The sequence below is a fragment of the Nelumbo nucifera genome, chromosome 6 (genome assembly GCF_055504915.1).
Source record: "Nelumbo nucifera cultivar China Antique chromosome 6, China Antique-T2T, whole genome shotgun sequence".
Classification (NCBI taxonomy): domain Eukaryota; kingdom Viridiplantae; phylum Streptophyta; class Magnoliopsida; order Proteales; family Nelumbonaceae; genus Nelumbo; species Nelumbo nucifera.
The window spans coordinates 58,917,379-59,061,557 of record NC_142654.1 but is presented as its reverse complement, the minus strand read 5'-3'; the positions used below and the strand labels follow the sequence as shown (position 1 = coordinate 59,061,557).

The 144,179-nt window shown below is 39.2% G+C and overlaps 3 protein-coding genes across 17 annotated transcripts in view; 2 read left to right on the top strand and 1 right to left on the bottom strand.

Annotated features, from left to right (window-relative positions):
• Positions 1–1,338, top strand: part of LOC104601933 (uncharacterized) — a 2,407-nt gene extending 1,069 nt beyond the window's left edge. Inside the window, exon 3 of the mRNA XM_010265432.2 lies at positions 186–1,338. Coding sequence (XP_010263734.1) covers positions 195–1,115 — 921 coding nt within the window. The 5' untranslated portion in view covers positions 186–194 and the 3' untranslated portion in view covers positions 1,116–1,338. The remainder of the gene's footprint in view (positions 1–185) is intronic.
• A 3,595-nt stretch (positions 1,339–4,933) lies between these two features.
• LOC104601934 (plasma membrane, autoregulation-binding site, misato segment II, myosin-like, tubulin/FtsZ protein) lies at positions 4,934–30,386 on the bottom strand. Of its 7 annotated transcripts, none has more exons than XM_088889855.1 (11): positions 29,815–30,386; positions 28,639–28,748; positions 24,360–24,433; positions 23,341–23,442; positions 22,454–22,532; positions 21,155–21,230; positions 19,500–19,839; positions 18,198–18,456; positions 16,982–17,224; positions 16,781–16,900; positions 4,934–5,557 (listed from the first exon to the last, which is right to left on the bottom strand). In XM_088889855.1, coding segments are annotated over exons 2-11 (1,740 nt in total). In that variant the 5' UTR covers positions 28,640–28,748; positions 29,815–30,386; the 3' UTR covers positions 4,934–5,111. The 7 variants fall into 7 exon arrangements, with proteins under 7 accessions (XP_088745981.1, XP_088745982.1, XP_010263735.1 ...); XM_088889856.1 differs by having other exon boundaries at positions 22,454–22,499; positions 29,815–30,385; XM_010265433.3 differs by lacking the exon at positions 28,639–28,748 and having other exon boundaries at positions 29,815–30,385.
• Positions 30,387–55,324: 24,938 nt separating this feature from the next.
• Positions 55,325–114,139, top strand: LOC104601935 (uncharacterized). Of its 9 annotated transcripts, XR_016077356.1 has the most exons (8): positions 55,325–55,882; positions 72,372–72,489; positions 72,598–72,772; positions 90,553–90,606; positions 90,682–90,857; positions 92,121–92,304; positions 111,531–111,652; positions 113,583–114,139. XR_016077356.1 is itself a non-coding variant. In XM_010265444.3 (7 exons), exons 1-6 carry the CDS (start codon positions 55,536–55,538, stop codon positions 111,648–111,650), a joined length of 987 nt encoding a protein of 328 aa, XP_010263746.1. In that variant the 5' UTR covers positions 55,325–55,535; the 3' UTR covers positions 111,651–111,652; positions 113,583–114,139. The 9 variants fall into 9 exon arrangements, 8 of the variants coding, with proteins under 8 accessions (XP_010263746.1, XP_010263744.1, XP_019054112.1 ...); XM_010265444.3 differs by lacking the exon at positions 92,121–92,304 and having other exon boundaries at positions 72,375–72,489; XM_010265442.3 differs by lacking the exon at positions 92,121–92,304.
• The last annotated feature ends 30,040 nt before the right edge of the window (positions 114,140–144,179 follow it).

The window sequence follows — 144,179 nt, the reverse complement described above, 5'->3', positions numbered from 1 at the left end:
ATCCATGGCTCCTCTTTGCATTGGATTCTGTGGTTTTTTTTCTTCACTTGTGGTGGCTGGTGCAAGTATGCAGATTGCCAACGCTACAAGTGCATGCCTGACTTTTTGACAAGATTGTAAATCGATAATTAAAGAGGGTTTTATTTTATCTAATTTATTTCCAATTTGTTGCCTTTTAATACCAGCAATCGGCAATGGCGTCGTCATCAAATTCGCCCTGTGCCGCCTGCAAGTTTCTGAGGCGTAAATGCACGCAGGAGTGCGTATTTGCCCCATATTTCCCCCCTGACAACCCTCAAAAGTTTGCGAATGTTCACAAGGTGTTTGGCGCAAGCAACGTTGCGAAGATCCTCAACGATCTGAGCACAACCCAGAGAGAGGACGCAGTGAACTCGTTGGCCTACGAGGCGGAGGCCCGGCTCCGGGATCCGGTCTACGGCTGCGTGGGTCTTATTTCCGTGCTTCAACACAAGCTGAAACAGGTTCAGAGCGACCTCTACAATGCTAAGAAAGAGCTCTCCAACTACATCGGTTCTCCGGCGATGCTGCCCCTCACACACCAACATCATCACCACCTTTACCACCACCAACACCCCTCTTCATCCATGGGAGGACCGTTTGGGATGTCCTCGATCGGCACGAGCCTACCTCCTGGTCCTTCAGCACAGGCGCAATTTCTTATCAGAGAACAGCAGCAGCAGCAGCAGCAGATGTTCGAGGCGCAGCAAGTGGCTGGAGTTATGCCTATGAGAGAGCAGCAAGAACTGATGAGGAGATACGAGCAACAACAACAACAGCAACAACACGACCTTGTGAGGTATAACAGCGGCTTTGACGTTGCTACCGGGGCGGCCGGTGCCGGTTGTGCTGGTAGCAGCTTTACAGAGGTAGCTCCTAACGGGGTTGGTGGTGGAGGTTATAACCAGATGAGCGGAGCGATGCCTTCTTCTCTGGCTTTAGTTTCATACGACAACCCATTTCAGGTGCAACAACAACCACAACCAGAAGACTCACAGTCGCAACAATCGCATACACCCCATCTACTGCAGCGGCAACAACAACAGCACAGAGGTGGGAGCGATGAGTGTCGGAGCGCCAGGCCGTCGTCGAATTAAAGCTTAGCCTATCGGTCTTTCTGGTTTCCGATTGCTGCTTCTCGCTCCGTACATTGGACATTGCACGTGTAAATACGCCCGCCTTACATTTTGAACTTCTGCGTGAAAAGAAAATGAGAAGAAATTGGACGTGGTTGCGTGTGTGTGTGTGTGATTTCTATGATTTGACCAAAATACCCCCAGGTGTTTTTTATTTTTTATTTAATTCTCTAATTTTATTTTATATACATTCCATCTTTAGTTCAGTTTAATTGGTTCAATTGGGAGAGTCTATGACTAAACTACTTTTACTCAGTCGGTGTAGCATTTCCGAAAACATGGAGATTGGAGAGTATATATGGGCATGAATTTAATTACTGGACAACTCACGCAGAAGGCAGAATTGTCCTTTTAATATATTATTTTTTATTTAATTTTTTTGGTGGAGCTTACTAAGATTAAAAGATCGATCTCACGTGGTGGGCGGTTGGAACTTGGGTGTTGGAATTCTTTTCACTATTAGCTCCATGATTTTAGGGATTTTAATTGAAATTTTTAAGTTTCAAAACAAACCCCATTAAACTCAATTTTTCTAGGATAGTTCCTTGATAGATGGAACTTACCTATTTCAAAATAAGTCGTACCCACAGAACACTACAGCTATAATATCAGGAACATCTACAGAGATCCAAACACAAGAAAGAAGGCCCCTCTCTCCCTAGTCATTGCAAGCACTCTCTACCATTAGTGTCGTCAATGGGTTGGGTCCAATCCGATGGATCCGAACTGAGCGGGCCGGTTTCGGTTATGAGAATTGGAATCGATGGGTCATCGGGTCCTGATATAAGGTCCTGATTATTATCGATTTGAACTGGTTCCACCTAGTCCCAAACTAATTCAGGCCCAACCCAATATATATAATATATAGAATATTTAATATATATATATATATATAGTAAATATAAATATTTATTTTTAATTTATTATAATCGGCTCTATCGGGTTAGACCCGATTGTCTCGAAAATCAATCAGTTCAGTTTTGGGCCCAAAATTTACAGACCCTATCGGTCCAGGCCCTCAACATTTCATGTTGAATCGATTCTGATTCCAGTTGGTTTCAACTCAGACCCAACCCATTGACAGCCCTATCTACCATTAAACAAGGGGATAGAAGTCACAGAACCATTTCTTGTTCCCATCAAGTGACCCTTGGTGAGAGAAGATCTATTACCACCTTGTGGTGATCGGTTTACAAGCAAAGAAGGGATATTGCATACTGTGGATTCAAAGCTAGAGGAGAGGTCGAGTTCAAGAGATCCAACCATAAAGACGGTATCAGTAGAGCAGGATTTCATTTCCAAAAAAGGGGTAGAGGGAATGGTCATTCCCTCAAATGGGGAATGCCAAATGCCATTCCAATATAAATGGGAATGGAAATCCGATTCAACCCAACCAAATAGTTGGAATTAGAATAACTCACATTCCGATTCCGATTCTAATTCCAGCAAACCAAACGGGGCCTAAATTATATTTAGTCATAGCATTCACTGAGAAACACAACATGATTTATTCAGGTCAGGGATTCGATACTCTATTTTGCTTATTTTATGTAATATTGTTATTTGTTAAACTCGGTGCAGTGCATGGCCGATTTTCATTCATGGCCATTGCTCTGTATTGGTTAAACCTCTTCTTGCTTAGTTAGATCTCATGGCTACCATTAAGTTTGCTATCTTGTTTGCTTTTGTTAATGTTAATGGGTTTTGGTAACATTAACTATCCCCATCATAGCTTTGTGGGTTGTATTTCATGCCCATTACATGTAAATTCAAGAGGTTTATTTCAGCTTTATTTTTTTCTCTTATTTTCCTTTTTTTCTGAAAATGCCTAAATGTTCATCGATCCATTCAACTTGAATCCTCAATTACATCAAAATTCAGGGCAGAATGAAGAAATTCCAGAGTTACAGACCAGGTTTTAGGAGAACTACAATTTAGAGAAAATCGTGTTAGATGACGAGCTGCCTTGTTACAAGATCTAGGAGTGAAGATTACTAAAGAATTTATGATAAAGCACCACTGTGTGCCAAACATAGGACACGACGTGACCTATAGAGGGGTGTCCAGCATCGACATTGCCGTAGATGAGAATGAAATCCTCTGATATAGTTATCCAAAGGAAATAAAAAAAAAAAAATCCCCAATTAGATAACCTAACTAGCACAAAGTTAAATCCTTCAAAAATTTTTAATACATTGTAAATTATATAACTTATGACCCAATCATCAAGTCAAAAGAGTCAACCCATAATTAGAAATTGGGTTGAGTGATGGTTTGAATGGTTTAATTATCCAAGTCAATGACAGGTTAAAAACATTGAATAAATTATCATAAAAATTATATTCCATTTAAAAATAATAAAAATTAATTAACCATAGTAAAAATTAGTGTTTAAAAAATTAGACCAGACTGGCTAGTTGGACTGGTTGAGTGACTAGGGTCATGGCCGGTTCAGTCATACCCTAAAACCACATTGGGTAAAAAATAGCCAAAATCGATGATCTAGATGATTGAAACAGAAAACTGGTAACCCAGTCCCAGTTTTAGAAAATCAGCTGGTTTTTTTAATTTTCTTTACAAACGTAAATGCAAACTTCTAAAGGCCATAATTTTGCGCTTAGATGTCTAATTTGGGTAATCTTTTTTCTTATTTTGGGTAACTTTTTGACATCTACACATTAATTTTCCTGTTCTAATTGGGTAACTTTTTGAATTTTCTTTTTTTAGAAAAAAGCATTTTCTAAAAAAAATATTTTTTTTGCTTTAAATCTTAATTTTTAATATAAAACATTGAAACTAAAATAAATATATGTTATAAAAGAATATAGTTATATATTTTATTATTATAATCTAATATATAATTTATAATATGTTATACACACATTATCCCGGTTCAACCCCAGTTGAGTTTTTGACCCGTGAACCTCTCCCTTTTTTGGGTTGATCCCCGGTCCGGTTTTCTATACATTGGTAAAAATAATATAGTAAGCTACTTAAATAAAATAACAATGATTATCAATTATTATTATTGATAAAAATATTTTTATTAATATAATAAAATTAACTTAATTCATAAAAAGGAATAAAATAAGTTAAAAACTAATATCAATTTAAATTAATATAAAACTAATACAAAATTATCTAACAATTATTAGTTTTATAATTAATTTTTACTAATTTACGACCAACTTAAATTCCACTAAATAAATAAAAATTTAATACAGTTAATTGAATTTAATAAGGACTAATAAAAACAAAAATTAATAAAAAATGGTTCATTTTAAACATATTATAATTAACTTAAAATCAATTTAGATTTCATTTAAAAATAGGAAAAATTATAAAGACCTTCGGTTTTTTAACAATCCTATGAAATTCCCCTATGTTTTAACCTTAACAAAAACCTTAATACCTTCCTTTCATTAGCAGTCCGAATAAAAAATGATGATGTAATGCATTATGTTTTAAATACCAAATTTACCCTTAAACCGACACCTGGGAATCAGTTTGAAATATATATCCCGGAGTATCATTTTGAGGTCATTCCATGTCTTGGTAGAATCGCCACAATGATTTGGCTCCCAAATCCCATGCTTGGAAGAGGAACCACCTCGGGGATATCGCTGTTAATGGACCGGTTTTGGGTTGGACCGGTCTAAATCAAAATCAATTTGATTGGACTGAATGAACCAGTAAGACATTGAATAGAACCAGCCTAGACTTAATCAGAGTTGGACCTGGTCCTTCCCCGTAATGGATTTATATTAGATTGGATCGGATTGAACCAATATCTTGTCCATTGATAGAAGATCAGTATACAGGTGTCAATAGACCAGGTTTGGGTTGGAACCAATCTAAATTAAAATACATAGCGAACAAAGAAAAATGCCCTCTCCAGAAAAGTTACAAAAACTGCAGTTTCATCAAAGCTACAAAATGAGTGCACTTGCTAGAATCTTAGTCTGAATCAGAGGATTCTTCACGAGGATCCAGTGCCATAACCATCCTAGACAATTCCTCCCCCATGTCCTGCAATTCATCCTTTTCAAAACCCCAACTTCTAAGCACCTCAGATCCTGGTGCACCCTTCTCAATTCCAAATCGGCGAAGGTTGCCCAACCGTGTCTCTATATAAGGCAAGATGGCATTGCTAGAACGTAGTCTGGCAGCCATGGGAATAGAGTGAACATCAAGTGATCCCCTTGATTGAGACCCATAAATTGGGCTGTCCAACAGCTCTCCACGTTCGCGAACAAGGTTGCTGAATATTGATGGAAAAGGCAAGGGTATTGGAAGAGGACAGAGAGCAACCGAAAGATGAGAGAACATTGGCCTCGTCAAAGCACTTTCATAAGAAGCAAAGATTGAATCCTGCACTTCAGAAATGGAGGCCGGATTACCTCCTGTTGTCCAAAAACATAAAAAAAAAAAAAAAAAAAAATACATTAGAATGGAATGCATTGTCTCTTCTCATTTAGACAGCATTACTTCCAATTAGAACAGGAAAAAGGATTAGGGCTATCAATAGGATAGGTCTACTTTTAGCAGGATTTGGCAGTGTTCACAATCAGACCAAAGCCTGGATTCTATTAATCAATGTACCTGGTAGATTAGGCCTTTGCTGAATAACTAGCACATGTCAATATTGGACCAAATTCAAATCCGGCCCATGCCTGGTTTTAAACATTTACTGAGTTTAGATGCTCAAAGATTATTACCAAGGCTGATGTGAGCTTAAGCTAGCCTTAATTGACCAAGGCCCAGCCCTACAAAAGCTCCTAGAGAGCCAAAAAGAAACCAATGCTATGCATAGCAAGAAGGAATTTGAATTTAGAAGGGCATGCACCACTATCAGATTAATTTCTGCCTTTAGTTTTATCTTTTTTCGTGATTAGCTTGGCTCAACGTCTTAAAACTCCAAAATCCTAGAGTTTCGTCCCTTCAATGGAGCAGGGAGAGCCAACTGAACAATTAAACCGACCAAATCAGACCAGTGCCCAACCTACTAGAGGAATATAATAAACAATAAAATCATCAATTCTAATGCAAAATATCCGTGGATATCTAGGTCAGAATTAGATCAAACCCATTTCTAGGTTGCATGGGAATGTTTCCAGAAGATAATCATGACCAAAATTCTTGACACAAAAAGCCCACATATCTTCTCTATCTATCTATCTATCTATCTATCTATAAATTGGTCCTGCCATGTCAGCATCCCTCTCCTTACTTCAAACCCCCCTTCCTAATTCTGTTTTTTTTTAACTCCACATAATTACCCATTAAACCAATAAGCAAATCAAATTTGCTCAACTATTTCTAACAACCATAAAGAAAGAGGGATTTGCTTTCCTAATGTTTAGCCAAGTGGCACCACTTCCTCCTAAATTGTCTCTAATTCCTATTTATCTCCTAAATTATCTCTAACTCTTTTTATCTCTTAAATTATCTCTAATTTAGTAGAGAGATACTCTCCTAAACTATCTCTAATTCCTATATATCCTCTCACCCACTTTTTAGCTATATCTATCTAAAGAAAGTTTCAATTAAAAAAATTCAGAACAATTTAAATGATATAACGAAATTATATACTAAATTTAAAATATTTATTCAAAACACAAAAAATTAATAGATTTAATAATATTCATATTATTAATAATTCAATATTTTTACAAAATTCATCACGAATTTAACTAGTAACAATATAAATTATAATTTTACGAATTATTCAATTTAAATGTTAAATTTTCAATAACTAATAATCTTAAATAAAAAACATTAAAAATAGCTAAATAATATAACAAAATATTTAATATTACGTAATAACATTAAAATAAATAAAATTCAAATAATGAAAAATTTTAAATATTTTACATATTATTTAAATACTTAACATGACAAAATTTTAAATAGTTAAAATAATGAAATTATGTATTAAATTTAAAAAAAAAAATCTTAAAAATAGAAAAATAATTATAATAGAATTCATAATATTCATATTAATAATAATAATTGGATATTTTACAAAATTAATAATGAATTATGTAATAATAGTACAATTATAATTTTATGGATTATTAAACTCAATAAACAAATAATATTTTAAGAATTTAAAATAACAATATTATTTCAATAACTAAATAAATTGTAAATAACTAATTTCACTTATATTAATTAATAATTATAGAAAATAACTATCAACAAAATTATATTTATTAGTAATAATTTTACAATAATAGTGTATATTCATAAGATATTTATATATACTATAAATAATATTTATTTTACTTTCAATAAATATTTATTGTTTTTTATAAATATGTTTTCAATAATTATTTATAAATGTATTTTTATTTTTTTTATTTAATAGAAATTTAACAATAATTGTTGGAGATTAAACAACTATTATTTAACTTTTGAAATTTAATTTATCGTATTTATTGTATATTTGTTATAAATTTACTTTTACTAATTATATATTTTTTATAATTTATAGATTCTAATATATATATTGGTCTGTCCACTTCACCATACCTCTCCTTGCTTCAAACCCCCCTTCCTAATTTTCTGTTTTTTTTTTTACTTTTTTATTTTCTTAATTCAACATAATTACCCATTAAACCAATAAGGAAATCACATTTGCTTAACTATTTCTAACAACCATAAAGAAAGAGGGATTTGCTTTTCTAATGTTCAGCCAAGTGGCATCACTTTCCCCCGCTTCCTCCTAAATTGTCTCTAATTCTTATTTATCTCTTAAATTATCTCTTAACTCCTATTTATCTCTTAAATTATCTCTAATTTAGTAGAGAGATTCTCTCATAAACTATCTCTAATTCCTATTTATCCTCTCCCCCACTTTTTATCTATATCTATCTAAAGAAAGTTTCGATTAAAAAAATTCAGAACTATTTAAATGTTATAACAAAATTATATACTAAATTTAAAATATTTATTCAAAACACAAAATTAGTAGATTTAATAATATTCATAATATTAATAATTCAATATTTTTACAATGAAATTATGTAGTAACAATATAAATTATAATTTTATAAAGTATTCAATTTAAATGTTATTCAAATAATAAAAATTTAACATTGAAAAATAAAATATTATTTAAATATTTCAATAACTAAAAATATTAAATAAAAAACATCAAAAATAGCTAAATAGTATAACAAAATATTTAATATTACGTAATCACATTAAAATAAATAAAATTCAAATAATGAAAATTTTTAAATATTTTACATATTATTTAAATATTTAATATGAAAAAATTATAAATAGTTAAAATAACGAAATTATTTAATAAATTTAAAAAAAATTCTCAAAAGTAGAAAAATAATTATAATAGAATTCATAATAATCATATTAATAATAATTTAATATTTTACAAAATTAATAACGAATTATGAAATAATAGTACAATTATAATTTTATGGATTATTAAATTCAATAAATAATTAATATTTTAAGAATTTAAATAACAATATTATTTCAATAACTAAATAATATTGCAAATAACTAATTTCACTTATATCAATTAATAATTATAGAAAATAACTATCAACAAAATTATATTTATTAGTAATAATTTTACAATAATAGTGTATATTCATTATATGTTTATATATACTATAATTAATAAATGTATGTTTATAAATACATTTATAAAATGTATTCATTATATATTTACAATAATATTGTTTTTTTATAAATATGCTTTCAATAATTATTTATAAATGTTTTTTTTGTTATTTAATAAAAAATTATCAATAATTATTGGAGATTAAACAACTATTATTTAACTTTTGAAATTTAATTTATCGTATTTATTGTATTTTTGTTATAAATTTATATTTAGTAATTATATATTTTTTATCATTTATAGATTAATACTTATTAGATATTAAACTATTATTTAAGATTACACTATTTATTGACTAATTTAGTTTATTTTCAGTAATTATTATATTTTTGTAATTATTATATATCTATTATATTTTCATTATAAACTTATTTTTAATGATTGTGTACTTTTGCTATAAATTTTCAATAACTATTGGAGATTAAACTATTGTTATTTATTAGAAATTAGACTATAAATTTAGTTGAAATTAGGAGTGTTCAATGATTGGTTCAGTTCAGTTGCAGTTGCAGGCTGTTTCGCCAACCAAATCAATCTGGTCAAGTCCGCAGTTTGTCACTCGAAACCGATCGATTGACCATTAGCAAAAACCCACCAACTCGAGTTGTATCGATTTGGATCTATTTTCGGTTTAGTTTGTTCAAAAGATTTAAACTTAAAAATTAACTTTAAATTTCATAAATTACAATGATATTATTAAAAAATAAATTACAAAAATTAAATCTATGATATAAAATATTTTAGATTAACAAATATGGGAATTTTCCTACTTTTTCGTATTAAAAAATTAAATTTAAAATATAAAATATTAATATATATTTATTAAACCAAAACTGATTTGAAATACTAGAAAACCGACCAACTCGGGTTGAATTGATAGGATTGTTTATTAAAAAGTTAAAATATAAAACACTTATATACTCTTATGTATTTCTATTGATAGGATTGTCCCCGTCACCATGCCTCCTTGTTCCATTATCCCCACCCTGCATTCTCTTTGACTTTCTCTCCTCTCCCCTTCCCACCACTCTCATCAAGCCATGTCACCCAACTACCTAAAAATATTCCTATAAACCAATAGGAAAGTATCATGTTGCCCCGCTCCCTAATCAATTCCTAAAATGCATCCCACCAATCTATATCTCCTCTCCCTCATTTAAACTATTCATATTAATTAATAAATAGTTAAATACAGTTAATATTTAATCCCACCCATATTCAATGAGTATTAATTAGTGTTATTACCAAAAGTTAATAAATACAATTAGTAAATTACCAAAAATTAAATATTCTTATTAATACGGTTAGTAAATTACCAAAAAATAATAAATATTGTTATTAATTAACTCATTAAAACTCTTTTAACTAATTTCTATAAGATTGAGAATTATATTTAACAATTATCAAAAGGTATAAAAGTTTAGTTATTGTTATTATTATAATTAATAACCAAATACAAATGAGGGAACAAAATATTATAATGTTAGAAAATGAAATTATTAATTAATTTATATTGAAAAGTAAAAGATAAATTAGTGTAATTTTGTTCGAAAACTACCAAATAAAAATATATTTAATAACAATTTAAAAAAAATCAATAAATCCCCATAGTTACACAAATGTAATAAATTTTTCAAAAATTTTCATAAAATAACATATTTGAAATTAAAAGATACAAATGTAATAAATGCATTAAATAATTATTGAAAATTATTAGAATATTTTGGAAATTTTAGGAAAATTTATTACATTTGATAGATTTTGGAAAACCATTAAAAATTATGTAATTTTCATTGCAAATTATTGAAAATTATTAAAGATAAATGACTATGGGAAATGGAAAACTATAATTTGAACAAATAATTACACAAATTATTAAGATAAATTAGTATAATATTGAAAAAAGGAAATTATTGGTTAGTTTATATTAGAAATTATAAGATAAATTAGTATAATTCTGTAAGTAAACCATTTGAAAAGAAAAAAAAAATTATTTAATAAAAATTTAAATAAATTTTCAAAATTACACAAGTACAATAAATTTTCCAAAATTTTCATAAAATTACATTTTTCAATATTAAAGACAATAGTGTACTTTTAGAAATTTACTACGTGGCTGATACTCAATATATCTTTTTGATCATTTCTATCTTCAAATTGAATATTAGGTTAATGGGGACATTATTTTCAAAACTTGATCAAACCAGATGGTTAGACCAAAAAATTGGGAACCGAACACCGTTTCACCTCAAAACCGCTTTTTGTCCAAAAACCGTTTATTTGGTTAGCGAACCGTTGACATGGGCGGTTGAACCATCAACCCAATTAACAATTTTTTGCCTTTTTTTATTTTTCTAATTTTTTATTTTATTTGTCGAAGCAGGTCATCCATTCGACTGACAGACCATTCGACCCTAGAACGGTTCCCTATCTGGTCCAATTTTAAAAACCTTGGACGGGGAGTGGGTGCATTGCCTTGAGCTTGGCTAGGTGTGCGGCATGGCCTGACCCATGGACCAGCCCGACCCACGGCATGGCACCACGAACTTGTGCGGGCTCGAGCCATGGGCCATGCCGAACCAACCCCCCCAAATTATCCTAGAGGGAGGCACAGCCTAGGATGCCTCATAGGCCAACACGGCATGACTCGCACCTTGTGCGGGCCACATGCAGGTTGTGTTGTGCCGACCCAGCACAACCCAATTTACACCTCTATTTGAACCTACCCAATATTGGGGACGGGGTAGGGAAATTCGAGGATTCTCCATCCTTGATGAAGAGTGGGATGCCTTGCCCCTAAACTCGCCCGACATTGAGTGGTTACCTTGCTCTGAACTCGCGTCACTGGGGATGGGGCAGGGATGGGGTAGAGTGTCTTGACAATGGGGCAGGAGAAGGGATGGGGTGCCCTGCCCTGAACCCACCCCGTTGTCATTCCTATATAATTGTTAATTATTAGTGAAGTTAATAAAAATGTTAGCTTTTATAATTATTTTTATTTATTTTAAAATTAATCAAAATTTCATTTAAAAATAATAAAAAGAACAAGAATTATGAAAATTACTACAAATTATTAATAAAACTAAATTTATTAAAAAATATTTGTTCATATTCAATTAACAATAATTATTTTTTATAAATCAACATTAAATGAAAAATAAAATTATTAAATCTTCCACATTTTACCGTGCATCGCACGGGTCCCTACTAGTCTTAATATAAATAGGATCAATGTCTGAGACCGGTATAGAATCAGGTATTAAATCAATATGTCCTTTTCCGGTTACATACGTCCCAATTCAGCTATAGGAAGCAGTAACCAGGCTAAGATTCATCCAAGTGGCACAGAAACCAGTCATGTAAAGAGAAGCTACATTCTAATGATTATGTCAATCTTGCCTATTTAAAGTGAAAATCCAGGGCATCATATAGAGACAAGCAATATCCTGCTCATACACCATGTGAAGCAGAATAATTTCATTGTAGTTTCATGTAGCATTTTAACCAACATTTCTCTTGTATGAAATGGGTTCACCATTACGATAAATGAAATGATTCACTTATGATTGTTGAAAAATGTAAGTGAGTTCATTTCTTGAAATCCAGAAATGACTGAATTCCAATATTTTATCAGCAACGAATGGATTCACCTTAGAAGTCATACTTGGATACTAAATATCAAGGAAAACGAAATGAGATCATTTTATTTCAAATGCTTCTTAACAAGCTACTAATAATTGGTCAATTATAATGTAGAAAGTCACAGAAAAGTTGAAACTATGAATGGGTCACAAGGATATGGATATGGCACACTTGCATCCAGTCTTAACAACGATATGGCATTTAACAGAATAGGATGGCAAAACAGGACTCATGCAGCCAACCCATAGGTTAAGGCTTGGATGATTATAGTTGTAGTCTACCCCTCCCAAGACCTCATATAGTTGGGACCAACATTGGGTAATGGCCTTTTTTTTTCCTACCAAGGTTGAGGTTTCTGGTCTTCTCACTGAAGCAAACATTGCCAGGAATTCATGCCTCAGTTCCCTGGGAAATGAAAGTGATTTAGCAAACACCATAAGATTGAATTTTTTTATCAGTAACAGGAATTTTATTAATAAAACAAAGTACAGCAATTACAGCCTCCTAGGGAAGGGGTAAACTCTCTTAACCCTTCCCAAGGATAAACATAATAATAGAAGAGGCAATTACAAACAAGCCCAGAATGAATGGACCCTTCCCACCCCTTGTTTGGCTAATGCATCTGCAAAGGAATTTGCACTCCGTTTGACCCATTGAAATCTTACTACCATATCCCTAGATAGCCAATTGAACTTCTTTTTTTCATTTGCATAATTCCATAGCCCAATCTCTTCTTTTTCTAGCCAACCAATAACTACTATGGAGTCACCTTCAATAATTAGACTATTAATATTTAATTCTTTTGCTCTTTTTAGACCTTCCAAAGCAGCCAATATTTCAGCCCTAAGAGAGTAACCTACACCAATTGATTCAGAAAACAAAGCCATCACTTTCCCTTCATTTCTGAAAACACCTCCAATACCCGAAGGCCCGGGGTTACCATCACTGTTTCCATCAAAATTGAGCTTTATAAACCCTTCAGCTGGTGGAGATCACATTGGACTACAAGCATCTTTCCATGGAGCTGATTCTGCCACTGCCTTCCAATTATTCAGCAGCAGCCCTGCTGGAATGTTCTCAAACAGTTTCAGTATCTTCATCCATTGCAAGACTCTTGCTGTAACCACCTCCAAAACAGTGCTTAAACTCCTTTCCTTATCCTGAAACACTCTTTGATTCCTTTCTTCCCAGACTGCCCAGCAAATAGCAGCTCTAGTGCACCTCCATAGAACTTTTCCCCTCTTCTTATAGCCACTAATAGACGAAGCAGCAAACAAGCTTTATATGTCCGGGGGGGAAATCCAACTGCACCCAACAAAGAAGCAAACCAATTCCAAATAGAAAAGGAAAAGGGCAAGAAATAAGCAGATGATAACAGTTCTCACCATTAGCTTTACACAAGATGCACCAGTTAGGGGACAAGCACCATGAAGGTCTTTTTCTTTGAAGCAAATCACTGGTATTAATCTTACCCAGAATAGCTTCCCAACAGAAAGCCCCTATTCTTGGTGGAATTAGCTTTCCCCACACTTCTTTAGCAGGAAAGGAGGACCCCGAAATAGGAGAAGGTTGAGTCAAAGCTCTAAAAAAAGAAGCACAAGAAAAAGAACCAGAAGGGGTTAAGGTCCAAAATCTACCATCTCTACTAGATGGGTCCAAAGAGATTCCTTGGACAATTGTGATCAAATCCAAAGCTTGGTTCAATTCTGAATCTTTAAGACCTCTCCTAAAACCCAAGTCCCAATCAAACCCTGAGTCTTGAGTCAGAAGGAATCAAAAAGGAAGAAATTGGCTCATTCTTAAAATCAGAGATAGCAAACAAGGTAGGAAATTGGACTTTCAGAGCTGACTCACCCAAGCAAACATGTTCCCAGAATTTAACAAGGTCCCCCAAACAAAGATTGTATCTGACAAAAGGTAGAAAGATGGAAGGACCGCATGTATAGCCTTCCAGGAAGAAGTACAAGTAACCTGAGGCAACACTCCAGCATCCCAACCATCTGCCAACAGCCCATGAATGCTAATAATCGCTTTAGCCCACAATTTATCCTTGTCCTGAGGTAGCCTCCACAGCCACTTCCCAAAGAGAGCCTGATTCCTCAATTGAATGTTGCCAATACCTAAACCTCCATCACCTCTACTCCTACAGACCATTTCCCAGTTGACTCTGTGATCCTTCTTCTCCTCCCTAGACTCCCATAAAAAATCTCTCATTAATTTTTCTACCCTCTTGTCCACACCCACTAGAATTTTAAAAACTAATAAAAAGTACACCGATAAGTTTGTCAGGGTAGATCTAATCAAATTTATTCGCCCTCCCAAAGATAAATGATTCTTCTTCCAGGTGGCCAGCCTTTTAGTGAGTCTATCTACCACCAGGTTCCAGAAGCTAATGTTCCTAGGGTAATCACCCAAAGGAAGTCCTAGGTACTTCATAGGCCACTGGGAGACTTCACAACCCAATAAAGAGGCACAAACCTGAAACTCCTCCTCACTCATATTCACCCCCACCACACAACTTTTGTTGAAATTAACTTTTAGATTTGATACCCTCTCAAACAAGTCCACCACCAGCTTCAAATTCCTTACCCTGTTAAGATCATTTCCTTCGCAAAACAAAATGGTGTCATCAGCAAACTGCAAGTGAATATCCGGAACCCTATCCCTGCCAACTCTCCATCCTCTCACTAGTCCTTTTGCATCAGCTGTCAATAAGCAACCCAAGCACCTCCGCAATGAGGGTAAACAAGAATGGAGAGAGGATCCCCTTGTCTAATTCCTCTAATGGCAGGGAAGTGATCCACTACAGTTCCATTCACCAATACTAAAGGCACCACTTAATCCATTTACACCACTTTTCTCCAAAACCAAAACTCCTCAGTAGAGTTCAACCCTAGATTAATCACTCCTCCCCCAAAAAATTCATTAAATACCACCTTAGCTATTATCTTATATAGGCTATTCACCAAACTAATGGGTCTAAACTCACTGGGCTGAACTGCATCAGTCTTCTTTGGAATAAGAGCGATAAAAGTAGAGTTCAACCCTAGATTAATCACTCCTCCCCCAAAAAATTCATTAAATACCTTCAGAATATCCATCTTTAAAATCTCCCAACAATCCTGGTAGAAAACCATAGTAAACCCATCAGGCCCCGGAGCCTTAGCCCTATCCATAGAGAAATTTGCTTCCTTAATTTCTTCATAATCAAAATGTCGTTCCAGCCGCATCTTGGAGTATTCCGAAATCCTTGGCCATTCCAATCCTTCTAGACTTATTCTCCCGCCTAAGCGCCATCTAAAAATAGATTTGAAATGATCCACAAAGGCCCTAGCTATTTCCCTATATTGAGTCAGATGTTCTCCATTAACCTCAAGTTTGGAAATACAATTCCTGTTTCTCCTAGCATTTGCCATTGCATGAAAAAATCTCGTATTTCTATCTCCTTCCTTTAACCACAAACATCTTGACTTCTGCCTCCAACTGATTTCTTCTTTAAATAGGATGTCCTCCAGTTGCTTTCTTAGTGCACATCTTTCAACTCTATCATTTTCCTTGAAATTTCCTTCCCCTTCCTTAGAATCCAAAGCCTCCATTTGAAACACCAACTCTTGCTTCTTTTCTTCTAGTCTATCAAATTGGTGGGTGTTCCAATTTTTTATTTTAGCCTTTAACTCCTTCAAGCTTCCTATGGAATTCCATACCCTCCCAAATGACATTCGGATTATACTCTGTCCACCAATCCCTGACCTTCTCTATAAACCCTGGGTATTTCAACCACATGTTCCCGAACCTGAACGGGGCAGGTCCTCTCCCTTGAATTTCTTCTTTGCAAATCAAAATTGGCCAATGATCTGAGGTAACCCTAGGCAAGGCCCTTGATACTAACCCCACCCCCCCAATGCTCTTCCCAATCCACTGAAAACAAAAATCTATCCAACTTGGAACAAGCTGGGTTTGATTGCAAATTTGGTTGAAGGAGATTTGTGCATTAACATGATGCAATTGGTGAAATTTGGTTGTTGATAGTAATAGATCAGATAGAATTCATGAAGTCAAATTTAATTACTGTACTCTAGCTAGAGGGGCAGGGAGATCTTTCTTGTTTTTCTGTCAATAAGTTGGTCGTCTTGTTTAGAAACAATTTAGCCTGCTTGATTCTCTGGTCCAGGCTGGGCTAGCATTACAATTTTCTATTTATTGTTCCACATCTGCCCATTAGTACAGCTTCCATTTTTTAATTGAGCATATGATATATTTTACTTACATTCTCAAAACAAATAAAGAGGTACAAATATGTTATACCCACATGCACAGAAATGAAGTTTACCTGAATGATGTATTCCATGAACAGTTGTAGATTCTATTGCCCGAAAATCTTCCACATCCTCTGCAATCTCTGGTGTCAAAGAATGCAAACCCCTTTGAACAGATTGTTTGTTTTGTTCACCTGAATTCAGGAGCATATAACTTCAGAAAACACACAAGCGCAAAAGAACCTGTAAAATTAAAAAACTAACCAGATAAATACCAGTTAAACAAGGAGCTGGCATAGCTACATCCAGAATGGCCACCATATTCTGCCTGGCTTGACCCGCCAACATTTGCACAATCCCATTAACATCAATAGCACCGGCAACATAATGTGAGTCTGTAGCTGACCCAATCGATTCCATTCGGAATGGGAGACTTATGGAATGCAGGGCAGCAGCATAAACTGCACTGCAATGGTAAGCCTTTGAATCTTCTATGCAAAGAAATGTAGACGCCTTACCTTTACAGTAACACAAGTTTGGTCAGCAGAAGAAAACAGTTGAACAAAAAACAAAATAGACCTAAGATTGCTCAAACTACATATAAATATGGTAACATCAGATGTACAAATGGATATTCGCCTCTATGTCAAATGGCTTGTTCAGGATGGTGCCTACATCAGACAATTACCTTGCCAATTGCTAGGGAACAGACAGAGATATGTAGTTTGTTTAGGAGAGTTCAGGCCCTGGAAGACAGCTACGAGGCTGTTTCGTACAGTTTGGTATTATGATTTTTATAACCAGGGTGTGTTAACCACTTCAAGTGGAGGTGGCTTTTCATATTAGTAGTACTTTTCTGATCATTGTTACTTATCAAAAGTATTATCAGCATATAAATAAAATAGCAATACTTAATTGCACATGCATAGAAGGAGAAATGCTGTATAAAGCATATAGAAAGACAACATTAATGATAGCATTTTTCCCCGTAAAAGAAATAAAAAATAAATAAAAACATTAACAGCACTCATGCAGATGTGGGACCCATATTGTGTGCATACCCCACAGGTAAGGAATTCTTTAATTGACACAATGACCCAAAATAGCAATACTTAAGTGCACATGCATAGGAGGACAAATGCTGGTATAAAGCATATAGAAAGACAATGCTAGTGATAACATTTTTCCCCTGTAAAAAATTAAAAAAAAAAAAAAAGATTAACAGCATTCATGCAGATATGGGACCCATATTGTGTGCATACCCCACAGATGAGGAATTCTTTAACTGACACAATGCCCCAACTGTGTGTGTAAGATGCACATGTATCCAGTACAATAAAAGGAGAGAGGAAAAAAAGGCATTATACCACTAGCATTGCTTATGCAGAAATAGTTCAAGTGCTGTAAGGGAAATACAGAACATAGTTTGAACACACAACAGAAAGGACATCAATCACTTAAAGCCACCTTTTTGTATACAAGAATTCTTACTTCTACTCAGGAAAGGCAATCCTATTGGCACAATCAATTTACTGAAGGAAGAGAGTCTTGAAAATGAGACCGCATCATGAAGAGCTTTTGAAATAGAGTCCTTCCGGCCTAAAGCATTCTTGTTGGTGGTTCCAGGACCTGGACCTCTTGCAGCATAAAGCAAAACTGGAGTGTTCGTATATTCATCTGCAATATTCTCCAAGAATTCTGCAGCTACACTGGAAAAACCTCCAGAATCATCAACAATAAATTGAATACCCTGTAAAGGCAGCATCAACTTTTAAGGATAGATAAAGCAAAGACTTATTCACCATACTTTTATCCATTTTTATGACCTAAACAATATTATTGGGTGGACATTTCTGGGATTGGATAATCTATCAAAACATCACAGACCTTAACAATGTGAATAGCCATGCAAAGCACATAAATAATGGAAGAATCCGGAATTTAATTGGTATGGGAACAAAACAAATAAAAACGCATTGCCCAAAACAATGTGACAGTCAAAGATTTCTTGAAACTTGACAGGAATCCTAAATTGGCCACAAAGACTTCTTCTAGGAGGACTAATATGGATTCCTTGATCAAGCTGGTGGTTGGGGATGCAACTTGGGCCAGGTTAGCCTGAACTGAACCTGAAAATTTCAGGTTGGGTTGGATCAGGATTGGGGTTGAAATGTATGAACCTGACTTTACTTCATATAACTATGTCCTTTTATATATAAACAATAATGCTAAAACTGAAATGTCCTCAACACTCAAGTCTAGGAAATAAGGACATTTGGCAAAAGTAGAAAAGTCAGGCCAACCCAAAGGGTTGGGGTTGGGGTTTCAATAGCTCAGGTTGGGTTAGGATTGACCAGTTGACCTCGCCTCACCCAACTAGCACCCCTACTAGTGGTTCTTGGAATCTCTATTACTAAGATTAAATAATATAAACAGAAATGTAGGGTCAACAAAATAGTGATCTTGGGTCTCATGGGAAGGTGGTGCCTACTGTAATCTTTAAGAGGTCCCAAAACATTCATAAGTATAAAATATTTTCAGCAGTTTAACTCCATCCCGTAGTACTAACAAAATTAGTAATGTTAATCATATTCTTGCCAGTGGGATTAGAGATCTACTACTGCTCTTACACATGTATATGTCAAGGGTGTATTGTCTTTTCACATGTTATCTTTTAGTAGGTACACCACTTTACAAATACAGATGTAAGATTATTGGTAAAAGTAGATATCTAACACTACTCAAGATAACAGAATTACAATTCCTCTGACAAAAGATAACAAATTTGAATACCTGAATCTGGTCACACTCTTCTACAAAGAACCGAAGCCTATCATTAATTTCTTCTCCGCGTAGTGCCTCAGAGAAGATGTCCCTTCCAATTCCATAATTGTCAAATTCTTGAGCATCCATCCATAACCCTTTTAATTCATATAAACTCTGGGGATGATAGTGCACTTTTGAAAAGTCAGTCCAAAAATGAACACCATTTTCTAGACATTCAACTATGTCTTTATCTTGGATATGATCATCCTCTTCAGCACTTGGTTTCCCATGTTCTTCTTCATCCAAACGTTGCAAGAATAAATTCTTCTTCTGAGGATCAGAAACAAGTTTTGTAACATTACCAGTCCTGCACATTGGTATAATGAGATGGTTACCTTCAACATGTTTGCATGCATGACTTAATGAAAAATGACAAAAATAACATAGAGATTTCAAATATTTTCTGAAGGTAAACAAAATTTTCATTAAAAAAAAAACAGAAACTACAAGAATGATGACCAGTAGACACTGGAGAGAAGGAGAAACTAAACCTCCATCCACCCCCAACCCATGCCAAACCATTGACAAAACACTCCAGAAGACATAAACATAGAGATGTTAAATATGACTGCCTAAATGAGTTAAGTCTATTTTTCAAGCGCAAAATAAAATGTATTTAAGACTATTGCTTGGTGCAATGGTAAAATCTAAGGCTTTATACTCAGGGCCAATTGGCCCTGAAATTTGATGGAATTTCCTTGGGCAACCCGGGACAGGAATAGGTGGAGCAATCAGAAACTCGGAGAGCAGGATCTTGACTTTATATTCAGGGCCAATTGGCAATACAAACTCTGTGAAGGCTGAATTCTTGGCATACTTCATGGGCTCCGGTTGACAAAGCAATTGGGCTTTAGACAGGTGGAGGTGGAAGGGGATTCAGAAGTAGTCATTACATAGGCTACTTGTAAGCGACATATTCCTTGGACTCTCAAACATATTTTCAGGGAAGTTGAAAGGATAGTGAAGGATTTAAATGCTAACTTTAAGTGGATTAGGAGTGCAATTAGGCTAGCTGATTCCTTAGAAAAACAAGGGGTCGCAAGGCAGCAATTCTACTGGGCTTCATTGTAATCTAGCTTGTGTAATTGGGAATGGCATCATGTAATCAATTGTACTAATCCACTTATAATTATTTTAATAAAATAACTTTTTGCTGATCAAAAAAAAAATCTCAGGATGACACACATGAGAACATGGGTTAAGTCTGAGAACAGCCACTCTTCACAGAAAAAAAAAATGCTGGAGATGAGGTATAGCATGTCTATACTTGAAATTGAAATAGACACGCTCTTTGTGCAATAATAGGAGTTATAAATTTGAAAAGTTCTCCTAATGGTCTTATGGCTTGGTTTCATAATATTGCTGCTAAAACTCCAAAAAAAAAAAAAAAAAAAAAAACAGTGCAAACGAAACTGTCAATAAGAGATGACTTGTCTTCTCTCAAAAGTGGACAATTTGTCTCAAGAATCCACTTTCATTATCAGCTTCCCAGAAATTTATCTCTTAAGGTAAAACTACAAGCAAGAGCATATATCCTGGGGGTGTACATCATTGTGTTTCAAGCACACCATAATATAAACTGCATCAGGATATAAGATAATATGCAATAGAATAAGTCTCACCATGTACGAACATGCATTGGAGCAGATGGAATCTCATGATACAAGGAACCATGTGAACTAAGAGAACCAAGAGTTCCTGCAACTCAAAAAGACTTCAATGAAGAAAAAGTGTGAAAGCATACCCACTGATACTATTTCTCAGGAAACAAAAGCACATAAATGCGATATTTAATAGATGTAATTACCAAATATATGTTTGGATGTACAAGAAACCAGACACCACAAAGAAGAGGTGCCAAATCTTTTCTTTTAAATATGTATGTACAACAAAAAAAACAATGTGTGTTCATTAAAGATGAAAAAAATGATTACACAAAGCTTATGACAACACCTGCAAGCATGAAAACAATTGTAGGAGGAACCAAAACACAAAGACAAAACCACCATATCAAGCCCAAGCCCCAAGACTAAGGCAATAGAAACCAAAGAAACCCATAGCTACTCCAACATAGAACCAATTCTTAAAAACAAATTATCCCAGAATCAGTGTTTTAAAAAAGTGCAAGGAACACAAGGGGCATTTTGCACCCAAGGTGCAAGGCAAGGCCTGTGCCTTTTCAAAGCAAGGCGCAAAAAAGGCAAAAAATTCAAAAAAATGAAAAAATACAAAAAAAATAATAATAACTATTAAACATAATATTAATTAAAAATATAAGCTTAAGTTTTAAGATAAATGTTATAAAAAAACATATCAACTCAAATTAAAATACATAAACATAACATGTAAAACACATTCAACATGAAAATTTGAAAATAAAATCAAACATATAAAACATATTCAAGCATGTAAAACTCTCAATCTCTTTATTTTTTCCAAACTGCATTACTTCAAATAGTTTTTTTTATCAGCTACTTCAAATAGTTAATGTGATGTTAAACATTTAAAATTCCTGATTCCACGAGCCACCTTTGTATCAAGCCGCTTGAGGTAAAGCCCAAACAAGTCCATGTTAGAGTCTTAATTTCTCAATCCCTACAAAAAGAATGATTTTATAATTTTAATTGTCTTTCAAAAATTGTTTTTGGCTCAAAAATTATCTCGGGGAAGGAGTGACATAGAAAAGATTATGCTCGCATTAATTTTCTGCTTGTATTTTTGGGGAAGGGGTGAGATAGTAGGTACAAATGCTCACGTTAAATTCTTCTTTGATACTGATCAAAAAAATAAAGAGAAATAAGCAACTCATTTATCATGAGAAACTACAGAAAAAGTAACATCATCTGCCTATAGATAATACTTTTTCCCTAGGAGGAAGACCAGCCCAGTTAATGATACAATTGACCAAGTGAAATAAGTACCTTGAAAATCAATTGAAAGCAGGCGAGGAGAATATGTAGGAATGCCCTGCATATGCTTTAAGGTGTAAGCAAATGACGTCTACAAAGAAACTTGGAAGTTTTAATAGCATAATAATTTCAAAAAAAATTGTTGCAAATTGAAATCGATGAATTTATAACATCAAGACTGTATTCGAAAATGCGTGTTGTACAAGAAAACCATTCTAAGAAGTTTAAGAAAGAAAAACATTAAAAAAAAAAACAGTTAGAGAAGATCAAGATCAAAAGCACCAGTATTCCACAAGCAGTAGAATTTTCAAATGGTGATACAGACAAGATATGACAAAAAGCTAATTACCAACTTAGTTGTTCACATTAATACATACATTACTATAAATCCATGAACAATTGGAACCACTGGTGTCACAATGATAGTTTCTACAAAAGCATTTTAAAAAGGGAAAAAAAAGAATAACTTGGATAATTCAAGAGGCCCTTAAAGAATCTATCACCTTATAGTTCTCACTACCTTTAGAAGTTGAACGTTCTAGAAAGAACTCTAGTCTGTTTTGACACTTCTTTAATTGTGGCATTTTTGTGCTAGTCTATTCGCCTATCATTAAATTTGCTCCTTTTCCAATAGTCTCTCTTCGTCCACCCAAAAGAGAAGGAAATGTTCAAATTAGTGCTTGCTATACCTTGAGCACCAAAATCAAATAATAAATGCATGATCATCTACTTAATTTACCTTAATAATACAAACAGTATATTTATCATAAAAAAAAAGTGTACAAACAGCATAAAATACAACAAGAACTAAAGAAGGAATGGGATTTCCAAATCAATACACAGAACAAAGCACACATTTCTTAAATGATAATCTAGAGATTGACTTTAATAGGATCCACCTGTGGCATTTCGCCTGCACGATAGAACACATCCATATCCAAAGATTGATTCTTGAAGACTGGATCTCCATGAGGATCATCGACCAATCCAAGCAACTCATCCTTCAACATCAAGTCCATGGTAAGTTATCTAACTAATTCAACTACATAAATCAATTTACAGAAACATAATATAACAGATCATTACACAATCAAGGATCAAATAAGTTTGGCAAACCAAAAGGAAACAAGAAAAAAGCATTATCACAAAGAAAAAAGATAATCCCTCTTATAACCAGGAGAACAAGATTTGGCATTAGTTTATGCTAGGAAAACAAATAAGGCAAACAAAATGACTCCTCAAAAATCATTCATTGTCACTGACCAGCTATGATTATACTCACTGTACAAGGAGTTGTTTTTCCTCATTCCTCTATTGATATATATAATACAAAAGTTGTTATTGGAATAAATGTATAAAGAAACCACCAAATACTCCTATAAGGTAGGAAATCCAAATCTTTAACTTGTAAAGAAATGGAAGAAAGCCCCATCATGAAGGCAGATAGCCTATTATACATATGTGGACATAACAAGAGTTTCACATTTCAACAAGCATACAGGGTAATCTTTGTGTAAGCAGTTCAAGCCTTCAAGGATACATCTAGCAGCTCTTTTTTGAGTTTAGTAATCTTTTTTCAACCATGCATACAGATTATAGTGTCCAGAGAGGATAATGACTCTTGTATAGTATCTTATTGAGCAGGGATTTGTATATGTTTACCTTGTCTTTTAAAAAACATAAAATAAAATAAAGGGTGTTGGCCACGACAAGCTATCATAACCTACAAGCATGGAAACTGCTATAAATATACAAATTAAAAATGTACATAAGTAGGCATATGTATTTGTATATTTTGATTTGTCTTGCAAATCATGCCACCTACCTAAGTTAACCAAAGGCTAGTTCAGACAATAGATTAATACATAAATTCATTAAAAATCAGGGCAGAGACTTAAAGCATGCCGCAAAACTCTACCTGAAAGTTCCAAAAATGAGATCCAATGAAGTTAGCAAAACTTCCAACTTGGATTGTTACGATCTCCCTCATCACTGTCCATCAAAAGAAAGTTTTACTAAGTGATGTGCTAAAAGCATGACATGACAGAATAATTGAACAGCCCTTGTGCTAAGATAAAATTAGATGAGGAAAAAAAGGTACTGAACAATATAATTAGATAAGTATGGAGTCATCTTAAGTTGTTTTTGTTACAGGAATTAAAAGGATTGAGCAGTACTTTATTGTATTTTGAGAACCTTGAAAATCAGGACCTATATTCTCAGGGAGGAGATGACAAACAATAAAAATGAAAAAAACACAAAATTCTACAGTACAAATGTAAGAAGGATGTTGACACCATAGAAATACCTTTCCAAAATTTATACCATTTGATGATCCAACCTCATGTAGCATCTCTTTAGATGCAGGTGGACGCCCTGGAAGAAATGGGTAGTCTCTTTTAAGGTTTCTTTCTTCTCTCCACCTAAGAAAAGACTACTCTGAACCTAGATTAACCATGACTGACTTGATGATTGGAGGGATCTTTTCTTTTTCTTTTTTACAGAAATAGAATTACCTTTCCAATAGCATACTCAATGCAATGGAACAAAGCCTCCATATGGGTTCAGCTATATGAATCTTGTTCAACCATTCAACTCTATCAAGGGTCATAACCTTTTTAGGTGAGCCCTCAGATAATTTATCACTATCAAAACCAGTATCTTTTCCAGCCTCCCTCTGCCTCTTCTAGAGATATCAACTTGCAATTAGATCAACTCCTTGATGTGCAATAGATGGTCTTCTAAGAACATGCAATAGATGTTCTACTTTTCCTTGTTCTATCACCTATTGAGGCTACTATAGATTTCCACAAACAAAAAACTATACCAAATAGAATGTCAACCAAATAATAAAGAACAGTAACATGTCTAATCTATTATAGTACTATAAGATTCATGTAACAACATAAGTAAATAACTAAAAGTGATCCAAGTGAACAAATATGAGTAAAAGATCATTTTTCACTACAAGGGAAGAAAAGACAACCACATTGACATAAGTGGGCAATGCCATGATGGTAATACAGCCGAATAATAAAAGGCAAAGACCATGAATAGTTTATCACAAGTAGACCTGTTCATGGGCCGGGTAGCCCGATGGCCCGGCCCAGACCGGCCCGCACCCCGGTCGGGCTTGGTCATGTAATTAGGCCCGCGGGCCTGACCTCAGGCCTAACACAGTAAGCCCGATTGTGTTTCAGGCCGGGCTCAGGATTTGTCAAAAAAACCCGGCCCGGCCCGACTCAGCATTATATATTTTATAAAATATATAGTATGTATTTTATAGATTATATAAAATATATAAATAATATAATATTTATTGAAATATATATTTATAATTTAATATATACATTTTTTATTCTTTTCTTTATAATTTCTCTCTCTCTCTCTCTATTCAGCCGCTTCAGCAGTAGTAACAGTATGGGCTAAATTTCGGGCTCGGGCCTTCGGGCTTTTTATGAGGGCTGGGCTCGGGCCCAAGTTGTAAGCCCGATGGTCGGGCCGGGCTCGGGCTCGGGCCTTAGAAAAATCTGTTAATACAGAGTGAAAGCCCGGCCCGGCCCAGCCCATGAACAAGTCTAATCACAAGATGTATTTACAACCATAAATACGAGCTCCAACAAGCTTAGCACTATGTTTCTCTAATAAGCCATTTAAATTAATCAGCAACCAATAATTTAGAGGCTGTTTGGCATTGTTGTTGTTGTTTGAAGTTTCAATGTTTGTACTTGAGCATCCACACAAGCACCATGTTGGCATTTTGGTTTACCAAACCTACATGTTTGGTTGGGCAGATTCAAGTATAAAATGTTTATACCATCCTTCACACAGGGTTATGTGCAAGCCACTTTTGGAGGATACACCTTTTTGACATGTCCTCCTTTATTGGGACATTTCCACTTCCAGTGTCCTATGTGGTGCCTAGTGGCACTGATGTGTGAGTTATGTGCAAAACGCCCTACTTTCCCCCAAGTTCCAATACTAAAAATCAAGTACAAAATTGCCACTTCAACCAACCACAGTACCAAACAACCTCTTAAACTCCCAGCTAATGCTTATAAAACAATAGCATATTTTTAAAAGTTGTATATCTGAATCTTCTCATATGAAGAAATATATTTATAGATTACAAGATTAAAATGAGAATGGAAGTCATGAAGCTTTTAGATCTCCTGAAAATTTCCACTTACATATCATATCTAACAAACAGAGAAAGGAATGGTGAAACAGGATTCATGTAGCTGACCCCATATAGTTGGGACAAGGTGTAGATGATGATAATTATCATATCTAAAAAGCACAGCACAAACCTTACTATATAGGGGCACATAAGTTAACAATGTTTTGGTGGATACATATTTATAATGTTTCAAGAAAAACACTATGGTAACCCCTAGGACGATGGCAATGTCCAAAACTAATTTGAGAATGCATGCATATAAAAAATTCAGGATCCAAAAGTGGCAATATGAGGACCACCATTGTCCAATGACCAGCTTAATATTTAATATCATTTGTTTTAATGTTTTGACGAATACTAATCTTGTTACCAGGACAACAAGGAAGAGAATGAACATGTGTATCTCCTTTGCCCAGCAGACCAGCATAGTATTTTTATACCCTTATCTGGATGATCCCATAGATTGTTGTGACATGTTGTTTCAAGCTTGATATGAATTAAGGAGTACAAACACTATGCCCAAAATAGCGGGAGAGGAAATTCAAAACACCCACCAACAACAAGTATTTAAAACAAACCAAAGGTTCTCAGCATCAACAAAGAAATTTTTGTATAACTCGTCTCAATCAGTGGACTACAGATTCCTTTCGTTAAACAGAAGTAACTAAATAAGAGAGACAAATCCTAAGTAGAAAATCAAAGACACATGAGATAAACAATTGGTTTAATGGGCAATCAAATTGAACTCAAAAATTAAGGTGAATGCTAGAATGGATTCTATATACTTGTAGAATTTACGTAAGCAGAGACCTCAAAGAGATTTAATAACTGCTTAAAAACAAAATATTGAAGAAATCATAAATTAATTAATCAACTGCCTTCTGCCTATTTCAATTTGCATCCGCTGCAGGCAAAGTAGGCCTGTCAATGATACCTGAAAATCCGAGCCCAAGCCGACATCCAATCCGATTATCTCGGATTCGGATGATGTGTTTATATAATCGGATTGGATTCGGATGTTGTGATCTACACCAGATTAATAATCGGATTGGATTCGGATTTGACCCCATCCAATCCGATTATATTATAATATTGTTAATGTCGACTGTGTAGGAGTATTTTGGTCTTTATATTTATGTTTAAAGCTGCTGATGTGTAATGTTTTGTTAGTGATTGTGTCCCATACTTAAGTAGGGGCATAGGAGTCTTTTGTCTTTTGAATAGAAACTTATAAATTAAAGCTGGCTGACTAGAGAGGTGATCAATCTCTCTAGTTCGAACCAGAACTCTTCTCCTTCTCTATTCTCCTCTCTTCTTCTAGTCTTTCTATTACTTCTTCAACCCTCATTCTAACAGAATTCTAGTGCAGATTAGGTTTATAATATGGTATCAGAGCCACTGTGACAAAATCGAATCTGCCCAGAATTCTGATTTTCTCACATCCAACCTAGGGTTTTTTTTTTTCATCATCAGTTGGAGATAGGGAAAGGGGCTGAAAAGGAGTGATCGTCCTCTTCCCTTGGAGGTTTCTATGCCTCTGGTCAGCAAGTTTGTGGGATCACACCAGATTAATAATCGGATTGGATTCGGATTTGACCCCATCCGATCCGATTATATTATAATATTTATTGGCTTTAATATATAAATTTTATATAGTTATACTTAAAATATAAAAAATATATTTATATATATTATATTATAAATGAAGTTATATATAATAATAAATTCAGTATGTTCTATTTATATTAATTTATTATATATAAAAGTTGAAAAGTAATTAATTTTTTTATTTTTTTGGTATTTTAAAAAATTAAAGTGGAGTCGGATTCAAATTTGAATCCAAGGTCTTCAAATCCAATTAGATTTCAGATCGGATTCGGATGCATGTTTTCAGTAGTTAGACCAGATGTGGATTTGCTGAATCCGATCTGATTACAGCCCTATGGCAAAGGGGTTTCAAGACACGTACTTTCTGTTAGTCCATTCTAAAGAAAAAACAAGGAAACATGATACTCACTGCTTTCTCTAGCAGCTGGGAAGAGTTGGAGAGGCGGCAACTCAAAACCCTTTTGCACCAAGCAAGCAGGTACTCATGAGAGAAGGTCGCGGTGACAATGATACTCACTGCTGGATTATTGAAACTCGCCAAAAGAGATAAACAAAAGTCAACTCGAGGCTTAAATCTAAGCATTCAAGTAGGGTCACACCAAAACCCACGGTCCTGTACTCCTGTTATACACTATAAAAAGCTGTATGAGCCACTTCAGATCTGCTAACCACAAACTGATCCCACACCCCTGCCCACAGAACCAAGGTTTTAAAAGGCTAAAGGCAGAGGTGAGAATTAGATAACCTAGACATACAAACTAAAATTGCTTGTAATATTTTATTTATGCATTAAAGATACAATTAATTTGTTTCCTCACATAAAAAATTGTTTCATATCAATTTTTTACATTTACTTTCATGTATATATTTTGTATGTTTACTTTTTTTGATAATTTTTTAATGTTTTACATTCATATATATTTTTTAAGGATAAAAGACTTAAACATACCCTGGGTTTTCATAAATTGGCTTAAACATACCCTGAGCTTTTAAAATGGATTTAGAAATACCTTGTAACTCTTTTACCCTTCATTTTCTTTCAAGATTTCAAAAAGAACCAAATAGAAGTGTGAACGTCGGGAAAATGCTCAGTTCACTTCCATGGCCAAATGAATGGAGTCGCCACCCATCAGAGTATGATGGGTGGCGAAATTGCATTCAGTAAAATATTTTGGGATTAATAGTGACTCCATACCATCCAGTAAAGACAAGACTATTCTGGGTAAGTTGAGAGAGAGAGAGAGGGAAGGGATTAGGCACCCCTCTCTCTTGTCGGTGTGAATACCAGAATCCCAGGGGCTGAGTAAAAGAATGAGGAATCCCTCACCCCTTTTCTATCAGAGCCCCCACCTTCGGACTCAGTAAACTGGTCTGAAGAGTGAAGAGACACGCTAGCCCCTCGGTCACCGGAGAGCACTCCGATTGCAGAACTGAACCAACGAGAAACGACCACCAAAAGCAAGCAAGTCGACAAAAAAGAATAAAAACAGAAAAATAAATAAGCAAATGGAAGACTAAACTACATTAGCGAACTGCTAAATCCACCTCAAGCAAGGGAAGAAGAGGATGAGGTAGTGGATTTTACCTCCTGTGACCTTAAGAATGGAGATGCTGCAGAGTTCGCGTGCAGAGGTTCAGCGTGTAGCTGGATTTTTTATGCTGCCGAAACCTTAGCTCGCGATGGCAGAAGGACGAATCTGAGATACTAGGAACGGCACTAGGATCTGTAGTGGGTGTGATTGGCAATGACAGTAGAGGCGGCCGACGGAAAGGGAACAACTCATCTCCCCCTTTTCTTCTTTCTCTGCCCTTTTCTATCTATCGCCCTCAGAGGAGCTTCTCCCTCTTCTTCTCTAAACTTCACCTAACAATCTCTCTTTCTCTGAAAACCCTCTCTGTTTTTCTTCTCTCACTCGAGCTCTCTCTCCCCTATTCAACTCGGGGGTTTTCATATACCCTCGAGCTGCTCTTCCCCTCCACTTTGCTCTCTCTCACAGTCTCACCTATTCAACTCGGGATACCCCCGAGCTTGTCTCCCTCTCCTTGTTCCTCCCTCAGCTCTTTCCATTCGGCAGCCTTTTGGCTTCCCAAAAGAAAAACCGACGACAGAAAGACCTCTCCTCCCAACTTCTCTATTTCGACCTTCTCTCACCCGACCCTTCTCTCCTCTGATCCCCCGTTCTTGGAATGGAGAAGGGTAATTTTGTAATTCTGGTAAGAAGGGCAATTTGGTAATTTGAGGGCTTTGGGTTTCCTAACAATTTGGAGCAAAAGGGTATTTGGGTAAGGGTACATTAGGAAGGACAATTTCAGTATTTTTTGTGAATAAGGGCAGTTCGGGAATTTGGGATGGAGGGTGATTTAGCCCGACCTCAACGGGACACATGTACGTGACTCAACATGAATGACAACTCGACATGAGCAGATCGACACATGGACATGACTCAACGCAGATGACAGCTCAGCAAGTATCAGTTCGCCTTAGAATGAGCTCGAGTACAACAATGACCCGAGTTTAAGGTACTTCGGGTTGGGTCCATCGTAGTTCGTGAACTAAAACGACCAAGTTCACGACAATCTAGACCCAAGCAAATGAGCCACCCCGAATACGACTTACCTCGGGCAGAATCACCTCGGCATGCCTCTAGCAGCTTGACACAAGTAGCTCACCACAAGGTAGCTCGCTACAGGGTTCGTTATCAAGTAGTCAGCTTCCTATCTGACAGCCATACCTATCAACCCTGAAAGCTGCACCCACGTCCTTTGTCTAGCGGTGCAGTGCCTGCCAATTCTGAGGGTTGCACTCATTGTCTCTCACCTGGCGGCGTCGTGCCTGCCAGCCCTGGAGGTTGTCTCCTACTTGGCGGGACCGTACCCTACAATGGTCACATGAGCCCACCTACTCCCTAGTTCTAATGAGGATACCCAATCACTCCAACCGTTATTTGACAGCAAATCGCCATGGCAGTGGTTTGGGAGCAGACCCTCCAAACCAGCCAGAATGTTAGTATATAAGGACTTCAACCCCCCCAGGGATCAAGGTATTGCATATTCACCACTCCCTAGCTTTCCCATCTTCTTCCAAACTTACTCTCTTCCAGCTCGCCACTGATTACTAACTCAAGCATCGGAGTGTTCCTGTCGGGTGAGCAACCCCGGGTTCTTTCATCTCTCTTCACGTAGGTATCTCTTGCCCGACACCAGTTAGAAGCTCAGTCACTTCCAGCTATGAGTGGTCGGATTGTGCATCATCAGAGGGTATTTCGGGAATTTGGTCAAGAAAAATATTGGGGATTTAGCGTGGGGATATTTTGGTAATCTGTCAAGGGTATTTTGGGAATTTGGTCAGGGGTATTTTAATAATTTGGGCAATGACATTTTGGAAATTTAGTCAAATGGGTATTTTGGTAATTGTGAAAGAAGGTAATTTTTTGTAATTTGATCAAAGACATTTTGGGTATTTAATCAATGATATTTTGCTAATTTGGAAAGAGGGAATTTGGACCGCTGGTTCCTCCTTTCGGAGCTCGCGCCTTGGGCATGCTGTTGTGCCGAGTTGTTGCCTTTGCCACGTGTTGAGTGATTATGAGGTCGGGTCAAATCTTCCTTCATTAATTGCCCCCACTCCTCGCGCTAAGGGACTTGCCCTGGCGCGGGGCGTTTGTGAGGTGGTGGGTGGATTTGTCCCGTACTTCGAACTGGTTTTGACCGATAGCGCGAAGTGCGCGCTTGTCAGGATTTTTTCCGGGTTTCCTCGAGCGCCAAAAAGACGGGAAACGCACCAATCTGTCTATAAATGCTGATAGGCGTAACGACGCGCGCCTATTTCAAAATTCAAAAAGCTCGCCGCTGGGAGACATGACAGCGGGTGTCTTTTCAAATTTGAAAAAATGCGCCGCTGCCGCCTTTAATGTGAGGAGACGTGTGCTGGCGCCTTTTTCAGTTTCAGAAAGACGTGCGGTCAATCACGTCTCGGTCTCAGGAGACATGCGGCCAGTCATGTCTCGGCCTCTGAGACGTGCAGTCAGCGCGACTGCGGGCCATCGGATTGTCTTTGATCTGAGCCATTGATTCTCTGTTACTGTGGGCATAAATAGTGGGGGACCCCAGTCGCTATCACTATCATGCGTTTTGCTTCTTGAGCTCGCGTCTCAGTTTCAGTTCGCGTCCCAGCTTCTAGCTCGCGTTCACATTCCCGTAGTCTGTTTGCTTTTTTCCGGGTGAGTACTTTCTTGTAATCCTTATTCTTCTTTCAATGTCTAGCTCGGATAGCTCAGACAGTTCTTCAAGGGGGTCGGATGCAGGTTCTATGAATCGAGTTGCATCCCTCGACAGTCCTAGTGAACCTGAGGTAGAACTCGATGAAGAGTTCGAACCCGTAGGCCGAGTCACCTCAGGTAGCTTGGTGTCCTCCTCTCGTCGAGGTCGGGCGTTGGACAAGTTTGGGCCTTCGACCATGACGCTCGAGGGGCTTCATTCCCTTATCACACAGTTCAACTTGCCTAGGGAGTACACCTACTTCATACCTTCGGGCAGTTTCCCTTGGGAACACGGTCCTGATGAGATCGTGATATTCTGGGAGCAGCTTGCTGCTGGGTTGCGCCTTCCTTTCCACCCCCTCATTGTCGAGGAAATGAACCACTTCGGTGTTACAGTCGGCCAGCTTCACCCGAACTCCATTCGTAACTTGGTGGGGACAATCTCCCTATTTTGCGATCAGGTCTTGCCTTTAGACTTGGAGATCTTCTCCTCCATTTTAATGCTTAAGAAGCAAGCAGGTCCCCTTCCCGAGCGTAGGTGGGCGTATTATCTGTCTCCTCGCCCGGGTTTTAAGCTTCTACACGAACTTCCTAATAAGGTCCCGGCGTGGAAATGGGACTACTTCGGGGTGCGAAGTGAATTGGGGTGGCCGTTCCAAACCGGGTGGGGGATAGCTACCCCTGACGCCGGCGTTACGCTTGATAAGGAGACGGTGAAGGGCCTCCGACAATGGGCACGGCTTGGGCTAAAATGCCATCATTATCTGACGGAGGCCAAGCTCATTGCGGCCGGTCTGAGTTTGGGTAGGTTCCTTACTCAGAGGTTTTTTGTTTTGCTTCGTTCTTTCGTTTTTTCTGATGCCGAGTTCTTTTCGCAGGTGTGATGGACTCAGAAAGGACTCGTGGTGGGCACCTGTTTCACGGCATGAAGAGGAGGAAGCGAGTCACCAAACGAACTCGTGCCGAGCTGTCCCGAGATGCGAAGCCCGAGGTACCAGACTACCTGTCAGAGGATCCGCCCAGGGAGCCCGAGATGGCTCCTCCAATGCAAGAAGTGGTAGGGGCCCCTTATGTTGAGGCTACTTACACGGAGGCTCCTGCTTACTCTGGGTCTGCTTGCACGCGAGCTGGGCCCTCAAGCTCGGGAGCTCAAGGGGAGTTCAGAAGCGTGTTGTCGCCGAACCACGCTCTTCAGAAGAGTAGGGAGGCCATTTACCCCGAGGAGGTTGCGGCGTGGACCGATCTTCCTTTGAACCAGGTGGCTTGTCGTGCTGCCACTCATGCCATGGTGGTAAGTCAGTTTTCTCGTCGGGCTCTTTGCTTTTATCTCTCTTGCTGTCGTTCTTTTGATCACTTGTTCTTTCCTTTTGGTAGGTGAATTCTTCTATCCATGCCTTGGCGGCCCATATGGAAAGGAGCTCGAGGCAGGCGCAAGCTGTCGAAGAGGCTTTTCGTGCTGCCGAGGCGACTTCCCGAGCTGCTAAGGCAGCTGCTCGCGTTGCACAGACCAGGCAGGCGAGGTCACAGAGAGATGCCGAGGCCATGGGAGTCGTAGTGAAGCACATGGCGGACCTGAGGCTGGATTTGCAACATCAGGTCGAATACCTTCAAGAGGACACAAATCTTTTCTCAAGGCATTGAAGATGCCAAGAAGAAGGCCGTCGATGAGTACATCGCCGCGCCGCGCTTTGATGACCTGATGGTGGACTCGTACAGAAGGGGTTTTAAACTAAGCCGGTGGATGATCCGGAATACGTACCCCGAGCTCGATATTAGTGCCATATCCACTTCGTGCATTACTCAGGAGATGGCCAACGCCGCTGATGGTGAGCCGGATTCCGAGGGCGAGGCAAGACCTTCGGGTATCGTTGAAGTGCCTTCTGATGGTGAAGAAGTAGCTCCGGGCCTGTAATGGAATGATTTTTTTTTTTTGAAATGTACACAAAGTACTTTGCAATGGAATGATTTTCTTTTGATTGTTGGTCGCTCTTTCCTCCGAACTGGTCGTATTGCCGAACTGACCATATGCCGATGCCCCTATTAGTTCGTTGTTGGCACTTTGCCTAAGCTTTTAGTTGGCATTTTTTGCCTTTGCTTGCCGCCGAGGTCCTTGTTAGCTCGGCATCCTAGCCCTTTGGCTCTGGTAGTGACTTGGTCCACTTCGCTTGGTGATCTATAGGTAGTATCGTCTCAGGTTAACGACGTTCCAACCTCGGGGTACATGTTTGCCCTCTAAAGTTTCGAGCTCGTATGCCCCCCCGAGCGCTCTCTTAACTCGGTAGGGCCCTTCCCAATTCGATCCAAGTTTGCCCACGCCGGGCTCAGGTGCCATGATCTTACGGAGAACCAGGTCGCCGACGTGGAAGTTCCGCTTTTTTACTCTGGCGTTGTAGTACCGAGCTACCTTTTGCTGGTAAGCTGCGGTCCGGATGTATGCGAGGTCTCTTACCTCGTCCAGTAGGTCGAGGTTGGTACGCAACTCATCTCCGTTTGTTTGATCGTCGTATGCTTCTAGTCGTAGTGTAGATATTTCGATCTCCGCCGGGATTACAGCTTCAGTGCCGTAGGTGAGGTTAAAAGGGGTTTCTCCTGTGGCGGTTTTTTCCGTGGTTCGGTGAGCCCATAGAACACTTGGTAGCTCGTCCGCCCATAACCCCTTAGCTCGGTCCAATCGTGCTTTCAGTCCGCGGAGGATAGCTCTGTTCATTACTTTTGTCTGACCATTCTTTTGCGGGTGTGCGACCGATGTGAAGTTTTGCCGGATTCCAATACCTTGGCACGGCTCCTGAAACTTGATATCCTCGAACTGCTTGCCATTGTCGGAGACTAGTACCCGAGGTAACCCGAAGCCGCATACTATGTTCTTTCAAAAGAAGTTCTGCACGTTTCAGGTTGTAACTGTTGCTAGGGGTTCAACTTCTATCCACTTTGTGAAATAATCTACCGCTACCACTAGGAACTTCCTCCCATCTATTGCTTGCGGGAATGGCCCTGCCCCAGGAGGTCGATGCCCCATTGCGCAAAGGGCCATGGACTGGTGAAGTACTTGAGGTCGGCGGCAGGCTGATGGTGGATGTTGGCATGCTTCTGACACTTGTCGCATTTTCTGACGAGCTCGACAGCCTCTGCTTCATCGTTGGTCAGTAGTATCCTTGTCGAAGTGCCTTTTGGGCGAGGGCTCTGCCCCCCAGGTGTCCACCGCATAGACCTTCATGAGTGTCGCGGAATACGAGCTCGGCTTCTGCAGATCGCAAGCAACACAGGTAGGGGAGCGTGTAGGACCATCGATACAACTGTTCGTCTATTATGACGTATTTGGCTGCCTGGCGCTGCACCCTCCTAGCTACATTGCGGTCCGTAGGGAGGGTTCCATCTAGCAAGAAGCTCGCGAGTGGGTCGATTCAGCTCGGCTCTACTTCAAGGACGGGAGCGACCTCCTCTGCCCCACCGAGAATGTTAGGCCGAGGTAAGTCCTCTATGTACACGGCTCTCATGGTGTTGTGACTCATGCTGACTAACCGGGACAGGCCGAGGTAAGTCCCTATTATGGCATTGTATGGGGAGGGGGTCGCGACCACCAGGAAATCGTGGTTGAGTCTCACCGCGCAAGGCCATGTGCCCACTTCCACAGGCACTGTTATTTTCCCAAGGGGTCTGACTTCCTCTCCGCTGAAACCCACCAGAGGAGTGTTCGCGGGCTTCAACTCGCTTCTCTGCAACTGAAGCTGGTCAAATGCCGACTTGAAGAGGATGTCCGTCGAGCTACCTGAATCCACAAGTACGCGCCTAACTTCGAAGTCGCTGATCCTTAGTTTTATGACAAGCGCGTCGTCGTGGGGGTAGTGGACACCTCGTGTGTCGTCCTCCGTGAAGAAGATTGGTTATTCCGTCTTCGGCCTCTTTGGAGGGTTCTGCTCTTCTCGGGTTGCTTCGCGAACTAACGTCCGGACCGCCGCCGAAATACAACCTGCTACCACCGAACCTCCCACTATTACGTGGATGGTTCCCCGAACTGGCCTCTCTTCCGCAGGCTGTCTTTGCGAAGGTTCGGCTAGCCTGCTACTGGATTCGGGAGCATCCTTACTGTGCTCCCCTTGTCGGCCTGTCTTATTATTATTATTATTACGTTGTACAAAATTTCTTAAGTATCCACGACGGATGAGTCCCTCTATCTCGTCCCGAAGATTATTACACTGTTCGGTACTATGACCGTGATCTCTATGGAAACTACAGTATAAGTTTTTATTTCTCTCGTTTGGGTTCCCCTTTAGGCGAGGTGGCCATTTGACGTATGGGGCATCTTTGATCGTCATCAAGATCTTAGTCCGCCTTGTGTTTAAGGTGTGTAGTTCGTTCGAGATGCTAAGGGAGCTCGGGACAGCTGGCTTGGCTTCGCCTCCCGGGCCGAGTTTTTTCTGTCACTTGGGTTGGAGGGCTCGCCTTCTCTTTTCCTTTTCTCGACCCCGCCTTCGGTCCTTTGTTTGATCTCTTCCTCTATTCTCATGAACTTGTCCGCGAGCTTAAGGAATTCGGCCACGGTCACGGGCTGGCTGGCTACCATGTGCCATTTGAACTCCTTGTGCGTTACTCCTCTCTTGGCCGCCACGAGCTGTACTGCGGGGTCCAGTCGCAGTATCTGCAAGCACGCGTCATTGAACCGCTTGATGTAGTCTCGAATGGACTCTCCTTCCCTCTGAACCACTCTGAAGATGCTTTCCTCGGTTCTGGGGCACCGTCATTGAACCGCTTGATGTAGCCTCGGATGGACTCTCCTTCCCTCTGAACCACTCCGAAGATGCTTTCCTCGGTTTTGGGGCACCGCTTGCTGGTAACGAAGTGTGCGGTGAAGACCTGCACGAACTGGGTCCAGCTTCTTATTGACCCGGGGGCTAGGTTTCTATACCAGGTGCGGGCCACCCCCTTGAAAGTGGTGGTGAAGGCCACGCACATGGACGACTCACTGGTCCTTGCCAGGTGCATTTGGGATTGGAAGGCATCGACGTGGTCGCTGGGGTGGAAGGACCCATCATACTTGTCTAAAGGGGGGAGCTTGAAGTCTCTGGGCATGGGGACTACAAGGAGTTCTAATGAGAAGGGGGAAGGAACTGAGAGAATAGGGGCAGCTTTTACCTCGTCCGAGCTTGTCTCTTCTTTACCTCTGAGCTCAGGCAGAGCACGTGTGGCGGTTCAGCGATTTTGCCAACGTCTTCGTTGAGTGGGCCTGGTACTGGCGCTGCTGGCCTCTATGTTGCCAAGCTCGATGGGCCCAGAATGTTGGTAGTCTGCTGCTAGGGCGCTGAATCGGTTCTCTGTGAGCGGGAACTCAGGCTTGGAGAGCCGAGGTGCTGACTTTGCGGGCGAGGTTCCCGACCCGCCTGCGAGCTACGAGGCGGGGGTGATTTTTCTTTCCCTTCGGCCCGGGGACGAGGCCTGGCTGTTAGGGGGGTTTTGAAGTTGGGAGGATTCTCCTCGGTGAGGGCGTCCACCCTGAGGGGAAGCCTTAACCGGCTTCAGAGCAGGGTGCCGAGGTGGAAGCAGTGATTGGTTCAGGGGCAGTTGGGGGAACTGCTGTTGATAGTGATGTTGAGAGAGGTGGTGCAGTACTTGGTGCTGCTGGAGTTGATGCTGCTGGAATTGTTGCATTTGGGCTTGCATTGCATCAGGTCGTCAAACTGGTTCTGGTTGGTCGCCAGGGGGACAACAGTTGGTTCAGTAAAGGTTGTTTCGATAGGGAGTGGAAAGGGGACATTCATGGTGTGGGGGGCATTCATGGCGGGAAGGTTTACGGGCGCCACTATTCGTGGCGCGTTCAGGCTAGGGATCCCATCCACCGAAAGGGGGATGGTGAACTGTCCGATGCACACCACGAGGGCTTGAAGTTGTTCAGTAAAGGTTGTGGCTGGTCGCCAGGGGGACAACAGTTGGTTCAGTAAAGGTTGTTTCGATAGGGAGTGGAAAGGGGACATTTATGGTGTGGGGGGCATTCATGGCGGGAAGGTTTACGGGTGCCACTGTTCGTGGCGCGTTCAGGCTGGGGATCCCATCCACCGGAAGGGGGATGGTGAACTATCCGATGCACACCACGGGGGCTTGAAGTTGTTCCCTGATGGTGTTCATCTCCGTGCCACGTCCGGCGTTGCTGGAAGAAGCCATGAGTGTTGAGGTTTTTTGGAGAAAAAAGAGGTTATGAGAGTTTTAGAGGGAGGCCTTTAAAAGCGTTCCCACAGACGACGCCAATTGATGGGGCGCAATCCGACCGGTCTTAGCTGTCAACGACCTTGCCTCTGACTGGAGCAACAAGGGGCCTGAAACGGAGAAGAAGGTGGTGAATCTCCGGGGAGGAGCCCGGTGAGATTGCTCCGAAGCTCAAGTTAGTATTCTCTTAAAGGCAAGATAAAACCAGATGGCACAATGTTCACATACCTTGTTCTTGGGGGGTAGGGAGCCTTTTATAACCACCTCGCGCACTCACTCCTAAGCTTCTGTTAGGTCGGGTATGATTATCTCTGCGCTCCTGCCAATTCGGGTGTCATCACCTCTGCTGGGTCAGAACCGCCATTGCTCTCTTTGTCGGAGCTGTCTCTGCAACTGGAGATGGCGGTGGCAGGTGGCCGTTGAAGTGCGGTTGTCAAGCGTCAGATCCCAAGTCAGTCAGGTGCGCCGCCCCTGGGTACAGGACTTCCTCGGTGTCAGGCGTGGTACGGTTGTTCAGTTTGGCGTTCTGGAGGCGAAGTGCTGGAGTGGTGAGCGAGGTGAAGTCTTGAGTTTGGATAGAGGTGTGTCCCGAACTGCCATGGGGCAGGCCTGTTCGGGTTGTTGCCCTTTGGGTTTGTAAGGCTTGGGGCCTAAGGGAGAGCTCGGTTTCCCTACGGAGGAGTTCGGGCTCTCCGTGTAGGGAGTTTGGACCGCTGGTTCTTCCTTTCGGAGCTCGCGCCTTGGACGTGCTGTCGTGCCGAGCTATTGCCTTTGCCACGTATTGAATGATTATGAGGTCGGGCCAAATCTTCTTTCATCAGAAAGCTTCCTCTTCCAAATACTAATGAGGAGAGAAAATCAGAAACACAGTAGCAAGTAGCAACACTGAAATGCATGAATCGAGTTGGTCCCTATTCCCAACCATCTCATACAAAAGAACAAGTTCCTCTCACAGGGAATCATAACCCCATTTCTCAATATCATCCTACACACAGAAAACAGAGTGCAAGCATACCGCATACAACTTACGAGACAAGATGCAAACATTTGAAGTTAAGGTTATGTTTGGTTTGAGGGAAAATGAAGGAAAAGATAGGAAAACCTATACAAATTTTGTATTGGTTTTTCTGTATTTCCATTCCTTTCACTATCATTTTTCCTTCAAACCAAACATGGCCTAAAGTATCGATACGAACGAACTGAGAAAAATCGATTGAAAAAATGTGGTTAATCAAATCGATTGGTTCGATTTGGTTCAATATTTCTAATAAATCAAAGGACGGGTTTTGTTTTTGATTAACTTAGAGAAAGAAAAGGGGAATTTATCGTTGAGGCCAAAGCATAAAAATTAATACCATTGTATTCATCTAAAAAATAAGGCTTTTTATTCTTTGGAATTTTAAGTCTCCATTCACTCCACCGGCCCACATCCATGTCACCCTAATGTTGTAACATTATTATGAAATACCCAAATTGCCCATGCATTAAAGGTCTATTGCTCATCTGTAGGAAACACCCAAAATGTCACTCAACCAACCTCCTATGGTAAATGTAAATCTTTAATTGTTCTCTCTCCTCCCTATTAAATTTCGTTCTAGCCTCCGATCGAACAAGCGCCCTTCTTCAGTTCTTCCTTCCCAATGGCACGTATGACTATGTGGATCTCAGACGATTTTAGCAACATTTCCAACAGGTAATCGGTCGTTCTAGCCCCTTGTTATTCTCTCATTTCCAACCAGTAGACAGATGGGGTCTATTGTGGCATCTCAAGAAATACTGTTGGAAGGGATGAAGACATTTAAGTTTATAATTATCCTCATATGTTTTTGCCTTATTTTCCTAATTTCAAACAATAGGATGGAGCCCAATTTATATCATACCAGTGTGTGGTCCCACCAAAAAGCTGGTTTATGACAAGGGTGAGTTGATAACTAAATCACGAGTGAGCATATCCCCTAAAAGTGCACTGCTCATACTTGTTTATCAAATAGATAGCAGTGGGACAAGTACTATCTATTTGGTTAGTGTTCATTGGATTTTGTGGTGGGCTTTTTGGAATGACGTGCATCTTCACGAGCACACTATGACATTTCCATTAACTTAGTGCTCCTTAAAGGCTTAAACCCCGTTTGTTGCCTACCACCACCCACGTTTGTTATGGACTATAAATACAATGGACGACCAATTTCATGCGATCATCACCATGACGCTTGGGGCGAAGTGATAACCTTCCATGGGGATATAACTGATACCCCTAATGCATCGCTTGAATCGGCTACTAGAGCAACCCTCTAATATCTGAAATCACATCGGTGCATCAACATAAAGGACACAAACTTCAATGCCATGAAAGAATACCAATGCGTTTGCCTAAACGAGAAATTGAACTACATGAGGTTAGGGATTGGTAAATCATAAGACAGTGTAGATGGGTGATTAATATGTCATCAAAAGAACATCGGGCTTGTGTAATGGTTGCATTGTAGAAGCAAACAAAGTGCTCCATTCTATAAGATCGCCAACCATCACCCAATATAAGTCATATACGCTCAATACCCTTTTCAATACATATAAGTTTTCAAGTTCAAGCACCCAACAGATAGGCTTGTCCATTGTGCCATTCGTTTCATCCATTTTTTTCCTTTACTGGTTTCATGCTTGTCCATGGCTCATCGCAGTGTCCATGCCGGAGGTTTCAATGACCAGTTTACGCCAATTTCGGGCCCACTCAGCCTCAGACGCGGGCAAACGTGGATGAGAGGAGTGAATGTGTGGTAAGGGAGTAGTGTGTGCACCCCAACCTAGTCCACATTAGGTAGATAATTGCTTGCACCAACCGAGATGGAATAACTCATGGCTCATCACAGTGTGTTATTCCATTTGGTCAAGATCCAAAGTTGGTTATGTTAATAGTACCATCTCTATAAGTACACCCTCATTTGGTTGCCCAACTATCGTACCCGTGGGCAACTGTGCCACCAAATATGATGTCCAAATCTGCCACATGCGAAAGACCCTTGTGCCCAAACTATGCCACAACAGGGTATGTCTACTACACAAAGACATAACTATGTAAAGTTCTGCCTAACAAAATGATTATCATACATTTTTATCGTATTAAAATGCTAAAATACACCATATCTTCAGATAGTCATCCCCAACAGTGAATGTTTCATTCACTAGATCCAAACATGAACTAGTATAAGTCAACAATTTATGGAATGTCCTCCATTTATTCTTTAATGCATCCCAGTGATTCTTCATTTATTTATAGATGCAGTTTTTCCTATTATTTGTTGAATTCTTGAATCACATTCGTCCATTCTTGTCTATCCCTGGAAGTTTTGGTTCAACATTTGTTAGTGACTTGTTGCAAGCATAATTCCACCCAAATTTTGTGTGGTTCGAGAGTCCACATAGCTCGGGAGCTCTCCATTTTTCCCTTGACTACTAGCCATAACTTACACATTATAATTATTAATGTAATAAAAATTATATAATAATAATAAAATAGCAATGGGAATTTAAAAATAAAATAGGATAAAATTTATTATGCATATTAATAATAAAGCAATAAATGAAAATTCGGATTATTCAAAAAAATATAAAAAAACAACACCAACATGCAATGAGAATTAAAAAATTAAATCAGGATCAAATTTATTATACATATTAATAATAAAGTAATAAATGAAAATTTGGATTATTCAAAAAATATATATAACCATCACCAATATGCAATGAGAATCTTAAAAATAAAATAGGATGCATATTAATAATAAAATAATTAAAGAAATTTCTGATTATTCAAAAAGAAAATCCAAAAAGCATTCCCCGTATGCAATGGTGAGTTGAAAAATAAAATAGGATATAATGTATTGTACATATTAATAATAAATCAATAAATGCAAATTCGGATTATTCAAAAATATAAAAATACCAATATGCAATGAAAATTTTAAAAAATAAAATAGGACAACATTTATTATACATATTAAAAATAAAGCAATAAATGAAAGTTTGGCTTATTCAAAAAAATAAAAAACATCACTAATATGCAATGATAATTTTAAAAATAAAATAGGATAATGCATATTAATAATAAAATAATTAGTGAAAATTCTGATTATTCAAAAATAAAATACAAAAAACAACCACAATATGCAATGATGAGTTGAAAAATAAAATAGGATAAAATTTATTACATATTAATTATAAAGAAATAAATGAAAATTCGGATTATTCAAAAAATATAAAAAAACATCACCAATATGCAATGAGAATTTTAAAAATAAAATAGGATGCATATTAAGAATAAAATAATTAATGAAATTTCCAATTATTCAAAAATAAAGTACAAAAAAATCCTCAATATGCAATGATGAGTTGAAAAATAAAATGGGATAAAATTTATTATACATATTAATAATAGAGAAATAAATGAAAATTGAAATTATTTTAAAAAGTTAAAAAAGCATAACCCTTAAATTTAACAATTAAAAATGCAATGAGAATTTAACAAATATTCATATAAAAATTCAAGAAAAATGCAATCGTGAATTAAGAAAAAATTGTAAACATTTAACTAATTATTAATCACAACAATTATATAAAATCATCACTAATATTCATATAAAAAATATAGAAAAAATACAATCACAAATCAAGACAACATGCAAACATTTAACTAATTATTAATCACAACAAAATAAAGAAAAAATGCAACCACAAATCAAGAAAAGGTGCAAACATTTAACTAATTATTAATCACAACAAGATATTCAGAAAACATCACAAATATTCATATAAAAAACAAGGGAAAATGCAAACATTTAACTAATTATTCATACAAAAAATCAAGAAAAAATTCTGTAACCACATATTTCAGCATTTTTTTTTGCATGATCTTCAACAAAAAATGCCAAAAAAACCTACTTATCTATAGGAATCATTACACAGACTAAGGTACAAAAAGCCCACCATAAATATTTCGGATTTCTCATCTTTGAAAATTTGAAAAAATCGATTCTGCCAAATATTTATAAAACAAAAACAAAAAAACAACATCAAACATGGAGGGGGTTCATTTAGGAGAACTAACCTTTGTTCGTCGGTGTCTGGATGGTGGATTGTCGTTGTTAAACTTGCCCAAAATAGATCTGAGAACATAAAAAAGAGGAGTTTTAAGGCATTAAAAAATTCCAAAAAACTAGTTTAAATAAAAAAATGCATAAAACGGCAGACGATAGCAAAATGACTTGATCGTCAGCCATTTTCCTTGCATTGTCGGTAGTCACTGGACACCAAGGTGTTTCGTACTCCGCCCCTACGTCTCTTGTGTTTGAATGGAAGGAATAGGGAAGAAAACCCTCATGGGGGTATTATGGGGATTAAAAAATCTAGGGACTGAATCGTCCCATATTATTCGAATAAGCACTTCTCCAAGAAGTGTTGAAAAAAATGCAACTCCCATGTCACTCTTTGTTTAAGTGTTTCTTTTAAAAAAAAAAAATACTTTTTGTTGACTTTTTTACTAAACATGCACAAATACTTCCATAATGTGCAATTTAAGTTTTTTGAAAATCTTGAATTTGCCCTTGTAGGATAAAAAGACATTTACATCCATCATTATTTTTCAAATTTTCTAGGACAATATACTAACTGTACATGAGCTTTGTCATTGTTGGTAGTTGTTCTTGATACATAATGGACCCTATTAATTAACAATTAATCCTCCATTTCCTAATGAATCCCACCTTACAGCCCAAATGTGATACAAATCACTATTAAAATGGGTAATTTCTAGCATTTTGGATCAACAATTTACCTATTACAGCGTGTTATAATTTAGGTCTGCCTTAGAGTTCAGCCTGACTGAGTTCAGTTATGTAGAAGAAGAAAAAGTGATAAAGAAAGAGAGAAAGAGAGAAAGAGAGAAGAGAGAATTATGGTTCGAACTGAAAGAATCAACTTTACTTCTCCCAGTCGGCCAGTAAGTATTTATATTATTATTAAAACATGACTGAAAAGACCTATGTGCCCTTACTTAAGTTAAGAGCACATGTTTCAACACAACATTACAGATCAACAACATCAATCAAGGTATAAAGACAGAAATACCCCTACGCTAACACTCCCCCTCAAGCTGGTGAGTATATATCATATACTCCCACCTTGTTACATATGTAGTCCACTCTTCCCCGACTCAAGCCTTTTGTAAATAAGTCAGCCCACTGATTTCCTGTATTAACATGTGTAGTGTCTAGCTCTCCATTTGGCACCTTCTCCCTCACAAAGTGACAGTCAACCTCAATATGCTTGGTTCTTTCATTAAACACTGGATTATAGGAGATATGAACCGCAGCCTGATTATCACAATAGAGCTTCATTGGAGTGTTAATGTTGTACCCTACTTCCTGTAGAAGGTTCCTTAGCCACACTAATTCACAAGCGGTATGCGCCATAGCCCTATATTCTGCTTCTACACTGCTTCTTGCCACAACCGTCTGCTTCTTACTTTTCCATGTCACCAGGTTACCTCCCAGAAACGTGCAATAGCCTGTAGTAGACCGCCTATCAGACATAGAACCAGCCCAATCAGCATGAGAATACCCTTCTATTTCAAGTTTTCCCCCACTCTTGTATATCAGACCGCGACCCGGGGCCCCTTTTAGATACTTCACAATTCTCTAAACCGCATTCCAATGAGGAATTAGAGGTTTTTGCATGAACTGGCTTACCATACTAACTGCAAATGAGATGTCTGGTCTGGTAATGGTTAGGTAGTTTAGTTTGCCCACAAGTCGTCGGTATCTGACAAGGTCTTCAAATACTTCACCCATATCACTGCTAACTGCAAATGAAATGTCTGGTTTTTGCATGAACTGACTTACCATACTAACTGCAAATGAGATGTCTGGTCTGGTAATGGTTAGGTAGTTTAGTTTGCCCACAAGTCGTCGGTATCTGACAGGGTCTTCAAATACTTCACCCATATCACTACTTAGCTTGGTATTTGTGTCCATGGGTGTTTCAGCTGGTTTGGCACCCAACAAGCATGTTTCTCCCAGTAAATCAAGCACATATTTCCTCTGGCACAGGTTAATCCCATACTTGGATCTCGCTACCTCTATCCCCAAGAAGTATTTCAGTTTACCCAGATCCTTTGTCTAAAAGTGATCTTCCAGATAAGTCTTTAGCCTATCAATACCAATGTTATCATTCCCAGTAATAACAATATCATCTACATACACCACCAACATTATTTTTCCTCCCGGAGAGTCATGACTAAATACAAAATGGTCAACTTTGCACTGTTTCATGCCAAACTTCTTTACCACCTCACTAAACCTACCAAACCATGCTCGAGGAGACTGTTTAAGCCCATATATAGCCTTCCTTAGTCTACACACCTTACCATCCTCCCCCTGAGCAACAAACCCTGGAGGTTGCTCCATGTAGACCTCCTCGAGTAAGTCACCATGCAAAAAGGCATTATTGATATCAAGCTGATATAGTGGCCACTCATACATGGCTGCAAGAGAGATCACAACACGAACTGACCCTATCTTAGCAACCAGTGAGAAGGTCTCTGTATAGTCAATGCCATAGGTTTAGGAGTACCCTTTTGCAACTAATCGTGCTTTCAAGTGTTCAACACTACCATTAGGCAGATACTTAACCGTATAAACCCACTTACAACCAACAGCTTGCTTCCCAGGAGGAAGAGCAGTGAGGTCCCAAGTATGATTATGATGAAGGGCTGAGAGTTCTTCTTCCATGGCACGACACGACCCTAGAGAGGCAAGGGCTTCCTGGACATCTTTAGGAATAATAATTGATGATAACAAGGTAACAAGCTGGCGATGGGAAGCGGAAAGGTGAGTAAGAGAAACATAATTAGAAATGGGATGAAGGGTGCAAGTACGTTTACCTTTCCACAAAGCAATGGGTAGATCAATCTCATATGCTAAGTGGGGGTCTGGTGCCGGATCCGTCGACGGAGATGTAGCCGGAGGAGTAGTAGCTGGTGCACGTGGGCGATGTGTATACACATGACGGATAGGTGGGTGTTCAACAGGTGGTGGCACCGGAGGCAAGGATTTGTTCATGACTAGAACAAAGGGAGGAGGATCGACAACGGGAAGTGGAAGAGGAGGAGGTGATGAGGAGGAAGAAGCATCACCAGACCCCAAAAAGAACGGAGTAGACTCAAAGAAACTAACATCAACACACACAAAGGACCGTCGAGAACCAGGGTGGTAACACCTATACCCTTTCTGGGTCTGAGAATAGCCAAGGAAGATGCACTTGAGAGAACGGGCATCAAACTTGTCGTTCCCGGGATCCAGATTATGGACAAAACAGACACCCAAAAACTCTCGACATAAGAGGGAACGGAGACAAAGTGGAAAACAAGACCTGAAACGGAGACTGACCATCAAGGATGAACGTGGGCATCCGATTAATCAGAAAACAAGAGGTAAGCACTGCATCACTCCAAAAAGGTTTGGGAACATGCATGTGAAGCATTAGGGATCTTGTTGTTTCAAGGAGATGGCGATTCTTTCTCTCAGCCACCCCATTTTGTTGTGGGGTGTAGGTACACGAGGTCTGATGTATAATGCCGTGGTGGTCCAGGTATTCCTGTATAATGCCGTGTAGGGTGCGCAAAGAATGAACCCTAGGCAAGCAGAAATCTAGGCAGATTTAACCTAGCTCTGATACCCTGTTATAATTCAGGTCTGCCTTAGAGTTCGGCCTGACTGAGTTCAGTTATGTAGAAGAAGAAAAAGTGATAAAGAAAGAGAGAAAGAGAGAAGAGAGAATTCTGGTTCGAACTGAAAGAGTCAACTTTACTTCTCCTAGTCGGCCAGTAAGTATTTATATTATTATTAAAACATGACTGAAAAGACCTGTGTGCCCTTACTTAAGTTAAGAGCACATGTTTCAACACAACATTACAGATCAGCAACATCAATCAAGGTATAAAGACAGAAATACCCCTACGCTAACACAGCGTAATCCCAAAACCATTCCAAAATCTGCCTTCTGATCCTCTTACTAGAGCTGCCTAGGACTTCAGTAGCAATACTTGGTTGTTTAATAAAACCATCTCAGTGAGGGGGTTCCAGTCCAATTTGAAACCCCCAATCGTGGTCCGACAGTCTCATATGGTATTTGTGCTGTCTTTTTTTTTCAATTTTATGAGTACTATCTAATTTTAATTTTCAACAAAAACCTAAGAGTATTTGCAAAGCAAAGGAAAACTACCCAAAGAGTGCCAATTCACTTCATAACTCATGAGTTTTCCAAAAATAATTTGCAAAGGTTTACTTCTTTCTAATTTTAAAAGTCTAATGGGCTTTCAATGAATGACTCGATAGCTTCCTCCATTAACCCAATGGGTAGGTATTGAAACCTAGAAATTCAATAATCAAGACTCTTGTGTTGTTTATAAATAAGTAGAATGTATAACATTGTTTATTTTCAAGTGAGATGCCTTCAAGTTCAAGATGTTCCTTTTGGAAATCAATTAGGAGTAGGACTTGATGGAAGCCCTAGATAGCTTGCTTCAATGAAGGGAGAGTTTCGTAAGGCATCACATCCCATTTCTTCCTTGACTTTACGGTTTTAGTGGTTTTATTTGAAAATTTAAAGAGTTATGAAGGGTGAAAGCGTCTTTTGATGTATTTTGTCAAATATAACGGCATGTTGTTGTAACATGGGAGGTTTAAGTCCAATAAAAGATTAGAGGGGAGATATAAGTATTTATCACAAAATTTAAGGGAGGTTTAAGTCTTTTACCCTTTTGTTTTTTAAAGCAAAAACAACAATATGTTTTTACTGACATGATAACCATTTCTCACATTTTTTCACTTACATGGCAATTGTTTTTTTTTTAATGAGAACCAACCACCAGTTAGCAAGAACAAATTGTTTGGTTGTGTTTTCAAAAACCAAACCATATTCCATTGGAATTTAAGCCAATACACTCTTGCACCGGCACGTGTATTCATTTCGGCATGGTACATTGGTACAAGGGCATATTCATCAAATAAGGGAAAATATGTTTTGGGACTTAGGAGTTGGTTACTGGGTCGGGTTAGACCCGATGGACCCGAACAGATTGAATCAATTTTGGTTATAGAAATTCAAACCAATTGGGTTGGTTTTAGTTTTTGATATATCTCATAGGCTTGGAATGGTTCCACCTAGTCCTGAACTGATTCAGACCTGAATGATATATGTTGATGCTCGGATTAGCCGAGGGAAACAAAGTAAATTCACTTCCAAGCCTTGAAGGAGGACCGAAGGCTTTGAGAGTTCGGAGGAGGTTAGCCGAGGCCGAGGCGGATTGCTCCTTCGGATTTTATAGAGCCTAAGGGCTAGTATTGAGAAGGGCATCCGAAGAGGGACGAGATATGGCTCTCGGCAATGGTGAATCTACAAGAGAGAAGGTGTAAGAGGCCTAGGGTGGGAATCCAAGGCGAGGACTCTGACTATCAAGTTAGTACGTGCCTAAGGTAAGCAACGAGTCTAGAACCGAGGGGTCCAGACGAGGTCTCAAATAGCGCTAAGTCCTTATAGGAGACAACACTAAAGATTACAAAGGTTTCAAATCCCTTACCTTGTGGGGGTGCCTTGTATTTATAGTCGGAGCTGCTAGGGGTAGTTAGGCTCGGATGGTCCAGATGCGAGTCGTACGAGGGCCTGGCGAGATGTTCTTTTAGAGCCACGCGGCGCCCTGCGATTGGGTTCGTCTGGCCCGCATCGGGTAACCTTGAGCGTCCTTGTGCAAGCCTATGCCGACGCCCTCTAGTCGACACGCATCAGCCTTGTAGGGGTCAGCCAAATGCGTCTATATATATTGATCTTGTAGAATCTGACCCATTTTCTCATTGAGCGAAGGGTACGAAATAAATTAGATTGATTTTTTTTTATCAAAAGTACTATGTGGAATCTTTGGTTTTTTTCCTCTTCCTCTATCTCTATCCCATAGGTACAACGTTTGAATCAATTGAGAACCTTTTCTTCTGTATGAATTGATATTATTACATTCCAATTCCTTCCACATACCTCCCAAGGAAAATCCTGAATTGGATCCCAAATTGACGGGTTAGTGTGAGCTTATCCATGCGGCTATGCACTCTTCGAATAGGAGCTGGATTTAGAACGTCGTGAGACAATTCGGTCCATATATGGTGTGGGCATTAGAGCATTGAGAGGACCTTTTCCTAGTATGAGAGGACCGGGAAGGATGCACCTCTGGTGTACCAGTTATGCAAGTTGATGAAGGGTGATTTGGCCCGACCTCCTAACTAGGTGACACGTGTGCGTGACTTAGCATATACGACAGCTCGGCATAAGCGGATCGGTACGTGGACATAACTTGATGCAGGTGACAGCTCAGCAAGTATCAGCTCGCCACAGAGCGAACTCGAGTACGCCGATGTCCCGAGCCGCACTCCGAATTAAATTCATCTCAGTTTGCGAACTAGAACAACAAGTTCGCTCTAGGCCCAAGCAAGTGGGCCACCTCGAAGACAACTCGCCTCGGGCAGAATCACCTCGGCACGCCACCAGTAGCTCATCACAGGGTAGCTCGCTACAAAGTAGTTCGCTACGGGGCGGCTCGGCGTTCTACGGGAAGTTTCTCGTCTGACAAAGTCGTACCTACCAGACTGCTCCCGCATCCCTCGTCTAAACAGCGCAGCGCCTGCCAATTCAGAAGGCTGCATCCTTGTCTCCCACCTAGCGGCGTCGTGCCTACAGGTTGTCTCCCAGCTGGCGGGACCGTACCATGCAACAGCCACTGTAGCCCGCCTGCTCTCGGCCCTGACATTAACGGCTAGCCACTTCGTGGTACGACCTAATAGCGGATCACCACAACAGGGATTTGGGATCAACCCCACCGAACCTGTCAGACGCCAGTATATAAGCACTCCGACCCCTCAGAGGCAAAGGTATCACATATTCACCACTCTCTAGCTCTCATCTTCTTGCGTATTCATTATCTTTCTCAACTCCCTACCGAGTTCTAAGTTAAGCATCGGAGAGTCCCCGCCGGGTGTTCAAACCCGGGTCCTTTCGTTCTTCTTGCAGGTATCTCTTGCCCATCGCCAGCTAGAAGCCTTGTCACTTCTAGCTAGGAGTGGCTGAATTGCACACATCACAAGTATTTTACGATTAAGAAGCAACTGCCTTTTGTACAGATCGTGTATTAATTGACTATAACTATAGGATAACCCATTTTCTCTATTTCACAAATTACTACATTTACTCGAATGATCCACAAATGACGAAAATTTCTCTTTTGCTTGCCCCTATCCCGATGAGCTAAAACGAAAGCTCTCTTTTTTTTGTGAGTAATAGTTCGAGTAAGTCTTGAATGAGCCCCTCGAAAGGTTGATGCAAATAAATGAATTTTTGTTCTACGTCTCCGAGCTATATATCCTCGTTTAATTCTGGTCATTGAATAAAATGAAACTTCGATGAATAACTAATTGATTTCTTTTCTTTCACTCATTCTTTTCCCCTCTCCTGGTTTATTAATAACAAAACGGATTTTTTTGATGTATAAAATGAAAATTCCAATGGCTTTTGCTACTATGACCTTCCCAACCACGAATTTTTATTTTTTTCCAGGCATTTCCCCTCGAAATAAGAAATTTTATTGATACTAAATAAAAAAATAATTCAAAGGAGTTTGGGAAACAAGAGAGATCATAGTTTTGAATTTTAATCGAGTAGTAAGTACCATATATGCTATGTCAGAAAGAACAAAACTTAATAAAATCCTTGCAAGGTTGACGTGGAAAATGAGAATAGGTTGATGAAGATAATACAAAGAAATGCACATTCATTCAAATAAAGCAAAATTAGTAAGAGTGGAAGAGAGGTAACATTAAGTTGTTAACCCTTCTCATCATGGTTTGTTTGAGTAGTGATGGCCAATGTTTCTAACTCGCCGTTGACTGGCCGATTGAACTGCTCAAACTGTCATCCAATCAAGATTGTGGGTCTAGTTTGAGTCCTAGAGAGAGGTTAAAAACCATTGACATGATCAAAAACCATCCAACCCAGATGGTTGGATTGTTGATCAATTCGACCCAATGATTGGGTCTCGAGTTGCATACTAACCATGTATGCAAACTCTGGGAGGCCTAACTTTGCATTTCGATGTCAAATTGTAGTGATTTTTTTTTTATTTTGGGTAACTTTTTTATATATATGCATCCCAATGTTTCATATCCCGTTATTTTTGCCAAAACCCCTTTTTAGCCTCAAATTCCAATTTTTAATATTTTCTACAAATAAAAAATTTAAAACTAAATAAAAGCATAAATTAGACACCCTATTTTTGCACCATTTAGTTTTTCTATAGCATTTCGAGGTTTAAGCATGCTTTAGCTAACCTATCAACCAACTTGGGGGCATTTTTGGAATTTAAAAAATAGGGCCTTAGAAATCCGAGACCATAAGTACATAGAGCCAAAAAATCCAAATCCAATGGCACAAAGATCACTCGAATCCGATACTATTTACCCCTTAATCCTAAGACCCGAAGTCAGAACTAATTTCGATTGTCCAATCAAAGTCATTTTGATCCTAAACCTCATTTCATGTCAACTCATAAATCCAAAACCATAAGTACGTAGATCCCATGAATCCAAATCTAACAACACCAAGATCACCCAACACCGCTTACCCCTTGATCCTAAGACCCAAAGCCAAAATCGATTTCGATCGTCCGATCGAGATTATTTTGATCTTGAACCTCAATTCATGTCAAATCAAAAAATTTTGCACCATAGGTACATAGAGCCTAAAAATCCAAATCCAGCGACATCCATATCACTGAAATCCAACACCATTTACCTCTTCATCTTAAGACCCGAAGCTAGAGTGAGTGGATTCCGATCCTCCGATCGGAGTCATTTTCATCTTAAACCTCATTTCACGTCAAATCAGAAATCCAAAACCATAGGTACGTAGATCCCAAAGATCCAAATCTAGCGATACCAAGATCACCTAAACCCGAAACCATTTACCCCTTCATCCTATGACTCAAAGCCATAACTGATTCCAATTGTTTGATTAGAGTCATTTTGATGTTGAACCTCATTTCACGTCAAATTAGAAATCTAAGACCATAGGTATGTAGTTCCCAAAAATCCAAATCCAATGACACCAATATCACTTGAATCCAACACCGTTACCCCTTCATTTTAAGATTCAAAGCCTGAATTGATTTCAATCATCCAATCGGAGTTATTTTGATCATAAACCTCATTTCACATCAAATCATCCAGTCGGAGTTATTTCGATCATCTAGTCGGAATTTTGATTGGACCACAAATGCCCCCTCTCTAAATTTTGAATTGGAAAACAATATAAGTCAAAAAATTGTTATTTTACATCTTCATTTAATGCTTTTATAATATTATTAAAAGTGTAAATAATGGTGTGAACTTTTTTACTAGAATGCCCTTATTTTCTAATTTAATTCCTCTTTAATTGTGAGGGCACAAAATGTATTTTGAACTGCTAAATTTCTTCTCATTCAATTACCTCTCATTAAGTTGTATTATTAACTTCCACTCCTTTATTGAGTCCTATATTTAAGATATTATTTTTATAAAATAAAAATATAACTTTTATCAATTAGATATACATCTAATGCTTTTAACGATATAAAAACATGTTTTTTTTTAATTTACCCAAAAATGGAACTATTTTTCCGTCATGGTGGTAAGTAAGCAATTCAACCATCTAAGTCAAATTGGCTATTCCATGATGTCATTATTAAATAAAAAAACTTTTAAAATATAAACAAATAAAAAATGTAGAAAAATTGGAAACACACACACACACACACAATATGTATGTATTGCTCATTGCTCATATTAAAGCAAAAATAAGTATGATAAATAATAATTATTCTTATTCATGTTGGAAAGCAATCCAAAAGTAAAAATTATTTTTGTGGTGACAAGTCAACAATTCAACCTTTTTGAGTTAAATATGTCAACATTTAATATCATAATTAAATAAAAATAGAAAAAATATAAAAAACACAAAAATATTATGTAATGATACAAAATTTTGTAAATAACATTTAGGCACCTATCTAATATTTTTATATTATTCATATAAAAAAAATAAGTGTTAAATAATAATTGCTTTATTGATGTTGAAAATAAAATATAAACTTTAAAACCAACCTAAAAATGATTGTTTTCTTAGTGGCAAGTTAACAATTCAACCTTTTGGATGATATGTGTCAATCATTGATTTCATAATTAAACAATAAAAATTAACAAAATATAAAAATATAAAAAATATAAAAAAATAGAAACTCTATAGAAAACATTTGGACACATCTCTAATATTTTATATTATTCATATTAAAAGTTAGACACGATAAACAATAATTGTTTTTAACTTTTTATTGATGATATAAATAAAATACAAAATTCAAAATTAACCAAAAAGTGAATTCGTTTTCCTATTTGGTGGTAGATCAATTCAACATTTTAGGTTCAATGTATCAGCTTGTGAAGTTATAATTAAAATTTTATTTTAAAATATAAAAACACAAAAGTATACAAAAAATATATAAATTATGTAGAAAACATCTTAGTTTATCTCTACATTAATGAACCATATTAATTTTAGACATAAAAATATAAAAAAATTATAGAAAATTTTGGAAACATATATACTATCATCATTATAAATTTTGTCCCGTGCAAAGCACGTACACAATACTAGTATATATATATGCCATTGGTTTTGGGTCGATGGTTCAACTGTTTGGTTCAAACGAATGGCCCGTTCTAACAACAAAAATTACAAGCAAAAAGTTATGGAACTGTTTATTGCCGCTGGTTTTTGGGTCGATGGCTCGATTGTTTACCTCGAATGGACGACCTATTATAACAACAAAAATTAAAGGGAAAAGATTGAGTGTGTGAGGTCCATTAAGTAGTATCATACGTGTTATCTCATTCAAATGCGTGACTCATACGACCTGAAAACGGAATCATTTTGGTTAGGGACCAGGTTTGGGGTAAAACGGAACCGGTTGCCTGGACAGTTCTCAGGCCAAACGGTCCTACTATCCTTATCAACTGGGAGTTATCGATATGAAACAAACGACAACTATGAAGTAGAACTCAGAACTACCACTATATGATCATATTCTTTTATATGGGATGCTTTGCTGAAACAATATTTAAAAAATGAGAACATGATGATGTCTTTTAAGTATTTATATGATTTTCATGACTTGAATACTTATAATTGCAAGTTTATTATTAAAAAACCATTGTCTTTTTTCATGTAGTAAATAGCGATTGCAATTATGAACTCTACCAACTCCACTAGTATATGATTAAATAAATATATATTTATATATATGTATATATAATATGCTAAATTATATATAATTTAATATATATATATATAATGTATAATATATTAAATAAATTAATATTATTTATATAACAATTTCAATAAATTTATTATAATCGGATCCATCGGATCAGGTTGGTTCTGGTTCTACCTGAACCCGACCCAGACCCGACCGTTGAGTCACCTTAAAGCTAACGGGGAGCAGATCTGCAGAGATAACGTTTTTCTTTCCGTATTTCCAGAATTGACCTTTTACTTCATCGGTTCATCCTCGCCGGCTCGCCCTTTGTTACAGTCGTTCTTCTTTTGTCAGAGTCCCAGAACTTGCCACTTCAGACAGAAGCTTTGACAAATACGCAACCGCATCCACCATCCAGGAAATAGAAACCAGTCATAGAAGAGCCAAGAAATACGGAAACAGAAGAAAGAGGAAATGGTTTCGGACACGGAACTCGTGGAAAGGCTTCGTGAATTCCTTCAGACGTCGGACCTGAGCACGACCACCACTGCTATTGTACGCCGGAAACTTGAACAAGATTTCGGAATCGATTTATCGGACAAGAAGGTATTTATAAGAGAACAAGTCGATCTCTTTCTTCAAAGTCAGTTCGACAAAGCCGAAGAAGAGGGAGGAGAAGATGAAAAGGAAGAGGAAGAAGCCAAGCCAAAAACAAAATCTGAAGAAAGCAATAGCTCCGATTCCGAGGGTGACGACGAAAGCGGAGATGAAGAAGAAGAAGAAGAAGAGACAGGCAATGGAAAGGGCAGCCGGAAAAAATCGTGAGTTTTCCTTTTCAATTATTATATTTCGTTCTCTTAATTTGTAGTTTCATTTTGATGCCTCCCTGTTTGTTATAAATTTGAAAGTTAGTTAACTGAAGTAGTTATAGTCAATGGTTTTTGGCCATGGTCAATACACAGTTCGATTATATGCATAATAGAGTGGGACCCTTGGGTATAATTTTAGTAAAGGGGATAGGGCATTCTTCAAATCTAACACTGCATTTTTTCTTTTCTTTATATTGCATGCGTTAAACAATAGTCGAGCCCTCCTACTGCTCTTTTTATTTAAGGGCAGTATTAAAGGAATATGACGCCTTTGAAAGTGTTGTATTATGTTTTCTTTCCCACCATAACATAAAAAACACCATTGTGAGAATCCCAAGCTTGAATTTCAAAAACCGAAGGTTGAACCGAATATGTGCTGCTGCGTGCTTCAAGGAAATTACTGAATTAGTTGTATGGTAAATACTGAAGGATTCAATTTCAATATAAACACTCCCAAAGAAGCCAATGACTATTTAAATGGCCAAATCAGAGAATGATTAAGCTTTTCTTTTCCAACTGGTTCGTGATTTTCAACCCTTCCTTCTATTCTTGCTTTGTGGAACAAGTAATTGTCATAGCTCAAAATCTTCTTTGTCTCTATTGCTTTGACAAATAAATCTCTTAATAGATCGTTATATTTTCATTTGGTGTACTCCTTTTACAACAAATTGATTAGATGCTTGTTGAAACTGAAAGAATGGTAGGATCCATCTAATGGATGCCAAGAAGGTTGCAGAATGGGCGGGCGAATTTCAAAAATTTTCCTACCTTCTTCAAACTGGGAATCATATTCCCTAAATTTAGAATACAATATTCAAGGATCCTATTTGAACCATAATCGAACCAGATCTGAACCAAAAAGAAAATGGAGGAATATACTTGATCCGGAGAAGCGGTATCTCCCAAAGTTGGTGTTCACGCCCAAAGAAGACACCAAGATCCGCTCCTGCTGAAGATGACACAGCTGTGGGTGAAACGGAACCAGCAGAGTGCGTCCTACACACTGGATCCTTCGCAAGAATCCTTTGGAAACTCTGAACACCGAATCTTTTTCAGTCTTTTCTGCAAGACTGATGTCAAGAACTGATTTATTGACTTCTTTCTTCTTCAAAGATCGAATCTTGCAAGAAGGAATGGCGGCGGCTGGAGGAGAACTCCTGGGACAAAAATGGCTGAATTGCCTCTCTTCTCGCTGGAGTGTGAATGAGATCTAATCTTTATTCTCAGGAAGCTTTCTTGCTTTTTCAAAAAACTCTTGTTCGAAAACTAATCATTTTTTTTAGGGTTTCTCCCCTTTTCTTCTTGATTAAGAAACTTCCTAATTAGGAGTTATCCCAATCCAAATCAGTATTTAGATAGGGGATTATCTTAATCCTATCTGCATATTAAGTTAGCTTACTCCTGATCTTATCAGGAGGTTACCAGATTCAAATCTGATTTGAATTTGGTCTCCCAGAGTGGATAAGGTTAAAGGGCCCTATCCTTTTGCTAACATTAATCTCAGATCCGCCCCATAGATGGGTGATCATATCAGCCCAGCTCGAAATGGGCTTTTGGCCCATTAAGTGTTTAGTGCTTAACTAGTTTCCAATCTGCTGCCCAGTTGGGCTTCTTTGTATGGCATGGGACCCAAGCATTGATCTACACATCAACCACATGGGTTCGGCCCAACCTTTATTACAAGGCCCGGCCGAATTCACTAAAAAGCTCAGTGAACCCCTGAGCCCATCACATGGACCCTATGGGCCCAATACTTACATTAAGTGGTCCCTGGGCCAAGCCATCTTATAAAAACCCAGGGACTGTGGGCAGGTGCAAGATTAGCCCATCAGGTACTATTCTAAATGGTCTTACACTTAACCTCTTAGCCCTTAATGATCAAGCACTGCCCGACAAGAGAGGACCTCTCCCTCGGCTGCAAGGAATAGTGCTGCACTCTCCACTCACATGGACCCCGGGAATTAAAACCATTTGCAAACATTTCGAAACCGTACATGTACATATATATATATATATTAATTTTGCAAAACAAAATTCCAACGATTGAAATCAACTGCCGGCAGTTTGGTTTCCATCAGAGAGAGTGCATTCCCGATCATTACCTTTGTCCGACAAAGGGGCTGATCTTGTCACTATGATCACCCACTCAGATGAATTCTCAGACTGTCCCAACATACTCAGGTTTTGATCCCCATCTAAGGATCTCACTGATTGGCATATCAAAGACAGCCCGATCCGACACCTAGTGAAGTGTCATAATCGAGTCTAGGGGTCAGGTGTAACTTTCCAGTTTTTCCCATCTGTCTCCAAGGTCCAGGGCAATACTGGAAATCTAGTCCGGTTCAAGGATTCGAGTAATCTCATACTGCATGTGCCTTGGGTCTTACCCTGGTGGCCGAGACAGGCCATCCCAACACTTGGTGGCACACCAGTATCAGCCTTGGCAGGATAGATCTCCCCAGACTTATCCAATGGCTGTGAACATTTAAAACTAATACGAGTCTCTATAAGTGTCCAGTTTTAGGGTCTTACACATAATTATGCCAAACAACATGAATCAAACATGCACTTTATTTATTTACACTAAATGTCAAAAGTACATCAAATCGGATTGAAGCTAAGGGCATACAAAACTGTCTAACAGAAACACCTATTGTTAGAAGGATTTGGGGGAACTTAGTACAAGTGTTTTAACATTGTTGGGCTGGTGGTATTGATAGTGGATCAGTTAAGGTTATGTTTGGTTTGAAGGAAAATGTAGGGAAACCTTTACAAACCTTGTATTGGTTTCCCTGTCTTTCGATTCCTTTCCCTACCTTTTCCTTCAAACTAAACATGGCTTAAAGGAGAAAGAACTTGAATGGTTAACAGGCATGAAAAGGAGGAGTGACAGACATCTGTTCCTCAATTGTACATTACAAGAGGATGGTCAGGGGAGTGGACACTTGCACCTGGGGTGTCTCCTTCCCCATGGTACCAACATGCTGCGTAGCGTTAGAGAGATGGAGGAAGATTCTGGATGTGGAAAGAAAAGGTTTCTGATGGAAGAAACAGGGGGAGGTTCAGTACCCAAAATCCAACAAGACAAAAGAGATATGGTAGTTCTAAACAGAGAGGCTACTGATTGACTTAAAGGTTTTACCAATGGAATGACTTTTGCAATCAATGAGTCAGGCTGGAAAGGAGAACTATGCTTACAAGGGAAGAAATTTGTTGTGGAGAAGAAGAGTAATAACAGAGATGATTCATCTAGTTGAATGGGTTGTTTGGGAGTGGTAAGCAACAGATGGTGTGTATTATAGAAGGGAGGGGAAAACAGGGTTGGTTGAAGTTTGTTGAAGCCTTAGATGACTTTGTTCAGAGAAGATGGTTTGTGGAGAGGACGACTAACCCCCCTGCAGTTCCTTTGGAATCTTCAGAGGCTAGACAAGAAATTAAGACACAAAATGAGATAGGGAAAGCGAAGTTAGTCAGAGGTATGTGTGGAGTGTCTCTTTGTTTGACGCTAATGGAGGAAGACAATCTGGAGGAATGGTAGAAACGGAAGGTAATAGGAGTGGCCAAGAAAGTTGAAGGCTGGGAAAGTGTCCTGAATGATGTTATGTTAGCCTTTCCTACGGTTTAGAAGGCAGTTCTTATACCGTTTGCCAAAGTCACAACCATTCTTGACTTGGGTAGCCTCCAGGAGGAAATTACCAAAGTGAACACCTATGAAGGGAAGGCAACGATTGAAAATTGGAACCCATCTTGCAACAAAAAGGAATTAGAGGATGGAACCCTCCAAGTTAAAATTGTTGGGCTTTGAAAGCTAAATTACTGTAGCCGAAGTAGCAGAAAAGAGAAGAAGAAGAAGAAGAGATGCAGGAATGTCGAACTTTCTACTCAGTCGACAGTACTATTATTTATATTATGGTGTAGTACAATGATACAGGAAGTTACTAGAATGCCCCTGATTAGTGATGGGACACCCAGACAACTTAAAACATTAAACAGGATTAGGCCCATTAACAAAGGCCCAGTATAGGACAACTTAAACTTAAGTATAGGCTAATAAGAACTCTTATCAGCCGAATACTCATACATACAAAGACTTCAATCCAACACTCCCCCTCAAGCTAAGCATGGATATCAATCATGTTTAGCTTGCCAAGCATGTCCCTAAACTTTGCTGCTGCCAGCCCTTTAGTCAGTACATCCGCAATTTGCATCTCAGATGGAGTATAAGGCACACAGAGTTCACCCGAGACAATTCTTTCTCTAACAAAGTGCCGATCAATCTCAATATGTTTTGTCCTGTCATGCTGCACGGGATTGTTGGCAATGTTGATGGCAGCTTTATTGTCACAATACAGCCTGAGAGGACCTTCAGCCTTAATGCCAAGTTCATTAAGAAGAGTTCTGAGCCATAAGAGTTCAGCAACCCCGTGGGCCATAGTTCGATACTCTGCTTCTGCACTTGATCTAGCCACTACATTCTGCTTCTTACTGCGCCATGTGACCAGGTTTCCTCCCACAAATGTACAGTAACCCGAGGTTGACTTCCTGTCTCCAACAGACCCAGCCCAATTTGCATCAGTGTAGGCTTCAATTTCAATTCTATTGTTTTTCCTGAAGAGAATTCCCTTCCCTGGGCAAGTCTTCAAGTACCTGAGAATCCTTTCAACTGCTTTCATATGAGGAATCTTTGGAGAGTGCATAAATTGACTGACAACATGCACAGCATAAGCAATATCTGGCCGAGTGAGGGATAAGTATATCAGCTTCCCTACCAATTTTTGGTATCTCTCTTTATCATAGTAGTCCTCCCCTACTGATTCCTGCAGGCCATGGTTCTGTTCCATTGGAGTATCTGCTGGCCTACACCCCATCATGCCTGTTTCCTCTAGGAGGTCAAGAACATACTTCCGCTGACATATGTAGATTCCCTCTCTTGACCTGGCAATTTCAATCCCAAGAAAATATCTCAAATGACCCAAGTCTTTGATCTCAAATTCAGAAGCTAGAAACTCCTTCAGTCTTTTTATCTCTTCCAAGTCATTCCCGGTAATTACCATATCATCCACATAAACAATGAGTGCAGTAAGTTTGCTATCCTGTCTCCTTATGAACAAGGTATGGTCTGCACCACTCTGAGTGTACCCCACTTTCTTCATGGCCCCACAGAGCCTCTCAAACCATACACGGGGAGATTGCTTCAACCCATATAATGCTTTCCTCAATTTGCACACCTTTCTACTAAAGTCATAGCCTGGTGGAGGTTCCATAAATACCTCTTCATGAAGGTCACCATTTAAGAAGGCATTCTTCACATCCAACTGATGAAGTTCCCATGAAAAATTTGCTGCTAGTGACAATAGAACCCGAATTGTGTTGAGCTTTGCTACCGGGGCAAAGGTTTCTTTGTAGTCAATCCCTTCTTTCTGAGTAAACCCCTTTGCCACAAGTCTGGCCTTGTACCTTTCAATGGACCCGTCCTCCCTGTGCTTTACAGTAAACACCCACTTGCACCCAACAGTGGTCTTCCCCTCTGGCAGATCCACTAATTCCCAAGTTCTTGCTTTCATTAGGGCTTTCATCTCTTCATTCATAGCTTCTTTCCACCTTGGATCAGACACAGCCTCTGAGTACCTAGAAGGAACACGCACAGAGGAAAGAGCAGACACAAAGGAGTGATAGGCAGGAGATAAATGTGAGTAAGAAACAAAATCAGCAATGGGGTGCCGGGTGGTGCAAGAGCGGATAGGCTTACGGAGAGCAATAGGAAGATCCAAATCAGAAGTATGAGAGTTGAAATTACCTTGGATTGTAGAGACAGATTGATCTGAGTCCAACTGGTTGCTGTCATGAGGTTGAGGACCCCTTTTCCTTCTGTTGTATGTAAGTATCTCTTTTTGTTGCCTACTGGAGCCTTCAAGAACATCTGTAGCATCAGGAGAGGTAACCGGCACAGTGGGAGCCTCACTGGGTTGACCCGGAATGTCACAACAAGGAGTAGGAGGAGAGGATGGAAGACCCGAGGTAGATAGGGGAACAAAAAAGGAGGGAGAATGAGAATCCTCTTCCATCCCACTAGTCTCCCCCTGAAGAGGATTCTGAGAAGACTGAAAATAGGGTTGAGACTCAAAGAACACCACATCTCTGGTGACATACTTTCTCTTGGAGACAGGGTCATAACACTTGTAACCCTTTTGTGTAGGAGAGTACCCCAAGAATATTCCCTTTGTAGCCTTAGGATCTAGCTTAGTCTTCTTTGGATCCTTCACATGTATGAAACATATACAGCCAAAGACCCGAGGAGGAAGTGGAAAGTCTAGAAGAGTGGGGCACAAAACAGAGAAAGGGGTTTTCATACCCAACACCTTAGATGGCATCCGGTTTATCAGATATGATGCAGAAAGTACAGCTTGAGACCAGTATTGCTTGGGGACTTTGTGTTGGAATAGTAAGGCTCGAGCTGTCTCCAATAGATGTCTATTCTTGCGCTCAGCAACTCCATTTTGCTGAGGAGTATAAGCACAGGATGACTGATGTAGTATGCCAGCATCTTCCAGGAATAAGTTCAAGGATTTTTCAAAGTATTCAGCAGCATTGTCTGACCTGAATTGCTTAATCTTCTTATTAAACTGTGTTTCAATCATCTTGCAAAATGCCATGGTTATCTGTGGTACTTCATCCCGTCCTTTTAACAGGTAGATCCATGTACAACGAGAGTAATGGTCAATAAAACTGATAAAGTACCGGAAGCCATCAAAGGAAACAATGGGTGAAGGGCCCCAGACATCAGAATGAACCAAATCAAAAGGAGCACAAATTTCATTGCTGGAAATTGGATACACAGTTCTACATTGTTTTGACATTTGACATACTTCACAGGTTAGACTCTGACTTGGAATGCCCTTAAACAATTCTGGAAACAACATTTCTAATGAGGAGAAAGACACATGACCTAGCCTAGCATGCCAAAGATGCAGCTTAGCTATTGACTCCACACTTTCCGGATTACTAGCAGCAGATGCTTGTAAGGCTGAGCCGATGTCTGCATCAAGGTAGTAGAGGCCTCCATACTCATGACCGCACCCAATCGTTCTCCTTGTCAATCTGTCCTGGAAGACACAATGAGTAGGAAAAAAGGTTATACTACAGTTCAAATTTTTGGTAAGTTTTGAAACAGACAAGAGATTTGAGGTAAGACTGGGAACATGTAAAACTGATTTAAGAGAGAGGTCCTTGCTTAGGTCAACAATTCCCTTTCCAGAGATAGTGGAGAAAGACCCGTCAGCAACTCTCATCTTATCCTGACCAGACAACAAATGATATGAAGAGAATAGGGAAGACATATGTGTCATATGGTCAGTAGCACCGGAATCAATAACCCAAGAAGTAGAGTCAATAGAGCCAGTGGCACTGAAGGCAGAGGCTGTACCTGATCTAGCAAGAGATGTAGAAGCAAAAGAATTATTTCTTAGACGGGCTAATGCCCTACTAAGGATCTCAACCTCACTAGCAGAGAAGCCCAATGTACCAGTTCCAGAGGAATCAACAACCTGTCCCATAGGAGAAGAAGACACTGTTGGTGTATTTTGTGAGTTGTCATCATTGTTGCTGGTGACAAAATTCCCACTTGCCGCAGGCCTGTTATCTCTAGAAGAAACATCTCTGGGTATTGAAGACATCTTGACTGCAGCCACTGTGTAGGTGACACTGATTGAGACTAGCCGAAGCAGTTCTGAAGGTTCTGAACCAGTTCTGGAGCAGATCTGATTAGCTGAAATGACCACAGCAGGTTCTGACAGCACTCGACACAGTTTCAGACTTGCCGAGACTGTCACAGTTCTGAAACAGTTCAGTTACAACAGCAAGCAAGGTGTTCTGGGCTGGTAACCGACCTGAAGCTAAGGGTTCTCAACTATTGTGCTATGCAGACTCCACTTGAACTTTGAGTACTGCAACTGTAAAGAGAGTGCCCTTCCTTGCGGTCAATACTGGGACTGCTGACATCAGTCCTCAACTAGGGTTCACAGTGCTGAACAATCTGGAGCTGGCAGCTCCCTAGGTAATCTCACAGCAGTGGTGAGGGGTTTCGGACTGATAACCACCCTGAACTTGGAGCTGTTTGCCACATTGCTATGATGGTAGAAGTGTTCACAGTGCTGGTAGAACACTAGATAGACTTCACTTGGGCTGAACCAAAAACTGCAACAGTTCGGGTACAGTAGTGAGTGAACAGTCGAGGCCGCAACAGTAGCAAGAGAACAGTGGGCTCTGTAGAAGAAGCTAAGTCTGTGCAAGTCTTGCTGGAGCACCGAAGCTGTAACTGTAGAAGTAGCTAAGCCCCTTTCGGCTAGTGCTAGGACTGCTGAAATCAGTCCTCAACTAGGTCTGTCCTACACAGACCTCTCTTAGTAGCCAAATAGCTACTATTTGTTGGAAATAACCTAGTAGGACATCTACTTCTGGGTCTTACTTCCCTTGAGTCCCACAACCAAGAGAAACCCTAGGTTCGAACTTGCTTTACTCTTACACCCCTAGGTCTTCTCTACAGCAACCCAGAAAAGGGAGAGAGAAGATGAAAAGACAACAAGAGAAGAGAGTGTGTGCCGGCTGAAACCAGGAAGAAGCTAATGCTCTGATACCATGAAAGCTAAATTACTGTAGCCGAAGTAGCAGAAAAGAGAAGAAGAAGAAGAAGAGATGCAGGAATGTCGAACTCTCTACTCAGTCGACAGTACTATTATTTATATTATGGTGTAGTACAATGATACAGGAAGTTACTAGAATGCCCCTGATTAGTGATGGGACACCCAGACAACTTAAAACATTAAACAGGATTAGGCCCATTAACAAAGGCCCAGTACAGGACAACTTAAACTTAAGTATAGGCTAATAAGAACTCTTATCAGCCGAATACTCATACATACAAAGACTTCAATCCAACAAGCTTCAATTAGGGTTTCGGCAAGCCTTCCAAAAGTGACATGATTTCAAAGAACTCAGATTGGGTTGAAACAATAGCAAACACAACAACACACACACTCAGTTCAGATCTGACAGCCGTTAACCAAGTTCGGTGGCAGCACTTTCAAGGAGAAGAAACCCTGATTCAGCCTTCAAGGAACAACCAGCCGGCCTCCAAACAATATGTATCCTTGGTTCCCAACAATAATTTCCCAAGGAGAACAAAAAATACAATCCACAGTACCTAAGAGGACTTTTTACAAACACTATGTATGCAACAGTCAACACTTCACTGTTAACCCAACAGAAATCACTTCAAGAACACTCCGTCTAGGTCCAAGAAGTAGCTGAACTAAAGTAGCGGCTTGTACCACTTAGTTTAGATCAGTTTTCAGCAGTTTTGGAAGTCCAATAACAGCCGAACCACACTTCCAGAATAACCCCGAAATTTCTGAGTAGAATCAGTCCAGCAACAATGGGCCGAATGGAGGTGTGCTTTGAATGCTTTAACAGTCCTCCCAAATAACAAAATAACTCAGCAAAGAACTGAGAAAACAACTTACAGTATCTTTGGTTTGAACTTCAAACCAGGCCGAACACTTTGCTCTCTGAGCTAGCTTCGAAGTCCCCTTTTTCTGATTTCAAATCAGGCTGGAAAACTTGCTCTCTGATTCTTCCTGGTCACCGAACCCTTCTCCAAGTGTATAGAAACTTGGGCACACTCCAATGACCTCCAAGAACCAGGCGAATGACTGTAAACATTCAACCCTAGAACCTCCTCATGCAGTTGGCTGAACTAGAACCACATGAGGGACACGCCAAGCAATGACCCGCTCTGATACCAAGTTGAAAACAGTTCACTTGATGTATGGAACTGTTTGAGATTAGATGCAAAACAGAAACTAAACAAACAAGAGAGGAAGGGAAGAGAGAGAGCTGGCGGCAATGAGTGTTAGAGAGTGAGAGTTTCGAACTTAACCTCACTCTAACACTCTAAACATTTTATTAAGGTGTTAATCTTTGATAAATTACAGAGGCCCTCGAGTGGGCAGAAAAATACAAAAAACAGAACATTACAGAGTATGGGCCCAGAATAAGGCCCATAACAAAGAGAAACATAACATAACATGAAATGACAGTCTATGGGCCATTCGGCCCATCTCCTCTACAGTTGCAATTGCTGAAAGGAGAAATTAGAGAATGGAATAGAGAAAAGTTTGGGATATTGGAGGAGAAAAAGGCTAGCTTGATCTCACCAATTGAGGAAATTGTCAGGAAGGTGGTGGAGGGCTCCTTAGTCGCTAGTGATAGAGATTTGAGATGGGTGTTGAAGAAGGAGCTAGACGAAACCTTATTAAGAGAGGAGATAAGTTGGAAATAGAAGTCGAGAGAGGTGGATTAAGGAAGGTGATGGCAACACTCCTTTTTCCCATGCCATTGGTAGGATGAGGAAGAATCTAATTACTTCTTTAGTGGTGGGGGATTTTGAGATTACAGACCAAAGTGAGATAGCCAAGGCCTTTGTGGATCATTTCAGATCAATTTATAGAAGGTTCCTCAGTGAGAGCTGGACAGTTGAGGAACTTGATTGGGAGGTTTTGGGAGCTAGTCAAGTGGAGTTCCTGGAGTGAAGGTTTGAGGAGGAGGAAATTAAGGAGGTTGTTTTCTCAATGGACAGATCTGAAGGCCAGGGGCCTGATGGATTTAAAATGGCCTTCATAGGAGGGGAATAATTAGATTGGTAATGAACTCAACCTTTATTGCTTTGGTCCCAAAGAAGAGTGGTGCTTGTCATCCGAAGGATTTCAGACATATTAGTCTATTAACTAGTACTTACAAGTTAATTGCAAAGATGCTGTCTCTTAGGATTAAAAAGGTGCTTCCCTCACTTATTTCCCAATTTCAAGGGGCCTTCATTCAGGATAGACAAATAATTGACTAGATTGCAAATGAGTGTATGCAGGCCCAAAAAAGGTTAAGGAAGAAGGGAGTAGCAATCAAGTTAGACTTGGAGAGAGCCTATGATCTTGTGGATTGAGAATTCTTAATTAACACCATGAGAACTTGTGGCTTTGGGAAATTGTGATGTAAATGGATCAGATGTTGCTTGGGAACAAGTCATTTCTCAATAATTGTCAATTGTTCAGTGGTTGACTTTTTTTTGAGGGGATTAGAGGCCTTAGACAAGGTAATCCTTTGTCACCCTTCTTATTTACTTTGGTGGCTGAGGTCCTTGGCACGTTGACCTCTAAAGCTAATTGCTTGTGGCTGTTCAAAGGTTGGTCAGTGGAGAGAGAATTTTGGTGACTCATTTGTAGTTTGCAAATGATATCTTAATTTTTTTGCAGTGGGGAGTATTGAAATGGGGTTGAAAACTTCAAGTTGGTAGTGAGTATTTTTGAGAGAGTATCCAATTTAAGGGTAAATTGGAGTAAAAGTTTAGTGGCTGGTGTCAACGTAGAGGAAGAGGAGTTGAGGACTACCCCTAGGTGATAACCCTAGATCATCTAGCTTTTGGAATCCAGTGGTGGAAAGGTTTGAGAAAAGACTAGCTGGTTGGAAAAGGAATAATATCTCTTTGACGGGAGAGTAACTTAGATCAAATCTACTCTAGTTAACCTTCTAGTATACTACATGCCTGTCTTTAGGATGCCTTAAGTAATTGTGAAAAAGATTGAAAAGATTGTGGGATTTTATTTTTGAGAACCGGGGGAAGGGAAGAAAGATCACTTGGTAAGATGGGAAAAACGTGGTAAAAAAGAAGGAAGAAGGGGGCTTGGTGATCAGAAATATTAGTAGGAAGGATCTAGCCTTACTAAGCAAGTGGCCTTGGAGGTTTTCTAAGGAAAATGAGAGGCTATGGCACAAAGTTATAGCAAGCATCCATGGGCTTTCAAACAATGGATGGGATACTGGTTGGCTACATAGAGCTACTCTGGCTGCTCCTTGGAAAGCTATTCATAATATCCTTCTTGTCTTTCTAAAAGAGGAATTCCCCTCACTCTTTGCTATATCCAATCTCAAAGGTAGATCTGTGTTTGAGTTTATTAGTCCTCACCCTTCTCTTTCTGGGCTGAGTTGGAAGTTGGGCTTTACTAGGAATCTTAGAGAGTTTGAAATTCCCCTTGTGTCTTCTTTAATGAGCTTTCTGATTCTTGTGGTTTTTGGGGAAGGTGGGGTGGAAAATAGGGTGTGGACCCCTAATCCTGCTGGGTTGTTCTCCTGTAATTCCTTTTTTAACTCCCTTGTAGCCATTTCCCCTTCTCCTTCTTCCCCTATTAAAGAAATCTGGTGTTATCCCATTCCCCCAAAGATTAGTGATTTCTGCTGGGAATTGTTTCACGATTGCATTAATACTTGTGATCTGCTTCAAAGGAAAAGACCAAACTGGTACTTGTCCCCCAATTGGTGCTCCTAATGTAAGTTGAATGGCAAGACTGCTTTTCATCTCTTAATCTCCTGCCCCCTTTGCTAGCTTTATTTGGGATTGGTTTCTTTTGCTTTTTGGTTGCAAGCGGAACCCTCTTGATAGCTTGGAAAGGTTGTTTGACTCTTTATGTTTTTAGTTGCACTAAAAGAAGGGGTGCATCTTGTGGAGATGTACTAGGGCAATGGTGGTTTGGACAGTGTGGGAAGAAAGAAACTAAAGAATTTTTGGGGATAAGGAAGGAGTAAGGAGAATATGATAGAAATCATAACCATAAGAGTGGCACATTGGATCAAGACCTTGAAACTCTTCTCAAACTTCAAGGTAGAAGACTTCTTCAGATCTTAGGGGGCTATAGCTGGTTCATCCTCTAGAAGACAGAGAATTTGTTTTCTGGTGACCCTCAATTGGTGGCTGGATGAAGTTGAACTTTGATGGTAGTAGTGTGGGCAATCTGGGGCCCTCAGGAATTGGAGGGGCCATTAGGGATGAGGAAGGTAATATACATGCAAGAGATGCAGTTAGAGTGGAGTTCTTAGCTGCAGTTTTTGGCGTTGAAAAAGCCAAAGAATTGGGCATTAGAAGTTTGATCATTGAATGGGACTCGAAAATTGTTGTGGGATGGCTGAAAGGGGGGGGGGGTGATTTGGAACCTAAGGAATGATTTCAGACGCTTCAAATGACTCTCAAAAGATATGAATTTTCAAATTAATTGGGTTAGAAGATCTGCAAATAGTTTGGGAAATGTCCTAGCCAAGCAAAGGGTTTAAAGACAAGATTATGTACTGGTAACAGTTGTAATATTTCTGGGTGGTTTAATTATAAAAAAAAGAAGTTTCTGGTTGGTTTGTTTGTTTTTGGGTTCTCTGTTTTTTCTTTTCACAACTTCTTGTTGTTATCTCCCTCTTTTAAATTCTAATGAATTGATCTTCTCTATTTTGCTTATAAAAAAAGTACATTACAAGAGATACTTCAAATTTCTTCCTGTTTTTCAATTGCGATTGGGTTTGCCATCCTAGGCTTGATGGAGTGATGCTGTCTTGGTTCTCTGTTTTGTTTTGAGCTTGTTTGTTATCATATCTTAATGGAAGATGTTTCTTTTGTGAATATTTGGGAGGATTTGGTAGGAAGAAACACAAAGTTTTTGAAGGAAATTTATCTATTTTTGGTTTTCAAGCAATAGAGGAGGACATTGGGGGCTGAACTTCACCTATTTTTATAATGACTGAAGTTGTATCATTTCCGAGTCCCACTTGAGTGAATAGATAAATTGCCAAGTTAATTTTTGTACAGTGTTTTGCAATGCTTAGACTTTACCTGCAAAAAAGACAAAAAAAGGGGATCAAGGAGTCTCTTATCCACTTCAAATGATTTACTGGGATCTATGATCTGTCGTCTAGGATATTTTTTTTTTTAAATTTTATATTAGAAAATTTCAAGATACGGGGATAGTTGATTTTAGAAGAGAGTGGAAAGAGATTACGAAAATGGAAACATTTATCTTTTGCATTTTTTTATCTTTTTAGGTAGATTTTTTTGGTTAAATGATGATTTGTTCTGTTTTAATTGTTAATTTTACACTTGTATGTTAGTGAAGTCTTTCTGTTATTAATTATGCATACATTTGTATCATACAAGCACAAACATATACACAATTTGATAGAAAATGCATTTGTGTGAATGATGGAGAACTTATGCGTATACTCTACTAGGGGTGAGCATGGGTCAGTTTGGTTTGGTTCCAAGGCAGAACCTGGAACCTACCCTGTGAAGGCTGGTTCCAGGGTCTACCTATGGAACCTGTTCTTTCTTTACTCCACCCCGCCCCCCCCCCCCCCCAAAAAAAAAAGGAACTTGTTCTTTAAAAACTTGATTTTCAATAATTATAATATATAGTTCACAACATATATTATCTATATTGATCAACTTTTTTGGTGGAAATTAAATTGAGTAATTTAATATGTAGGTTATCATAATATATTAATATATGGTTAAAAGCTTATCATTATAATTTAAATTTTGTAAAATTTACCTTTTACATTACTTATTATACACATTCAAATATTAAAAATGAAAATAAGTGACTCAGTGGTAAAGTGAGACTATGGCCTTTGTAAAACATGAGTGCTTGGGTTCAAATCATCACATTCTCAAAGTATTTTGAGATTTATTCGGTTCCAAGGCTAGTTGCACCAAGGCCGGTTCTCCAGGTTGTTTTGGGTAGGGTAAACCCCTAGACCCTGGAACCAGCTTGGGTGGGGGTCGGTTCCAAGAATTTGGAATCAGACCCTACCCTGTGACAACACAAGCACTAGTTTCTACCAAGCTTGCTGCACTGTCCTCTTTCTATCATGTCAGATACCATGTTTGAGAATTTACCATCTTATGAGTTTAGAATAGTCCTAATGAGTGTGTTCAAGATATATGACATGGCTGTTATGCCGTTTCTATCATGGTATTATGATTTTGTTGAATGACGCTGTAAGCATCGACCTTTTTTTTATTTTTATTTTTGTAAATTAATTTCCTCTTCCTCCCCTGTGGGCCCCACCCGTTTTTCCTTATTTTCTTTCCTTCCCTTTTTTCTCTTTTCTCCCTTGATGCTTCTTATCTCCTCTCATTTCTCCGTCCAATCTCCTTCCCTGATTTCTGCTCCACTATTTTCTCTTCTCCACCATTATTCCTTCCCTTCCATTTATGGCTTCCCCTCATCCCCTCTCCACTCCCGTGCCCTCTCTTTCCATTCTAGGAGGAAGCCTTAACGTCTTCCTCCTAGAACCTTTTAAATCCCAAAAGCCCCTTTCACCTCCCCTCCTCACCTCTTCAAGGTGAAAGGCTTCTAATCGACACTTTCTCGACCCAACATCCAAGTTCAATTCAAGTTTTATCAGCCATTTTCTTGTTTTTTTTTTTTATTATTTCACTGGGGCAAACCTTTTTCAGCCATCTATTCGGCTTCACAACAGGGCTGTTTCACAGCCCACTATCTCCCCCAATGGCTAGAGCTGTAAGATGCGAGAGGGACAGAGATGTGATGGCAATGTACCTTGGCCACACTTCCTATTACGCCATTTCTGCAAAAAGGAGGATATTATTTGCCCAGCTGTGTTGGATTACGCTCCTCTCCAAGGGAAGTCCTAAACCCTTTTTGTCTATCTTGGTTTTCCTAACAAATCTGTCATAGCTGAATTTACTTTGTAATACACACACTATAGTAGCTTAACAAAACTAATCGATACACTAAGATGCTTAATCCAAACCACTAAACATTTAAAACCTAAAGGACATTCAAACTTCACTTGATTCCTGGTATAACTAGTTGTAGAGGACCTCTTTCTCATGAAAAAGAATCAGTCTGGAATATTATTGAGATTCTGCTAATTTGATCAATTTATTTAGTCTTTCTATTCATTAGCGACTATCTACTTGTTGGCCTGAGACTTGTATCTGTTACCTATAGTCTGTGATTTAGTTTAGTATTCAGCTGTCACAAGTTTCCATTGCTGAGTCACCATCTTATCTTAACTATTCTTTGTAGTCTATATTTTTTTCCTTCTTAATCATATTTCTGTTTGTAATCTGTTTTCACTCCTATTACTATTGTCATTTATTTGTTTGTCATATTTCAGTCGTGTGCTTCCAATTTGTAATCTACTCTGGCTGAATTTTTGTGTACCTTTATTTGAATTTCTGCTTTTCCGTTATTTGAACTCCCATTATTTAAATTTCTGTTGTACTATTATTTGAACCTCTGTCATACCGCTATTTGAATTTCTGTTATACCGCCATTTGAATTTCTGTTGCACCATTGTTTGAATTTCTGTTATACCACTATTTGAATTTTTGTTACACCATTATTTGAATTTCTGTTATACCGTTATTATATTTCTTGTGTGTCTTCAGTCACATCTTATCTGAAGTGTACCCATGACGTTTTAACTCTAAAAGAATGGGGTAATGCTTTTGCTTTCTTTGTAATGGAATGTGAGATATTTTTGTTGTAGATAATCATTCAGGTTGCTGGCATTGCTAAATAAGTAGTGGTTTTATCTTATTAAGCAGATCAAACAAGCTTAGCAAAGAGGTAAAAAAAAGAGGAGGTGGGTTTACCAAATTATGCACTCTTTCTCCTCAACTTAAGAAATTTGTTGGAGTACCTGAAATGGCCAGAACTGAGGTAAGTATGCTTATAAATTTCTAGAAACTTCTTTTAGTCATTAGTTAATTTAGGATATAAAAGTGTTCTTGTCATCGTACTTCTTGCACTTTTACATTTTTGTTGTAGGTTGTCAAGCAGCTATGGGTATACATCCGGGAGAAGAATTTGCAAGATCCAAACAACAAAAGAAATATAATGTGTGATGAAAAATTGCGCTCCCTTTTTGGTGTTGATTCCATCAATATGTTTCAAATGAACAAGGCTCTGTCTAAGCATATTGGACCATTGGATACAGAAGATGGTATGTTTTCAAAATACTAATGGCTTTTAGTTATGTAGCCATAAGTATGTTTGAATAGAAACTTTATTTTGCCTCTTTTATTTATTCTGTGTTAATTTACCACTAAAAAGTTTATTCTGTATTACAATTTTTTAGACGTGATAACTATTCATTAAGGCAAAAGAATGGGAGTAACATGAAAGGATGTAGGTTTAGGTTTACAAAAAGAGGATTACTACAGAGCTCCACTCCACTCCGAAAAAAAAATCATCAACTCATAGTAATGCAGGACTTGCATGATCCTAGGCTGAGGAATAACTGTTTCTTTCACAGGTATAGGGATGTGCCATTTGGTTATGGAGAGTTTCTTAACAAAATTTTACATAAAGATGAAAGATTTCTAAAGCTACAAAATAGGGAAATTCTAGAAACAAGGGATTTAAATGGAATTTTTAGAATTTGTTTTTAGATGAACGTTTGGGGTTAAACTATGGTGGGCATCCAGATTAGATTGGTTTTCATCGGTTTTAGGGGAGGGTCAATTTTCAGAGAGAAGTTTCTCACCTGAGAGAGTGTGAGAATGGTTAGGTTTGATGGAACTGACTAAGAAACTTACCTGGGATGGATATTAGTCATCTAGTGGTGCCATTTACTGATGCTTCCCAAGTTTTATGATGTCTGAGTACTGGCTGTTGCGGAGATCTTGAAATCAAGAATGTGGAGAAGAATGGGAGAGAGAGAGAGAGGGAATGCCTATCTCCTCTCTATCTCTTCTTACCAAGCAAAACCTATCTTCCTTGTCAAACACTGGGTTATATTAGTATGCTTGATTTAGGAGAGGTCTGGGGACTTTGAAACCCCTTTGGTTGTCACTTTGTTGAACTCCTTAGATAGTGTTTTGGACTCTTCCAAGCCCAATGGCAGGATTTGTACTGCTTGTGCCTCAGGTTTGTTCTTTTGTGTCTCCTTTTCAGGTCCCTGTCTATTGGCCCTAGTGTTCCACAAAACTTTCCCTGGGGAAGACATTTGGAGTGGACTTGTGCCACCAAGAAATTTGGGTTCCTCCATTGCGACCTGGATGACCAGGGTTCAAATCTTGGAAATAGCCTCTCTGTATGTGCAGGCGTGAGGCTGCGTACATCTGTCCCTCCCCAGACCCTGCATTGGTGGGAGCCTCATACACCGGGTTGCCCTTTTTACCTGTGCCACCAAGAGTGAACATTCTATTGGAAAGTTTTTTGCCTCAAAATTAGAACCTTTGAAACTCTTCAAAAGAGGAAACCCTATTGGTGCTTATCGCCTCACATCTGTTTTCTATGTTATGCAAGTAGAGAGAATCAACTCATCACCTACTAATCTCTTGTTCATTTGATGCTAGTGTTTGGACTTGGTTCTTTGCTGTTTTTGTGTGTTAGGTGGATTCCTCCTACTGATGTGGAAAGCCTCTTTAAGATCACTTTTTTCTCACAGCCATATAGAAGGGGAAAAGTGCTATTTGAGATGTATGAGGGAACCGGTCATTTGAACTGTATGGGAAGAAGTAATAGAATTTTCAATGGGAAGGAAAGAACTGAGGAGGGCTTGATTGAAAATATTTAAGTGAAAATAGTGCAATTGGGCCAAGACAATGGATTTATTGACCAGTTTACCTTAGATGACATGCTGAGAGGTTTGTAATGGGAAGCAAACTTATCATCATACAGATCTAGACCTTAATGGCAATGGATCCTACCTAGGTGTGGAGTAGTGAAGTTTAATTTTGATGGTTGCAGCCTAGGAAACCCTGGGAGAACAGGTGTAGGAGAATACAGAAATAATCCTTGTTCAATTAAGGTGGTGTAGAAAGGTTCATAAATAGGGAAAACACTGAACTTGAAACATATTGTGGTGGAAAGCGACTCAAAAAATGGAAGTAGATTGATTAAAAAAGAACAAATAGGGCACAGGGCTCTACAACCAAAAGTGGTATTTGGGACTCTAACATGGATTTGTTTGGCCTTGCCTCAAGGGGCTTGGTATAAAGCATCTCATAGAATTAGAGTATATGATTAGGAAAGAAATAAAGAGATTAAAAGTTACATGTGCTTGAATTGTTGAGTGCATGAATATGTTTATATGTTATATTTAATATTATTTTTACATTTTCACTCTGAATATGCATTATATGTTACATTTGTATATTTAAATTTGAGCTAATAAGCTTTTTAAAACATTTAGTTTAAATATATATTTTAAATAATACTATTTTAATAGTTTTTTTTTTTTTTTTTTTTTTATATTTTTGCATCTTTTTTGATTTTTTTTTAATTTGCACCTTGCTTCAAAAAGGCGCATGCCTCGCCTTGTGCCTTGCACCTTGGGCGCAAAAAGCTCCTTGTACTTTTAAAACACTGTTTTGTCCTCTCAACTTATTCTTCTATTTTAAATACAAGCGGTGATCCATGCAATGCACGGGCTGCTGTTTAAAACTGTATTTTTAAGAAAAAAATGAAGTAACAATTATTCATCAAAATTTTTTATATATTTCTAGTTCTTTACATATAAAATAATAAAAAATAATTTTATTTTTTTAGTTATTGATATTGAGATTCAAACTTATTCCTTTTTATATAACTTATATATTATGAGAAATACATAAAAATAACTGCTTAGCGTGAAAAACCAACTGATGGTGACTTGGTAGGTTCTCTAGTTAGTTGTAACGAGACCTAGGATCAAATCCCACTACCACTGGGGTTGGGGTTAAGGGTTCAGGGGATAGGCTACTCCATTGTGTAGCCCTATAAAGCCAAAAAATATGCTTAGCATATGATAAATAACCAAGTTAAAAACAATTTCAAAATTGAATTGACAAAGATAACTAAAGGCTCCCGTTAAGTGCTTTCTTATTGCATTTTATTATTGAACCAAAACAGTCTATGAAACAAAACTACATTAAATTAAGACATAAAAAGAGAAAAACCTAATAACCAATGGAAAGGTGAAATGGTTTCTTTAGGCTTTTATAGAAGAAGAAGATTGGTTCACCCCATGTACTCGGTGGGCAAATTTAGGTTTTGTCCAAGCTAGGGTTCATATTTAGAGTTGGCCCTTAACCTAACCCAATCCATCTAATTTATAACTCTACTTTATTAGAAAGAGCCAAAAGGGATTAATAGATATTTAAGAGGAAAAGAGGGATTTAATGGGGAGGGGAGATGTTACAAACTTTGACTATTAAAGTGGTTGGGGTGGGTGGGAGAGAGAGAGATATTAGATTTAAGAATGATCTTCTTAATTAGAGATAAATATGCATTTTATGGGAGAAATGAAGAATGAGGGTTTTAATTTTGACTTGTTATATTTTTAATGATTTAATTTAAAAGTAAATATGCACATGTGTGACAAAGGAGAGGAGGAGGAGATATGTGTGAACTCTATGGTGAGAGAACCCCTCCCCCGCCCTCTTTCCTATTTCTATTATATATATATATATTTAAATAATACTATTTTAATATATATGTTTTTGATTTTTTTTGCAGTTTCTGATATTTTTTGCATCTTTTTGATTTTTTAATTTGCACCTTGCTTTAAAAAAGGTGCATGTCTTGCCTTGCGCCTTGCACCTTGGGTGCAGAAAGCCCCTTGCACTTTGTTTGTGCCTTGTGCTATAAAACACTGTTCTGTCCTCAACTTATTCTTTTGTTTTATCTTCTATGGTCCTTGTTTAGGGGAAAATCAGATTTTGGGATGATTTGTAGTGGGCAGACATTTCATCAAGCTAGAAGTTTGTAGACTTTTCTTGATACCCAACTTTAAAAACTGTCTATTACCTCTCTAAATCTAAAGATAGGTTATATTCGATTATGTATATGTCCATTGACAAATATATCATCTCATGTTAACAAAATGTAAAATATTGAAATAAGCAACATTTATGTGATTACATGATGACTTAAGTGACATATGAAACCTAGAATTTCTGATTAAGATGTTCTGGACAGAAATGGTCACTGGTGTGGACCCCAATTTGAACTTTCAACTCAAACCTTGTTGCTCAACTTAAAATTCATGCTTTAAAATAACACATTTGCAAGGTATTACATGGGAATTAAACACTAATGGTTATTTACTTTGAAGTCAGCTTTGGACAAGATAAGACTAAGGGTCACAAAAATTAATTGGTTGAGATAGGTATGGCATGGAAAAGTTCCCCCCAAAAAAAAACTATTTATTATGTATAGTCAGCAATAAATGCAGATTGCCAACTAATGAAAATAAGAGATGCTGCAAAATAGGACTAGTTTCAAAATGCATTTGTTGCATGGAGGTAATCAGAATGGAAGTTTAGAAAATAAAGTGGGGTGGATAATAGGGTGTGGACCCCTAATCATGCTAGGTTGTTCTCCTGCAATTCCTTTTTTAACTCCCTTGTAGCCACTTCCCCTTCTTTCCCTGTTAAAGAAATATGGTGTTATCCCATTCCTCCAAAGATCAGTGCTTTCTTCTGGAAAATGTCATGGTTGCATTAATTCTTGTCCTCCAATTGGTGCTCCTTATGGAAGTTAAATGGTGAGACTGCTATTCATCTTTTAATCTCCTGTCCCTTTGCTGGTTTTATTTGGGATTGGTTTCTTTTTCTTCTCGGTTACAGGTGGAACCCTTCTAATAGCTTGGAAAGGTTGTTTGACCCTTCTGTTTTTAGTTGCACTAAAAGAAGGGGCAGGATCTTGTGGAGATGTACTAGGGCCGCAGTGGTTTGGACAATGTGGGAAGAAAGAAACTCAAGAATTTTTGGGGACAATGAAAGGAGCAAGGAGACTTTGCTAGAAATGATAACCATAAGAGTGGCACATTGGGTCAAGATCTTGAAACTTTTCTCAGGCTTCAAGGTAGAAAACTTCTTCAGATCTTGGGAAGCAATAATAGCTGGTTCATCCTCTGGAAGACAGAATTTGTGGTCTGGTCATCCCCAATTAGTGGCTGGATGAAGTTGAATTTTGATGGCAGTAGTGTGGGCAATTCGGGGTCCTCAGGAATTGGAGGGGTCATTAGGGATGAGGAAGGTAATATACATGCAATGCTTTCAGGTCCAATTGAGCAAGGAGATGCAGTTAGAGCTGAGTTCTTAGCTGCAGTTTTTGGGGTTGAAAAAGCCAAAGAATTGGGCATTAGAAGTTTGACCATTGAAGGGGACTTGAAAGTTGTTGTGTGATGGCTGAGAAAAGGGGAAGGGGTGATTTGGAACCTAAGGAATTATTTCAGACGCTTCCAATGGCTCTCAGAAAAAAAAAAGGTACAACATTGAACAGGTAGAATTGGTTGACAGCTTGCTAGGCTGTTTTAACAAAGCATCAACATGCACTCCTGTGTCTCAATTGTTCAGTCCCATTGCTCTCTTGGTCATGTGGAAGATTTGGCTAGATAGAAATTATCTTCAAAGAAGCATGGCACTCCCCTTCTTTTGTAACTAAAAAGATTATTAATTAGGTGGTGGAAATTGGATTTTTGCTGACAACAGAACAGGACTGCAACCAGTGGAAATTGAAATGTTACAATAACTTGGCATACATATTTAGAATCCCTTGTCAAGGTGACCCATCATTGTTGTTGTGTATTTATCATTATATGTGCCACAGGGGCACTATTGTCTTTTTACTCTTTTAGTTTTTATTGTACTGCACAATTCACCCTACTATATATACCAATAAAGGAGCTGTCAGCCTATGCTTTCGGCTCTCAATCTTTCTTCTTCCTCTTCTCTCTCTCTCTCTCCCCTCTCTCCTCTTTATTCTTCCTTTTATTGCTGTTAATATGGTATCTGAGTGGTTTTGAAGACCTGAGAACAGATCAAGTGCTCCATTCTTTTTTTTTTTCTTTTTAGGGAAGTCTTGGGTTTTGAAGACTTGTGACATTCTTAGGGAAGTCTTGGATTTGTTTCCTTTTTCTTTTCTCTTAGCCGTGTGCCAAGAAAACTCAGAAACCTTGTGATTGAATGTTGTGAAGAAGGAAAGAAACCCTCCTGTGGATCATATGATCCTGCTGTAATGAGGAAGGTGTTCTCGTTGGGTGTAGTATGACCTGTTGGTGTAGCGACAGTGGTGGACTGGTGTAGTGATGCAATCATGGGTCTGAATTGGTGCTGTGTTGTGATTGTTCGGACTTGGGAGTGGCCAGATCAGCTATTGGAAGGTGTGTGATTATAGGTGACCTCATAGAAATTTTTGCTTCTTGTGGCTCCCTTCTCCAAAGTTCATGTGCGAAAACACTCCTGCAGAATGGTGTTGCTGAAAGAAAAAATCATCATCTCCTTGAAGTTGCTTGGGGCATGTTACTGCACATGCATGTTCCCAAGTGTTTTTGGATGGATGCTTTTTTATCTGCCACATATGTTATCAGCTTAATGCCTTCTTGGTTGTTAAAGTATAGGACCCCACATGAACTCCTGTTTCCTAAGGCTCCGTTCTCCATTCCTATGCATGTCTTTGGATGTTAATGTTTTGTCCTCCACTTGTGGGAATTGGTGAATCTTCCAGAAGGAAAAGAACTAGTAGGATGGCTACTCAATTTGCTATTCAGTTAAGTGTGGTACAACTGTTAATTGAAGGAGATTCCAAGGTGGTAATAGGGTGGCTACAAATTCTTGAGTATGCAGTGTGGTGTTATAAGAATGAAGCCAGGAGGTTCAAGTGGTTAACAAGGGGTCTGATTGTAAGAGTACAATGGGATGGGAGACAATGCTATGGCTGACTGTCTAGCCACGCAAAGGGGTAGCCAGGGACCAGTTGTATTGGGCACAATTGTAGCTTGATTTTTTCCTTGGAGAGTATTCTGTTTGCGCCTATCCTAGTCTGCTTGTATCAGCTTTCACTTATTAAATTAATATAATATAATGATTTACTTTATTTATCAAAAAAAGAAAAGAACCAATAGGATGGAAATGGGTGTTCACAGTGAAACACAAGGTGGATGGTACAATAGAGAGATATAAGGCTTGGTTAATAGTAAAAGGGTTCATGTAGGTATGTGGAGTATACTATGTAAAGACTTTTCTCTTGTAGCCAAAATGAATTCTATCAAAATCCCACTTTGGCATTTAACTTGGACTCAAAGCTACATTAACTGGATATTAAGAATGCCTTCTTGAATGGTGGTTTAGAAGAGGAGGTATATATGGTTCAACTTCCTAGCTTTTGTGCTCAAGGTAGTGAAGGGAAGGTATGTAAGTTAAAGAAGTCTCTATATGGTTTAAAATAGTCACCAAGGACTTGGTTCAGTAAGTTCCATTTGGTTTTACAACAAATAGGGTTTAAGTAGTCTGGTTAAATCACACACTTTTTGTAAAGAAAGGGAAGGGAATGATTGTCGTGTTGATAGTGTATGTCGATGACATAGTGATTATAGGTGATTCGATTTCAAAAATTAAAAAACTGAAGTTCTTAGCTACTCTGTTTGAAGTGAAAGATCCGGGGCCCTTGTGTTATTTCCTTGGAATTGAAGTTGCCCACTCTCAAGAAGGGATCCTCATTTCATAGAGAAAATACATCCTGGATCTATTGGAAGACACAACTAACCTGGGGTCAAAGTTTGTAGATACTCCCATTGATCCAAGTCACAAGCTAAGTGAGTGTAATGGTGACCCTATAAAGGATGTTAAGCACTACTAAAGACTTGTAGGGAGGCTTTTATACTTATGCTGGGCTTGATATTGCCTATGTTGTAGGCGTACTTAGCTAGTTTATGCATGACCCTGAGGCTACCCACTTAGAACCCGCAAAGAGAGTCCTCATATATCTCAAGAAGTTCCCTGGGACTGACTTGTTATTCAAGAAGAATGGCCACTTATGGGTTGAAGTATACACTTGTGAGCTTAGGAGCTGTATTCGAAGTAGTAGAGAAGAGAAGAAGACCTGTGAAATACTGTGAATGTCGAACTGAATAGCTCAGTCGACAATACTGTTATTTATATTAGAATGTAGTACAATGATAAAAGGAATTACTGGAATGCCCCTGATTAGTGATGCGACACCCAGACAACTTAAAACATTCAACAGGCTTAGGCCCATTAACATAGGCCCAGTACAGGATAACTTAAACTTAAGTATAGGCTAATAAGAACTCTTATCAGCCGAACACTCATACATAAAGAGACTTCAATCCAACACTCCCCCTCAAGCTAAGCATGGATATCAATCATGTTTAGTTTGCCAAGTATGTCCTTGAACTTTGCTACTGCCAGCCCTTTAGTCAATACATCTGCAATTTGCATCTCAGATGGAGTATAAGGCACACAGAGTTCTCCCGAGATAATTCTCTCTCTAACAAAGTGTCGATCAATCTCAATATGTTTTGTCTTGTCATCAAGTGCAGAAGCAAAATATCGAGCTATGGCCCACGAGGTTGCTGAACTCTTATGGTTCGGAACTCTTCTTAATGAGCTTGGCATTAAGGCTGAAGGTCCTCTCAGGCTGTATTGTGACAATAAATTTGCCATCAACATTGCCAACAACCCTGTGCAGCATACTAGTCACTACATTCTGCTTCTTACTGTGCCATGTGACCAGGTTTCCTCCCACAAATGTACAGTAACCTGAGGTTGATTTTCTGTCTCCAACAGACCCAGCCCAGTTTGCATCAGTGTAGGCTTCAATTTCAAGTTTACTGTTTTTTCTGAATAGAATTCCCTTCCCTGGGCAAATTTTCAAGTACCTGAGAATTCTTTCAACTGCTCTCATGTGAGGGATCTTTGGTGAGTGCATGAATTGACTGACAACATGCACTGCATAGGCAATATCTGGTCGAGTAAGGGATAAGTATATCAACTTTCCTACCAATTTTTGGTATCTCTCTCTATCACAATAGTCCTCACCCATTGATTCTTGTAGGCCATGGTTTTGTTCTATTGGAGTGTTTGCTGGCCTGCATCCCATCATGCCTGTTTCCTCTAGGAGATCTAGCACATATTTCTGCTGACATATGTAGATTCCTTCTCTTGATCTAGCAACTTCAATCCCAAGAAAATATCTCAGATTTCCCAAGTCTTTGATCTCAAACTCTGAAGCTAGGAACTTCTTTAGTCTCTTTATCTCTTCCATGTCATTCCCGGTAATCACCATATCATCCACATAAACAATGAGTGCCGTAAGCTTGCTATCCTGTCTCCTTGTAAACAAGGTATGATCTGCACCACTCTGAGTGTACCCCACTTTCTTCATGGCCATACAAAGTCTCTCGAACCATGCCCGGGGAGACTGCTTCAAACCATATAATGCTTTCCTTAGTTTACCCACCTTCTTGCCAACATCATAGCCTGGTGGAGGTTCCATGAATACCTCTTCATGAAGATCACCATTTAGGAAGGCATTCTTCACATCCAGCTGATGAAGTTCCCATGAGAAATTTGTTGCTAGTGACAAAAGAACCCGGATTGTGTTGAGCTTTGCTACTGGGGCAAAGGTTTCTTTGTAGTCAATTCCTTCCTTTTGAGTAAATCCCTTTGCCACAAGTCTGGCCTTGTACCTCTCGATTGACCCATCCTCCCTGTGCTTTACTGTAAATACCCACTTGCACCCAACAGTGCCCTTCCCCTCTGGCAGGTCCACTAATTCCCAAGTTCTTGCTTTCATTAGGGCTTTCATCTCTTCATTCATAGCTTCTTTACACCTTAGATCAGATGCTGCCTCTAAGTACTTAGAAGGAACACGTACAGAGGAAAGAGCAGACACAAAGGAGTGATAGGCAGGAGATAATTGTGAGTAAGAAACAAAATCAGCTATGGGATGCCGGGTGGTACAAGAATGGACAGGCTTACGAAGAGCAATAGGAAGATCCAAATCCGAAGTATGTGAGTCAGAATTACCTTGAATTGCAGAGACAGATTGATCTGAGTCCAACTGGTTGCAGTCATGAGGTTGAGAGCCCTTTTTCCTTCTGTTGTAGGTAAGTATCTCCTTCTGTTTCCTAGTGGAATCTTCAGGAGCAGCTGCTGCATCAGGAGGAGTAATTGGCACATTTGGAGCCTTACTAGGTTGACCCGGAATGTCACAGCTAGGAGTAGTGGAAGATGATGGAAGACCCGAGTCAGATAGGGGAACACAAAAGGAGGGAGAATGAGAATCCTCTTCCAATCCACTAGTCTCCCCCTGAAGAGGATTCTGAAAAGACTGGAAATAGGGTTGAGATTCAAAAAAGACTACATCTCTGGTGACATACTTTTTCTTGGAGACAGGATCATAACACTTGTACCCCTTTTGTGTAGGAGAGTACCCCAAAAATATTCCCTTTGTAGCCTTGGGATCCAACTTGGTTTTCTTTGGATCCTTCACATGTATGAAACATATACAGCCAAAAACCCGTGGGGGAAGAGGAAATTCTGGAAGAGTGGGACACAAAACAGAGAAAGGGGTCTTCATACCCAATACCTTAGATGGCATCCGATTTATCAGGTATGATGTAGTGAGTACAGCTTGAGACCAGTATTGCTTGGGCACTTTGTGCTGGAATAGTAGGGCTCGAGCTGTCTTCAATAGATGTCTGTTCTTGCGCTCAACAACTCCATTTTGCTGAGGGGTATTAGCACAGGATGATTGGTGTAACATGTCAGCATCTTCCATGAATGAGTTCAGGGATTTTTCAAAGTATTCAGCAGCATTGTCTGACCGAAATTGCTTAATCTTCTTATCAAATTGTTTTTCAATCATCTTGCAGAAAGCCATAGTTATCCATGGTACTTCATCTCGTCCTTTTAACAGATAAATCCATGTGCACTGAGAATAATGGTCAATAAAACTGATAAATTAACGGAATCCATCAATGGAAACAATGGGTGAAGGTCCCCAAATATCAGAATGAACCAAATCAAAAGGAGCTCGAATTTCATTACTGGAAGTTGGATACACTGTTCTACATTGTTTTGACATTTGACACACATCACAAATTAAACTTTGACTTGGAATGCCCTTAAATAATTTGGGAAACAATATTGCTAATGAAGAGAAAGACACATGACCTAGCCTAGCATGCCATAGGTGCAGCCTAGCTATTGACTCCACACTTTCCGGACTAGTAGCAGTAGAAGCTTGTAGGGATGAGCCGATGTTTGCATCAAAATAGTAGAGGCCTCCATACTCATGACCACTCCCAATCGTTCTCCTCGTCAATTTGTCCTGGAAGACACAATGAGTAGGGAAAAAAGTTATACTGCAGTTCAAATTTTTTGTAAGCTTTGAAACAGACAAAAGATTAAAGGTAAGATTAGGAACATGTAGGACTGATTTAAGAGAGAGGTCCTTGCTTAGGTCAACCACCCCTTTTCCAGAGATGGTGGAGAAAGACCCATCAGCCACTCTCATCTTATCCTGGCCAAACAACAAATGATATGAAGAGAATAAGGAGGACATATGTGTCATATTGTCAGTTGCTCCAGAATCAATCACCCAAGAAGTGGAACCAATGGAGCTAGTTGCACTAAAGGCAGAGACTGTACCTGATTTGGCAAGAGAAAGAATTGTTTTTTAGACAGGCTAATGCCCGACTGAGAACCTCTACCTCACTAGCCGTGAAGCCCAAAGTACCTGTTCCAGAGGAGTCAGCAACCTGCCCTATGGAGGAAGAAGACACTGTTGGAGTACTTTGTGAGTTGTCACCACTGTTATTGTTGGTGGCAAGATTCCCACTTGCCATATGACCCTTATGTTGTCTCTTGTCCTTTCTCAATGCAGCTGGCTTCAGATGAGGATACAGGACCCAACATTTTTCTTTTGTATGTTTCTCACCACCACAGTGGGTGCACTTGAGGGACTTCTTGTCTGAATATCTGTTTCCCTTAGTGGAGACTAGGGCTGAATGTTCTCCAGATAGTTCAGTTGACTGTGTCTGAGAATCAAATTGCACCTCCTTTCTCCTGACTTCTTCATTTCTCACCAAGTAATAGACATGGTGTAGCTCCAGTAATTCATCTCTCCCTAGAATTTGTGACCGTATACCCTCATACACTGGGTCTAGGCCACCTAGAAACTTGAAGGCTCTGCTCTCTTCAATTTGCTTATCATGTCTCTCCTTGTCCCTGGAATTTTCCCAATCCAATATCAAGCGATGATCAAGCTCTTCCCAAAGGCCTTCCAGAGTTGCAAAGTATGTTGCAACCGTCATATCTCCTTGCCTTAGAGCTGCAATGTCTTGGTTCAATCTGTAGATTCTAGCATTGTTCTTCTTCTGGCCGTAGGTCTTGGATACCTTTTCCCAAATCTTAGCAGCTGTAGGGAAATGATTAACAGTTCTGGCAACCCGAGGAGTCATGGAGGCTAGCAACCAAGACATGACTGTGGCATTTTCCTTGCGCGCCACACGGCATACTCAGGACTGCCGACTTCAGGTTCCTTCTTGTCCCCATCTAAATAGCCTGTGAGATCACGGGAAGTAATGAAAAGTCTTGCTGAGATGGACCACTCTCTGAAGTTATACTCATCCAGCAACACACTTGTAATCTGCAAGCTGTGCAGATTAGGGTTTTCCAGGTTTGAGAACCTTGCAGCAGGTCTGTTATCTCTAGAGGAAACTTCTCCGGATAGTGACGACATCCTGACTTCAGTCTTAGAGTAGATGGCTCTGTTTAGAGCTGGCCGAAGTGTTCACAGTGCTGGACAATCAGGTGCTGGTAGCTTGCTAGGTAGACTTCACTTGAGCTGAAGCAGTTCGGGTACAGCAGCAAGTGAGAGGTTCTGGGCTGATAACCGACCTGAAATTAGGGCTCTTTACCACTGTGCTGTGCAAGTCTTGCTGGAGCTTCGAAGCTGCAGCTGTAGAAGAAGCTCTCCCCCTTTCGGCTAGTGGTAGGACTGCTGAAATCAGTCCTCAACTAGGTCTGTCCTATACAGACCTCTCTTAGTAGCCAAATAGCTACTATTTGCTGGAAATAACCTAGTAGGACATCTGCTTCTGGGTCTTACTTCCCTTGAGCCCTACAACCAAGGGAAACCCTAGGTTCGAACTTGCTTTGTTCTCTTACAACCCTAGGTTTTCACTGCAGCAACCCAGAAAAGAAGAAAGAATATGAAAACACAGCAGGAGAAGAGAGAGTGCGCCGGCTGAAACCAGGGAGAAGCTAATGCTCTGATACCATGTGAGCTTAGGAGCTGTATTCAAAGTAGTAGAGAAGAGAAGAAGACCTCTGAAATACTGTGAATGTTGAACTAAATAGCTCAGTCGACAATACTGTTATTTATATTAGAATGTAGTACAATGATACAAGGAATTACTAGAATGCCCCTGATTAGTGATGGGACACTCAGACAAATTAAAACATTAAACAGGCTTAGGCCCATTAGCACAGGCCCAGTACAGGATAACTTAAACTTAAGTATAGGCTAATAAGAACTCTTATCAGCCGAACACTCGTACATAAAGAGACTTCAATCCAACAACACTGATGCTGACTGGGTTGGGTTTGTCAACGCCCTTGGCTGAATAGAGAAAATAACAAAAATAATCTTAGAGGTGTCAAGAATGAACGACCCCCACCTCAAAGAGTCTCTTATATATTAAAAGATATGTACAATTACAAGAATGCCCATATAGGGCTGAAAGAGAAAAAGAAGAAGATATATAAGTAATATACAATAGGGACTATACTAATAAGATACATCAAGTCACAAAATCTCCACACTCCCCTCAAACTAATGCCTAGACATAAGCATTTGTTTGTCAATAAGAAAGAGATGTTGAACTCTAGTCATAGCCTTGGTGAAGATATCAGCAAGCTGCATGTCCGAGGCTACATGAGGAAGCTATATAGACCCAACAGTGAAAAGATCTTGGATAAAGTGGAAGTCCACCTCGATGTGATTGGTCATCTCATGGAAGACAGGGTTAGATGCAATCTTAATAGCACTTGTGTTGTCTGCATAGAGAGTATTAGGAGTAGGAAGCTGAATGCCAAGATCCATAAAGAGAGATCGTAACCAAACAATCTCACTGCAAATAGAAGACATTGTCCTATACTCTGCTTTGACAGAAGATTTGGAGACTATTTGTCATTTCTTACACTTCTAAGAGATGAATGAATCACCCATAAAAACACGCCACCCAAAAGTGGACCTACGAGTGTCAGGACAACCAACCCAATCTGCATAAACATATGCTCTCAACTAAATAGGAGAGGACGAGAACAGTCCCTGAGAAGTTGTGCCTCTAACATATCGAATGATGCGATGAACAATGGTCATATGAGGCTGACAAGGAGTAGAAACAAATTGACTAACAACCTGAACAATACGAGAAATATTAGGCCGAGTCATAATGAGATAAATGACCCCACAAGCTGGCGATACAAGGCAGCATCAGTAAGCAATGGACCTTCAGATTTAGATACCTTAAAATTTAGCTCCATAGGTGTATCAACATGCTTCTCATCATTAATATCAACAAGTTTAGCAAGGTCAGAGGCATATTTCTATTGACAAACAAAATACCCTTGATCACTACAATGAACTTCTAGTCCCAAGAAATAGGTGAGAGGGCCCAAGTCCTTCATGTGAAAGGAATTATGAAGTAACAATTTCAATTCACGAATACCCTCACAATCATTCCCAGTCAACATGTCATCAAGATACAAAAGGAGAATGGTAATACCCTGAGGCCATTGCCTAACAAAGAAAGAGTGATCAGAGGAACTCTGGCTATCCAGCAGTAACTATAACATCTTGAAAGCGTTCAAACCATGCCCGAGGAGCCTGTTTTAGACCATATAGAGATTTTTTGAGGTGACATACTAAAGAAGAATCATTGTAGTATCCAGGAGGGGGCTTTATGTAGACCGTCTCCTTCAACTGACCATGAAGAAAGGCATTCTTTGCATCAAGCTGGCTTATGGTCCAAGATTGGGCAGCAGATGAAGCTAGAGATTTTTTTACCCTTTTATTTTTTATTGTACTGTTGCCCGACTATATATACCAATAAAGGAGTCACCAACCTACCTTTTTGTTTCTCAATCTTTCTTCTTCCTCTTCCCTCTCTCTCTCTCTCTCTCTCTCTCTCTCCCTTCTCTTTTTTTCTTCCTTTTATTGTTGTTAATAGAAATGGGACAAACCCAAGCTTGGATCATATAAACTGGACATGGATGTAGCAGTATAGGTGTAATATGGGTCGTGTCAAGCCGGCATGGTACTGTTTTGTTATGACACCTGCACTGTAACGTGTTGTCTTGGCACAACCCAATAGATCGGGGGGGCTCAGCATGCATGGGCCCAGGTCCATCGCCCATGGGCCCATGCCGGGCTGGTCCAAGACAATTTTTTTATAAAGGAAAAAGTTAAAAAAGATACATATTTATATATACATACATACATACATACATATATATATATATATATATATATATATATATGAGTCGTGCTGGACCATGGATGGCCTGGCCCATTTTACATCTATATCTAGCAGCTAGGGGCAATCTAGTGTGTGGTGGTGGGTGTGTATGTTGATTAGACTGAAACATTGTTTAATGTACCATCATGACTATGGTTTGAATAGTAATGGTACAACAGAAGCACACACCTAGGCTTGGAACATATAAAAGGGACATGGAGCAGCCAGGGGCAATCCAATGTGTTGTGATGGGTGTACATGTGATTGGACTGAGGCATGGTTTTCGTTTTCCATCACAGCTATGGTGTGAACAGCAATGGCACACGAGAAGTGCACACCATATTGGGTGAGGTCAGGTATTGGAGAATCTTGAATCTTCAAGGTCTGCTGATTATAGGCGGTTTGCCACATTTTCTCTTGTGATTGATATCATTATTGGAAGAAGCACCCTCAAGGCGCCCTTGGAGGCTTGCCTCGCCTAATCGCCAAGCAGTTTTGTACATTATGTTATAAAATACTTTTATATTCTTAATTTTTTGAGATAATAATTATAAAAAAGACATTATTAAACTAAATATTCATTTTGTGTGTTATATACTAATTTCTTTTTATTATTTTCTTATTTGTTGGAGTTTAATCAACACAAAAGTTGCTAAATGATGTATTTAACTCTCAAAGACTTCAAAACCTGAACCAATAATGAAGAACTTAAAATTTTGTCTAATCAACACATTATCTTCTTCCACATCTTCTTCTTCTTCTTCCACTTTTTCTTTTCTTCTTTTCCTATAACAAAATAGGGTTTCAGCCCCCATATTTTTTGAATTTTCTTTTTTTTCTTCATTTTTTATGAATATGTTGATTTTCTATACTTAAACGTGAAGTTTATACTTTTTCTTATGAAATTATGGATAATTATTATGGAAATATGGTTATGGAACCTAGGGAACTACCCTAGGATACATGTTTTTTACTTGAAAAAAATCCATCGCCGAGGTGACTAGGAGAGAAGGTGCTCTTTTGTTGCCTAGCCTCGCCTTGGCACCTTGAAAACTATGTTTTACTTAAACGTGAAGTTTATACTTTTCTTATGAAAATTATGGATAATTATCAAGGAAATATGGTTATGGAACCTAGGGAACTACCCTAGGGTATATGTTTTTTACTTGAAAAAAATCCATTGCCTAGGCGACTAGGCGAGAAGGTGCTCCTTTGTCGCCTAGCCTTGGCACCTTGAAAACCATGTTTTAGAGCTTGGTTGTCCTGCCTTTCAGACCTCCTTAATGGGCTATACTACAAGGTTCATAATGTTTATAGGGAGGGTAACCAACTAGCTGATACCTTGGCAAGGTTGGGAGCAGACTCCCAATCAGAGTTTTTAGACTTTCTGATAGACTTCCTGCACAGCTCTGTGGCATCTTCACCACTGCCTCACACTAGTACACAATAGGGGCATATGCTTTATGCACTCTTATGTAAAATTGCTACATGCCTTGGGTGTGTGAATGCCTCCATGTTATGCTTCAGCATGGTTGTTCAGATACACAAGGTATGGACATATAGTAGTAAATATCAATTTTGAACATATTCTCCAGTCTTTATTTTGTTTTGTTTTGTTTTTTTTTTTACATCTTGCTGAGTGGACTCCTACATGCTGAAGTTCCACTATCAAGAAGTTTCTTCAAATAGATCAGGTAATGGTAGGAGATCTCTGTCCTTTGCCTAAACTTTTTCCTGTCCAAATGGATGTTGAAGCCTAGAAGGATCTATCATCTTAAGTTGATGCTTCAAAGTACAATTATTTCATTTCCATAGAGCTATGCCTGTTCTTGGGATCTTGTAACCATGTATTTAGATGGATCTCTAGACCTAGAATGAGGCAGCAGACAGTTTAACTAGATTAGATTTTAGTTGAACTAGAATGTATAGTTATCTGGTTTGTCCCATAACTCTTATGATTGTACTAGTTTGGATGGACTTATCACTTTTTGTATTGATGCTTATCTTATAGTTTTAATTTGTTTCTTTGTCTCTTTTAGTGGAAAACCATTGTTACTATTTATAAACCAATGATATCTATTTCAAATGAAGCTTTATTGATAACAAACAAGGTGAATATTTTGGAATAATAGCATGATGTGATGTTTCTAGTATGACTTTCAGGGCGGTGACCGACTTTTGTGCAGCAAATCTCTTAATGTCATTATTTTAATTGTTAAATCATGTGTAGTTTCAATTTATAATTACATAGCTAATTTTAATCATTCCATTTGTATCAATGTGGTTAAATTCTTCCCATTCAGGATTTGGCACTCATTGTTGTTTTAAGGTCATATTTTTAGTACGACATAATGATTCCATATACTTATTGTTGTTGCTACTTAGATATCCTTGATCCTGAATTGGTCTGTAGTTTCAGATACTATGAACATAATATATTTGTCTTTTACATGAATTTGCAGCTCCAGTTAAGTCAACACAAAAGGAAAAGCAAAGGAAACAAGAGAGAAAAGAAGGTGAGGAAAATAAATCAAAGCTTTCTTAATGTGATTAATATATGTCAGAAACATACTTATATTTTCCCTTGTCAGATACAAATGAGCCAAAACAGAAGGAGAAACGACAGAAAGGAGGGAATTCAGGCTTCCTTGCTCCCCTTCCACTTTCAGGTGCTCTGGTTAAGTTCCTTGGTACTGGTGAGAATTCCTTGTCACGGGCTAGTGTTGTAAAGAGAATGTGGGAGTACATAAAACAAAACAATTTACAGGTATTTATTTGCTCCTCTTGGTCAAATCTGATATTTTCAGTTATACCTCCAAGGAATTGAGCCATGTCAATCATATGATCGGTGTACCTCCAAGGCATTGAGCCATGTCAAAATGTTTCCTACAAGTGCATTATGATGTGTACTATGACAACAAAGGATCATGTTCATTCTCTATATCAGTTGTTTGGAGCAATTTAAGTCACAACATGTCTGATATGGATTAGTGCATGTATCAACTTTAGGTCTCGGTCATCACAAGACTCATATTTACTATATTCAAGATGGTGCAATACAGAATCTTGGTTCTTAATTTCTTACACTTGTCAATGTTTTGCCATTTTTTACCTAACTGTTATCTCTTCCTCAGTTTAGTCTACTGAAGTTGCTAATTTAAACTCCTGGCTGATGAATAGATAACCACTGCAGTTCTCATTGCATGTCTTAGCATGCCCTCGAGCTGAGACTGTCTATTTTCAAATATTCATATATTCCCCTCCTTCCATTTCACCCAAAGTATGATAGAAGGAACAATCTCTACAAGGCTTTACCCCTTCTGTTGAGTGGTTGAGCCCCTTTAGTTGCTAGGAATTGAATAACCCCTAATGGAAAGGAGACCATAAGGCTCCAAAAATGTCCAAAGTTAGCCCAGAGATGTGCAGATATCTTGCAATGCAATTGGCAGACTCCTCTACTGTGTCATGTAGACCGTACATGAGGTTATGAAATGGCACATGTCATCTTATCAGCTGAACTTTTGTCAGGCACTTTGTTAGTTATTTATCAACATAATCTTTCTAGGCTACATTTCTACAACCTCAATATTGAATTAGCTTAGAGTCATTTTAATTTTAAGTAAAATCAACTCAACTAAGCCTTGTCCCAACTATATGGGGTCAGCTACATAAATCCTGTTTCACCATTCTGTTCTGTTCAGTTCCATATCCATTGTTAGATTATAGGCCCTTAAATTGTTTAGCACTACAACCCATGCCCTTTTTAGTCTGCCCCTCGCTCTTCCAGATCCTTCAACTTGTAACAGATATGCCTAACTGATGCAATATATGGTCTTTTCTGTATGTGGCTAAATGATATTAGTCTAGTTCCCCTCATTTTTGGCCTAATATTTTGGTTTTGGTAAGAACAAAAACTAAACGTGCACTTAGAAATATAAATACAGTATTGCCTCTCAGCAGTTTGACACTTGATCAACATTTTGTAAAGTTGGATCAAATTTGACTGAAATGTCAGTATTTTTTCCATAAGACTTCTGAAGGGTTTTCAAGATACCACATAAGAGAAAAGAAAGAGCTCAGCAGAGAGCACAAAGGGGAAAAAGTATTAACATCCGGGGGGATGGGCCATTGCTTGGTGCAGCTTGTGTTGACAAGCATGAAGATGGATTCAAGTCTTGAGAGCAGCCACTTCATGCTAAAATGGGAGAGCTTAGGTACGTATCAAATCCACCATTTCCAAGACCCTGGGAAGTCAGGATGAGCACTTAGTAACATCCATCATGTAGACATAGAAATCATTTTGAGTTTTTAGGAAATACAACTGTATGATAATCTTTTCTCTGTAGGGAACTTTTCAATTGCTCTTCTTTCTATAACATTTTGCTTCAGACCTCTAACCTTGTAGGAAACTTTCCTTCAAAGGAGGTGTGGGGTAGCCCTGTACCCCCTAAAATTCAGGCCTTTTGTTGGGAAGTGGTACTCAAAAAAATCAACACCTTGGATTTATTGCAGAAAAAGAGGCCAAATATGTGCCTCTCCCCCCATGTTTGTTGCCTCTGTTTGGGTTCTGGTGAAACAATTTCACATTTACTAATCTCATGTCCCTTTGTGTTATTTATTTGGTCTTGGTTCTCTTCTCTCTTTGGCTATAGGTGGACTCCCTCCTCGAGTGTGGTGAACCTCTTTGATCCAACTTTTTACAGGCAACCAACGGTTCGTGGAAGGATTATGTGGAGAGACACTAGAGCTGCTGTATTGTGGTCAGTGTGGGAGGAAAGAAACAATAGGATTTTTAAAGGCAGATGTAGATCCAAGGAAGAGGTTGTGGAAGGAATAACTACTAAGTTTATCCATTGGTTGAAATCCTGTGATCTTTTTAAGGATTTCTCAGTTGAAGACATTTATAGAAGTTGGGGTATTGTGGCATCTACTACTACTTCCAAAGCTATGATACAGGAAGTTTGGTCTCCACCGGCACAACAAAGGGTGAAACTGAACTTTGATGGAAGCTCTATAGGTAATCCAGGCCCATCTGGTATTTTCAGAGATAATGAAGGCAAGATAATGGCTTTGTTTTCAGGTCCAATAGGACTTGGAGATTCCTTAAGAGCAGAAATCTTGGCACTACATCAAGGTGTAAAACTGGCCAAACAGTTGGGGCTACAACAGATTGAGATAGAGGGAGACTCCAAGTTGGTAATTGGGTGGATGCAATCAGGGCAGCTAGGAACTTGGCAATATAGACAGCTGATAAGGGAAATTCTTAGCATAACAAGGGAGGTGGGTGTTTGGTTCAAGTGGGTAAGGAGATCAGCAAATGGTTTTGCTGATGCCCTAGCAAAACAAGGGACTGCAAGGGAGAGTCTTTTTTGGGCAGTGCTGTAATGTTTGATGTTTATTGGATTGACCTTTTCTAATAAGGGTTGAATTCTGTATTTCAGGTTAATTTATCTCTAATGAAAGTTATCGTTTCTGATAAAAAAAAATAGTCTTTTCTCTGTGCCTGTCATGGAGAGAGAGACCTTATAGATGTATATATAAGAAAACTTTTTTCACATAATAGAACAAAAAATAGCAAAAAAAAAAACTTGTAAATAAATTGAACTTTTTTTAAAAAAAAACCCTGAGAATTCTACCATGTATTTGAGGTACAAGATGCAGATAAACTAAAAAGTCTGCCAGAAAGAACTTATTTTTTTTGTACTTGTTCTTTCCACATAATATGAAGTGTTTAAAATGTTTTAAATCACAAGAACATATAAACACTTAGGTTGCGTTTGGATAAGCATTGGGTTTTGAGCTTTTTAAAGCCCATGGTAGAAGGCCAGATTTGGGCTTTTGGCTTTGATTATTCTGACTTTTGAAGCATATTTTCAAAGTAAAAGCAAGCAATATGTGTTTGGTAACACCAATTTGCTTTCAGCTTACTATATACACATGCCAAATCCATTGGATAAATTGAATTGAAAGAAATTACAAATAACTGAATGAGATTGAAACAAACAGATTATCAAAATGAGATAAAAGCAAACCCAGAAACAGAGAACTCAACAAACAAATAACTGGTTCCTTTTAAAATAAGCTTTAGTACAGCGGCGTCACTGAAACCATTCCTAGATTTTAGCTCTTTTGATTTCTGAACTCTGGTAACCTCATCATACCATTTTCCTACCTGTGTGATTGCATCTATCTCTTATAAAACCATCAGATCTGAATCTTTCATATCAGGGACTGATATGATATACAATGAAGAGGAGGATTAATATTGTAAGGGCTGCAAGGCTTTGTCAAATGTTGATTTATGAGTTCATGCCTAATGAGACACTACGAGATTGGCTTGGTGAGCGGGATGGAGTGTGATTTAGGTTTCCCTGCGAACCAGAGAAAAGAAGTGAAGATTGAAGCCAAGAGTTTCTGCTTCGAAAAAGGTAGATACGAGGGTAAAGAGCTGTTAAAGATTAGAGAAGAAAAAAGAGCCATCATTTTCATGTTCGAGGAAGTGATTGTATGGTTGAAGGGTTTCATGGATGAGACAATTTCCTCCATTAAAATATTTGGGCTGGAAGAGCGAAGTAACTGCAACTAGGATTTGAAGCTGAGATGAGAAGAAACACATGCTGTGTGTGCCAGAGGGTAGAGAGAGAGAGAGCAGGATGGAGAATGTTTGCAGTGGCCCTACAGGAGTTTCTGTTGAAGGTAATTAGAACTCAAAGGTCAAATCTTTGTGGTGGTTCAGAAATCCGTGATAAGCAGAGATACAGAAATAAATCAAAGGAAAAACAAAAGTTCGAAGGACCTCAAGCTATAGTATGTGTTAGTGTCGGCTGTATAGAGGCAGTTTTGTCCTTTTATTTATATTGGGAGTGAGGTGTAATGTTTGACTTGAGTGATGTGTCCCATACTTAAGTAGGGGCATAACAGTCATTGTGTTCTATTTTAGAAAACTATAAATATCAACCTGGTCGACTAGAGAGAGTAATTTTGATTCTGATATCAGCCAATAGAGTCTTAGACAGGGAAAGTATCGTGGGGGCAGTTGTGAAGAGATTCAATATAAAAGGTATTGTAAACTTTAGACCTTTTGATGACTCAAAGTTCATGTTACATGAGTTGACGATGAAGTTGTGATTCCAAGTGCTGAGATGGTGGAATTCCAAGCTGGAAGGGTAAGGGTAGAGAGCTGGTTTGCGTCTTGTAATCAGAATCATGTCTCAGGAAGTCTTCTCAAGCTTCAGTTAGTAGGGCTCCCCTTTAATTACTGGAATGAGGAAATTTTGGAAAAGTTGATCCAAGTCTTGGGTGGAATGTTGACAGCTTTCAACCTCCAAGATCTTCATGCCTCGAAAGTAAGAGTTGATGGTTTGAAACCCGAAGTAGTCCATAGATGCTTATAGCTGTTTGATGATGGCCTCTGGATTAAGGTTTGGGTTCTATTGGAAGTTGAATTGCTTCTATGGAGGAAAGGTTCTAAGGAAGAAGATGGCTGCATCCTCAAAGGCTGGGTTACACGTGGAAAAGAAAGTCTTAGCCAAAAGTCATTGGCTAGTGGCCAGGTGTCAAAGGAAGACAAAGAGACTCCACGTGGGTTAAATGGGAAGTCTCGGGAAAAGAAAGTTATTAACTCAAACCTATTGGAAAACGGAGACGAAGGTTAGCAAAAAGTCTTATGCGGAGATTACTAGGGGCGGAGACACATCAGTTAATATTTTGGGATCACAAGACTTATTAAACCAGAGGTCCGAACCGGGTGAATGTATTGAGGGTGAACTAGATTCTTTTCTTGGGCAAGTTGGTGACTCCGAGTCAGGTGTTTACCTTAGTAGTCACTAGTCATGTGATTCGAAAGGAGAGGCCTTTGATGGGCTCGCTAAGGGGAGATATCTCCCCTCTTTCAACTCAAGGTAGGATCTCCAGTGACTCGGAGATTACAGCTGCAGAAATTTCTCTACAAGGACTCGAGGGTGGCGATACGTTTGGTGGTGCAAATCTTCAATTGGCTTTTGCAGATAAGGAATATGGCCTGAAGCTCTTGTCTCGATCAAAAGGAAATTTATTTGGTACTCAAGATGTTAATAACAATATGCAAAATGGTAGGAAGGAATTTCAGTCCAAGAATAGAAAAGAAGACAAGAGGAAGTTTTTAAGGCCTAAAAAAGGGAGCAATAAGAAGGAATGTCTTGGCTGAGATTAGAAAAAGAGAGGAAGAGAGGTGGGTTTGGGTGATCGCCAGGTTTGACAAATGTGGCAAGAGGATTGTTGATGCTACAGGAGAGACTCTTAACGACTATCCATTTTCCCCCATGACTAGTGATGCCGGATGTTATTCTCAGGTCAATAGGGGATCCGGCGGGATTTGTGTTCACTCTGAGTCCGGGGCTACGAGTATGACACCCTCAAAGGATAGTTGCGATTCGGGATTTCCAGCTTCAACGAGTTCGAAAGAGCTAGACTCTGCTGAAATAGAGAAGCTGGAAGCGGGAGAGGCGACGATTTGGAAAGAGTGTTAACACCGGTGCTGAACCCGAAATTGAAGACAATGATGGAGGTAAGGTTGGATGAGAGGAAGGCTTAGATGATGGTGAGGTTTCTGGTGGACAGGTTGAAAGTTAGGTTGAAGATGGCCTGCAATTTGAGGAGGTTGAGATTGGAAGGCTGGGTGTTGATTTGGGTCGAGGGAGCAAAATGGAAGAGGAGGGTCAGTCTAGTGGAATAATCAGCAGGAAATCGCGTAATATGAGAACTCGCAATATTGTTCACGTGACAACGATCTTTTCATGACTAAAACCCGGCTTGGCAGGGGTAGGACCTACAAAAAAATATAAATGGGTGTATAGAAGGAAAAGGGTGAGAGGTAATGGAACAACTAGTACTGATTATAGGGAGGTAAAAATGCAAGCTCAATCACAGCCATAGTTGTCAAGGCGACAAGGCGCCCTTTGAGGCTCGCCTTGCCTAACCGCCAAGCAGTTTTGTACTTCCTATTTATAAAATACTTTTTTATTCTTTTATTTTTTAACATTATAATTATAAAATAGACATTATTAAACTAAAATATTCATTTTGTGTGTTTATATACTAATTTATTTTTATTATTTTCTTATTTGTTAAGGTTTAATCAACACAAACTTTGCTAAATGCTGTTTTGAACCCTCAAAGACTTCAAAACCTGAACCAATAAGTAAGGAAGAACTTAAAATTGTGTCTAATCAACACATTTTCTTCTTCTTCTTCTAATGTTTTTTTCTATTCTTCTTTCCCTATAACAAAAATAAGGGTTCAGCCCCTATTTAGGAAATATGGTTATGGTACCTAGGGAATTACTCTAGGATCTATTTTTCCACATAAAAAATCGATCACCTAGGCACCCCCTATCACCTAGCCTCGTCTTGGCGCCGTGAAAACTCTGGTCACAGGCCCCCTTTCATTGAAGGAACAATAGGAAAACAAGGTGAATGATGTCAACTCTAAATCTAGTTCGATATGGCTAATGCAAGATAATAATGTTGTTGATTGTTGAGCAAGAGCAAGTGAAGAGAGGTGAGTCGAGTGACTGAAAGCCCTCCAGAACATAGGGGGCGAAAGAATGATTTTATTATTTATACTAGTACAATCGAACAATATAAACAGAGGAGAAATTACAACAGTACCCTTATGGTACTAAACTTGAATACATAAACAACTATCAACACTCCCCCTCAAGCTGGAGCATAGATATCAATCATGCCCAACTTGTCACAAAGATCATGATGTCTGGAAAGGTTTAAACCCTTTGTAAAGATGTCTACAAGCTGGTTCTTAGAAGTGACATAGGGGGTACACACTTCGCCTGTGATAACTTTCTCTCTGATAAAATGCTTGTCAACTTCGATGTGCTTTGTTCTATCATGTAGCACCGGATTGGCAGCAATGCTTATAGCTGCTTTGTTATCACAAAATAGAGTTATAGGTTTGGTCACTGGGAAACCCAACTTCCCCAACAAATTCTTTATCCACATGCCTTCAGCAACCCCGTGGGCCATAGCACGATATTCAGCTTCAGCACTGGATCTAGTTACTACATTTTGCTTTTTACTCCTCCATGTAACAAGGTTCCCTCCTATAAAGGTGCAGTAGCCACTGGTAGACTTTCTGTCACTTTGGGATCCAGCCCAATCTGCATCTATATAAACTTCAACTTTCAAATGTCTGTGCTTTTGAAATAACAAACCAGTACCCAGATACTTCTTTAGATATCGGAGGATTCTCTCTGCTGCTTCAAGATGAGAAGACCTAGGAGCATGCATGAACTAACTGAGGACACCAACAACATATGTAATGTCTGGGCGAGTCATAGAAAGGTATAACAATCTTCCTACAAGCCTCTGAAACTGTTTCACATCCTTGAGCGATTCACCACAATTGTCACCTAATTTATGGTTGGGGTCAATGGGAGAGTCAACTGGCTTCACCCCCATCTTTCCAGTGTCCTGAAGTAAATCTAGGACATATTTCCTTTGAGAAATGAAGATACCCTTCTTTGATCGTGCAACTTCACTTCCAAGGAAGTATTTGGCAGGTCCTAGATCCTTCACTTCAAACTGAGTGGCAAGAAAAAGTTTCAATTTCTGAATTTCATCCTCCCAATCACCAGTAACAATTATGTCATCCACATATACAATTAGAGCAGCAATTTTACCTTCTCCTTTTTTCACAAACAGTGTGTGATCTGATTGACATTGCCTGTATCCTTTCTGCTGAACTGCCACATGGAATCTGCTGAACCAAGCTCTTGGTGATTGTTTCAGCCCGTATAAGGACTTCTTCAACTTGCACACTTTCTGTTCATTGCCTTGGGCTAGAAAACCAGGAGGTTGAATCATGTACACTTTCTCTTCAAGGTCACCATTCAAGAATGCATTCTTGATGTCCAGCTGGTGTAAAACCCAATCCAGATTAGCCGCAAGAGAGAAAAGGACTCTAATGGAATTCATCTTGGCAACGGGGGCAAAAGTTTCTGCATAATCAACTCCATACACTTGAGTAAATCCCTTTGCCACTAAGCGAGCTTTATACCTTTCCACTGTTCCATCAACCTTATGCTTGACTATGAACACCCATTTCCATCCAACTAGAACCTTTCCCTTAGGAAGATCAACAAGTTCCCATGTGCCATTTTTGTGAAGGGCATTAATTTCTTCCCTCATGGCATTTGTCCATTCAGGAACTGAAAGAGCTTCTGCCACATTCTTAGGGATAAGGACACTGTCAATAGAGGTAAGGAAGGCACATAATGAGGATGAAATGTTCTCATAGGAGACAAAGTTGGAAATGGGATGTTTAGTGGTGCACAATCTAACACCCTTCCTGTGAGCAATAGGACGGTCAATATCATTAGCAGTAGAGGAATCATTTTCAATAGATTCAAGGACATCATTGGGAGCCAAAATACTTGAGTGAGTATGATCCTCCCCCGAGGAGTCTAGTGGCACTGGAGGTACAGCTTCCGGATTCTCTACAGCTCTTGAATTTGGTTGGCCTTTGCGATGACGAGAAAAAACACGAAAAGGTGGAGGGTCAGGGAGAGAGGGAAGCTGAACTAGTTTCTCCTCATGCCTACACTCCCCCTGAGGAGAAACAGGATAGAAAGGCTCATCTTCAAAGAAAGAAACATCCATGGAGACATAGAATTTACGAGAAACAGGATCAAAACAACGGTATCCTTTTTGAGTGAAGGAGTAACCAAGAAATATGCAAGGAATAGCACGAGAATCCAATTTCCCACGGGTGGGATATAGATTTTGGACAAAACACTGACAACCAAAGACACGAGGAGGAATAGAAAGAAGGGGAGCCTTAGGAAAGAGAAGTTGATATGGGGCTTTGTACTCTAACCGACGAGAGGGCATACGGTTTATAAGGTAAGTGGAACAAAGAACAGCTTCAAGCCAAAACCGTTTGGGAACATTCATATGAAGTAAACCTCAAGCCACTTCAAGGAGATGTCGGTTCTTCCGTTCGGCCACACCATTTTGTTGTGGTGTGCGGGCACAATATCTACGGTGAAGGGAGCCATGCGAAGCAAAAAATTCTGTGAGGTCACTATGAAAAACTTCTTTTGCATTGTCTGATTGGAAAATTTGAATTTCAGTTTGAAATTGAGTGAAGACCATCCGCTGGAAATCTTGAATGATTTTTGGTACTTCTTCCCTGGTTCGCATTGGGTATACCCAAGTATATCTAGAATAATCATCAATGAGGGTAATGAAATAGTTGTAGCCACTCTCAGATGGTAAAGTAACAGGGCCCCACACATCAGAATGAACAATGTGAAACGGAGATTCAAATTTACTATTTCTTTGAAGAAAATGAGTTCTACAATGCTTACTCAACTGACACGTTTGACAAGAAAAATCAGAAACAAACATTGACTTAAACAGTTTTGGGAATACAACTTTGAAAGACTCAAAAGACAAATGACCAAGACGACAATGCCATAAATAGACTTTTTTCTTACAGGACTGACTCATAGACTCTGTAACATGAAGACCAGCCTTATTCTCCAGCATGTAAAGTCCATCAGCCATACGACCCCTACCAATCGTCTTCCCTGAGGCCAGATCCTGAATCACACAATGAGAAGGGAAAAAAGTCATTGAACAATTCAAGGAATTAGTAACACTACTAACAGAGAACAAATTAATGGGAAAATTTGGAACATGAAGAACATCAGAAAGGGTAAGGCCAAGAGGAAGAGAGAGAGTTCCTTAACCAGCTATGGAAGAGTATGATCCATTGGCTAGTCTCACCTTGTCTCTTCCAGAAAGAGGGTGATAGGTTTGAAAGTAAGAGAACGTACCAGTCATATGTTTTGATGCTCCAGAATCAATGATCCATGGAGAGTCAGGGGTGTGAGAAGCAACATGGAAAGTAGTGGCATGTTTACCTGACGTAGATGCAAATGAGGTTGAGGGAGGAGTATCCATCTGACGAATTGCTCTACCATAGAGCTCTAAATGGTCACGGAAGGAATTCATAATGTCCTCCCTCGGGTCAGGTCCAGTGAGATGTGTCTGAGTCACAGTAGAAATGGGGGGCTGATTCTCCCGAGTAGCCATGTTGGCCATGTGATGTTTCTTTGTACTTTGCTGTCCGTACTTCTTATTCACCTCTGAACCTTGCTTCTTAGTCAGATCTTGAGCCCATTTTGGTTTCCCATGAAGATCCCAACAGATATCTTTGGTGTGTCGGGGTTTCTGGCAATGAGTGCACCACAATTTTTCCTTATCTTCTGTTTTTTTCCGGAGATCTCCTTTCCGGGAAGAAGATCCCACACCAGTAGATACACCCTGTTTTGCAACTAACACAACAGCATCCCCATCAGGGCTGTTCATCAAATTTCTCTTGCTTTCTTCAGATTGTACAAGAGCATAGACTTCCTGAACAGAAGGGAGATCCTTAGAGCTGAGAATCTGAACCCTGATAGATTCATACAAAGGATTCAGACCATGTAAGAATGCAAACACCCTTTGCTGGGAGACAAGCTATTTGTACTTCTTAGCATCCTCATCACACTTCCAATCCACACTCTGGTAGTGATCCAACTCCTTCCAGACAGATGTTAAGTCAGAGTAATAGACCGATAAACACCTCTCCCCTTGTCTACAAGTAGAAGATGTTGCCTGCAGTTGATAGTGTCACAATTCTGAATATGTAGACTTTGCTTGTTCCCAGATTTTATTCGCAGTTTCAGCCCACATGAAATTCTTCCTGATTTGAGGTTGCATGGAAACCAAGAGCCAGGACATAACAATACTGTTCTCCTGATTCCATCTATCATATTCAGCACTCCCGGAGGATGGTTCTTTTATCCTTCCATTAATATAGCCTATCTTCCCCCTTGCAGTGATGTATAATTTGATCCCTCTTGACCACTCCAGGTAATTTAAACCATCAAGAGGGACAACAGCCATAGGAAAGGATAGGTCACCCCCACCCATTCCATTCAGCATTGAGGAAACTCCAGATGTGGCTGAATCTTCACTGCCCATGATATCTGAATAAAAAGTTGAAACAGCAACCAAAAAGGTACAGCCGTACAAGACTATTTCAGAGATAGGTCCTTCTGACCACCGGTTTCACTGAGAACAAAAGAAAGAGCACTGCTGTTGCAGTACAAGAACAGGTCCTTCTGACCTACAGTTTCACTGAGAACAAATAACAAACTGAACACTGCTGTTGCAGTACAAGAACAGGTCCTTCTGACCTACAGTTTCACTGAGAACAAACAACAAACTGAACACTGCTGTTGCAGTACTGAAGCAGGTCCTTCTGACCTACGGTTTCACTGAAACAAGTCTGCACACTGCTGTTGCAGTACAAGAACAGGTCTGAATGACCTACTTAGTAGGGCTGATAGCTAACCATCAAGGAGATCAATAGGGTAGCCGAACAGTCAATTAATAAGATTAATGTTGAGCAGACAATTAGTTGGCTAAAACAGACCATCAACAGTTCACAATACCAACAAAAAAGGTTTGAATACAGTTACTGTGTTAAGGAATACAGTCGCTTAACAGTAGGGCAGCCGAACAGTTCATCAGTCGAACAGACAACAGTAGGGTAGCCGAACAGTCATCAAACAGTTCAGCAAACAATAGGCATCCGAACAGACAAGGATGATAGTACCTCTTTTAGTTTTAGATGATAGTCTCCCTTATGGTAAACTATAACTCCTTGACTGTAAACCAGAGCTCCTTCTACGAATCCTCAAACAATAGGCAGCCGAACAAAAGATGAGCAATATTTCTTTTAGTTTAAGATGCTAGCCTTTCTGAAGACAGAACACCCTCTACGAACTGCAAACAATAGTCTCTCTACAGTCGAGCAGACAGGAGGAGCAATTTTTGGGCTGGAAGACAAAAAGACTCTGTAACTTCTGGGTCAAACTGACTTCACCAGATTAGGAGTTCGATTGGAGACAGCACTGGATGCAACAGTAGTTAGCTTGACACCACCCTTCAGGCCTGGACGACTTGCTCTGATACCATGTTGAGCAAGAGCAAGTGAAGAGAGGAGAGGAGAAGAGAGAAGAGAGGTGAGTCGAGTGACTGAAAGCCCTCCAGAACATAGGGGGCGAAAGAATGATTTTATTATTTATACTAGTATAGTTGAACAATATAAACAGAGGAGAAATTACAACAGTACCCTTATGGTACTAAACCTGAATACATAAACAACTGTCAACATTGATGAAGTTTTAAGTGAGGTGACTATCCAAAAAATAGTTGATAGAGAGGTCACAATTGGGAAAATTTGGGTTTGAAAGGAAAAAAAAGGAATAGGAAATGAAGAACCAAGCGCACCTGAAAGGGAGCAAGGAATGGGACGAGGAGTACTCGATCCAAGAGGATGTGCTCATAGATGAAGACTGATGTGGGCATTAGGAAGGGTTCTTGCTTTTGTTTAGAAATGGGTGATGGTCCTTGTTTTAATGGGGATTTTGTATTGGGTCTGTCCCATTATCTTTATTTGGAGCTGTTTGGGTAATTTTTATGTTTGCAAGAGGTATTCTTGGGCCTTTTTTTGGGTTTCCTGAGGGTGTTTCTTGCTTTTGGTGATTTCTTATCACCTTGTTGTATTTTATCTTTTATTTTAATGAATTTTCCTTTTACTCTTAAAAAAAATATACTGAGAACATTATGGCTGGTTTGGTGGTTTATTGATGCAAAACCGCCTAAGCTTAGACTGCTTAGACCATAAGATCAACATTAAGCAATAAAACCTTGGGGCTTATATGCATTTTTTTTTCAAAACTTATGCTTCTAAAAGCGTTTGTTACCTAACACTTGATACACTTTTGGTTAATTTTCACAACCCAAAGCAAAAGCTTATCCAAACAGGGCCTTAATGATACTTGAATCCATGGTAAACTCTAAGAATATTTTAACAAACAAGCTAATAACCTATCAATTTTGCTTAAGATAAAAGCAGGGGTGCATGTCGGGTACCTGATTTGAACAATTTACACAACATTGGGCCTGGATTTTTCAGGTCAGGTCCATTCAAATTTTAACAAGTCCTCAACCCAAGCCCGCCCAAGTTGCACCCCTAAAGAAAAGGTTGACTTGCCAAACCACCTCCTTGATTTCTTTAGCTATAAAAAAGATGTAAAAATGTTGTTAGAGCATCCAAACTAAGCTAATAGTTAATTGTGTTAGAATGCTCGAGTCAGGGGTATTTTGGTCATTATGGTTTATCTTCTTGAAAGTGAAAGGTCTATTGTATCTGAGTTTAAGTTATGTGTCCCATCTTCTATGAGGGACAAAATAGTCTTTCTTGTAACTCCAAGTTTTTTGAATAAATTCAAGTGGGTCGGCTAGGAGAGAAGTGATTTTACATTCTCTCATCTAGTCTGGCCAAATACTCTTCTTCTGTCCTTCTTCTTCTTTCTCTTTTCTTTCTTCTTTCTTCTTCTCTACTTTGACCTAGAATCTACTAGGGTTTACTCACATGGTATCAGAGCCATAAGGTCTCGTGTTCTCTCCTCTTGCTGCTGTCCTCTTCCTGGGTTCGCCGCCAGCTTCACAGTAGTTTTCATCCTTCAGCTGACCTGATTGGAGATTCGATAAAGGGCTGAAAAAGGAGTTGTCGTTTTGAGGGCCTGGAGGTGAGAATGCCTCTGGCCGGTGCTGTGGTGGTCGTTGAAGTGGTACACTAGACCCTCTATTCTGTGTACGAAAAGGGCTGAACGTAGATAGGTATGAACACTGCTGTCGTGTGCTCAAATAATGGACTGTGAATGCTATTTTGTGCTTCAAAAGTTAGTTGTTGTGGAGCTTGGTGAGACTGATACGCATGTCAGTCATGTTCTTTTTTTTCCCTTGCTCATATGTGTGCTGAAAGAAGAGTCGTAGACTGCTGAAGTCCACGACAGCAGTGGCGTGGTGGTGGTTGTGTTGTGCTGGCTGACATATCTATGATTCAAAATGCTTAAAAGTGAACTCCTAGACCTTGCGTGTAATCAGTTCTGCAGTATGAAGAACAAGTGTTCGATGAAATGACCGAGTAATTTCAGCCTTGGCGTGTTGATGGTAAATGGTCCTGCAGTGTGCAGTCAAGGTGTTTGATGTGTTGACTTAATGATTTCAGCCTTAGTGTGTAGTGTGTAATGTGCAGTTGAAGAAGTTGGAGTTGATGGTATCATAAGTGAGATAAGTCTTGTGAAGTGTGTGAGGTTGTGGTGTATATTTGAAGGTGAAATAATTAAGATGGCTTCATTTGCAAATGGGAATGACAACAAAACAGGCATCATGCCTTCTCCAAATTATCTAAGTGTTCAAATGACATCCATCAAGTTGAATGGTGAGAATTATGTACCATGGGCAAAATCCGTGGAGGTGTTCTTGAAGGCCAAGAGGAAAGTAAAACATGTGAGAGAGGAGAAACCTCCCTCTGATTCCCCTGGGTTCAGTGACTGGGAACAAGAAGATGCACAGATAATGACGTGGCTTTGGAACAACATGGAACCAAAGATTAGTGTGAACTTCATGTTCCTAGATACAGCCAAAGAAATCTGGGATCATGCTAAGAAGTTGTACTCTGGACAAGACAACACAACTAGGGTATATTAGTTGTACCAAGAGTACTTCAATTTGAAGCAAGGGAGTCAAAGCTTAGAAGAGTACTATGCAAGTTTGAGGAACATCCGCAATGAGCTCAATGTGTATGACCCTTTAACATCAGATGTCCAGATCCAACAGCAGCAACGTGAACAACTTGATGTGACTAGGTTTCTTGTGGGCTTGAAGGCTGAGTATGAGCCTGTCAGAGCACAGATATTGGGGGGATCCGCTCTCCCCTCACTTGAAGAAGTTTTTGCCTGTCTTAAGAGGACATCCATTGAACCGGTAGAACATTCTTCCTTCTTTGATAGATCTGGTTTGGTAGTGACTAAAGGGAGTGGTCGTGGAAGTAGAAGTGGTGGTGGCAGCAGTGGACCTCCAAGCAACCGTGGTGGACACATGTTTAACCGGGCTAGTGGCCGGACTGGAGGCCGAGAGTTAGGGGGAGGCCGTGGAAAAGGAAGGAGTAATGCTAAGAGAAAGTGTACACATTGTGGCTTAGAGGGGCACACAGTTAATTTCTGCTATGATTTGCGTGGTCCACCCAACACTTGGGCTCATCATGCTACGTCCAAGAGTAGTAGCACAATTACTGAAAGCCAGCAAACTGACCCAACCCCCTCCACATTTGCTTGTGCTTCTGGGCAAGAAATGGTGAGTGTACCGCATGCAGTATATGAGTAGTTCCTTCAAACATCTCAACAGAACACCGCTACACTTGCCCATTTAGGTATGGCTTGCTTAGCTTCCAAATTCTCACCTTGGATCATTGACTCCGGAGCCTCGGACCATATGTTTGGGACTCTTGATGTATTTTCTTCCCTTTCTCGCTCCTCCACATCTCAAACAGTTACACTTGCTAATGGTTCTACATCTCCTATCTGTGGTGTTGGTGATGTTGATCTCTCCTTGTCTTTAGCATCTGTTTTATATGTTCCTAAGTTCCCTTTTAACCTTATGTCTGTTAGTAGATTAACCAAGTCCCTTAATTGTTTTGTAACCTTCTATCCTTCTTCTTGTGTGTTTCAGGATCTCAAGACGGGGAGGAAGATTGGTGGAGGGCATGAAGCAGGTGGTTTGTATTACCTTGATGGTGGTGGCCCCCCAGTGGCTTTTCAGTCGTCTCTTACTCCTCTCCAATGGCATTGTAGACTTGGTCATCCCTCTCTCAAGGCTTTGAAGCTGATGGTTCCTTCCTTGAGTCATCTTTCATCATTAGATTGTGAGTCATGTCAGTTGGGTAAACATCATCGAGTCTCATTTAGTCCAAGAATTGATAGTCGTGTCTCAAGTCCTTTTGCTTTAGTTCATTCTGATGTATGGGGCCCAGTTAAAGTGGTGTCATACAATGGGTATAAGTATTTTGTAATCTTTGTTGATGACTTTTCAAGGATGACATGGATCTATCTTATGAAATACCGTAGTGAATTGTTCTCTATTTTTCAAAAATTTCATGCTAAAATACGCACTCAATTTGGTGTTCATATGAAAATACTTCGCTCCGATAATGCCAAAGAATACAACTCCTCACCATTTCAGCAATACCTAGAACATCATGGGATAATTCATCAAACTTCTTGTGCCTACACCCCGCAACAAAACGGTGTAGCTGAATGAAAAAATAGACATCTTCTTGAAACTGCTCGGTCCTTGATGATCAATATGAATGTCCCAAAGCATTTTTGGAGTGATGCTGTTCTTACATCTTGTTTTCTGATAAATCGGATGCCCATTGTCAATCCTTGGAAGTCAAACCCCTTTCTCCGTGTTGTTTCCCACTTTGTCTCCATTTCCCTTCACCCCAAGAGTCTTTGGCTGTGTTTGTTTTGTTTAACACTTAGGGCCTGGAGTAGACAAGCTAGATGCTCGAGCTACGAAGTGTATCTTTCTTGGCTACTCAAGGACTTAGAAAGGGTATAAGTGTTATAACCCAAAATCTCATAAATCGTTTGTGTGCTCTGATGTCACCTTCTTTGAATCAATTCCATTTTTCTCAGATGCCGGGGTCTCTTCTTCTCCCTCTGTGGTTCCTCTTCCTGTACCGGTTGTGGACACTCTTCCCGTAGCTCCCATTCCTACTGCAGATGCACATCATATGCCTGTTACTACAGAAAGGCTGCCAATTACTCAAGTGTATACCCGCATAAATGCTTCTGCCCCTTCTCCACTTCAGCACCTGTCGACAGATCCTGCTACTGCTCCTTCTCCCTCAGATCTTGATCTTCCTATTGCTCTGCGGAAAGGTAAACGTACTTGTACTTCTCATCCCATTTCAGATTATGTTTCCACTGCTCACCTTTCTGCTTCTCATTGCAAGTTTATATCATTACACTCATCTGTTCCCATTACCAAGACTGTACAGGAAGCCCTTACCTCCCCAGGGTGGTGGCAAGTCATGGAAGAAGAACTCTCTGCTCTACAACATAATCACACATGGGAACTCACCACTCTTCCTCCTGGTAAGCACACTGTTGGGTGTAAATGGGTCTATACAGTGAAGTATCTTCCTGATGGCAATGTGGAACGATTGAAGGCAAGGTTAGTGGCCAAGGGCTATTCTCAGTTATATGGTGTGGACTATATGGAGACATTCTCTCCTGTGGCGAAAATTGGTTTAGTTCGGGTGTTGATTTCATTAGCTGCTATGTATGATTGGCCTCTCGTACAACTTGACATAAAAAATGCCTTCCTACATGGTGATCTTGTTGAGGAGGTGTATATGGAGCAACCACCAGAGTTTGTTGCTCAGGGGGAGGCTGGTAAGGTGTGTAGGCTCAAAAAGGCAATCTATGGACTGAAACAATCTCCACGTGCATGGTTTGGCAGGTTCAGTGAAGTGGTGAAGGCCTTTGGGATGAAACTGTGTCAGGTTGATCATTCTATGTTTAGCTATAACTTAAAGGATGGGAAAATCTTGCTAGTCGTGTATGTGGATGATATTGTCATAACTGGAAGTGACAACAATGGAATTGACAGGCTGAAGAAATTCTTACAGGACCACTTCAATACGAAAGATCTGGGGAAGCTGAAGTATTTCCTAGGAATAGAGGTTGCGAGGTCAAAACAGGGGATCAACCTATGTCAGAGAAAATATGTTCTTGATCTACTTGAAGAAACAGGGTTGTTAGGTGCTAAACCAACAGAGACTCCTATGGAACTCAATGCCAATTTGAGTGCGGAAAAGTTGGTGGGAGAGACTCCTAAACCAGCAGGTGAAGAGTTTGATGATCCTGGAAGATACAAAAGGTTGGTGGGAAAGTTGAACTACCTGACCATTACCCGACCAGATAAATCATTTGCTGTGAGTGTGGTGAGTCAGTTTATGCAACATCCCCAGGTTCCTCACTGGGAAGCTGTTTTGAGAATTGCTAGGTACCTAAAGGGTGCTCCAGGTCGTGGTTTGTTATACCAAAATGGAGGAACTCTTGAGATAGTAGGGTACACAGATGCTGACTGGGCTGGCTCTATATCAGACAGGAGATCAACCACAGGGTATTGTACCTTCCTAGGTGGCAATCTTGTAACTTGGAAGAGCAAGAAGCAAGCAGTGGTGGCAAGAAGTAGTACAGAAGCAGAGTACAGGGCTATGGCCCATACCACATGTGAACTAGTATGGCTGAAGAACTTACTACAGGAGATGGGATTCTCAATTGACATACCCATGAAACTATACTGTGATAACCAAGCTGCTATTCACATCTCATCCAATCCTGTCTTCCATGAAAGAACTAAACATATTGAGGTGGATTGTCACTTTATGAGAGAGAAAGTGATAAGTGGGGTAATAACTACATCTCATGTGAGCTCAGGAAATCAGTGGGCAGATCTCTTCACAAAGGGATTGTCTCGGGGAAGAATAGATTACATTTGTAACAAGCTGGGACTATATGATATATACTCTCCAGCTTGAGGGGGAGTGTTAGAATGCTCGAGTCAGGGGTATTTTGGTCATTCTGGTTTATCTTCTTGAAAGTGAAAGGTCTATTGTATCTGAGTTTAAGTTATGTGTCCCATCTTCTATGAGGGACAAAATAGTCTTTCTTGTAACTCTAAGTTTTTTGAATAAATTCAAGTGGGTCGGCTAGGAGAGAAGTGATTTTACATTCTCTCTTCTAGTCTGGCCGAATACTCTTCTTCTCTCCTTCTTCTTTCTCTTTTCTTTCTTCTTTCTCTTTTCTTTCTTCTTCTCTACTTTGACCTAGAATCTACTAGGGTTTACTCACAAACTGGAACCAAGCCAACTAGTAATATAAAAGACAAACTACTAATAAATTGACTAGAAAGCCCATGTATATAACTTACTAGAGATGTAAGAAAAGATTAATAAATTTTTGGTATATAACCTACAAGTAGGAGTAGAGCTAGTATTTAGGGAAAATCTATGATGCTGGAAAGGTGTGGTATCGAAAGAGTTTTGACCAATCAAAACCCACCCATGAATTTTGATAAATTACACCTGATAGGCTACCACGTTTATAATTTGGATATCATATATTTTCCATATCATAGTTGAACCCATTTTTTATTTTAGGGGGTCAAAATCTAAATGGGATTTAAATGGGTATTAAGGGGAATTTCAAGGTAGGGGGGGGGGGGCATGGCTCCCCTCTGCCACCCTCTAGCTCCGTCCCTGCTACAAGCATGTCATAGTAAAAATATGGTGCTTACAAGATTCTGAAGTAGTTACTAGGTAAAAAAAGGCAACCCAGTGGACAAGGCTCCCACCGATGTGGGGTCTAGGAAGGACAGATGCACGCAGCCTTACCCCTGCACATTCAGGGAGGCTGTTTCCAAGATTTGAACCCTGGTCACCCAAGTTGCAATGGAGCAACCCAACCATTGTGCCAAGGCCCACCCTTAAAGTTTTTATATTGATAAGATCCTAAAAAGCAGTGCTTTCCTTGGCTATCATTTAGACTTGGCAAAAAAGTTTACCCAACCCAACCCGAATAAACAGGGTTAGGGTCTCATATATAGCTACCTGAATTTGAGAATGACCCAACCTGACCCGGAAAACTGGGTTGGATTGGGTTATGGGTGAACCCGTTGACCCATTTGTCAGGTCTAATCAGGACTATTTTTGTATTGTTAGAAGTTTCCACTCTTCAATCTCTACTATTTAGTCTTTAGTCTTTATCTTTTACTATTTGAGTTGTTCAATGTTCAAGTATTTTATTTTATGTTTGGAACTTTAATGCTAATTCCTTTAATTTTGGCATTTTCATGTATTTCTTCTTTATTTTTATTTTTTAATTCCAGTTATTTTAAGGGATGACCCAAATTGACACGTGGGTCAAACCTAACCTGAACATTTAGGGTGAGGGTCTAGCATTTGCCGATCTAACCTGAAATTCAACCCGACCCAAAATCACCCCGAAGTGTTTTGACCCAATCCGAACTTGACCCACACAACCCAATTTCCAAGTCTACTATCATTGTCTGAAGGACAAATCTAATTGCAGTCACATTGTAGTACTAGCTAGTGAGGTTGCATGAACTTAGTCAATTAAAATTACACCTCCATTTTTTTGATTTGCAGATAAAATGTTTTATTATAAAATTGGAATGTAGGAGTAATAAATTACACCTCCATTTGAAATTGCATATGTAGAAACTCTAGCTTAGTGGCTCTTAGGTATATCTTTTCAACCTCTATAGTTTACCAAAATAATTTTAGTGACTTTTCATTTTAATGTTTTCAGTGGTAGCGGATAGAATTATAGAAGCTACTGATACAAGCTTTTAAATATATTTTAGCAAGTGGTGTTTTCTCCTAACCATATTTCCCAGTTATTTTCTATTACCTTGTTCTGCTCACTGATCTGTGCTTATCTCTGAAGGATCCATCTGATAAGAGGAGAATAATATGTGACGAGAAGCTGAAAGAACTTTTTGAGGTTGACTCTTTCAATGGTTTCACAGTTCTAAAGCTACTGGCAGCTCATTTCGTAAAGACATAACTGTGAGTTGCTCATTTGATTTTGTGTTTTTTAAATGTTTAACTCAAGGGGATGGGTAATTTTGCTTCTCTGAGTTGTAACATCAGATTCTAATTATCACTTCGCTGTCCTCTACCATCAATCATTTTTCACAATTACAGCATAAGAACAATAGAAAAATTAAAAATAGAAATCAGTTGTTTCTCTCATCTTTTCAAATGGCATTCTTATTATGGTTTCACATCTGGCATTCTATATCCAGATGTCGCAAGATATCGTTGCCTAAATTATTTACCTTCGTAATGAATGGAAAAAAATGGTCTCAATTCTCAAATGATCATTTTAATCTTATATCATACATCCAAATTTTGAATATAATTATAGATGCACTTGAAAGCGAAAGTTTCTCTTCAACCACATGAAAGGAAGTCAGCTACTGCATAAGAGCCATACAGGAACCCAGAGATGATAGACTGAAACAGGTGGCTTCTTAGCTTTCTTTATTATGGCAAAGTGTGATATCTATTGGCTTCAAGCAGCCTTCATAATTTAGAGATGCTTGAATCCGATTCTTGGTGCCTCTTTCTCTTGTATATTCTTCTGCTTAAAGAGTGGTGAGAAAACCCATCATCTCTCTCTCTTTTGAAAGGTATGCAACAGCTTTTTCCCTCTCTTTGGTACCATAGAGGATCAACTTTTGGAAGTTATGGTCTTGTTTTCTTGTCTGTTGATTCCTCTTGATATAAAAAGAGGACTTGTGTTACTGTACCTGAGCAGTAGTCATTTGGAGCGGATGGTGTTAGAGAAATTTAAGGATTTTTATCAATGAGGAGCAAGAAGTTGATAGCATCATTGATCTCATTATGGTGAGGGTGGCACATTGGCTGTCGCAAATGATGAATTTGAGGGTCTTGATAGACTCTGTTGAGAGGTGTTAGTTGGTGGCTAATTATGGCACAAGAAACAGATTGGTAGCACCTGACCCGGGAAGAACAAAATTAAAATTTGAAGGTCCCTGCCTTGGGATCCCACAAGGCCACGACAGTCAGGTGTAGGAGGGGCAGTTAGAGATCATGAAGGGACCATTCTGCTAAGCTATTCCAGTCCACCAGGGGTAGGGATTTGTTTGAAGGAAGAATGCACTCTCCTTCAGGGACTGAAATTGACTTAATTGGCAATCTGGGTTGGTTTTCTGGTAGATAAGGACTGTCAAGTAACGTTTAGATAACCCTTCAGATGATCATGGAAGCAAAAGCTTTGACATCCAATATGAACTTTTCATTTGGGTGGATACTTAAATCTACCAATAGCGCCTTGCTGACCAGCTAGCTAAAGCATGGGTAACTGGAAATGAACTAATGTTGCACCAGGCTCAGGGATTAATCTCTAATGATATGTAGTTTCTAAAACGAATGGTTATATGATCAGCTTTTGGATGGTGTTTTATTAGTCTCCTACGTCCCAAAAATACAAGCGTTTTATGTTTCATTAATAAAATTCCCTGTATGCTGTTGATGATAAAAATCCACTTCCAATGTATGACAATGCCCATGTATAAGTCCTATGGCATGGGTTGGATCCTGTAGAATCTACCTATTTTCTTGTCGAGCAAAAGGTACAAAATAACTCAGGTTGGTTTTTCAATCAAAAGTACTATATGGAATCTTCGGTTTTTTCCTCTTCTTCTATGCCTATCCCATGGGTACAATGTTTTAATCAATAGAGAACCTTTTCTTATGCATGAATTGATATTATTATATTCTAATTTCTTCTTGATACCTCCCAAGGAAATCCTAAATTTGATCCCAAATTGATGGGTTAGTGAGAGCTTATCCATGCAGTTATGCACTTTTTCAATAGAAATTTATTTTCTGATTGGTCCTGTCTTTTATGCTTTGGTGGATTGTCTGAGGTCCTTTTGATGCTCTATGCTGTGTTTATGTGTGATATCAGAACAAAGATTAACCTTGTCAACTGAAAGATATTGAGAAAGGCTTAAAGACAACCATAGAATGAGACTGACAATAGCATATAGAACATGCAATGGGGAAAAAACCACGAAGTGGAGGCTTTGAGTAAACATGCCAGTGCTGGATAGTTTTCTGATTAGCCACTGCAATGAATTGTCTGTGGGAAGTGAAAATAACAAGAGGCACCTTTGAAGGAAGACATGACAAAGAAAGGAACATTTACCAAGTGAAATGTTGAACTTGTTAACAGAAGCATAAGTGCCAAGATTGCAACTGATTGAACTTGGGTTCCTTCCAGAGTTTGTTGTTTTGTTATCAGCTCTTTTCATGATTGGCAATATTTGCTGCTCCTTCAAGTTGATTTGCTCTGTTGGTTGTGTTCCTGCACTTTTGGTTCATTACTTTGGGACCGACCTCAATATCCACCATCTGGTGTGTATGTTTACTTTGTTCGGTATTATCAAATCTGATAATGGTCTCAAATTGCAGAAATTATTTAGTTATAGAAATAAACTAACAAAATTGCAACAAACTGCAAAATGCTTCATGTTAGTTTACAAATTGATTCATTCTGAAAAGTAAATTAATTTGGTGAGTTGTAAAATTGATTTGAAATTGTTTGTTGCTTCAATACATTGACCATGGATTAAGATTGTCACTTCATCATGGATGACGTAGATATCTTCAGATGATGCACTTAGGTTATAGCATGTCAGTGGATAAAAATTACAGGATCCACTATAAACCACACTTACGATTACCGATTAAAAAAAATCATGGTTCAACCAGTAACCATCATGTGGTTACTTGGGAAAAAAAATCTAGGAGCTCTTATGACAAATAGGTTATTTTCTTTGAAAAGGTAGGTAAAATATATCATATCAATGAAAAAGGAAGTGCTTTCAAGTAATTGTCCATACATGGAAGGATGCATAATTATATATACAAAAATGTCTAAATATAGCCCCAACCTTTTGCTGAAAAATGGGCGGTATATGTAATCTGATAGGTCTTTTGAAGTGTTCCCCAGTTTCTTCCTTTGTACATGATATTAAATATATAGTTTAATACATTATGATATTTATCAGAAAAGCTTGCATGGTTCCTGATTCAAGATTCAATCTTGCAAAGTAAAGTTTCAATTAACTTGCTAGTAGAGAAACAAAATGGAGATAGGTTCCATTTGTAGTTATATGGGCACCTATTTGTTGGCTATATATACATAGCTCTGAAGTATTTGCAGGACGATTTGAGACTCTAGGTCCTAATTCTTTTCAGGCCCCTAAAACTTGTTCACTGTTTAGGTGATAACAAAAAATTGATGCAATAGAAATAAACTAAACCAAATTTCTGATTCCATGATGCCTCTTCTCTAACTTTTTTGATTGGAGGCCCTACCTAATGAAGTAACGAAAAGTTGTTACTATTCTACTGCTGCAGATATCTGACTCCTCTTTTTTCAAGGATTACAATTGTCTTAACATATTTGTTACCTGTAAGTGGATTAATATTCATTTCTTGAAGCTTCTTTGGGTCAGGCTGAACAGCTTTTTCATTATGTCTGGATACATTTTGTTAGTTCTCAGTTCAGTTAGCATAAGGCTTGATGTCATATGATAAATTGTGAACTCCAACAATTGAAAAGGTAGATTAACCATCTGAGTTTTTCCTTGCTTCTAAGATCCACCCGGAACAACACAACAATAGTTAGATGTGCATTCCTAGCACAGCCTACTTAGATGAACAAGAGGCTTTGATACGTGAGCTGATGAGATTCCATATCATCGCTCTCATGCATTAATTCTTTAACGAGGAGCAAGATCCATTTTCAATGCCTTCTTTTATACAAGCTTTATTCCAGGCAGTGTGGACACTTCAAATTGCATATGTACATGGACTAGTATCTGTGCTTAGATAGGAAAACTAAACAAGATAGTAGCTGATTTGCATGTGTAACAAATTTAGCAAAACCTTTATTTTACCGGGAAAAAAACAGCAAAAACTGCTTGACTATGCAAGGTAGGCAATATTCTACTAATTAAATTTAGATGATTCAACAATCTTCATGTAATGCAGTGCCAGATAAGAACATCCAGACCCAAATAGTGGACCATGTGAAATTAAATATTATGAGTAAGAACCGATGGGGGTTTGGAGCAGTTGAGCATTCTACTGCATTCTATGATCAACTGGCTTATGGTATGGGTCCAGAAGTTTTATATGCTCACCCATCTCTTTAGCTTTCAAGCATCTGACAGCATCACAAGTCAACACAATTAGCTGGAGAAAATATAAGCTTGGAGGTAATTTAGAATGGCATGCTGGTTGAAATTTTGAATACTGGATGAATTATGGTCCTTGATCAGATAAATAATACTCCATATTTATAAGAGTCATGCTTCTCACAAATTGCACGGCTTGCAAATGAAAAAGTACTTCAAAGCACCTTGCCTTGGCTTATCTTTAATGTTTAGTCGGTAGAATTCTCGTTTATGTCTCTCTGGTGATATATCCTTGGTCTTGGGATGCAAGGGATTCTCCATTGAAACGGGTCCCAGGCTCATAATCTGAGCCAGAGTCTCACTTTTCCTTCTACCTAGATTTCTGTTTATATGGTAATATGTATTCTACATTTGTACATAATGAACTCCTGGAATTCTTTTGCTTTATTTGACCTAAATTAAACAAACTGAAATTCTTTTACTAATTGCCCATGAGATCTGAATTATGGAGTGTGTGGACCTACAAATTTTGGGCCTAAAATGAGACCATCATATTTGTTCTGATTTCCACCAAGCTTTGACGTTTTCTGAGATTCTCCCGAGTTCTTAACCCATTGGTGGGGGCCAAGATGGGACTAAACGTATGACCTCATAATGGCAACTGCCTATGTCTTGGCCAGGCCTCACGGCACGACCACGTGGCTCAGCACTCCTTGGCCAATAACAATCCGATTCCCTGGATTTCTTTTGCTATCTTTCACAGTGTTGAGAGGAATCGACTTTTCACGACAGCTACAGCGTTCAAGACAACGATCCTAGTTTCAGAGCTATCTGGTTCGCGTCATACACCCTTCTTCCTTATCCTAAAAACCAAAACAGATTAAAATATATGATCCAAATGGTTGATGCATTGATTATCTTTTTTTTTTTTTTTTTTAATTTTGGTGAAATGTTGTCACCAAGACATGTAAATACAAACTATATGAAAGGGACCCTTTTGGTAGAGAATCCAACAAAAGCTAGGACTAGAAGAAAGAGATACCTTTACTAGCCATTTATCATTTATCATGGATTCCAACAAGAGATCCAGCTTTTTGGCACTAGAGGTACAGGCAGAGTTAAAAGGGAGAAAAAGGAAAAAAAAAAAAAACAATGAAGCTCTATCGCACAAAGTGATTTCTTTCTTCCAACGTTATGACCCTAGAAATTTAGAGATCTCATGAGATGAACTGCCCTATAACTGTAGGTCACAGATAGTGTATTACCAGGGTACAGGTCACAACAGTGGGTTTTGCACTTCCGGGCTATGTCCTAATGGTCGGCCCAACAAGCTCGGTCACCATCTGATCAAAGATCTTACAACACATTAAGCATGGACCCACGTCGTGTCTAGAGCTATTTTTACCCATATGCAAAAACCGATCACCTCACATGTGAATCTGCCCATGATCAAAGATTTAGTTATGCCGGTGATGCTGTGCTAGTATAGACTATAGAGCCACCGGAATCCTGTGGGAAATTACAAAGCCATGGGCCAATAAATCTCAATACCATTCACGTGGCTCACGGGGCCCACACAAAGGGACACGCGTAGTGCACTGTCAAGTGGGGGCCCCTGGAAACGTGCGGGTCACACCGGAGATTCCTTCTGTCCACGCACATCCTTGTGGGTTACTGGTTGCAGAACCTTAATGGATCCATTATGAAATTGGGTCAGATTCTACCCGGGTAGTTCGTTATAGGTTTTTTGCAATCCGATCTAATAGCTTTTGTGCTTTGGGTTACGTTCCTGAATCCTATTCATATCCATTGGCATTGTGGGACCCATCAACCGACCTCCTGGGCAAGTAGAGATACCTATCAGGTCCAGTCGTCCAGGTCCACTCCACTGCATCACATCTGATACAATGGGTATCTATCACTTGTCAGGACGGGCCGTTTAGGGTTCGAGAAATGGCCCAAGTGATGGAATGGAATTCTCTGTCTTGTGAGTTGTGACTGTTCATTCTCACCATCCGTTGGTTCGTCGCTTCCTTCGGCTTAAGGAAACAACAATCATTTGGTAAAGACTCTTTGGCCACAACCCACAAAGCAAAAGGAATAAGAAAAGGGTGTGGGATAGAAAAGAAAGGAAAGAAGTCAAAATGTTTAGGTGGATAAAGATGGCATCAAATACAGATTACTGTTTACGTATCTCATAGATGCTAGACCCGGGCATCTTTGAAGAGCACTTTACCTAATGTACTTCTGAAGTCAAAAGTGGGATCCTTAGTAGAGTTGATAAATGATAACGGTGCACCCTTTTCTTCACCACCAGAGATAACGATAAGCTGGTACTTGGATTATACTGACCCTTCCTGGCCCATGAGGCCCTACTGAGTACTGACCTGGTTCCATAGTTTTCTTGATTCGAAATTAGGGATGTGGAATGGACAGTGTTCAAGGTAGTTTTCCTACTATATCAATACATTCAGATTATTTGGGTGAGTGTTGGTATTGTCGTATTGATATAGGATTTGAGGCAGCTTTTGTTGTGTAAAGTGATCTGGTCCACAGTGTCACTAATCACTATTCTCAGGAACACATTTGGCCTATTGTCTGACATAAAAAGGTGGGTGACTTTTCCCCAGTTTTGCTTGGATGATCAGTTTTCTTTTCCTTGGTTTTCAGTTTATCTTACACATTCCATTGCTGGATGGATCTGCTTTGTCAAATCCCCTTTGAAGGAATTAATGCAACTCACAGCACTTGTAGGAAATTTGTTAGTGTAACTTCAAATTTCAGTTGTTGGTGATTGTTGGGATAGAAGGGGTAGTTCCAACCATTCTAAAACATTGCTTGTTCTTTTATCATGCAAGCTTGCTTCATGGGATGAAGGAGACGACTGGCTCAGTTGGTAAGGTCTCTGGTGGGTGGTTGTAGAGACTTTGGATCAATTCCTGCCTTCACCAAAGTCCAAGGTAGGGGTTTATGGGGTTTGAGGGAGGAGCTACCCCGACCCCATTTGTCTAGCAAAAAGAAAAAAAAAATAAAAATAAAGAAACAAAAAAGCTTCTTTTGATACATGAAAATGTGCTGCTGAAGCTACTGCAACAAAAGAAGCATCTTTGGGAAAGCGGGATCTGCTCTTCACAAATGGGCATTTCACAGGCACATCTACCGTGCATTGAGAACATCTCCTGTGAATAATAACTAATAAGTACGAGAGATGTTCCCAATGCATAGTAAGATATGCATGTGAGGCGCTGGGTCTGAGGAGCAGATCCGGTCTCGTTGGGGTCAATATACCCCTAGATTTTGATTACCAAAATGCCCTAGAGATGTAGCCTCAGCTGGTGAAATTTCAACAGCACATACGTACTATGGAAAAAAAAAATCTCTCTTTACAAGTTACAACAACATTTATGTAAAACAAAGCATACATTTTGGTGAACTCTTGTTTGGTCGGTTTCCCTTTTGTCAGTCCAAATTCACGTTTTTCCTTTTCTGTCCTTTCATGTCAAACCTAACTTTTGGTCTGACCAGTGTTTTTTGATACCGACCGGATGGTTGGATGGATTGGTAAACTAGTAACCCAGATGCTTTTCAGACAATTTACACGGCTGAATGATTGAATTGCTGGTTAAATTAGTAAAACCCTAACCCAGAAAAACTAATTAATTGTCACAAATCTGGGTGAATTTTAGTGAAAATATTATAACTCCAATGGCTGATTTTGATGCAATGCAGAAGTTTGACGGTGTATGATCGATTATTAAGTAACAAGTTTCACATTATAGCTTTTCTCATTAAGCTAACAGTGAAGTGAACGCAACAGGGAAGGAAGGAAAATCAACCCAAGGATTTTTCAAGAGTTTTCCTTCAAAAATCAACCAAGGGTCTCTCTCTCTCTCTCATTATTCTATATTCTGATATCCTAAACCATAAACTAATAAATCCTTCGAAGAAAAAAGAATAAAGAAATCTCTGTCAATTATCTTCTCGAAATCAAGGAATCTAATGCACTCTCCATCCATCCATTCCTTCATATGTCTCCAGAAGAAACTTTGAGTAAGGAATTTATCAAAGGCAGGATCTTGGTGGTGTGAGACATCTGAACTTCTTTGTAAAGAACAAGTAAGCCTTTTATCACTGATGAGGTTGTGCTTCACGTATTATCGATCCCCTGTCATCTTTATAAAAAAAAAAAAAAAAAAACTTATCCAGCAGATTCTAGATCAGTTGGGGACGGCCACATCCCACATGCATTTGATTCAGTCATCGCCATTCTTTTCATCAGAGTCTCTTGTCTTTGTTTATTTGCTTGTCAAATCATTTCTCTAACTAATTAGCATCAGAATTCATGTACTCGTTGGCTGTGCATGCTTTCTTCATCACTTTGATGCTTTGACTTGTTCCAATTAAACCATTTGCCCATATTCCTTGAAAATTGAAACATACATCTCAACTGACTTCATTCATTATCACTAACTCTCCAATTTAGTTGAATGTTTTTGGGCTCATTGCAGAGTTTTGTCATCCATCCATCTCAACACCATTGTTTCAGCTATTCTTATTTTATAACCTTCTTAATTGTTTCATTCACCCATATTTAATTTGTTCATTTTGATTATTTGATTGATTGGGATAAGTGGCATGCAAAGGAAATCTCTACTTGTTTTACAAAATTCTAATTCTATGCAAAGGAAATCTCTACTTGATTATTTGATTCATTTTGATTATTTGAGTGATCAGACCAGATGTGCCTGAACTGAGGGACTTGGATGTATCCTTTACTAATGATTTACTATTATTCAGTTTTTATTAATTAAATTAATAATTAGACCTTATCCCACTAACATCACCATCAAATGAAAGCTTAATAGGGAATCTTAATCAAGTAAATGATAGTACTTTAGCCTATTCCAGACGTTACAAACTCAAGAGATTCCTCATCCAACCTCACCTACTCCCCAAAAAGAATGAAAAGATAACCAATAAATTAAGAATAAGGGTAAAAAATGTCCAAGTAATCTAGTAATTAGAGTTGTTATATATATTCTTATCTCTACACACTTCTCTTTAAATTGACTTAAACCCAGATAAAACAATTCATTTAAGCTGTGTTTGGTTTAAAGGAAAAAGTAGAAAAATCTATACAAAGGTTTCCTTACCTTTCCCTACCTCATCCCCTATCAATATATATTTCTATAATCTATAGTCTATACCACGCAAAGGCCACTCAACAATGTCTGAATAAATAAAACGTGTTGAAGCTGTTCTGATTTTATTAAAATTACAAGAAATTAGGAATGAATGATATATAATATAATAATAGTAATGATGTAGGTGGGTAAGAGTTGTTAATTAGTATATTACATTATCTTCTTCGGTCAGATTTCTATTTCTGATATCAAAGAAAGATAGTTTGTCAACGTTGCCTTTTATTTTTTCTGGAGGTGTTTTTCGGGAAAACTGGCACAATAAGGATGTGTTTGGTTTGAAGAAAAAAAAGTAGGAAAAGGTAGGAAAATTTTTACAAATTTTGTATAGGTTTCCCCACCTTTCTCTTTCTTTTCCTACTTTTTCCTTCAAACCAAGCATAGCCTAAGGTGATTTAGTTTTGATTTTTATTTGTGTTCCTCCTGCCAAAATGATATAATTTCCATGATGGTTCTTTTGGATGGTTGGAAGCTTATTGAGTGAAAGTGGGTTCCACTAAGGATCAAAATTTTGATATGATACACTAATGGATCCCAGGCGAATAACCCACCATCAGGTCATCGGGCCCATTTGCTGTAGGAAAGCTAGGCCTACACGGGCCATAAAGCCCATGAAGGAGCAGCTGCCACACATGCCAAACATTACAAACCTCCCCTGCGATTTGTTTATAACTGTAGGCCACGTCCTAATCACCCACATGCAGAGCTCGAAGTCATGAAGAGCTAATTAGTGTGAGAGCCTATGTAAGGCCATCATCAATTAGAACAGAATGGGCAGAAGAATCATAACTACTTTGTTTTCCTTCTCTCTTTCGCTTCTCTTATCTTTCTTTATCTCTGTTTCTGGAGGAAGGAGCTCCCTCGGAGAAGCTCCGCCAGCTTAGAGTCCATCAATTGGTATCAAAGCCCCTGATCCGCCATGCCCACCACTCGCAACCAATCACAAGAAGAAAGAATAGATCAAATGATGCCAACTCAGCCGAGAAAGGAGGTAGACCAGGAGGGATCGAGCAGCGGCGGTCTTCAACTGAACGACACCTTCAACCTTCGCAGCCCCAAACTGGTGTTTCCCATGTACTCAGGTGACGATCCTTCCCCCTGGATCTACCGCGCAGAGCGGTATTTTGATGTCCATGAGATTCCGGTTGGACAGAGAGTACAGATTGCCTCCATTCATCTTGATGGGGAGGCTAGCCTCTGTTACCAATGGTACCGCCGTTCACATCCACAACTGTCTTAGTTAGATTTTATTGAAGCCTTGCAAATAAGATTTGGACCTTCCAGCTTCGAAAATTTTGACGAAGCTCTATCTAGACAGGCTCCGTTCGAGTATCAAATTGAATTCGAGCGGTTAGCCATGAGAGTGCATGGATGGCCAGAACATGCACTCGCCGGCTGTTTTATTGGTGGTCTGAGAGAAAACATTAGGTTGGAAGTGAAAGCCCTACATCCCGCTGTGAGCCTAGCCCGATTGCATGAAGACAAACTAAACCGGGTTAAGAGGAATCTATGAACGAGAATTCTCGGACCGACTCCCAAACTCTTGACACCCAGAACCGAGCTAACATCGGTTTGACCACAACCCATGCCGACCCCAACTGTGAGAAAACTCACCTGGGTTGAGATGCAAGCCCATCAGGAAAAATGATTGTGCTATAATTGTGAGGTGAAATTCTCCCCGGGCCATAAGTGCAAGGCTCAACAGATGTTCCTCCTTCAAATTGTTGACAACCAAGGTGAGAGTGAAGATGTGGACACTGGACCCATGCTCTCTGACCAAGCGGAAGACTCCGTCTAAGAAAACCCGGAGATTTCACTCCACGCCTTAACTGGGCTTCACTCCACTGAGACCATGAGAGTGCATGGTGTACTTAAGGGTAGAAAAGTATGCATCTTAATTGACAATGGGAGTTCCCTTACCTTCATCACTTTGGACCTAGCTCGACTTTGCTGTTAAGGTAGCTAATGGGCAGCAAATTCCTTGTGATGGGCTGTGTAGGATTGTGGGATCCAATGGCTGAAACTCCTTGGGCCGACAGTATGTGATTGGACCCTCTTGACTATGGATTTCTAGATGAATAGAAAGCCATGCCATTTGAAGGGAAATGGTCTAACTAAACCAGCAGCAGGTTCGGCCCGACATGTTATCAATTACAGTCTTCACTCCAATGCAACAACCCTGGTTTATGTGGGCTCATTGGGAGTAGGACCCACAACCCTGGTTTATGACGGGGGATCCCACTTTACAACAGCTCTTAGTAGCGTATCAAAATGTCTTTGGAGAACCCAACAACCTACCCCCCCGTACATACTCATGATCACCGCATCCCTATTCAGCAAGGAGCCCAACCCACCAATGTCAGGCCTTACAGATACTCGCATGTTCAGCGGGCTGAAATTGACAAAATAGTAGCTGATTTGTTGTCCAAGAAGAAAGCCTTCTCTTGGTCAGAACAAGCAGAAATGGCATTTGAATCCTTAAAAAATACATAAATATAGTATATTTATGTATACTATATATATTTTATATATTAATTAATAAATATGCATTATATATAATATATTATTTATTATTTAAAATATAACATTATATATATATATATATATATTTATAAATTTTTATTTTATATTTATATATATATTTTTATTATATATTATAAAAACTAAAAACTCGAAAAATCAATGAACCGAACTGATGATTAACTGAACTAGTCAACCAATTAACTGACTGGCTTTAGTTTAATTTCGGTTATCAAATTTTTCAAAAATTGGTAGTACCAATTCGATTCCAGAAAAATGCCCCACGATTCAATTAACCTAATTGTGAGCACCCCTAGTTTATAAAACATGGGGGGCAGGAACAAATTTGTTAGGTGTATTTGGCAAGAAAGTTGGAGGTTATTTTGGGTATAAGATGAAAGAAAAATGATGGAGAGAAGGGTTGGAATTGGATTTAACAATAAATATTTAGACTAAGGTCCCGTTTGACGTATCTTTTTGTGCAGTTTGTCAATTATTTATAAGCCTAAAAGATCGTGATTCGGTCTTTTCTTGTTTGGTTTGTGGTAGATTTATCCGTCAAAAACTGACACGTAAAAAAGACACGAGAAGCCCAAATCGAGTGATTTTCAGAAAGTTTCAAATGGAGCTTTTGTGTTTTTTCTAGGGAGAATGACTGATAAGCCTAGGGTCAGAATTTGTAGGTTCAAAATACATTTGGGGTAGGTGCCGGTTCGGAATTGATGCCAATTCACGGGTGGATATAGATGCATAGAGTGTGGTTTTTGGACCTTTTGGATATTTATAGCTTTGTAATGGGAATCAGAAATCTGCATTAGGCCTGTCCGTACATTTCCATTTTTTCTACTCATCTTTACATGGAAAGATGCACAAAAAGACAGAAGATGTTTTCAAAAACATTTGCCAAACGACCCCTAAATTATCAAATTATCTATGTGGTGGCGCCTTTGGGCAATGCGACACACTTTTTTCGCGAAAGTGAAGGTGTGTGTGTTAAGTTAAAAAAGCGAAGAAAGAAATGGGAGACATGTGTGGGGTCCAGCGGGGTTGGGAGGAGAAACGTCGAGAGAAAGAATCTCGGAGCAGGGGAGGGACCCACCATATTCTCTTTAGGTCTGAGATACTTGTAAGTTGTAATAAAAGCCGCTCACTCTCATATGCGGCGAATCGAGTCCAAAAAGGTTCAGACTTCAAAAAGGACTGAGTGGCCACGTCATGCCGATTCATGTGCCGACACCTCACCACATGAACATGAAGGGAAGGGAAGGAGCCCGCGTTTCAGTCGGGAATGGCGGACCGAATCTTTCTTCCATCACTCCTCCGTCCTTTCTGCTTTTCCTTCTTCCATCGGTTGGATTGGCTCTGCCGCTCTGCGGAATCTTTTTTTCCCCTTTTACCCATCCTTCCCAACTTTCATTATATCCAAAATGAATAATCAAAATATTTAGGCCTTTTGTGGAAATGGGGGCGAATAAGTGCTTATTTGGCGCGTCTTTTCGTATCGTCTTTTGGCTCTTTACAATTAGGGCAGATCGATTTTTGTTTGCTTTGCGGAAGATTTAGTTGTTAAAAGTTGGAGCGCTGAAAAGATGCAAAAGTCTATTTTGGATTGATTTCGAGAAGACTCAAATGCAGTTTTTTTTGTCTTTCGTTTTTATTCTCGCATGGGAAAGTACGTAAACATGTACACTTACCAAATTAGCTTCGGACTGTTCAGATCTTTATGTAAAAGCTTAATACGTCTTTTGACTATCAAAACTATAAGAATATATCTTCCCAAAAAGATGCACTAAATGGGCCCTAAGTTATTGGGTTAATATATGTTTGTATTTCAATAATATTAATGGGTTATGCCAAAAAGAATAACTCTCTCAAGTGATTCATTTAAATTAGGGGTGGAATTTGGGCAGCCCTTACTCGAGCCTAAACCGGTGTAGCGGGTTAGACTTAGATTTTTAGTCATTGAACTAGGCTTGACTCTAAGAAATTGGGATTTTTTATTTTTCGGATTAGGCTCAGGCCTAACTCTTAGGTAGTCCGAATCCAACCCAACTATATATATTGAATTTCGAGGGTATTTTATCAATAAGGGAACCGGGCCTGTGGTTAATATTCTAAAACTATATTGAATTTCGAGGACACAGGTGTAAGGAATCCAGTAATCTTACTCCTCTAGATAGCTTGAGGTCTCATGGAGAACCCCCTCATTATTGGCAATTCTATGGAGATGGATTACTGTTCATTCAATTGATCAGAATATAAAATTAGGTTCGTGGTGGCAAAGTGGCTCCCAATTCTGGTGGCACTTTTAGCTTGAGTGGATGCTGTGGCCAATTTTACAAGCTTGTAAAGGAACCTTGCATCACTCCAGCCACTGGAGAAGAGATGTGAAGTAACACATGTTAGAAGGCGTAAAAGGGTGAAATAAGATTTTAAAAAGTTTAAATGAATTCACATGTGATGCTTCATTAATGGAGGGTATGTTTAAGTTTGGTGGGGTCAGCCCACAAGGTATATTTAAGTCTATTTAAAAAATTTATGATATATTTAAGAATCCGTTTGGTTTACAGACGGAATTGGGATCGGGATCAGAATCGAAATCAAAATTCCTTAGAATCAAAATTGGAATGGTCTATTCTTATAATCTGTTTCGTTTAGATAGGAATGAGAATGGGAATTGGAAGCAGCTGGAATGAGATTTTATTCCTGAGCAAGGGGGAGGGAATGGCCATTCCCTCAAATGGGAGAATGCCTTTCCACCAAGAATGGGAATGAGATTCCAATTCTACCCAACCAAATAGTTGAAATTGGAATGGCATTCCAACTCCAATTCCATACTCCTATTCTTGTGAACCAAATGGGCTTTTAAGTCAATTTATGAAAAACTTGGAGTATATTCAAGTCTCTCACCCAATATTTAATTAATATAATTAAAGAGTTAATACCATACCCATTGGAATGAAACAATCCAATCCAAAGAGTTCAGTGCCCCACAAAGGGGTGCCCCCACAATGTCCCACAGCACATCTTGCCATGTTTTGGGAACATCTCCCGATGATAGTACCATAAATGATAATGTCATCATTGGGAGATATTCCCAATACACGGTGGGGATTTGCTGTTGGACAATTGTGGGGCGCCCCCTTGTGGGGTGCAGATGTGAACTCCAATCCATGATGTTATAATTAAATAATAAAATATAAAATATATTAAAATAACACATTTTTAAATATATTAACTAAAATAAATGTTAAATAAAAATTACTCTATTATATAACAAAAATATTAAAAACAAGATAATTAAGATCTAACATGTGATCTAATGATCAGACCAAATGGCTCAACTATTCCTTAGCGCAAAGTATATGGTTCAACTATTCAACCACAGGTTACTGAATTGTTGATCAAATCAACGATTTGACAATGAAATTAATGGACCTAAAGTTCTGATGGCGATAGATCCAACCAGTGACTGGTTCCATTTTACCCCATAACAGTTATTTCCCTAAAAGCTGTTGATTTGATCAATAAATCGCTGACTCGGGTGGTCAAACTGTTTAAACCGCTCAATGATTTGGCTGATTTTTATTTTTATTTTTATTTTTTATTTTTTATCAAAATAGGACATCTGTTTGATTCGAATGGTCAAACCATTAACTCAGGAACTAGACCCTAACCAGTTCATTGCCCGGTTCAATTTTAAAAACATTGGATAGATCAATTTGACCGTAGATTGAAAACTTATGTAGAATGAACATGATAGGGCTCAAACACACTACTTAGCGGGATTGAAAACTTATGTAGATTGAAAACTTATATAGATCAATTCGTCCGACTGATCAATTTGACCGTAGATTGAAAACTTATGTAGAATGAACATGATAGGGCTCAAACACACTACTTAGCGGGATTGCCTCTCATTAGATGAAGGGCGGTTTTATAACTTCTATCTATGTAGCTCCCTTTATTAAACCTTGACATGTGTAGAAGGAAAGCACATCAGTTGCAACGATGGTTGCTTGCTTTTAAAATCGGATCAGACCGGACAGTTGGACCAGAAAACCTGGAAATTGGTCACATGATCAATTCTGTTTCATTTCAAAATTGTTTTTTTTTTTTTGTTTTTAGTTAAAAACTATTGATTTGGTCAGTGAATCACTGATCTGGATGGTCAAACCGTTGATTCAGACAACAGTTTTGGCTGTTTTTTATTTTCTAATTTTTTGGTTGGAACAGGCCATCCGTTCGGACTAGACAATCGAACCGTTTGACCTAGAAATCAGACCCCATAATGATTCCCTATTCGGTTTGCTTTTAAAAACGTTGGTTGCATATGTTTGGCATCGATACTGAGAAAACGGTGCTGCTGATGTGTGGGTTGGAAGCATCGTTTTCTGGCGGTGTCTTTTTTTGTTTGAAAATGTTTCTATTAACTAGGATGTTTTCTAGAGAAACAACAACGTTTTCTGTTTGGTACCAATGCTCTAGGAAACATTTTCAGTACTGATACCTATTATCCAGTGCCGCATCATATCCCTATCACTGCCACCTCATGACCCTGTTGGCAGCAATGAGCTGCAGTATAGGAAACGTCAAATTTGGCATTGCTCCAAACTGCACCTTCTCGATTTTTAAGGCATGGCTCGAAGCACTGCTTTTTATGGAAAAACGATTCCAAACAAACAAACATTTCCTGGAGCACTATTTTTTCCGGCATGGCATTAATATGCCACCGTTTTCTAGAGCAACGCAACAATGCCAAACAAACACTAAATTCATTTCCATTGCTATCATGTTTGAGTTTCATTACACATTCGGGTCGCAGCAGGGAAAGCTGCAACCACGGCTGCAACAGATGTAAAACCAAACCCCTCCCCATCAATGTAGAGCAAATCTACTTGTTGGAACTCCCTTGCAACCCCCCAGTGAAATAATATTGACAGGCCAATGATCCACCAAAATAACATCAAGGTATCACATGGATTAATTCATAATTTTCATCCCTAACATGCTCATCCTTCGTTGGGTCTCGAGGGCACCTCGGATTTGGATCTGCTACCCACAAATTGTGCCCACATCCTATACATAGATCACCATCACCGTGTATTGGAAATATGTTTTCATGCAATGTTGAAGTATCGAAAATGCAATGTGTATGGGAAAGGTAAATTTAAGAGACGTATGGAAATATGTTATAAATACTCCAACAAATCATAAATAAACATCAATACCACTAAATATAAGTCATAAATGAGCTATTTATGTATACAAATAACACGTTTTATTGGGTTTAATGAAAAAACATATTATAATAAATATACGGGAATAGAAACATACTATCCAACAAAGTGCTTAATTCAGTTCTACTCTTCCAAGTTCCACTCTAATTTTCTAAAATTGAATGGACTTATGGACATAATACATCAAATAATTATTTTTCATGTTCCATTTTATTTTTTTTAAAAAATAAATAATTATTTATTTTTGTTCAAATAATTATATTGCACGTTCTATTTTAAAAATTAAATTAAAATTAAGAAAAGTAAATATGTAACAGAAAATTGAATGGATTTATGGACATAATAGATCATCCATGTATTTACTCTAAATATTTATTACAAGAATTTAGATCATAGCAAAAAATTAGAGAAATAAATACATATTTATAATCTAAAAATAAAAAATTAAGAAAAGCAAATTAAAAATTTCACATGATATTTGAATATATTGATATATGGAATTATGAACTATGTTAGATTTGCCTTATCTCTACAACATACTCAATCTATAGGGTTACATTACATAAAATTGAAGAAATTATACACATACATACATACATACATACATACATACATATATATATATATATATATATATATATATATATATATATATATATATTATTCCAAAAATTAAAAAATCAATTATTCAGAAGAAATTTCAATTGATCTATGGGGACATGGTAGATCATCCATAAATCTACAACATAATCAATTTCTAGAGGTAGATCATAAGAAAAACCTAAAATTTTCATTTTTTTAGATTTTTTACTATTATGGAATTTTTCAAATATTCACAAAGATCTACATATAGCATCAAAATAAGTGGGATTTTTTGCACAAGAATAGTAGATCAACATACATAAAAATGTTTTTTAACATCCAAACTAAAAAAAAACAAAAAACATTGGCCGAAAATGTACAAAAATTTGAAGAAACACACTTATTTCGGCTCCTTTTTTATAACCTTGAAAAACTTGTTGAATCTTGCAAATTTATAGATGTTTTGGTGGATTTTTTCAGGATTTGAGTCTCTATGAAGGTTAGAAATCTTTTTGGAGGGTTTGGAGAAGAATGAGGGCTTCTGAAATGGGTAGAAGCCCTTAGAAGCCCTCTTTCGAAATCACTTTTATTTGTGATTTCTGCAACAGCAAAGTCTTTGTGTATCAATCGATACGCTACTGAAATTCACCGATACAAGTACTGATACGGCATCAATATGCCTTTGGTACAAATAAAAGAAACAGTACCATTGATTTGGGACCGTTCCCCATGTCGGAAACTCCAAAATATGATCTGTATCAGTCGATACGGGCTGATACATAACAAAATTTTGAACCTTGTTCCTATGAATGATAATAGAGATATTCCCAACGTGCAGCTATAATGTCTCTTGAGTTGGGATGAGCAAGACAAACCAAATCGAACAAAAAATCTGGTTAATCAAACTAGTTGGTTTAGTTTCAGTTAACTAATATAGAAAATCGACCATTAACCAAACTGACTGGTATACATATATTTCTATATATTTTACGTATATTTATGTATATTAATATATTTTATATTTTCTATATATTATAAATTAATAAATATGTATTATATATCTATACTACTATTGAAAGTTTGAATGATGAGGTATTGGCTTCTGATTTTTTTTACTAAAATACCCCTTTTAAATTTAGTTCATCTCCATTGAAAGGGCATAAAATGTAATTAAAAGAATACCATTAAGTACATTAATTCAATTACCTCTCATTAAGTCTCACATTTAAGTCATTAAATAAATCACATTCTTTGTCATTGATTCCAACATTTATACTTTTGTTTATCATCATTAAATTCCACTAATAACTCCATACACAATAATTATTAATCAAATGAAATTTTACATTTTTAAAATAAACATAGAAATGAAATCATATTTTCACCTATGTGGTGGGTAAGTAGTTCAACCATTTGGGTCAAATGGATAATTTCATGATGTCATAAATAAATAATACAAATTTAGAAATATAAAAAATACTTTTGTTTATCATCATTAAATTTCACTAATGAATCCATACACAATAACTATTAATAGAATGAAATTTTATATTTTTAAAATACATAGAAATGAAATCATATTTTTCATCTAGGTGGTGGGTAAGTAGTTCAACCATTTGGGTCAAATGGATAATTTTATGATGTCATAAATAAATAATACAAATTTAAAAATATAAAAAATACTTTTTTTATCATTACTAAATTCCACTAATAAATATATACACAATACTTATTAATAGAATGAAATTTTATTTTTTTTTAAAATAAACCTAGAAATGAAATCATATTTTCCATCTAGATTGTGGGTAATTACTTCAACCATTTGGGTCAAATGGATAATTTCATGATGTTATAAATAAATAATACAAATTTAGAAATATAAGAAATACAAAAATATAGAAAAAAAAAAGAAATTTTGAAAAAAATGGATATGTTTCTATTATTATATATTTGTCATATTAAAAAATAACTATGATAAAATAGACATAATTTTATTAATGATGGACACCAAATATACAACTTAAAACCGATGGAAAATTAAACCATCTTCCTATCCAGGGGTGGGTTAGTGGTTCAACCTTTAAGGTCAAATAGGTTAACCCAAGATGTATAATTAAAAATATTTTTTTAAATAGAATAGTACAAAAAAGTATGAAACAATTTCGGGCACATCTATAATATTATAAACTAATAATATAAACAAAACAAGTATGATAAATAATTATTATTTTATCAATGATATAAATGAAATGCAAAATTTAAAACTAGTTTGAAAGTGAAACCATTTCCATATGTAGATGGTAGGTAGGTCAATGGTCTAACATTTTGGGTCAAATGGATCAATCCATGGTTTTTAAAAACGAACCAAAGATCGAATTGGTCAGGGGTCCGGTTATTGAGTCAAACGGTCGACCTGTTCAGATAGAAAAAAAAAAAAACAAAAACGGTGAAAACCGTTCGAACAGTTCAAACGATTAACCGCCCGGGTCAGCGGTTTGCTAACCAAAATCAACGGTTTTGGATAGGTCACTTGATTGGTTCCCGATTTTTCCGGTCCGACTGTCCGATCCGGTCCGGTTTTGAAAACCATGGATCAATCTATGATGTCATAACTATGTAACGAATATTAAATACATACATACACACACACAGATATTATATATATATTTATAAACTCAAAAAAAAAATATCAACTTTGTAGAAAGCATTTTGATACAATTCTATTATCATATATTCACCATATTAAAAAAATAAATGTGAAAATAAGAATTACTTTTATTGATGATGAAAATGGAATACATGATTTAAAATCAACCAAAAAAGCATGGTTTTTCCATCAAAGTTAAGGGTTAGTGGTTAAACTATCCATATCAAATGGATGTTATTATTAAATAATAAAATACATAAAATTCTAGAAAATGTAGAAATTTATCGATAATTTTGGGTACATTATATATTCATTATATAAAAAAGTGTAATTAATGAGAATTATTTTCATTAATGATAGAAATGAGATAAAAATTAGGATAAAAAATAAAGAGTATTAATGTCTAACACATGGCCCCACTAACCATGTCAAATGGTTCAGTGATTTAATTAGATAGGTCATTGTAGGCAAGTGGTTTGGTAGGGAGGCAAATAGATCAGATCATATTTGAATTCGATTCGATTTGAAGATTTGATCGGATCTCATAAATAATGATTCAAATCTGAATCCGATCAATATGTTGGATATCCAAATCTAATATGACCCAATTTAATTTAAAAATAATAATAAATTATTAAAAGAAGAAAATATAATAGTTGAAATAAAGAAAAACAAAAAATATAAGTATTTTTTCAACTATTTTCATCATATAAGAATTTTATAAATAAATAAATATATATATATATATATATATAATTGATTCGACCACAATATTAAAAACCAATATTCAAACAATATATTGGAATAGCATTTCCTCTTGGTAAATAAGTAATTTTTATTATCTCATAAATTAAATAATAAAAAATAAATTATAGAATTTTATAGAAAAATTTGAACATGCATTAATATTATATATTCTTCATATTAAACAAAAATATGTTTGAAAAATAATAATTATTGTTAGTAAAGATATAAATGGCTAAAATACAAAGAAAAAAATGAATTAATGTTTTAATCATAGTCCATTTTCCTGGTTAAATAGGTTAATGGTTCAACTAGTTAGATCATTTGGTTGCTGACTATTATCATCATCATCATTTGATATTGCCACGTGCAAAGCACATTCACTTTTACTAGTGTAAAAGTGATATTTATATATTTTCTTATAATATATATTGTAAATATAAAAGAAAAAACAAAAAACTGATTAACTAAACTTGTCAATCGATTAACTAATCGGCTTCAATCTGATTTCAATTACCGATTTTTCAAAAACCGGCAACCCTAATTCAAATTCAAAAATAGGCTTACCGAATCGTGAACATCCCTATTCGTGAGTAGAGATGTGAGAATAGCCTGTGCTTAGCAGATCCTAACCCTCTTGAGGGAGTAGTTGCAACTCATAGTGCCTAGTGCCACCATAAAGTATAGCACTTTCTCGTAATTGCGATCATGGTAGCAGCACTCGCAACCCCGAATAAAAGATGGACGATGAAAAAATAATTTCCATCACTGACTTGTCTATATTTTATTAGAGGTTGCAACTTTTTGCGACTAGGGGTGTCAATGCACCGGTTTTGGGTTGGACCATCTATATAAAAATTAATTTGGATTGAATCAATCTAGACTAAATGGTTCAATGTATTTATTAGATTGGATTGGACCTAATCCATCCGTAATGAATTTATATTGGATTAGGTCGGATTGAATTCGTAATAGAACACTATCATTGATTCTACAGCTTATTGAACAGTCATCATGTTTAATTAATCCTTGCTCGTTCCAACCAGCATCTGCAGTCTGTGCATCATCGTTTGAATGTTTTCTTCAAACATTTGTACCTCATCAATCCAGCCAATCTGCCAGGCGGTTGCCTTAGCTTTCTTAGGGTTAGGGAATATGTATATGCTAAGGTTTTAAAAATCAACCCATAATTGGAATTATTCTAATCACCAAGTTTGATCGTCCAGTCCGATTTGAATGGGTGATCATTTCCAACCTAAAAAAACAAAAAACCATTGAATAGATTGAATAAATCAATGATTCGACCGTTTGGGTCTATAGGTCATTGAACAAATCAGTCATTTTTAACTAAGAACCGGGTTAAGGGTTAAAACGAAACCGATTCTCTGGATGGTTCCGAACGGTCCGACCGTCCCATTCAAAGGCGGCTTGAAAACACTGGTATATATAAACAGGTAAACGAGGATTAACCCTGAGCTTGGAATCTTGGATGTCTGCACTCTGCAGCGACCTATACACTTAACACTTCAATCATGCATATAAACACCACATCAACTTTCATAGATGGGGCCCATGTTATCAACTGATTTGGTGGGTCATGATTGGCCCATTTGAAACACTGCCCAAGGCCAAGAAAAACGAAGAGAGACATGAATACGCGGAATCCACTGTGAATAAAAGTTATAGGCCATTGCTGCCACCTATCAGTGTTGGACAGCTGTTTCAGCCTGCACGTGAGGCCCCAATTTCCATTAAGTCCAAACAGCTGTCCAAAGGACCAAAACTGATAAACAATAATACAACATTATTGACAGCCCAAAGTCATGTGTCGAACGCCTTGAAGGGTTATTGATTACTTTGAATTATCCACAAAAGTCTCTTCTCGTTGTGAAGCAGTTCTTTTTGCCGACACTTTGAAAAGTATAACGACCAACTCAGCCTTGTGCTCTTCTATAATCTTTGGCCCACATTTGCTAGTTGCTAGTCCAATGTCCCAAAGTCCTAATCCCCAGCCGGCTTGTAGGCTTGAACAAAGTAGGTAAGTGTGTAAATGGACCGGACATGATACTATTTAATTTAAAGTCTAATCTTTTATATATATATATATATATATATTAATAAAAATAGTTAAAAAATATTTGTATTTTTTTGTTTTTTATTTAAACTGTAATATTTTCTTTTTTCTTTTAATAATTTATTAATTTTTTATAAAATTAATTCAGATCAGATCAGATTCAGATATCTGATATCTTGATCAGATTCGAATTCAAATAGGTATTTATGCGATCTGATCAAACTTTGGATTTAACTTGAATATACCCTGATTCGGAATCTGATCCGTCCTTAAAATTAAGCCAGCACTAGCTAGTCGTAGCAAGTGTTACCAGATAGAGCTTTCAACAGGTTGGGTCTAGGTTGGGAATTGGGATAGGGTAAAACCGGTCAAAGTCCAGGAGCTGAACCAGATCCTATAAATTTATAATTTTAGACCAAGAACTCAACCGATTGGTTCTTAGATTCATCGGGTTTAACTTGATAAACCCAATTATAATTGATGTAACCGTTTCTAGTCATGTACAATTTTTTGTGGTGTATAAATTTTTTTGGCTAAGTACCTCGTTATTTGGCCCGGTGGTGACATGCCTTGGTGATGAGCTACTTGGTGGCAAACTCCTTGGTAGAGAACTGCCGGGTGGCGAGCTCCCTGGTGGAGAGCTACTTGGTGACGAACTGCTTGGTGGCAAACTCCCTGGTGGAGAACTGCCCGGTGGCGAGCTGCCTGGTGGCGAACTGCCTAGTCGCGAACTGCCTGGTGGTGAACTGCCTGGTGGTGAACTTCCTGGCAGCGAGCTGCCTGGTGGTGAGCTCCCTGGTGGACTTGTCATTTGACCTGCTCCTAGGTGGCCTGCAACTCAGAGGATGGTGGAGCTCCCCGGTGCAGCGCAACCCGACTACCCTCTGCATGAGGTGGTTTCCTCTCCTTTGTAGGCGGCGGGAGCTGAGGGGCCTGCGAGAACTGAATCAGAGGACCCGAGGGTATTTTCCCAGCGGGGACTCTCCGATGCTTAAGTTAGCATTCTGATTACAAAGAGCTTGGAGAGAAATGAGAGAGCTAGAGAGCAGGGGTTACCATCCTTTTTTCCCCTCTCCTCCCCTTTGGGGGGTGAGGTCTTTATATACCGGAGTCCTCGCGGGTTAGGTGGGTGAAAAGCCTCCAAACGGTAAGGCTCATCACATCCCGTCAGAACTGGGGTACAGTGGTGAACTCCTCGAGGTCGTCAGGCTGGCGGTTGTGTCAGGCGGCCAGGTCGGCGCCTAGGCCAGGTTGTCAGGGCGGCGCCTGCGTCATTCGGCGAGTCAGTGTCTGAGCCAGGTTGTCAGGTTGGCGCCTGTTTCAGTCGACGGATCGGTATCTGGGCTAGGTTGTCAGGCAGGAGATCTTCCTGCGATACTTGGTGACGAACTGCTTAGTGGCGAGCTGCCTATGCAATGCCGAGTTGTCTAAGTTGCCAGGGTGAGGGTGAGCTGCCTGTGGCGGGCTGCCTGTGGCTAGCTACATGTGGCGAGCTGCCTGTGGGGAGCTGCCTGTGGTGAGCTACCTATGGCGAGCTGCCTATGGCGAGCTCGAGCTGCTTAGTGGCGAGCTGCCTGTGGCAAGCTGCTTATGGCGAGTTGCCTATGGCGAGCTGCCTATGGTGAGCTGTCTATTTGTCAAGAGGCTACACTTAGTTGGCATGAGGTGCCAGGTGTCCCAAATTCATTAGAGGGCCAAATCTACCCTCATCAATTGCCCCCACCTCCCGAGCTGAGAGTAACTCAGCGAAGGGAGTAGATTTCTTTTGGCCCATAAGTCGACGAGCTAGTAAGTGTTGATCCAATTCCTTAGGCTTCGGGAGCTGCCTGTATGTAGCAAGCTACCAGTAAGGCGAGGGGGTCTCCGCTAGTTCAATAGTGTAGCCCTTAGACTCTGGGGTGATTTATAGTTCACTTTTGCTGATTTTACTCCTGTTGAGGAAGCGATTGGATATTTAGCAATAGTGTGGCCCGTAGGCTTTGGGAGTGACTTGTAGTGTACTCTTCTTTGACTTTTGCCCGTGCCGGAGAGGCGACCGGGTCTTAAGCAGTAATGTGGCCCGTAGGCTTTGAGAGTGACTCGTAGTCTACTCTTTTTGACTTTGCCCGTGCCGGAGAGGCGACCGGGTCTTAAGCAGTAATGTGGCCCGTAGGCTTTGGGAGTGACTCATATACTCTTTTTGACTTTGCCCGTGCTGGAGAGGCGACCGGGTCTTAAGCAGTAATGTAGCCCGTAGGTTTTGCCTGTGAGGTGTCGAGCTATGATCGTGCTGCATCAATTTCGTAATGCCGGTCACCCACTCCTACAAGAAGCTACTAGGAGCTCGACCTTCGGGGGCAGCACTACTAACTTTAGGTCGTCAGCTCACACGGGAGCTTTGGAAGGCTCGACCGGTAAGGGCGCCTATGTAGTCTGTTGACCGCCAACTCCCGCGGAAGCCACGAAGAGCTCATCTTTGTAGGGGGGACCTTGCGGAGAGGACTGATGAGGCATTATCTTAATTGAAAGTAAGGTTGGTAGAGCTACTTAGTCTGTTGGCTCCCTTCATAGTCTTTGAGTTCATAAAAAATGTACACTATAAAGCGATAGCTTCAATTTCTAAAAAGTGAGGACTTACCTTTGGTAAGATGAGAACTTAGCTTTTGTAGGATGAGAACTTAGCTTTTTGTAGCGTGATTCCCACAGATGGCGCCAATTGATGTAACCGTTTCTGGTCACGTACCAATTTTTGTGGTGTATAAATTTTTTTGGCTATGTACATCGTTATTTGGCCCGGTGGTGACGTGCCTTGGTGATGAGCTACTTGGTGGTGAACTCCCTGGTGGAGAGCTACTTGGTGATGAATTGCTTGGTGGCAAACTCCCTGGTGGAGAACTGCCCGGTGGCGAGCTGCCTGGTGGCGAACTGCCTGGTGGCGAACTGTCTGATGGTGAACTGCCTGGTGGTGAACTGCCTGATGGCAAACTGCCTGGTGGTGAACTGCCTGGTGGCAAACTTCCTAGCAGCAAGCTGCTTGGTGGCGAGCTCCCTGGTGGAGCTCCCCGGTGCAGCGCAACCCGACTACCCTCTACATGAGGTGGTTTCCTCTCCTTTGTAGGCGGCGGGAGCTGTGGGACCTGCGAGAACTGAATCAGAGGACCCGGGGGTATTTTCCCGGCGGGGACTCTCCGATGCCTAAGTTAGCATTCTGATTACAAAGAGCTTGGAGAGAAATGAGAGAGCTAGAGAGCAGGGGTTACCATCCTTTTTTCCCCTCTCCTCCCCTTTCGGGGGTGAGGTCTTTATCTACCGGAGTCCTCACGGGTTAGGTGGGTGAAAAGCCTCCAAACGGTAAGACTCGTCACATCCCGTCAGAACCGGGGTACAGTGGTGAACTCCTCGAGGTCGTCAGGCTGGCGCTTGTGTCGGGCGGCCATGTCGGTGCCTGGGCCAGGTTGTCAGGGCTGCGCCTGCGTCATTCGGCGGGTCGGTGTCTGAGCCAGGTTGTTAGGTCGGCGCCTGTGTCAGTCAGCGGGTCGGTGTCTGGGCTAGGTTGTCAGGCAGGAAATCTTCCTGCAATACTTGGTGACGAACTACTTAGTGGCGAGCTGCCTATGCAATGCCGAGTTGTCTAAGTTGCCAGGCTGAGGGTGAGCTGCCTGTGGCGAACTGCCTATGGTGGACTGCCTATGGCGAGCTGCCTGTGGCTAGCTGCATGTGGCGAGCTGCCTGTGGGGAGCTGCCTGTGGCAAGCTCGAGCTGCTTAGTGGCGAGCTCGAGCTGCTTAGTGGCGAGCTATCTATTTGTCAAGAGGCTATACTTAGTTGGCATGAGATGCCAGGTGTCACAATTTCACTGGAGGGTCAAATCTGCCATCATCAATAATAAACCTGCATATAATTATATATTTGACTGGAGTTGTGTATGAATTGATTCAGGATAAGGTAGAACCGATCCCAATCAATAACAATCGGGACCAAAAAAATAAGAATAAGAACCCACCCATCAGTCTAAATCTTGATACCAAAACTAATAAAATATCCCTCAATATGTCATCAGGTCAAATGTGTATGTGTGTGACTGGAAATGAATAGACGGTTAGAAGGTGAAGTAAAAACAGGAGAAGACGTTTTAGGAATGACGGATTGACGGATTGATGGGTAAGCGGAGAATGATGCATTCAATTTCAACTATATATTATTGAAATGGGAAAATCTGTGATGCGGTAAAAGTATGGTATGAAAAGAGTTTTTGATCAATCAAGATCCACCCATAAATTTTGATAAATAATACCTTATTTGTTATTGCGTTTATGATTTTAGTTTATTGGTCAGTTGTTTTTGGGATATCATATATTTTTCATACCATAGTCGAACTTGATTGAATGGTTGTTGGTTGTATTCATCGTTGTTATTTGAGATTCTGAATTGATTCGGAAAATGAAATGAAAAAAAAAAGATTCCATTACCTCTAAGAGGGTGTTTGACATCAATGTCATTGCTTCAGAAAATGACTCTACGTAGGTGCCACGTCAAAGAAAGCGGTGCTTCAAACAATGTCCTCTTGTTTGGTATCATTTTTATTTTTAAATGTTACTCCAAACCATGTCTTAGAAATCGGAAAAGTGTGTTTTGGAGCAATGCCAAATTCAATGTTTTTTGAGTATGTATTTGGCATTGATACTATATATACAAAATCATTTGTGAAAACGGTGTTGTATGTGTGGGTTAGGAACACCGTTTTCTAAGAAAACATTGTTTTTTTTTTTGGAAATGTTGTTGTCAGGTAGAACGGAGCAACAACAATACCTTCTGGTTGGTACGAGTGCTTCATATTTGTTTTCAGCATTGGTACCCATTATCCAATACTTCTACTATGTATATATTATCTTACATCCAACGGTGGAAAAAACACCCATTTCATCCTATGATCCCAATTGTTGAATAGATTGTAAAAAAAAATCGGAAAATCATGAGGAAAATGGCAATATATATATTATATAACAAATTAATAAAAAGCCTAAAACAAAAACAAAAACACTAATTTCTCAGTGAAAGAGCAAAGTAAATGCTTCAACAATTCATCAACGCATTCAATGAATTTAGTCGACCAAAACATGATGATTAAAATCATTTAAATACACCAAAAACAGAAAAAAATAACTCAGAATGCTTGAAGAATGTATAGACTTGGTATCCAAGAATGTACAGGCTTCCGGTGAATGAAAAAAGAATATTCTATACCTTCGGTGACCGAACAGGAGGTAGAACTCTAGATCTCGGACGATCAGATTGATTCTTCGATGACTGGTTATGCAGGTAGACCTCTGGTCACTGGGAATGGAAGAAAAATGCATTCAACCTCCAACAACTCAAAAAACACGGAAGAAGAAAATGTTTTAGGGTTCGCTAAAAGAGGAGAGAAGCATTTTACAATATGGTGCATTGCGATGCATCATATCAATTTAAATATAATACACATTGGATGCCACGTTACTAGCACATCATGTTATCGTTGGTAGCAACAAGCTCCAAATTGAGAAAACGTCCAATTTGGTGTTTCCCCATACTATACTTTCTCAATTTTCAAGGTGTGGTTTGGGCAAGGTTTTTTTTTTTTTTTTTTTTTTATGGAAAAACGGTTCTAAACATGTTTTCATTTTTTGGAGCACCGATTTTTCCAATATAGCACTGGTGTGTCACCATTTTCTGGAGCAACGATATCGATGCCAAACATCGCCTGAGAAAACAGTGTGTTGCTGCCAACGGTTCAATGATGTAGCATCAATGTGGCATCATCTTAGACATTAGACAATATAGATCAATGTTAAAAATGTTGATGCCAATAGAGGCGTCCATGAAAAACCGAAAAACCAAAAAACCAAATCGAACCGTAAAATGCAGTTAACCGAACTGATCAATTCGATTTCGGCTTGGATTTTTTGAAAAACCGTAGGACTGGTTCAGTTTTCGGTTAACCTACAAAAATACTGGCAGTTAACTGAACCGACCGGTATATATATTTATATGCATATTATATATATATTTTTAATATATGTCACATATTTTCTATATATTATATATAAATATATATTAATTATATATATAAATATATACTTATATTATATTTATAAATATGTTATATATTATTGATGTAGTGCGATCCGGTCACTCCTAACTGGCACTCGCGTGGCTCCTGAGAGGTACCTGAGACGAGAGGAAAGAGGAAGAACTCCTAAGGGGTTTCCCAGCGGGAACGCTCCGATGCTTAAGTCAGTATTGTGTGCAAGAGGCAAAGGGAAAACGAAGGCTAAGAGTGCAGATTGCGCAGGTGATTCAAAGATACCTTGTTCCTTGAGAATAAGCCCCGTATAACTGAATTCCGTTGCTTCAGGCCCTCTGACTTCTGAGGTGGCACGCGCGGGGCCGTCATTGTAGGGTACGTGCCTGTCAAGTGCGGGACACCTTTCTAAAGGTGGCAGGCGCGGCGCTATCTGACAAGGGACATGTCTATTGTCCACATATTTATCGGGTACGACGGTCAAGCAGGAAGCCCTCCTGTGGTATACCGAACTACCTTCCCGCGAATTACCCTGAGCCGGGCTATCCTTTGAGTGATGGGCTGCCTGTAGCCAATTATGCCGAGCTAGCTGACCCGAGGTGTCTATGCCTCGGGGTGTCCGGAGATGGATCGGTGCGTTCGTGCCTGGGAGTGGCCCGAGGTCCATTGGGAGGAGCTCGGACCTTAAGAGAGGTCAGAGCGCCCCGAACCCGGGACGCCCCAAAGTGCCTTAACCCCGGGGAGGAGGTGCAGGTAAAGCGGCTTCCGGCGAGTAGTTTACCTACCGAGTTGCCGAGCTGAACTCGGTGGGACTTTCCCTCCGAGTTGTGCTCACGCTTGTTGCGCTGTCATGCTGAGTCACTGTTTGAGCAAGGTCACGCCCACGTGTACCCGTGCTGCGAGGTCGGGACAAATCACCCTCCATCAATTGCCCCCCACTCCCTGCGCTAGCGACGATGACCCAGCGCAGGGAGGTCATGACACGCTGGGTGGATTTGGCGTCGATATTCATGCCGCTTTGTTGCGCGCTTCGTCCAGCTGGACCGATTTAGCGCCCGATTTGATAAAAAAAAGACCCGAGTTGCGTTTGGATTACACGCGGATCTCACGCGATTTGGACTTCGCGGACGTCAAAAATGCGCGAAATCGTTTCTGCCTTGAGGAACCCACAACTATGGCTATAAATAGGGGGACCCTTGGCCATTTTCTTGGCCACAAATCTCTCGTCATTAGCGTTTGAGCTCGCGTCGGAGGTCTCTTAGCTCGGGTCTTCTAATTCGTCCTGTTCTCCCGGTCTGGTTGCGTTTCTTTGGTGAGTCCCCCCGAGCTTCTTTTCTCTTTTCAATTTGTTTCTTCCCCTCAATTCACTATGTCATCAAGTGTAGATAGTCTTATCGACGAGCCCGAGGTGGGTACCTCGGCTCGGGGTGGCTCCTCTGCTGCTCAGCCATCCGAAGTACGGGTGGCTTTGGGTCATCTGGCGTCCACTTCCCACTGAGGTCGGGAGCCAGATCAGTTCGGCCCTTCCATAATGACTTCAGAGAGGCTTCAGAACCTCATACAGAGGTTCCGCCTCCCTAAGGAATACTCATATAGCCTTCCCACCGGAAACTTCCCATGGGAGCACGGTCCTGACGAGATCGTGATCTTTAGGGACCAACTGATAGCCGGGCTCCGGCTTCATCTTCACCCTTTGATCGTTGAGGTGTTGGTACGCTTTAACATCACCCTATACCAACTCCACCCAAACTCCATACGGAATGTGGTGGGGTCCATCTCTCTTTGCTTTAACTGTTCCCTCTCCATAGATTTAGATGTTCTCAACACAATTTTGGCCATAAAGAAGAGCGCTTCGGGCGCTCTCCCCGGGCACAGGCGATCCTATTACCTGTCCCCCCGCCCGGGTTTCAAACTCATGCACAAGCGCCCGAGCAAAGTCCCAGTTTGGAAGCGGGACTACTTCGTAGTCCAGAGTAGTACGGGGTGGCCCTTCCTCACCGATTGGAGGATAGCCGTTCAAGACCCCGATGTCATTCTAGATGGGAAGACCAAGAAGGTGCTCCAGTTATTGGCTCAGCTCGGGTTGAATTATAAAGACTTCACTTCTGAGGTGAAGCTCGTCCAGGTGAGCTTGAGCCCGGGTAGGTTTCCTTCACTTCGGCTTTCTGTTCATATGTTCACTTCGGGTTGCTGATGTCGTGTTTTGCTGCAGGTCCCATGGAGGCGGAGAGAATAGACAACCAGAAGCTCTTCCGCCAGATGAAGAGAAAGAAACGCGTAGCCAAGAAGGCGCGCGTTGAGTCCCCGCGAGCTTCAGCCGAGCCCCAACCACCGCAGACTTCATCCTCGAGGCCCAAGGTGGTGGCCGCGCCTAAGGGGCCCAAGGTGATAGCGAAACCTGCTGGTAGGCTCACCGAGCCTGCTATCAAGCCCACCGGACCCGCTGGTGAAAGCGTTGCCGAGGCCAATGTTGCTGTTGCCGGGGCTCATCCTGCCAAAGCTGCCGCCGAGGCCTCTGAGAGTTCCACTCGTGATGTGGAGATGACGGCTTCCAGCTCGGAGGGTCAGGGGAGACAAACCATCCTGAACCCCCAGTGCAGCCTGAAGAAGAGCAAGCTGGCTGCGTACCCGGGGGAGGACAACGAGTGGGCCGAACTCACTCCTAGTCAGCTCGACGCCCGAGCTGCCACTCATACTATGGTGGTGAGTCTTTCCTCTCTTTCCTACTCCCCTTTTTTTTTGACTTCTCTCTTGACCGGTTTCCCTTTTGCATGTGAACACCGCCATTCGCGCCTTGACCCTTCAATCAGATCGGCACCTGAGGCGGGCACTGGAGGCTAAGAAGTCATCTCGCGTAGCCCATACTGAGTTGAGGGCAGCTCGTTGTCAGGTCAACCGCCTGGAGAGTGACACCTTGACTCAGAAGAGCTTCATCGAGGTGTTAATGGCAGAAAAGGGGGAGCTGGCCCGAGACAAAGACAAGCTGAGGGCCGAGGTGAACAGCCTCAAGGTCGGTCAAGAGGCCTTAGGGCTCGAGGTGAACAGCCTCAAGGCTAAGCAATATGCCTTGAAGCTCGAGGTGCAAGGCCTCAAGGAGGCGAAGGGGAAGCTAGAACATGAAGTGGGGTACCTCCAGGAAGACATAAGAGAGAAGACTGCAATCTTCGAGGGTGCTCTCGAGGAGGCGCAGACTCAAGCCGTCATTGACTACGTCAATTCTTCAAGGTTCAACGACGTGATGACGGAGGTCTACCGTAAGGGCTTCAAGCTTAGTCGGTGGCTGATCAGGAACCTCTACCCCGACCTGGATA

Bases quoted from the DNA above. Each gene is read 5' to 3' on its own strand.
- LOC104601934 (XM_088889855.1), bottom strand. The intron at 16,901-16,981 runs GTATTTATCTGG...TCCTGAATTCAG, and splicing joins GCCAGCTCCTTGTTTAACTG to GTGAACAAAACAAACAATCT. The intron at 5,558-16,780 runs GTAAACTTCATT...TTTGGACAACAG, and splicing joins TCATGGAATACATCATTCAG to GAGGTAATCCGGCCTCCATT.
- LOC104601935 (XM_088889741.1), top strand. From the start codon at position 55,536: ATGGTTTCGGACACGGAACTCGTGGAAAGGCTTCGTGAATTCCTTCAG. The intron at 72,490-72,597 runs GTAAGTATGCTT...TTTTTGTTGTAG, and splicing joins CTGAAATGGCCAGAACTGAG to GTTGTCAAGCAGCTATGGGT. The intron at 90,607-90,681 runs GTGAGGAAAATA...TTCCCTTGTCAG, and splicing joins GAAACAAGAGAGAAAAGAAG to ATACAAATGAGCCAAAACAG.